Source organism: Ptychodera flava, chromosome 5 (assembly GCF_041260155.1).
Source record: "Ptychodera flava strain L36383 chromosome 5, AS_Pfla_20210202, whole genome shotgun sequence".
Classification (NCBI taxonomy): Eukaryota; Metazoa; Hemichordata; class Enteropneusta; family Ptychoderidae; genus Ptychodera; species Ptychodera flava.
In genome coordinates, this window is record NC_091932.1 from 34,072,947 (window position 1) to 34,217,125 (window position 144,179).

The window sequence follows — 144,179 nt, forward strand, 5'->3', positions numbered from 1 at the left end:
CTGAATGAGGAAAAACAGAAACTCAATTGATGAATCAAAGTAGACTTATGTGGTCACTATGTTCAATGGGCATGCATTTGAAAGATATGGTGTGGTGCACATCTTGAAAGGTATGACTGTGATCTGAAAAGTCATGCACATGACATCTTCTTGAGCAAATCCTGAAATATGGCATATTGTGCTCCACAAACCATACTTAGTACTTAATACTATTAGTATACGGTGAATATTTTAATTTGAGTAATTATTGATTTTGGCGGAAAAAATGATAATCCATTAAAGATACAAATGGACAGTTACATAGCAAGCTCAGCACTCAAAACTGTACGTATAGTACTATTTACTACAGTATGATGAGAGTACATGTGAAATGCAAGGTTACCTCGATGTTGGAGACACTTTTGACAAGTGGATAGGGTAATGAACTCACTATCTGAGGATGGTGAGTTCGAGACCCGGTTCAAGAGCGGGTAGGTCCAGAGTAAATGACTCACTGTTGGAGAACGGTGAGTTCAAGTCTATAACACAGTGTTGTGCTCATCCTGTAATTGGGCTAACGCCCGTTGGATGATAGACTGATAAAAAAAGGTGAAACAATTCTGGACATATAGCCCAAAGAATGGATATTCAAATGACCAAATAATCAACAAGCACCGCTCGACATGAGACAAGTGTTAATGCATCTTTATGTCACAGCAGACCATATATGAACTGATCACATGTTTCATTACATATTGCAGTTTTGCGTAAATTTAATCTTTTGCCACATGTTTGCAACTTCATTGAAAGTTTTTCATGATCAACATCATGAATAATATTCACCACATATTAATTCTAAAGGTCATTAAGTATACAAATGTATAATTAGCTGAAATATACTGTCTTGGACTTCTCTCATTGTATCATCACTTTATATGGCAAGTGTAATTGCCTTTGGTCAAGTCCTTTATGTTCCGTATGCCAAACTGTGAATGCTCATTAGATATGCAAATTAGATGATATAAAAATGCGAAATGACTTTCAATATTGTTTTAACCGGGTATTATCAATGTACATAGCATGTTTCACCTACTTTGATCAAGTAATCCTGGTAACTATCCATAATTAGGAAAGTTCATTAAGTGTGCAAATTAGGAATTGGTTGAAGTAAAATTGCTAAATGACTTTTAATATTATTTTATCATAGTATCTTCAATATACATAGCAAGTTTCATCAACTTTGGTTGAGTCAATAAAGATATAGATCCTTAATTAGGAAAGTTCATTAAAGATACAAATTAGGAATTGGCTGATTTAAAATGTTTAACAACTTGCAATAATGTTGTATCACAGTATCTTTAATGTAGATAGCAAGTTTTGTAAACTTCGGGGGTCAATTCAGATAAATATCCCTAATTTGGAAAGTTCATTAAACATGCAAATTAGGTATTGCCTGAAGTAAAAATGCTTAATGACTTTGAATATTGTTGAATCATAGTATTTTCAGCGTATTTAGTAAGTTTCATCAACTTTGGTCAAGTCAATCAAGATATATATCCCTAATTAGACAAGCGACCTAGCGGCCGATATAGCTCCGCTGTATTTATGTAGAGAATAACTATTTTTGACACATGTTGATGAAGAAGGTGGAAATCTTTGATAGCTCATTTCAGTGGCCATAGCTGCTAAAATACACAATTGAAAATTTTATCATACTTTGAATATATCACATCAGATCATCCCTAGGAACATGCCAACCAAAGCTATCTGATATGAGTAGTTTTTTGAAAATAAAATTTTCTGACCAACAATTGCCCCCAAAAAGAAAGATTGCAGATTTCATCATAATTTCAACAAATATCATTGAGTTCATCTATAGCAACCTGTATACCAAATTTCACAGCTATCAGATGAGTAGTTGGAAATACACATTTTTTGACCAAAAATGGCAAAAATTGCCCCAAAACTACAAAATTACACATTTCATCAGAAATTCAATACGTATTACTTAGTTCATCTATAGAAACCTGTATACCAAATTTCAAAACTATCAGACCATTACTTTTTGAGAAATACATTTTTTGACCAAAAATGGCAAAAATTGCCTTAAAAATGCAAATTTGCATATTTCTGCACAATTTGAAAAAATCTGAAATAGATCATCTCAAGGGATATATGTACCAAACATCAAAGCTATCTGATTGGTAGTTTTGTAGAAGGAGAATTCTTAAAGATTTTTTTACCAAAAATGACAAAAATTGCCTTAAAAATACAAATATGCATATTTCACCACGATTCGAAGAAATCTGACTGAAGTCACCCTAAGTAAACTGTATATCAAATTTCAAAGCAATCGGACAGGTGGTTCCAGAGAAGAAGATTTTTTTACCAGAACACAAAAAAAATGCCCCAAAAATACAAATATGAAAATTTCACCACGATTTGAAGAAACTTAAGTGAGGTCACCCAAATAAACTGCATATAAAATTTCAAAGCAATTGGACTCGTGGTTTCAGAGGAGGAGGCAATTGTTGACGTACGACGACGGACAATGACGGAAAATCAACCTATTTGACAAGCTCCGCTTGACTGACAGCGGAGCTAAAAAGTTGATTAAACATGCAATTAGGAATTGCCATGAAGTAAAATGCTTGATAACTTTCAATAATGTTATATAGTATCTTCTATATACATTGCAAGTTTTGTTAACTTTTGTAGAGTCAATTCATATAACTATATATACCTAATTAGGACAATTCATTAAATATGCAAATTGGCTATAATCTTTAATGTAACCCCTTACTATCCTTCACAGCTGATATATCCTTGTGTGATCAACATTTGTAGCAAATCTAATCAAATTGTGTACAGTCATTCTCAATGTATATCAGTTATTTTAATCATTAATTATGCAAATTAGCAAAAAGTATGCAAGCCACACCCACCAAAAACTAATCAGTCTTGCCATTTGCTAACTAAATTTATGTACCAGATTTGATTCTAATATAATGACCCTTTTTTGAGATATACGGCCAACAGATGGATAAATAGACACACAGACATCGCTGCGACATAAGCTCATGTATTAACACATGAGCTAAAATGATGCATTTAAATTTGACTATCCTTAGGCTGGGTTCACATATAACGGTTAGTGGGGGCTGGAGGAATCGCGATTGAAATTTTATTTTATCTGATCCCCCCCAAAAAAAAAAAAATTTCGTAGAGCCACATATTTATTAGGTATGCACTCAAAGAAAAAAAAAACATGTATTTGGCAGTTCTGCTCAAAGATGTACAACACTGCTTGTTATTAGCAATTTGTAGAGCCATATTCCTAAGGCAAGTTCTCTAATATTTAACCACATCAGTGGACTTTTTTGATTTATCAGTCCAAGTCAACTTTAGCTAAATCCAACTCTGGCCATGCCAATGGCACCTGCTGAAGAACACACAAAATGACGATCATGAGAGTATGCAAATTGTGAATTTCTGCATACATTATATGCTTAAAGTTTTACGAAATTGACAATACTGTAAGGTAAAAATATTCTATCAAATAAACGTTTAAATCTCTGACATGTTTGGTGTAACAATGGTAAATTTGGTAAATCAAACCAATTAGTCACATTTTTCATATAAATTAGTCTTTACTGAACAAAGTTTTACTTTAATTTGTGTTATTATTTTACTATGAGAATGTGAAAATTTAGAAAATTTAGCATGATAACCCCCATCTTTTTTCTTTAATATTTGATTATTCTCATATGCCAGAACTCAAAACTCCCTGATAACTTTCAAGTCTCCTACTCTTCCATGTGCTGCTTTCTGGCCTGATCTTATGTACAAGTATGTTCAACCCTGCCATGAGCGTCACATGACCCAAACTCTCCTTCAGCTATTTCATAGTCAGAGCTATCTCTGTCACTGCTGGTATGCAGTGACAGTCACACTGTCCATAGGCAGCAGCAGCAGGGCAGGAGCAGTATTAACTTTGATAATTCTGACAATAATTTTGTTCAGTTTATACAACTGCATTCTTGCTCTCTTTCCTACAGCATATTGCAATTCGAACTGTCAAGTATTCAGCTTGCGAACACAGTCTGTGAATATGTATCCTGCATTTGTATCACAGACAAATGACTTTACTCTGGAGTCTATAATTCAATTACCACCAAATATTCACATATGCAGGCTTTTGATGACAAACTGAATATTGTGTGTTTCAGCATGCTGTAGGAGACAGCAAGAACTGTATTTGATATATTGCATAGAAATATTGAAAAAATTATCAACAGGTGCTAACAGGTGCAGCAGTGCTCCGATACTAATTGGCCTACTTGTTTGTTTTTTATGAAAATACATACATGTACAGTGTACATTTTTCAAGACAAAAATAGTGAAATGCGACAAAATGCTTCCAGATCTTGTTTAAATATTGCTAACATTAGAACAATTGGATGACATTAAAATGTTATTCAATTTTCATTGAATTACCCACCAAACCTTGGAATTGTAAAAAAGGGAAGCAAAATATTTTTATATCCCCCTTCAGGCAGAGCAAAATTTTCAAGTCCCCCCTCTACTACCCTAAAAATTTTCGACTCCCCCTCATTTTTGTGAACGCAGCCATACACTGCAATGGAAAATGTGCAAATACCATCTTTCTATGCAACTGATTTACTTGTAACAAGTCATTGACAATGACATAGTCCCTACTTGTAATAGGAGTATTAGTCTTGATGGGGCAGGGAAATGAGGTCATTAAGAAGTATCACTGGAGTGTATATGTTCAGATCTATGGACACATAGGTCTATGTCATTGTTCCCAATTTGAAACAAGAGGCATGTCTAAGTTATGGTTCTAAATCGGGACAAAAGATCAAACCTCTAGCTGTATTGGCCAGCCAAGAAATACATATGTGCATAATAAATGAGGTACAAGATGTGACATCTTAAGGTCTATTATCCTATCAAAATTGAAGCGTAAAGAACTTGTGGTTACTGAGTTATGCTTATATATGCATATTCAAGGTCATAGGTCATCAAGGTCACGTGACATTTTGAAAAAAAACATTGTATTGCTAATTAATCCATATATGCCAAAATTCAGACCTCTAGCTCTATTGGCTTGCCCACAATTATATATGGGCATAATTAACGAGGTAAAGCATGTGTTGTCATAAGGTCTCCCATCCTACTAAATATAAAGGACATAGCACTTGTGGTTACTTATTTATTGACATAATCGTGTATTTTAGGTAAAAGGTTATCGAGGTCACATGACATTTTGTCAAAAAATTTCTATCCTATAGTCTATCCCTATATACTAAAAATCATACATTTACCTCTATTGGCTTGCTCAAAATTAGATATCCACATAATTAATGAGGTACAATATGTGGCGTCATAAGGTGTCTCATCATGCCATATATGAAGGGTGTAGCACTTGTGGTTACTGAGTTATGGACAAATATGTATATTTGAGGTCAAAGGTCATTGAGGTCACGTGACATTTTGTCAAAAAAATTGTATTGCTAAGTTATCCCTATATACCAAAAATCAGACCTCTAGCTCTATTCGCTCACTCAAAATTAGATATGTGCATAATTAATGAGGTACAATATGTGGCGTCATAAGGTGTCCCATCATACCAAATATGAAGGGTGTAGCACTTGTGGTTACTGAGTTTTGGACAAATATGTATATTTGAGGTCAAAGGTCATTGAGGTCACATTAAATTTTTTCAAAGTAATTGTATTGCTAAGTTATCCCTATATACCAAAAATCAGACCTCTAGCTCTATTGGGTCGCTCAAAATTAGATATGCGCATAATTAATGAGGTACAATATGTGGCGTCATAAGGTGTCCCATCATACCAAATATGAAAAGTGTAGCACTTGTGGTTACTGAGTTATGGACAAATATGTATATTCGAGGTCAAAGGTCACCGAGGTCACATGACATTTTTTCAAAGTGTCTGAGATATCTGCGTGAACGGATGGACTCACGTGGATGGACTCACGGACTGACATGACCCAATCTATGAGCCCCCTGGACTTTATCTGTGGGGGACTAAAAACTGTGTCACTGCATCCTTTTTGCAATATGAATACGATGAGAAACTAAATTTTTATTTTTCTTGGCCTTATACATGGGAGTCTATGGACTGCCTTATACATGGGAGTCTATGGACTGCCTTATACATGGGAGTCTATGGACTTCCTTATACATGGGAGTCTATGGACTGCCTTATACATGGGAGTCTATGGACTGCCTTATACATGGGAGTCTATGGTCTGCCTTATACATGGGAGTCTATGGTCTGCCTTATACATGGGAGTCTATGGTCTGCCTTATACATGGGAGTCTATGGAGGTGAAAACTAAAAAGTCCTCTACCACGGCCAAATTTGATCGCATTGTGAAACAAATCGACGTGCATCTGTATGAGGTATGGTACTATCCTTGTACCAAGTTTGAACGAAATCGCTCCAGGCGTCTCTGAGATATCTGCGTGAACGGACGGACGGACGGACGGACGCACGGACATGACCAAACCTATAAGTCCCCCCGGACGGTGTCCGTGGGGACTAATAACGACAGGAGCCTAGATGTTTGTCAGTGATGTCAACATAGTTTGCTTAACTCACATAGATAACTAAGCCGTATATATGGTGTATTTGTAGACATCTGTCTCTCATTAGCAAACAATCAAGCAAATTATTTTAAACAACAAAAATAAAAACATTAATTTGCACCTACAGGGTATAATTTTCAATGAAAAGTATTTCATTATTGAAATAAGAATGTGACGGACATAAGAAGATTTACAGGAAGATTAGTAGAGGTATAATAGCTCACTCATGATAATTTTGATATTTATAGTGTGGTGAGAGTCAACTGCACCTGCTTGCCACTAATTATGCTGAAGTGCTGCAGCTTTCTAAACAGTCTTGATATCCTGAACTGAAATTCACTTTTTCACAGTAACAATGTTGACAATATACATAGGCTGTGTTTAACAGATAAATACAAACATTTTGACATACTTTAGCCACAGAGTAGGTGATAAACAGAACAAAATTTCCAGAAAAAATGAAATCTTGGAGCTGCATACTCTCGAATATCATTTGGCTTGAAACAGGTTTCTAATATTTTGTCACTCAAAAATCCCTTTGGCTCAAAGTTGGTAGTCAGCGAAGATTTTTTGACCAAAAACAGGAAAAACCGACCCAAAATAAAAATATGCAAAATCACTGCAATTTGACAAACCTGACATGTCACCCCTAGCAACCTGCACATCAAATTTCAAACTTGTGCAACAAACTCTTTTTAGAGATTTTTTGATCAAAAATGGGAATGTCCCAGACTTACAAATTCCACAATTGTTCGAACAAACTTGTTACCTCTAGCAAACCACATACCAAATTTCAGACCAATAGAACAAATGATTTCAGAGGCGAAGATTTTTTGACAAAAAACCAACGAAATTGCTGGAAAATACAAATATGCAAAATTTGAACTTCAGTTATCCTTAAGAACCTGCAACTGAACTAGCAGTTCCTGAAAAGAAGATGAATGTTGATGGAACACAGAGGATGGAGGACTGAGGACAATCCACTTATCTGAATAAAGCTCTGTGTCATTGACAGCAGGCTAAAATCTCACTTATGAAGCAGTCTGTAAGAAGTGTTGTGCTTCAGGAGCAAAATTAGTGTGAAAGGAAGATATTGTATAGCACTGATTCTCGATTCTCACTACATGAAAGATGAAACACACATGCAAAGAAAATATCTGTAAAGGCATTTTTCCATCAAAAGTCACAATACTCAACATCGTCAAACTCTAAGGTGATGTTGAACTTGTTCACCCATAATGCAACTAACATTATGACACCCCCTGAAAAAGAACTCACAAAAGATGATACAGTTCAAATTGGTAAATAGGTACTTTAATTGAAATATATAGAGACCTCTTGCATGTGATAAAAAGAAATATGTTTGAATGAAATCTTATTTGAAATTCACAATGTTTGTGCTTGCAATTCAGTGAGAAGACTCAAAATCACCAACAAGTTGCTGTTTTTCTGTATTGCCCTTTGCATGATAAAAAGTGAAACTGATAGCAGGCCATCACATTGACATTTCAGATCTTATCACATTTGAAGAAAATTTCTGGACATACGTGGGTCATGGTGCACTTTCCTCAGTTCACACCTGCCAAAGTAATATTTCCAGACATAAAAATAATAATGGCTGGCAAATTTTGATAATATCAGAAAGAAAGTAACATTGCATATATGTATGCTCAAATACATTGTCCTTGTGTCTAGGATTAAAAAGCTATTTAAGTTTGTGAGAATTACATCATCATATCAATTTTACTCCTTTGTACATGTATGTATCATTTATATGAAGATGCAGTCCACATGGGGTTGGACTAATCATACCAGTGTGATAATTAATATGATCCTGCATTTGCATTGCCTGGGAGTAGTCTATGTGAAATTGTAGTCTCCTGTAAATGTTTGCTTTCCTAATGCTATGGTTCAGCTTTTAACATGCCATTTCAGTTATTTCCAGTCCCTGTTGTACAAAACTTTTCCCTGTACTAGGTAATTTTCAGCTTCAGACTTTGTTACTGTGACAAAAATGCCTGTCAATGGCTTCTTCCGCAGCCTCAGTCAGTGGTACTTTTCATCCATGAATGTAGCATGCTTCCTTCCTATGGAAAGGTAAGAAATGAGAAATTGAACAATTTAAAAATTAGAGACATGAGGACACTGAACTTTGATCATTGTTTTAAACTCTTTATTACATGCTCAGGATGTCAGTTTGTTTCATCCTCTTTCTCCCAGGTGGTATTTATTTCTATGGTTTGTCTATGGAGCCTGGTAGAAAGATTTATATGGATTCAAGATACTGCCATGCATCAAAATTAGTGTTGTTCAATGATAGCCTACACTTGAGTATTAGCCCCTCACATTGTCTAATATTCTATCTAACCCATGATAATTCCTTCCTAAGCCCTCCCAAGTAAAATCCATGGCATGACTCTTACAAAGGAACCAGTTTTAAAGATCCCATTCAAAGCAAACAATCACACAGATATACCTTGTTAAAGCAAAGCAGTCTGTGGTACTGTCTCTGATTTTGAAGCACTGGGGTTGAATGGAGGGAGATCACTTGCTTAACTGACATAGTTTCTATGGAATTTAACTTGAATAATGCAATACAGTATAGATAAAAGCTACATTTAGCATCCACTACATCCTACTGAAAGGCCACTTTGAGACTGGTTTGATTAGCTGTAATACATAAACTACACATTTGTATAGACATCACAAAAACACACATCATTAGACAGTCTAATTTAAGTTTAAAACAGTACAATACACCTGTTACTTTTCTGATTAAAAAAAAATATTTTGTTTTTGTACCAACTTAACTATCTTTTCTTCTCCCTTGAAATGTCAAGTTTTCACCTCATCAAAGTGCACTGTGAATTTCGGTGTGGACCAAAATTAATTTGCTAACAATCACAATTTAATATATGATGTATGCTGTCTTCACAAGTTGAACACTGGACATGCAACGTGCTTTTCGCAACAGAAGAAGACAGTACAGTTGGTACAATTGAGAACAAAATTAATAATAAAATCATCAAAACTTACAGCTACTGTTCTGAGGGAACATCAAACACAGTGTCTGAGAGTTGTTCTGAATAGATAGGTTGCAGTCAACTAGGATTGTATAGTTTGTTTTGAAAAATGGTCAATATAAAAATGGTTTCACTGAATTTCCCTGGATACCACAGAATCTGGTTTTGATAATATGAATATATGCAACCTACATGTATTTATACACATATCTAATGGAACTCGGATGTGACAGGATCAGACTCAGAGATGGTGGAGATCTTTTCACAAAAGCAGTTTATACCTCACTTAAAAAGGGAAGAAAGGACAGGATAAAGGTCAAGAAGAGGTATTACTGCAGAAAACTTGGGAAGGAGAATAAAATTCCAGAGTTTAATATCATCATTACTTCAACGTCAGTGCCACATCCAAGCTGCCATGAGCGAGAGGAACAAAGAAACCCTATCGATGATCATTCATCCCTCACAGAACTGTAGATTTCCCATAATTCATTGCGATTTGTATCCTCGGAGATACTTGAGTGAAGTCTACTATGTCTCCCATGTGTAGACAAATTCACAGACTATCTATCAAAATTTTGAAAACGTACTTTTATGCACACCATTCTTCTCAATTCTCATTTTAAATAATTTGGAAAATTATGCATAATTGAGAGAGGAGATAGCATTTTTGTGAAATTTGCCAGAGATTGTCCTCAGCCATACAGAATAATGTGATGGAAAGTAGGGAGACTAGTTGCACCTGTTTTATGAAACAAAAGGATATTGATTTTTTGCAATGAAAATGACAAAAGAAGTTTGCATGCTAAGATTTCTGAGAGAATGACTCCTTCAGTTTGTCATAACTTGCTACCTAAAAAGTATGGCATTTGTAGTACCCGCAGAATGTGACATTTATGGTTGTTAGTGGTTATTTTCAAAATTTCACTGAAATATCTAAACATACTTTTACTAGATATCATTTAAAAATTATTCTGATGCTGCACACTAGTACTTACATGCAGAACTGAAAAAGTTTTTAGAAAAGTTACCTTCAAGGATACAAATCAAAGAGTATTGTGGGTAATTTATTGTACTGTGTCCCTCTAGTGTGCATAAATGAGGTCTATATCTAGAAACATACTGACTGGCTGTAGGCCCTAATGACTGCAAGTTGCCAAAATAATTTCCCCTTAACTTAAGAATTAAAGGAAATTATTTAATTTCAGGTAACTCACAACTTAACAGGCAAACACATGTACATGTACTGTGTTGTCCTTACAACCACTCAGTACACTGGCAAGGCGTCAGTATATCATTAACAATTCACTGACCAGTTTTATATGGCTTCTCTTTCCCATTTTCAGAAGAACATGGTGCTTTCTTTTCCTTTGCATCTTTTCCCTTGAAGCAAAGCAAAAAATAGCATACACCATGTATAAATCATTTAGCAAAACTAAATATTTTTACCTGCAGTCATGTAACTCAATATCCATCTTAGAAATGCAGAATGTCTGTATTTGACATTGCAGAAGAAGAGATAACTTATGAGCACTACTCAATCATGACTTGGGAACACCTGCCAGACAGTATCACTTTCCCACCTGCAGAGTCAGTAAAAAGCATTATTGAGCCATAACTATATGTATTTTCAACCACTTGGCTTTATATGTTGTAACAGCTTTAGTCTGAAAAATCATGTGTACAGTATCTCTGTCTTCAGGGACCTTCAAATCTTCAAGTCTATGTTAAAATGCAATGTATGGGACATGTTTTGCTTCACAAGTTTTACTACCTTTTAGGTAAAAAAACAATTAACAAGGAGAATATTCCCAAATCATGATAGAGGAAAAAGAAGGCTAAAAATGAGAAGCTTTTAAAAACAAAGTAACTTTCATTCTCATATTTTCAAATGACTGAACGGGAGACTTGATCTACTTACAATGCCAAATATCCTTCAGTTAAAACACTCTAGACTTTAATGAAGCCTGATCTTCCAGTCTATCAATTTCATGTTCTGTGAGCACCATGCCCTCAAGAAATTTGCAAGATGCAAGAACAAGAGCATGTGCAGCATTCTGAGACAGTTGATGAATCCCAGGCACCGGGAAAAAGTTTATTTACCAAACATGCACACGCTATCATGTTTGCAATTTTTCTTGGCAATTGATAGTTTCAGGTACATGTATATGGCACGTAGCCCCTGATATTTTAGGAGGGGGTTGATGCAGTTGGTCTATATTAATAAATTGATGATGAGAAACCAACTTCATTTTTGGCCTAAAAGATTGAAAAGCAAACAAAGTGATACTTTGGAATGAAATTTATGTATAGTATACATGTAGTTCATCATGTGAGTGTTTGATTTTGATGACATCTTGTTTATCTTTCTTTGAAGTGATCGGATTGGTTGATATGCAAATGAGCCAATGGTTATTTGAGTCCACAACTGCAGAAGTGCCTTTGCTCAACTACGACAAAACAAGGAAGTAACAACAACAAATGCATAAAATGGTCATATTTATTCCTATATGTGCACACATACTGTTGCCCAGTATTTGTACCATGATAACATGACTTCTAGGTGCATGATACCATCTAAGTCTATCTGGCATATATTTATACTGCATTAGGAAAATTATTCATAACTTACAATAATCAGTTTTATGATCAACATCCTTGGGACAGAAATTCATGACAGCGACCTCAGGACTGGGATCAATGGCAGTGTCCTAGGACAGGTATCCATGACAACATCTTCACCCAACTCTTATAGCTTTAAAAGAACAAATCACATGCACACCGAAGTGAGTTCAAAATGAAAGCTTGTGACTCTAAGTCTTTATCACCACTTCTACAACCTTGGCACTTTTCCCCCCATGATTCAAAATAAATCAAGTTGATGAAGCCCTAAACTGCAACTTCTGTCACTAATTTAGCTACTGGACCCCATTAAAAGGTATAAAATTGTATTTTATAATCACAGTTCTCCACAGGCCCATTAAATGTGGCAGAGTGCTGGAATTACCCACTTACAAAACATGTAACAAAATACTGTATAAGACATGTAAGGCCACTTTGGGATGTGACTCTTCTTTCAACTCTGTATTTTTAAACCTTTCAGTATTTATCATTGTCAATACTCTTACGAAGTGTTTCAACTTCAAAGGACATTTTTTTCTAGAAAACTGACCGGTTTTATGCTACATGTAACTTCACTTGATACACAGTGAAGTTCCATGTAGTATTCTCGATTGCTTTTTGAGAGTGTATTTATCATGTGATCATCATGTCTACTGTGTAGAGTGACATATTGACGAAAGTTGTGACAGGTACTTAAATTTTATGCAAATAGTATGCTAATATTTTTATGCTAAAATATGGAAATGAGGCAGCACAATTTTCAATCCAATCGTGGAGACCATTGATGTTGCAATTTGCAAGATTTATTATATTACTCTATGTAAACAGAATTGCTTTTCCCCAATATGTCAGAGAATTTGCCATCTTGATGTTAAGAAGTGAACGGTTTCATTTGATTTGTGAATACAAGCTTTGGGGAGGGCAGAATTTGAGAAAAAAAGGATCGGAGTGTCTCCTTGAATCTCATGCATACCAATCAACCCCCGACCCATTGCTCATAATCACTGAAGTCTCCCTTAGTTTAGTTTGGTACAAGAAACATAGCTTTTGATTGTTATTGGGAATTGAAACATGCCATGAGCGTTAACACACTGAAATCTTGAAAATGTATTGATAGTACAGCATGCCAGGAAATAAAGATTGTTCATGCTTCCATGTAGATTTATTCTCAGCAAAGTCAGACACGCATCTGAATTAAATTCTGAGTGAATCGTAAACCATAAGACATGGGAACTTGGTACATGATTATGGAATGTGAAACATAAATAAGGCTTACCCCTTCAGCATTGCTGACTTTCTGATTAATTTTTCCCAAAGGATATGCTCGTGAACTTAATATTTATAAGCCAAGACTTAGTTTCAAACTCCCAAGAACACTATAATATTAACACATAATCTAAGTATTCTTACTTCACTTGATGATATAATATAATAAAATCTCTTTCACCCCACGCCCATAGAAAAACTTCAAATATATGTAGACAAAGAGGAAATATATAGGGGAAAGAGCATTCCTTAAGATACAACAATTATTGAATGTTTGGACTGGCCAAGGTATTCTAAGCTGGATTTGAATGCACATGTAGGTAATGTGACGCCAATGGTAAAGGCTTACATTCACTGGGAAAGGGCTGAACGAAGGATCATAGCGAAGGACCAAGGGACAACTGAACAAAAGAAGAGTGAGCTCTGTCTCAAAATATCTCCAGATTTCCATTGGAAGCACATGTTTGACATGGCCCAGACGCGCACGGTTTGCGCTTCCACTGAAAGATTAGAGATTTTTGGAGACACTGGCAGAGCTCATACTGTTAGCTGCAGTAGGACTGAGTCCCGGGCTCGGAGTAAGTCACCTCGACACCTGTCCGTTTCGACCCCAACACTCTCTTGTCGCTAATTGTGTTCACCTCTACCTTGTCATATCTTTCTTGTTTCATGACGTTTTACTGAATATATCATGCATCTTTCCTGGGAAAATTGGCTTCTGAATAAACAATTTAGCTGTTTCGATACACAAATGCAGAGCTCAGACACTTTTACGACCAAGCGCAGCGCGCAGACAGCTGTTCGTAGAGTTTGGTGACTTTGATAGACCCGGCCCTAGCCCTGTGTACAATGCTGTGTGTCCCCAGAGTTATACGGACCGGGGAGGCCGTATTAGGCCGGGAACAAACAGCGTCGTACGCTGGGCTAGGACTGCGACCGGCCGTCTGCCAGTTGCGAGCTCGGCCAGTGCCCGCGCCGACCAACTCGGCCAGTGGGAGAGGTCGGCCACTTACATTTATATGATTGGGTACATTTTCTCTTCACATTCAAAAGTGATGTTATGATGTTATTTTGTTGAACATTCAGTAAACAACGAAAAGACGTTCCACTCTGACAAACACATTGGTGGCCCTCAGCCTTTCAGCAGATCGCGGGTAGGGCGTACGATCGAAAGGTACAAATTGGCAGTTAAACATTGCTGCGAATCCGTAGCCTTTGCCACTCGGGTAGCTTGGTCATTCCAAAAGAACATGCCAAGGACTGGCAGGGCTCGTTTTCGCAGCAAGCAGTAACAATGACTTAATCGTTGATCGTTGGATGAATAACGTTTTATGCTATGGTTTTTATGGTAGTAAATCGTAGGTTTTAAGTTTTTTTAATGGAAAGCAAAACACGATGTACCACATACACTGCGCAGCCGATTTTCATCCTGTAGTTAGCGTTGAAGCGAGGTAACCTCCATGGGAAGGAAGTTGCAAACATCGCGCTCTTGAATGACATTGACATCGCTTTCACATTATAATTTTAGCGAGACCTAGAAAATAGAAGAACACTGTAGTCTCATCATATAACCATACTCCTAATGGCCGAACTCGCAACTGGCCGACCTCTTTTTTATTCGGCCCTGCCTGGCCCTGCATCAAGAATTACATAGCGGCCGCCGTGGTATGCACAACGGCGGCCGCTGTGTTAACCATACACTGTGCCCTGAATACCGTGCTGTGTGTTCCCGGCGTCCCACCGCAATGTATCTGTCGAGCCCATTCAGGTGCGTTCCTGACGTTACAAGATTCAACTAAAGTCTTTCAAAGTGCTATTAGCATCGACAACTCTGAGGACATAATTTCGAGATGATAATGATACAAGTTTCATTCATACCGAAGTGGTCGAGACGGTCAGGGGCCTAGGGTCGAGTGACTTGTAGAAGCCGCTGCAGCTCACAAGTCCACCCGCGACAAAAATGGGGAAAGGTTATAGCTTCATAACAGCCGCATAGTGTCATATAGGAATACAAAGCAGTGGGCACTTACCACTATATCCTTCTCTAACTTGAACGAAAACCAGGAACGTAGTTAGTGTTCGGTAGATGTACCACGTCTCTCCGGGACCGTGGCTGTACAGTCGATCCCGCTGGCTGAAGTTGTTTGCACTAGTTACTCACACATGGCAGACATAACCATACGAGCTCAGAATGTAGTGCGTGCCGTGTTGCGCTTGATTGACACGTTCAAAGTTGCTAGTTTGGTGTAATTGTTTGACATTTAGCAATTACTATATTTTTAAACAATTGCTAAGTAGATGAAAATAGATGAAACTTTGAAATTATGGTCCGCTACCTCCGCTACCCTTCGCTACCCAAAATCTCATTTGCATAAATGAATCGTGCCTCGAATCATGCAATAATTGAACAACATAATAACAATTGCGTACTTAGATATACAGTAAAAAGGAGTAGGTATAGCATTTTTATATTACAATTGCTCTTGATAGTACAAATAACATGCGATAAACTCATCACCATCAAGGCATAGATTTCTTAACGTTTATATACTTAAAGTAATATGAGCTTCGAAACAGAAGGTTCAAACCTTCTGCTCAAACTTACCAAACATTCAGTCATTTAAGGTAGTATTTGCCTCGAAAGAGGACGACTTAAAGCTTTGCTCAGCTTTCCTTGATGTAACTCTCAACCATTTTCTTTTTGAAAACCAAAAAGCAGGGATCACCCTGCAAGTTTGGAACTAGAGAAACAAAGTACCAAACCTTTAAATTTTAAAACGGTCGCTATCCCTGTGTTAATTCTATGGAGAAAAAAATCGATCTGCGAAAAACTAATACCATGAAAATTTTTCACACCCTAAGAACTTTAAAATGAGCCCCACAATAATGGTAGATCAGAAAAGAATTGTAAAAATTTGAGAGTCCGAATATCTGTCACCGAGGTGTGATCTATCTTTGGAAGTCTTTAAAGACTGTAATATCATAAACTTTCCACATCATTTAGTAATATTCATACTTCGTAAAACCTTCACAATCTAATTAAAGGATGACAACCCACCCAGCAATTTCCCTATTTGATTCATCTACGTCGCTGATAATTACTCTATAATGAAGAATAACAACACTCATGGTGTGATGAACATAACCGTAATTAAGACCAAGATTATACAAACAATTCATTATTCCGGGTTTTGAAATAACAGTAAAAGGGAAAAGCTGCACAACTGAACCCAACAAATTTGAAGGAAAAAAAGTTGCTGTAGTAGTTTTGCTTCGATTATGTCATCCGAAGTGTTTTCTCAGCTCTGACATCTACGCTGGGTCTGAAAAAAGCAAAACAATATGTCAAGTCAAGTTGGCGTAGCATATCGAAAATCTCATTGGTACGGCAGATTGGAAAGTATCGGTGAAATAACGTGCTTCCTAAGAATGTAAACACTGAATTCACATACCAGGTGCATAAACCTGCACTTCACACAGACTGAGAAACTGCATCGTGTTGATAATTTTCACAGTGACATATCTTCCGGTGTTTCCCGGTCCACAGACAAATTCTAGGGTCTCTTTTGCCGCCATATTTGCATCAACGGTCGGACCACACTGAGTTGCTCCAGACGATGAAGCCGTGTCGCCAATTAACACGACGGCATTCTGAAGTCTTGTCGCTGAAACAAAAAGTAAAGGTATTCAACAGCAACACATCAACGTTGTCGGGCAAAGCATTCCCTGTTCTTGAGTAAAATGCAATGCAAATTATAGTTTATCTATAAATCGTCTCTTGTCGTCATTTTTCAATGTTTCGTAGCATTGTGAGCAATATTTTGTTTTCCAGGGACACCCGAGAGCATTTCGTCTATACATACAAAGTGAAGTATTCGACAGCACAGAAATACTTAATTGGGTATGTCAAGTAAATGAAACGAAAAAGCGTCACCTACAACAGCAGTCTTGTCTGTTGGTAATGTTTATCTTCCAAATGCAATGCATCTGGCCAAGGTCAACCCTCCACCATGGCTCGTACTGATAACTAGACATGGTGCAACTGGAAGCGTAGTAATTCGGGTTGGTGTTGCCGTCGACAGCCCTCCATGCGTTGGACGTTGAACTACTTTGTGTAGCTGGTTTCGACAAGGCAACGTTTATTACGTTGGTTACACCTACGCAGGACGAGAGCGTCCAAATTTTACAGATCAACAATTCTTGTTTCTCTGTCATGCCAAGTACAGCAGAGTTAGAAAGTTGCACTTGTCTTGGAATTGTCACAGAACGATATATTTTACCTGATTAAAAAGGACATCTATGCAAATACACAATTTTGTCACGTTAATCGACAAAACGAAATTATTACTAAGTATATACATTTTCCATTTTGTCAAGAATCTGCAGCCTGCTTTAAAATTCACATATTTTAAATCATTAAAAGACATTTGACCTTAAGATTTTGCTCATGTATGTGCCGGGTACTTTTTCCTAAAAGTTTCAATTTATATTTCGCTATTTTCTGCGACAGGTAACTTTTACCTACCGACATCACAGTCACAGGAGAACGAGTTGAGTCCGTCGGTACATAACCCTCCATAGCAAGGATCGTTTAGACAGTCGTCAATATCTGTAATTCATGATTTGACAAAACCGAGTGAAATCTGTAGTTATGCCATCTGATAGGAACCCGCTCGTACTAATCCATAAATATGCATATCGAATATCGAGAGAGAATTGTCAGAGGCTAATCTCATTTGATTTCTGTCCGCAGTATGGCATATACTTGATGAATAAACAATTGTGGTAATTGGACGAACAGTTTTGGTGACCAAATCACTACACGATATTGCGTAATAAGCTCTTAACATTTTTCGTCTGATATGGCCACAGGGGCCAGATGAAAGTCCCCTAGGGTGGGGAGGAGGGTTTTTGTGCAACGGTTTACCTTATTTTATTTTATTAATTTTATTTTATTAATTTTATTAATTTTGACTGTGATATTTCAAATAAAGTTCAAATCCAAACCGCATGACTGCTTTCTTTATTACTACAAATAATTTTATTAATTTTGACTGTGGTATTTCAAATGAAGATTTCGACTCCACATCGTCTGACTGCTTTATATATTACCGACAAGTCCTTATCTCCTCTCCAACTTGTGTATACACCACTGTAATTGCTCTGAAAACATTGCCAGCTTGTTAATCCGCTGTCGGTATCAGCGGATTAAGTGATTGAGTCAACACCACAGCCGTCCGTGTGGGACGGCTGTGGTGTTGACTTAATAAGCTAATCCGCTGATACGCTCAGTCATTAACAAGTTGGCAATGTTTGCGCAGCAATTAGAGTGGTATGTGCACTGGTTGAAGAGGAGATAAGGAATTGTAGGTATCGAAAAACACAGTCAGACAGTTTGGAGTCGAAAGCTTTATTTGAAATATCACAGTCAAAATTAATAAAATAAAATAAGGTAAACCGTTGCACAAAAAACCCTCCTCCCCACCCCAGGGGACTTTCATCTGGCCCCTGTGATATGGTGGTTAATCATTTATTAAAAGGTGAAGTAAAATGTACAGGTAAACATGAGAGTCTTGAACACATTGTCGGACATTAATTATTAATATTTCCTTCTGTGTATCAGTATTTTCCACGGTCATGTGATTAAAGAGGGGTTTAGATACGCCATAATTTTCACAAATCTTGACCGGAATAATGTATTGCGCCTTGATCACATGTACTTGTGGATATGTGCGCTATATAAGAACCCAATACTATTATTATTGAAAACCCAGCTGTTCATTCTTACGCTTTGTATGCGTACTTAATCTCTTGGTTAGTCGCCATTGTAACTAATAACTTTAGAACTTTCAGTTACAGGTACAGATGTGACATGCACTGTTTTGAGCACACAATAATCTACAAAGTCACATGATAATTTGTTATAGATAACTTACCTATCTCACAGTGAAATCCAAAGGTCCCAACAGGACAGTCACATGTGTAGTTGTTGATCCCGTCCACACATTTCCCAGTATTTTGACACAGGGTGTGATTACAGTCATCTAGATCTGCGTCACCAATGCAAAATAAATGACAATTTTGGAGATTGTCTGTGGACTGTCAGAGCGAGTTTAACGTGCAAAAGTGCCCGGTGAAAATTTTTCCTGATATGCTGATCTGTCTTTGTCAGCCTGAGGACCGTCATTCGTTGTCGGTTATTATTTGCTAGACTTGTACTATAGGACATTCTTTCAATTCGTATGGTCTGCTCTGTTTGTGTTGATAAACGGAGGCATGACCGACCACAACACAAATTAATTTGTGCAATGATAAAAGAAGAAAAAGATAATTGCACTACGATTTGATTGATACAATACACGTTTGGAGCGAATTGATAAATTTAACTGTAAGATCAAATCTACTATATATAGAACGCTTAAGATTTTTGAAGTATCATTAAGATTGTCTGTATGAAATCATAGAGGAACGGCACCTTAGGCGCAAAATAGCAGGATTTTAGTTGATAAAATCTTGCACAAAAGAATATTTCCAAACATTTGATCAAGAGTTCCATCAGTGACAAATTGCACTGACAGGTACTCACTAATCTCACAGTGGAAACCAAGTGTACCATTTGGACAATCGCACTCGTAGTCATTAATCAGGTCAACACAAATGCCTGTGTTTTGACAAAGCGTGTGATTACAGTCATCGATATCTGAGAGAGAGAGAGAGAGAGAGAGAGAGAGAGAGAGAGAGAGAGAGAGAGAGAGAGAAAGAAATGTTAAGAGTAACCAGAAGCTTACGTTAATGTTCATTTGAGTCACGAAAATTTCAATTAACGTTAACTGTGCCTATTAATTGTTTTACTGAGACTATTTTATAATGACAATTATACTTAAAGGGGGGCAGTCGTCAAAACTTGTCTCAAAGGTTGCCAGGGACCCCTACGACTGATGTAAACACTGTATATCTAGCGTGATCTAGGGTACGTTGGCGATTGATGAAGTTAAAACATGTTTGTTTACAAGAGATCTCGTAATAGATATCATAAAATTTAAGCAAGTCGCACACATGCAGTTCCGACGACTGCCTCCCTTTAAAATGCGATTTTCTTCGGCATCTTATATGTAAGTTCAACGATAAATTCTTTATGAAAAACAGCTTGACTTCCTGTGCACTATTTCTATCATCTCATAGGATTATAATTGTTTCTCAGTCCTTTATTGTTTGAAAACCTCACCTGAGCATAAACGACACATCTAGTGTATTTATGTAGTGATAATATTCGTATAAGCAAATGGACTTATTAGCAATATTTGTACAGCTCTAAACCATGCAACTTACTTGTTTCACAATCCTTTCCTTCAAAACCAATAGCACAGTTGCAATGGTAGTCGTTGATTTGATCCGTACAGGTGGCATTGTGCTGGCACGGGTGCGACAAACATTCATCTAAATCTGCAAAAGTAGTTGACATCGTATTTCTCCAAAATAGATCCGTTGAACGTGAAATTTAAATAGGTTACAGCCATACGCCTAAGTAATTTCGATGCGATGCGATACGATACGTTACGATACAAAACGAAATTTGTAGTCTAAAGTAAGAGGTGCGCTTCAGATGTAAATACACTCTCACATTAGATTAGGACGGAGGATGCTAACAACGTTTGACAAGTTTCAAGGCACCTAAGGGGTCCGATGTATATTGTTGTACGTTCCCCATGAGTATTTTCCCGTTTGTCAATCGAAACGACAGTTCAATTCCAGATCCAAGGTGATGTGACACTTTAATTTAAACATGCACAAGGTCCTGTGAAAGTTCATAGCTTAATCCCTCTTATTTATAGGAAGGTATACGTGTCCTTGTGTGTCGGAGAAGTAAATCTTATCAGCTACGTCAAAGAGCTGACGAAACTAACAATAGAGGAGCTATAATGCTTCCCATTTCATGGTACCGTATTCGTACAGTACAAAGTAAGTGTTCAAAATGTAATAAATTTGTAATTGGTCTACTTACTTATCTCACAGTGGAATCCCTCCGTACCAACTGGACAATAGCATGTGTATTCATTGATCCCATCAACACAAGTCCCAGTATTTTGACACAATGTGTGGTTACAGTCGTCGATGTCTGGTTGTCAGGGAAACAAACAAACGAATGAACATATCAATCAATATGTTTTAAACTGATAAATTCTGCACCGAAAAACCCTCAAACTTGATCAATGTGTTGGTTTTTTTCTCTTTCATTGAAAGTACGTGTGATTCCACAATTTGAATACTATTTCATTGCTTTTCCAAAATGTTCGTTTTAGAACATTCTTGCAGAGGTTTATATTAAGTCGCACAGCTTATAACTTACTTATTTCACAATGCGTTCCGTCGAATCCGAGTGTACAGTCACACACATATTTGTTGACGTCATCAAGACAGGTCGAATTGTGCTGGCAAGGACTTGACAGACACTCATCAATATCTGTAGAGAGATAAGCACAGATTGAGAAATTGACTACTTCATTACATGGGATATCAATTTTACTTCCATACATGTAATATGCATATTATGTAAGATTCAGAATATGAAGACAAGACGCACCCTTCACTGGGAACAGTTTTATGACTTAATTTGTTTACTGTTGATTATTTTTATCTCACGTCAAAATAGAACATTTGATTTAACGAATTTGCGGCAGGTTGGGCTCTTGGGGAAATGAAACATTTCTGTGAACTACGTTTGTCTCGAGCACACTTACTTATCTCGCAGTGAAATCCAAGTGTACCAAGAGGACAGTCACATGTGTAGTTGTTGATTCCATCGATACATCTACCAGTGTTTAGACATGGCGAATGCTCACAGTCATCGATATCTAGCAGCCGGAACAATTAGAAAAAAAATTAAACTGCTGAGTTTGTGAATGAAACGGCAAAAATTTAATAACGAAATTCAGTCTTTGCGAGAACACAAATGTTATTCTTAATCTTTACCTATTGTGTCAGCAATATCATATGAGGACAGAACAGAATGTTCATTTTTTTCTGAGCTATCTTCGTTCATCTCTCTCTCTCTTCTCTCTCTCTCTCTCTCTCTCTCTCTCTCTCTCTCTCTCTCTCTCTCTCTCTCATCAACTTACCCGTTTCACAATTTGTGCCTTCGAATCCAAGGGTGCAAATGCAGGCGTATCTACTGATGTAGTCAACACATGTTGAATTGTTTTCACAGGGCTCAGACAAACATTCATCTATATCTGCAAGTAACCTCGAAAACAGGTCATGGTCAATCTCTATGTTTTGAAGTATTTGATGTAAATGAAACTTCTTAAGAAGTAAGTTCCGTTAAATCTAAATAACAACCTTGAGCATGCCGGACATGATAGGGAAATGACATACATTTAATCATATCACGAAACACCATAGTGAATAAGTTCAAAATCTACAGGTATGGACTGGGCCCACTTACTTGTCTCACAGTGGAATCCTTCCGTACCAATTGGACAGTCGCATGTGTATTCATTGATCCCATCAACACAAGTCCCAGTATTTTGACACAATGTGTGGTTACAGTCGTCGATGTCTGGTTGTCAGGGAAACAAAAAGCAACTCCGAATCATACAATCACATAATATTTTGCATTCATGGAACTCTCAGTTGTGTCTCTGGCAAATTCTACTCGTTACATATAAAAAACTCGAGCTGATATTTCAAAGTTTGAGAGAGTTTGAGAGAGAGAGTTTGAGAGTTTTGGAGCTTGAGAGTTTGAGAGAGTTTGACAGTTTGAGAGCGTTTGAGAGAGTTTGAGAGAGTTTGAGAGAGAGAGAGAGAGAGAGAGAGAGAGAGAGAGAGAGAGAGAGAGAGAGAGAGAGAGAGAGAGAGAGAGTAATTTCACTTACTTATATGACAATTTATTCCTTCGAAACCAACTGTACAATTGCACGTATAGCCGCCAAAGTAATTATCACAGGTGGCATTGTGTTGGCAAATATTTAACAAACACTCGTCCACATCTGAAACGATAATTGTTAAAGATATTTTGCCGAATTTGCAAACTACACGTACGCCTTCCGTCCTTAATAACTAGATTACCATAGCCTTCTTACATGTAGCTGGTATCGAATCATAACGCAATTTAGCATGCACCAAACATTCCAATTTTTTGACGAAGTTTCATTGAGGTCTGTCAGAAATGTCGCTGGACCAAATTTATTGAGCATTTGCTACTCAAAGTGGACGGCTAGCTATCGGTCGGTACTGTTAGAAATGAAAGCGTAGTACCCGTACACCATAGTTTTGATACTTGACAATGACTGTGTCCTTGTGCAAATGTGATAAATGCTACCAGGTTACCTTGACGATTTGTAGCTGTCTGAGAACATCATGTCTGAAACGATCTAAATTCTGCTTCAAAAGCAACCAGTAATTGCATACAAGAGAAACAGAAATGTAAGCTTTACACTTATAAACGCCAGACTTCACAAACGCAACTACGAATTACATGAGCATACGCAATCACCATCGGGCCAAAACAGAGACGTTCTAGCTTCCCTACTCGAAGAACAAATTTCAGTGGAACAACATGGTAACACATACAATCAATCAATCATTCTATACGATTTATTTACAGACTGAAGATAAATTTTAAGCGACTGATGAAGAAAACGCTGTTTTCGTCAAAGGATCGCAGTGTTATATAGTCTCTCCAAGTCTCGCCATGGCTAATCAGTTCTTTACACAAATCAACCAAACATAACATACGCTTACAATACATACTATCATACACAAACCCCAAACAACCAAGATATGGACGATGTGTTGAGTTGCTTTCCCTTTATTGCATTTGTGTCTGATACATAATTGACAGTTGTCTACTGACCTTGTTCGCACGTTTCTCCTGCAAATCCCTCCGTGCACTGGCACACGAATTGGTTGGGTTGGTTAATACAGGTACCTCCGTGACGACATGGATTGGAGGTACAGCTGGCAATGTCTGGGAAAAAATTAAACTTCGTCAATTGTTCCCGTAACTACGGAAATGGACCACGTCGACATGAGGGTCCGAAAGAGATCAAACACAAGTTTCAAAAACTGTCCCTTTCACTGAAAGTTGACGAATTCTGATCTCTTTGATACTACAGACCACTGTCACATTCTTTACACTGATACCAAAGTAAGGTAGTACAATTTTAATACGTACAATATTCACAGTATTCACCAGCATGCTCTTCACTGCATTGGCATGTAAATTCTTTAAACCCATCTGCGCATGTGCCACCATTATGGCATGGATTAGACGCACAATCGTCAGGGTCTGAAAAAATAAAATACTTCCATTTGTTGCGAGGAAACCTAGCTGATTTCGTACACGGAGTTTAAAGGTGCTTTTTAGGGAAATCATTAGCAAAGAAATACAGAAAATCTAAAATTAAAGTATATAAGCATGAGTATATGACTGCATATGTTGCCATCGTGCATATTGAATACCCGACTTTCAACCGCACTTGCATGTTTTGTTTTTTGTTTATTTTGCCGTTCTGTAAGTGCGTTTGGCTTTGAATGCTCTCCGTCTGTGAAATTCGGAGAGTAAACTAACTTCAGAACCGTAACTCATAGTCTCTTGTTAAAGTGGATTTTCGTTCGCCCAGTTAAAGCGATGAAATTCGTTTCTTCGCTTCGATAAAGTGTGTATGTGCGATGTATGATAGTGAGCATGCGTGCGTGAGTGCTTCACGAACTCTACAACGTGTTGAAAGGTCTCAGTCAGAAAAATGTAACAACTTAGCCGGCTATTGAACCACTCTTTTTTGGGAGTGGAGATTTAGCCGACTGGTCCTGTCTCGGGCCTCTCAGCTAGGCGACTGATGCCGTATGTTGTGGGTTCGAATCCGATTGAAAACTATCCGTATTTAAGATGTTCACATTTTAATGAAAACTATCTCTGTAATGTGCTGACGATTGTTCCATGGCGATGCCTGCCAACAACATTTTTAAATTTCTGCACGTAACTGTTTGGTAAACCACTTTCGGACAGGCTGTTGCAGAATACTTCACGCGGAAACCACAAAGTACAGTCCTTTGGTCATACTTGTTTTCAAAATGCGGCCAATGACAACAAAACCAGCTCACTGGAATCTAGTCAACTCAAGAACACGGTAGGTATACAAGTTATTGCACTCATATATTACATCAATCATAATGTCACATTATTTGTTGAACAGACAAACAGGTGTGTAGCACATTCCAAGGCGATACACCTGTGCACGGCTACACAGAATTTGAAGTTTTAGTGCTTACCTCTAGTCAGTAGGATTCCTGTCAGAGCACCGATGAAGACCAACAAACCAAGGACACACACTATTGTCACAGCGACTACACGTCGCCGTCGTTGCACACTATCTTTCAGCTTCTTACTCTGCACAACAGAAAGTCACATCCTGTACGTCATCGGGTATGGCAGATGCATATAGGCTTGACACTTGTTGAGGTCACCTAATTTCAACCTACATTATCACTCTAAATCCATGGGACAGCGTTGCCTTTATTTTTTCTCGGTATACCGAGCAATGGTTACTGTTATCTAATCCTATAATATACATACAGACCTATTGGTGTAATAATTAGAATGCATGAACGCTGTTGCACCTGTCCTGTACATGTAGACGAGATTTTATAATAATCTCTCTTTTGGTCTGATTGTCTTTCCGAGAATATAATTTGCATCTTTTTGACCATACTGTGTCATGTGCGCTTTACGAATAACAAAACATGAATTAAATAAAACCGATGCCTCTCTTGGTAGGCCTTGACCTTGAAGAAGTAACACACTAACTTACTAGATTCAGCTACTGTAATACGCACTTTCTATTCTTTGTCTAAAAAATACACCCTGCAGTACAATAGCTTAGATACTTAATATATATATATATATATATATATATAAAACTTTAATAACGTTAGGAACACGCTCGTTGCGCTCATGATGTTGTTACACTCTAACTTTGGGTGATAAAATCTCCTAATGGTAGCCTATTTTGCACATGCATCTGATGCATTCAACCCTAAACTGTTTTACACTGTGAAAATGAAACGTGGTTTAATACTTCTTTTCTTTTGGTCACAACGACCGAAAGCTTCCCGACCAACCGATCGTTTCTTTTCGAACCGATATGGGAGACAACCCACATTATGGCACATATTATGTTCTGTTTTGGTCTGGAAAAAAACGTAATAAGTTTGAAGTCTTTTCATTCGCATGTCTACAATAGTTCCCTAATAGCTTCAGCAAATTTTCGAAAATTCGATTGACGAGATATGTGAGCATACACCTGATCAGATATTGGCAAGATTGCAGCTGTAGACTGAGTATTGGAAAGTGACCAAAGAAAACTTTGACCCACATACCTCACTATTTGTGGATTTTCCTCCCACGACTAGTCGTTCAACGCTTGTAGTCTTATTCATCTTCTCTCTTATACCCTCTCCTATTCCAGTCAAGTTATCGAGTGTGGTTGCGAAAGTACGGTTTTAAATGCCAATCAGAATACCGTAAAGCACAGTAAAACGGACCTTTTACTAATCGCTTGTAAAATCAGACCAGGTTGCTTGGCGCAAAGTCCCCTGTAGAGAAGTTTACAGCACATGTTTCTATGGAAATAAAAATTATTCGAGACGATGTCCCTGTTCACGGTCGTTACCTCATAGACTCATGTGCGTGCAGTAACGTTGGCAAAAAAGCGTTTGTGTCCTTTATCTCGTAAACATAACAAACAAGACTTGGATCGATAAAACTTTACAAACAATAAGGTGGTGTGTTCATATATTTGGCAAGATACCAGCAAAAAAATTCTGAAATGTTTGTTCGCTCGCATAGGTGATACGTAAGGTTCAAACACATTATGTCAACTCTTCGCATGTTCCATAGATTGACTTTGGTCTCAACAGTTAACTTGAATATGTGCTGTGTGTTCCTGCATTTTAAAGTAGTCGACTTTCTTTGAAAACAAGTTTCTAAAGTGACTTTTCGGCATTTCATTAATGCGCGCGCGCTTCACTTCACTTGCTGTCTTTCATACGTAATCACAATTCTAGTATCTCGATTGACGTTGCTATGTTCAGTTTTTGCTTTGTCATAGCTTGTCTCCAATCTGAAACGTATGACTTTATCGATTTCGTAGTGTAGGCCTATGAAATCACGTGGATGTCATGAAGTTTGTTTAGTGTGTTCTGACATGGAGCATTGTTTCGTTTGACGTTTCTGTTTCGATTAGTTATTGGAATTTCTGAGACACTTTTTCGTAACCGCGTCCGTCAGTTATTGGCTTTATTTATGTGGATCTGCTGAAGTTTATCAAGATCTAGATCCCACTCTTTTGTTATATGAAATCAGGAGAAACACGTCGGAAAAAGAATGATTAAGGTGCAGGTAGAACGCGCCTCGGGGACAGATATTCGGACTCGCGCTTTTACAATTCTTTTATTATCTACCACTTGCGGGGGCTAATTTTGAAGCCCTTTGAATAAGAAAAACTTTCGCCGTCTTAGTTTTTTGAAAACCGAAATTTGTATTTTTCTCCATAGAGTTAACACAGGGATGGCGGCCATTTTGAATTTCAAATATCGGTAAATTTAGGGTAATTTGTTTCTCTAGTACCAAAATTTGCACGGTGACCCCTTATTTTCACTCTTGATTTTGAAAGTGAACGGCTGTTCAAAATACTCTCTGACGTCACTTTTGTCGATCTCGTGGGGACTGGACGTATCTATTTTCTCGTCACGTGACGTACTCTGGCGAATCGTGACACGGAATGAGCATGTGGCGTGTTATAATTTAGTCTACGACATGAATAATTCAATTTTCAGTGAACAAATATATAGATAGAAGCAAATGTCACTTTTGACTCAGTAACAATTTTTTACTCACATTCTTTGCCAGCAAACTAAATTAATGAAGTCGAAAGTCTATAAAATTTCTTTCAGAAAAAGTGTAAAGTAAAACTTTACTTTCACGTATGCCGAAGAAAAATCTGTCCTGACATATTTCCAGAAGCGCCCGGTACTGTCATTGTAGTTTGTATAGCGTTTTAAAAATTCTAACCGAGCGTATTGAAGTGACAATTTTCGCAGTGCCATTCCCTTCAAAGACATCATCCAGCACGTACTAGTGAGGACAAACGTGCTTACGTTGGGGTTTAGGTGGGAATAATATTTACCAGATTAATATATGTGCATATGAATATCATTTGAATATGGAAATGTTCAGTTTAGCTATGGCTTTGCAGAAAATGTCAATTCTCGTTTCCATAAAAATCATCGGTGACTGACAAGGTTTTCCCTTCAGTACACAACTTACACAACCCTAACATTTTTGCGTTTGCCGCATATCGGCAACGAGAGTTATTCACATTTATTCAGTTTTTCAGGCACACCTTGAAAAAAAACCTCGGAAAATTAATGCTTTCATTATACTATGCCAGGAGATGGTTGACGTTTCTAGAGCGCGCGTCAGCCGACCTAGGGCGTTTTAAAATCTCTCCAGGGCAGTCGAAAGCAAGCTGGGGCAGGGGCTTTACCTATCTTTTGGAAAAACTCACCGGTAAGTCTTGAATGAGATGATATTCTGCAGGTGCGGTTCAGGGACAGTAACTGTTTGTATGTCAATTACAACTTCTTGGTATTCTCCCCAAAGCATGTTGAAACACCATATTTGTAAATCTTTGGTAATTTAGTTCTCTAGTACCAAAATTTGCCCGTGACCTCCGACTTTTAATCTTGATTTTGATTTTGATCTTGATTTTCACTTTACTCAACACTACCGGTATCTGCCATTCCCTGATCACTTGACCATAAACCGCAAACCACAAAAATTGCTTAATCGACTAGCGTAATGACATTATAAGAGAATTACATCAGTCGACCAACATCGCGCGATATATTAATGTAAAACACAAGCAAAACAAAGCAAAACAAAGCAGCATTTCACTCCATTAGTATATCGCGTGACGGCGAATACTTGAACATAAAAGCTATCCCGATCGTTGGGCAAGCGTTGAGGGCGCAATGTTGTCTAAAATCGTCGTGCAGCGGTACTACGGACCGGTCAAGAGGTAAGTGAAAATGCTTCAAAATCATACGAAATATTTGGTGACATTTTCCTCAAAAAACACAAAAAGGCACAAAAACAAACACTAAACAAAAAACCGTGGAAACCCCTGTTTATGAACAACAAATGTACAGTTAAATTTATTTACTCCTCTGTTACTCAGGACATGGTTGACCATGAGTTGGTTAAAAATGATGAAAATTCTCCAGAGTAAAAAGCAGATAAAATTCTTAAAAAATCACACATCAACTGTTACAAATAACCGGTGACATGTACGGGACCGTGCCCACTGTAAAAAGTACACCGCGGTTTTGATGGACACCTATCTTCATACAACTTATTGTCAGAGCTTTCAGCATGAAAGCGGACGTTGTTAGTGATGATTGAATGATAATTATATTATCGTAGAGTTGTAAGTTTTAAATGTTTGAATGTCGATATATTTACAAAGTATTTAAAAATCCCAACAAAATAATTTGAAAAGGACATATTTCTCATCAAATTGTGATTTTTCCCATTTCACATATGGGCGGGGGTGATGTTAAGCGATGTAGCATTATGAATAGGCTGATGACCCCATATTTTTGTTTGATTCATATAATGTGCAATATCTGAACAATAATTTAAGTGAAAATAAACAAAATTGTTGGATTGGAAATCTAAATAATTCTACAAAGTATGGATAAGGCGTGGTCATTACTTTTAAGTTTGCAACAGCTTTAACTGTTGTTTTGGAAAGCCTGAGAAGTGATAATTTAAATTCTTATTCACATTTTCAGCGGAAAATAGCTAAAACTTTCATTTGTTATTCAATGTGGTTTACATGTAAATAAAACAAGTGCAGCATTTCAAGACAGGAACTGAAAGTAAATATATCGGGTTGGGCAACGCTTACGGGAGATTTCTGTCATTCGAATGGGATAAAGTGGGTGTGTTTCAAATCCCTCTGTCTGCAAAATTAATCTGGTGACATATTGATTTTTTTCGTAATATCACCCTCACATATAAGTCTTACTGTTAGAGAAAAATAATGAAAATTGTTGGTAAAAAAATTAATGGCTCGATCACCCTTAACAGTACGATACTATTCATATTATGCAAATCTTACGTATTTGAAATATAAATCTATAAATTTAATTTGTATCTATATTGTATTCAGGGCTGGTATTACGAATTTCAGAAAGCAACGAGGTTCATAAAGAAGGTGCGTAGATCTCAGCTCGCGGTATACGTATGCCTTATTGAATTTTCCACGCAGTGGCACCAAACGTAATGAATCACTCGATATGAGATCTCTGGCAGGGTTGTAACGTCCGGACTGGGAATACTAGAACTTTATATAATAATTCTCTCGGGTTAGCCTACATTCATAAGTGTTAGCGTGTTCACATTGTCCCCTTAACTAGCCCGACTTCTGCTTTTCATAAATAGACCATGTTGCATATTACAGGACAATGTCACACAGTTCATGATAGGGAAACTGTTCCTTAGGTTTTACCTCAACCACCTCCCGTGGCACCCTTGAAACCTTAAGCTTATCTCTGTTCGCATCGATAAAGGTGTTCTTTTACTCCATTGAAAAGTAACAATGTCTTTGTCATATAGGCGGATTCTAAGAGTCTAAACACAACAAAAACACAAACTTGAACTTAACCTTGAACTTTCAACGTTCCTAAATTACTGCGTGTAATGAAAGTCGATTCGCAGAAGAGAAACGCTTCTTACAACTCCTCGGACAAAGAAACAGAACGGAAAAAAGAGAAAAGAAACGGAGAAATTTCGTCATCCTGCGATCATTTTATGACATTCTCCTCAGTACACGCATAACATTTTTGTAGTCTTTTCAAATATTTCACCATTGTTTTTCATTCTATGCTATATAATGCCCTAATATTATACTGGCTGGGCCTTGAATTGTCTGTTTTTCCAGGACCGTTTTTCCACATCGTCTCCTTTTACCCATTGATCTGGGGTGTCTTGTAACTTAGCAGATATATTCCCACAATGCAACGCGACATAGCAGTTTCTCAGTAACATTTATTTTGATTGGTCAATAGCAGTATCTGAGATATTGCTCTCCTCACGCGCAAATGGAGATTTACGATTACCCAGAGCTGAATAAAGATCAAATGTTGATTGGATGCCATAAGCATTTCATATTACAATTTTACTGACTCTTTTTGGCCTGTAATACTCATTACATAGATCAGTTTACCTGTTCTGCGCTGTCCAATTTTGACCAATCAGAGCACGGCTTATGACGAATGATAATAGGACCCTTTAACGGACATAAATTGGACTCGAATACTAACAAACATGGAAGTCGAAGGTAAGACTTGTTTGTGTTTTTACCTTAAATTTGGCGTCTCTCACCGAGCACAGCCAAGATAAACATTTTCCAATATAACTGTTACTTGGCCAATAAGTCTATGCCTTGATACCTCGTTCGTGAATGTTAGAATGACCTAATTAGTTCAAAATGTCAGGCTGTAATTTAAAAGCCGATAGTGTGATTTGTGCGGTTGACCGTTGTCATTTATCGTGATATTTGCGAGTGTGGCCTAAGCATATGAATACCTGCTATTAGTCTTCGATATTTTACTTGACTGTTTTGCTGGCATCGTCACTGATGTTTTGAAGATTTCACGCGTACTACAGAAAACACGGCGCTTCTCGTATTGCACGAGTAATGTTATATGAGTAATGAGAAGTACTACAAAGCAGAGTTGAGGTCAATAGGTCACAACAACGACGCTTCCCAGGTTGTCCTAGTTACGTGGGCGGCTGGCCTTAACTTGAATGTCGTTTCACTAGTAGTTAACCCATTTCACACGTTTTTTACACGATAACATCGTTGTTGAAGTCATTTACTGTAAAGTTATAAATAATTTCTGCAAATGAGCCAGAGGCAAATCAGTGACCACTCCCATCTTGCTTCGCGACCTTTCCGTCAGGTGTGAGTCATATACATCTAAAATCCTGCTCTCAGCTCCGCGAATAGGAAAACGTTCTTTTGTTCTAAGAACTTGTTAAATGCAAGAGTAAATACCAGAAGGAAATGTAACGCATACAAAAGCTTTTAAATTGATAAAAAGTAACATTTCAAAGCACAGTTCCAGAGGGACTCTGTACAAATGGTAGAGGTTCTGTGCCCGAGGTTCTGTGGTTCGGGTTAGAGAAGGAGAAAGGTCCTTTACCAACATAAATATTATCAACATCGAAGCAGTAATAGCATCTGGGGCTCAGCCCTTGGGATGGCGCAGCAGGTTTAGATTTGAAATTCTATTTTTGTCCAGAGCTTCACTTCCCGGGATCACTGTAAACACTGACATAGGATATTGACATTGTCTATGTGTGATCATGGAGGTAGTCAGTGAGAACCGAATCATACCATGTTAACCATGATCATACCAACAACATGTCACAGTCTTTTGAAAAATGCAATTTTTTAACTTGTACCTTTTAATTTTGACCATTGGCTGGCAGCCGCACTACTTCAGTACATTAACTGGCACTACACTAGAGGATGCACTTTCTCAACATTAATTTGCATCCGTGTGATCTTGTATTCATTCAGTAGTTGCCAGGTTTTACTACATAGTATTAGAGGCAGTATTGGCTTTTGTGGAGGAAACACACACAGCAATACGCAAGATAGCCCCTATGTTTACACATATGAATGTTTATATGTATATTGATCACAAGTTAGCAAATCTGTTTACAGTCTGGCTTCCATACAAATACAAAATTTCAAACCAATTAATATAAAATACTTGAATCTTTTGTAAATTTGGATGTGCACTACTTTGATCGCCAGGATCAACATGATTTTTTGAAATCAGAACCTGTTGTCTGCAAGTTCAATCCCAGTCTTCTCTGTGTCCATGCCCTCTTGTACATGTATATTTTTCTGGCTTTCCTATTTTTAGCTACTATAGACTATAGTCTATAGAAGCTATTGGGATGGGTATCCGTCCGGCGTCCGTCGTCAGTCTGTATGTATGTATGTATGTATGTATGTATGTATGTATGTCCGTTTGTGAGGCGTCCGTCCACTCAAATATCTTGAGAACCGCAGTACTTACTGATTTGATATTTGTTGTGTAGATTAAAAATATGATTTTGAGAAACTATTTTTTTTAATTTTTTGATATTGTTGAAAATAGGCAAATTAATGCCAAAAAAGGTGTTTTTGGTTAAAAATCTTCTTCTTCATAACCGCTGGTCGGACAGCTTTGTTATTTGGTATACAGGTCCCTAGGGATAACCCAACTTAGATTTGTTAAAATTGTGATGAAATATGCAAATGTGTATTTTTAAGGAATTTTTTTGTCATTTTTGGTCAAAGTTTGACTTACATTGTATGTAATTCTTGTACTGTATAAACCCTATCAATTCACCCGGAAAAAAATAATTAATATGATTTTAAATAATTGAATTAATTAGGAAATCATCAAAGCCAAAATAATTTTGGTGTGGAATTATCAGAAAGTTCAACTTTTTTTGACAGTTCATAGTGAATTGAGGATTAAAACATGTAAAGGCAACTTTCCTGAATCCCAACTTTGATACATTCTGAACCACCATTTATGTTATCTAAAAGAAATTGCTCATAATAGTTTGTCATCATAGGGTGGTCAAATAAATAGAGATAGAGAAAGTTCTAATTTCCATTTATGGTTGACTTGGAAAGGATAAAATAAGATTATTTTTTGAGGAAAAAAATAGAGTGGTCAATTAAAAGAGTGGTCAAAGTGATAGGGTTTTTATGGTAAAGCGGGGCTGTAAGATTCCTCATGTGCTATTTATAGCAATTATGCAATCTGTGTAAACAGTGCAATGAAAGTGTAACATGATCCATTATAATGCTTTTGATGACCTTGAACTTCTTAAGTTTCAAACATTTGTCTTTTCTGTGTGCTTTCTCTGATTACCTACAGGCTCAACTTATTCAACAGAACTTACTTACGATGTTAATTTGAAAGTAAAATGTGCTTCGTTAATAGGTTAACCCTTTCACCCCCAGTTCCCTGTATACAGGTCCAACTTTACCATAGAAAACAATGGATTTGGGACAAACCATGGTGGTGAAAGGGTTAAAATACTGATATTAAAAGATAACCAGCTCAGGATTCTTTAAAACCTGACAGATATGCTGTTTTTTTATGACGTAAATCTTGATTTAAACAAGTCTTGTTTACTTTAATTAGAATGTAATTAACTCTCGTTTATTTGCTATTATAGACTAATATAGTCTGATGAAATATGCAAATCTGTATGTTTACGGAATTTTTTTCCATTTTTGGTCAGGCCATCCTGAAATGAGCTATCAAAGATATCCACCTTCTTCATCAATACATGTGTCACAAAAGGTTATTCAATACACAGCAGAGCTCTGTCAACTGTTGAGTCGCTTGTTTTTTCAAAACCGCTGGTCAGACAGCTTAATATTTGGTTTACATGTCCCTACGATGACCTTAGTGAGATAATTTCATACAGTCAGGAAATACTTAATTTTGTATCCATGTCTATAGTAGCTTCAGGGACTTTGGCCCTATGTTTACTCGTTAATGGCAAGGAATTTTCTTTTATAATTGACAAGGTAAAAACAATTGAATTCATTGGGGAGAAGCAGGGGATATATTGTAACAAACTAAAAGTATGCATTTTCACCCGTCGGCCTTGGTGATAACTGAAAAATCTTTGTGATGTCCATGAGCAGGGTTTAGACATTTCTTTTCAAACATAAGTAGAACCTGCACGTACGTACTTAGTCAATAAGCTGCTACAAGGCCATTGTGCGGCACGTTTCATGTCTGCTCTGTGTCTGAGGAATGATAGACTATCATACAAATTTTAGAAATGTAACCAAGGTGTTTTAGGGGAGCCCATTTGCATCTGCTGTCAATGCTAAACATTGCCCTATTCACCGTCCTCTCCCTTTGTGGAGAGACTTTGCCGTATTTCTATTTCACCACACTGCAGTCAAAAACTCAATGTTAAGCCAACATGTTGTTCATAGCATGAGCTTCTCAACATCTGCACCATTAATTACAAAGCCGTAAACTTCAAATAATAAAATGTTTCCATGCTATCATCTGTCATGACCAGTTGACCGGAAGCCATTGCCAAGGAAAAAGAAGAAGAAGGTCAAGGCCACTGACAAGGAAAATGACAGTGAAGGTGGTCTTTGTGAGTACCAACATCAATATTGCATGTCTCTGAAGATGTCAAGTTTGATCGCAAACAAACAAACACAACAGAAATTGCGTCAGGAATGAACTGACAATAAAGCAAGCCTATAGACTCACGCAAAAACATTTCTGTATCAGCACAAAATGTCAAATAGTGACATGAAGCTTAGTGTGATGGATAATATCAAGTCTCATTTTTGCTTTGAAAGCTCTGCAAATGCTGTACCTCAGATAGCGTAGTGGGCTGCTACCAATAAAAAGACCAATTTTAAATGTTTTATGTGTGAATTTCCATATCATGTCGCAACATTTTGAATATATTGTGACAATCATTTCATATTAAATGCTTTGCCATACAATTTCCTATATAGTATATACATGTATGCTTTCATATCCCACATTGGCTCAATTTCAGGACCTATATCACCGAGTGATTTCTTATTCATAAAGATTTCAAAATTCAATCATTGATGGGTCATGTGAAATCATCTGAAAAGCAGTCATATTATGTCAACAGGCATGAATGATGTCCATGTATGAGTGAAAAATGACCCACTTTCCTGCCATATACATAGATGCAACAGAGGAGTTGTGATATCAAACTCAGGGATACATGTATCTGTACCTTGTATTTTAGTGCAAACCTTGGAAAAAGTGTCTCATATCTTTGTGTTGATGAGTGCATGAATATATAATTGTCAAGAAAGAAAAATTTTATTATAGGGCCAATAGCTGTAACTTTTGATTTTTCACCATATTTGTGTGTAATGGTCAACCACAGTTTCCTGTTCTGCTCTCCAAAGAATTTTGGTATGCCCAGTATTCTGCCTTTACATGTTAAATGGCATTGTTACTGTTGACAAGTGAATTCTGTTCCGGACTAGAATTCAAACGTAACAATATCAGTACATTTTGCATGTATAGACATCGAGTAGACAAACTAAATACTGTGTGTTTCAACATGTGGTTTAGAATAGAAAAAAAGAGCTTTAAACTGTCATACAAACCAAAAAGTGAATAAATCATTGAAAGTCACAGCTACATGTACTAGCCCTTCAACCAACAAAGTACAGGAGGAAGCGCAAGAGCAACCCCTAGCCCCCCTCTCTCTGGCAATATATCAGAATGTGAAGGTTATACGTAGTAAAAACAATGACGTTGTATAAACAGTTAACATTTTTGAAATTTTTGTTATTTGCAGCTCCGCAGTCTGATCCAAAAACAGCTAAAATCGAAGAACTCTTGAAAGCAGCTGTGGATAAATCTCAGAGGTGAGATTGATACATCATAAATTTGGATTGTGTGTTTGCACTTATTTGTATTTGTCAATGAATGCGCAACAATGTGAAGTGCATCATGATAGATGTTTGTCACAGTCCGGCGGGGACTTATAGATTGCGTCCCGTCCATACGTCTGTCTGTCCATCTGTCTTTCCATTAGCAGCTGTTTCTTTGTCATCCCTGAGCCGATTTTCTTCAACTTTGTGCAAGGATAAAGTACTGTGCGATACATACCGGTGTGCACATCAATTTATTCGTGATACAATCCAATATGGCTGCGGGCAGCCATTTTGTTTTGCAAATTGTTCATGTTTTTGAACCATAACTCAACTAACCCTGAACAGATTTCGTTCAATGTTGGTACACAGATAAAGTACTATTGCATATATATGCACGTCAATTTATTTTGTGATATGATCCAATATGGCCACCTGGTGGCCATTTTGTAGCGATTTTTTTTCATGTTTTTTAACCATAACGCAACTATCCCTGAACAGATTTCATTCAAACTTGGCACACAGACATTGAATTGTAGTGTGCATTTGCATGTCAATTAATGGTGCGAGCAGGGACCGTGTCATCAGCGATGACTTAATGGGTTTGTAAACAGTGTCTAGTGAAGAGATCAGAAGTAGATGAATGTGAAGTAGTGATGTGACAGTCTATGTCTTTCAACATGCTTTGTTAGAGTTGAAGAAGAAACTGTGGTTAATCTTAGAAAGCAAAAAATTGAAAAAAAATTAAATATTACTGCCTTTGCAGAAACTACATGTACAGTGTAGGATTGTTGAGTATAACAGACATGCATCCAGGCAGATAACTGTGTAAAGCTACCTGCCTCAGCAAATTACCATCTGCCCTGATAATTATGTCTTGCAATTTGTATAGAAAGGATACTTGGACTTTTGCTTAGAAAATCAAAAATCTGTGATTATTTTGGCAGGTTACTGAAAAATTTCACAAGCCTAGCCAACACTCTACCTGCCCAAGCAGGCATGCAGTTATTTCCCTCTCTGGCAATACGTACATGTCTACTTGGAGTTGCTAATGCACTGTTATTTCCTTAAAGCTCTATAAGCTGTATCTTTTGGCTATTTTATCAGAACTTTTGTTTTGTGGTTTCCCTTACACTTTCTGCATTGAATCCGTAAACTGTAATTTAATGCCAAGTATTTAGCATATCAATTAACACAACCTATATGAGTATACCGGTAATCTACATTGTTATTGTTGAAAATTGTTTTCAAGTCCGGACTGAATTCATTTGTAAACAAACAATGATCACTAAACACATACAAGCTGTGTTGACAAAAAGAATACTCAAAATTTCAGCATGACAAACAGATTTGGGGTCAGACACGGTAGTTGATATACATAAGCAGAATACTGAAAAACTTGCCACAAGTTAAAGCTTATGTCCCTTTAATTTACAGTGAACATGTACACTGTACGTCAGTTTATCTTGACTTTTACCACCATGAAAAGTCCCATCACATACATGTAATGATATTACATGTTACATATCCTAGCCCATACCACCTTAAATACTGTTTATTTTTGTTACAAATTGAACTTTGTTGTTCAGGATGTCTATTTCTGTCTGATCTGTAATTTTAAACAAACCTGCATGATATGTCAGAGTTGCCAATTTGGAAATGACATGTCTTTTCCAGTCTTCGCTACCACAGCTGTAAAATTTCAAATTTCTGTCCCACATTTGTTCAGAAAATATATCCAGCTAACTTGTTAGGCATTTCACAGTGCGTAGTATTTATCTTTTGTGATAAAACTTTATATCAGACATATACATCATTTATTTTTTACGTCTTCTCACTCCCTTTGTAAATCACTCAGGTGTACCAAAAAGTTTGTCTTTTGTGGCCTTTGGACATCCTGTGCAGATTAACATGTAGTACAGACAGTGTTCAGGCTAACAGTTGGTTTAACAGTGAAGAAGGGACCACAGTCCATAGTTTTAGTTTGATTGAAGTAATGTCAAACCTCACAGTATGGGTACCTATCTGATTAGTACACCTCACCATCAGGGACAAAACGGTTCTTTACTAAATTTACATGTTTACCTGTCTAGTATAGTATTACACCTCTCTGTTTAGGACACTTTTTCAATACCCAAGGGTGTAACTGCACATTTTACTTAAGTTGTCACCGAAAGTGTTGCTGTTGCAAACCCTATCCACCCACAATGGTACTTTTCTGTTTTACTCAAAAAATATTCTCAGCTGTGTCATGTACATGTAGCTGTGAAATCACATTTGGGCTTTCCAGTGGCTGTTTAAGATAATATACACAGATACTTCTATACATGTACTGGTACAGTATATTACAATTGTAATCACTTATCAACAATAACTTTCTACTCTAAAACATTTTCAGTGATGGAAAGAAGAAGAAATCCAAAAACAAAGCAACTGAAGAACTCTTGGTAAGAAAATTGTTTTATCAATTTCTTAATGGATTTTTCTGAATCCTAGCATTGTGGATATTTACATGTGGGCCGCAAATTATATTTATCTCAAATATTAGTAATTTGTTTCACAACGAATTCATTTGTGTACAGTAACATTAGCAAATTTTGCATGCTTTATCTGCTATGCTGACAAGACAATCAGGTATTTAGTGTGCATGGGGAGTTCGCCAATAAACTTTGCCATGTAACATGAAAACATAACAAGGGAGAAAAATACTGAAAAATTGTCAAAAGGTATGGTTAGCTTGCATATCAAATCTATAGAGATTGTAAGATACGTGTTTGCGAAGGTTATAAGAATTGAATCTAAGATAGTTTATGTCAAGATTTCACTGGTAATTTTTCACTTATAAAATATTTTGTTATCGTTAATCAAGCTGCAAACTATCAAATCTGGAAAATCGATCAAAAAAGACACAGAGGACACTTCCATGGCCGCCAACATTTACAATGAAGATGAATCGCCGAGGACAAGAAAAAATACAAAAAACAAAAAGAAGTCACATGCTAAGGAATCCGGCATTCCAAATGAAGGATACATTGAAGAGACCGCTTTGGACAGTCAGCTGGACACACCGAAAAAATCTGCGAAAAAGAAAGTGAAAAAGAAGGCGGTGCTTTCTGATGATGGGTGAGAAATTTATTCATTGTTCAGTGACTCAAACTTAATTCTCCCTCCCAGTACATGTATGTCCAAAGCTTGAAAGAAATGTATGCAAGGTCATTGTCAGTGAGATTTCCTGATGTGTTAGAAAGAGTTAAGGCAAGACTGAAAAATGCTGGACCCATACAAAGCTGTAGTACAATGCAACGTTACATAGGGGGTCTGTTTGTATATGTTTACCATTAACCCTTTTCCTGCCAAGTCCATATTTCACCATCAGGTCAAGATGGTTAAAATTAATGCAACACAACATATTCCATATAGCGTATTTTAACATAATACTGTAAATTTGAAGGCTGTTGATTTTTTTGGACTAAAGATGCTATAACATACCAAGCCAAGCGGGTGAAAACACGTCATGTTTAGGCTCAATACTGCTTTTTACTGACTTGGCTGATGGGGAAGTAATAGTCTTAATACTGTCTGGCAGGAAAAGGATTAACGGCATGCTCTGACAAGTACTGATTTCTGTGATGACAAGGATGTCACATAGCACTTTAAAGCCCCATAAGCCACATATTTTTAGATGTTTTCTGATAAGGTGGTTTGAAATCAAATGCAACTTTTGTCAAAATGCACACTTAAGTGTAATTACAGAATGTCTTTCAAGCACAACTTACATTTTTGACAACTAAATAATACTGGTATTTGAGTTGCAAACCAAATATGGCTGCCGTAAATATCTGTGTAAGCTCCTAGATTAAATTGATCAAATTCATCACCAAGGATTGAAAAAGTTACACTTCCAACAATATGGCCTAGTAACTGGAATCAAAAACCTCTCTCCGAAAATTTTTGTAAGTAAAATGCAAAAAGTATACAGCAAATGAGGCCTCAACCATCCTTCATATTGAGAACAGTTTGAGCACAGAAAATACTGCAATACTTATATGCATACTGTACTGAGTATGTGTGTATGTACACACAGAGTGTGTTTTTATATGGATAAAATCAGTTTAGTGTGGATTGTTGCATGAAATGGTGTTAGTGAGTGTGAACAACAAATGACAACAATGTATGAAGGGTGATAGGTAGAGCTGTCCATAATCACACATTGTTTTGTTTTCTGCTGATGTCACTTTTCCCATTTCAGTGTAAGAGTTAGGGATATATAATCCATCTCTTTGTGTGTGTGACCACCAATATGTTTTGAAAAAGAGAATGCTCTGATTGTGTGTGTGTTAGTGTGTGAGTGTATGAAGTGTGTTTCCTCCAGTTTTTGTCAAAACAAATCAAAAAAATTTGTTACAGAGAGATGACAATATCAGAGCTTGAAGACACGCCAAGGAAAAAGACAAAGAAGAAAAAACCCAAAGCAAGTTCACCAACTCCAGACGATGAAAAGACGGAGGATGAAATTGAAAAAATCAAATCCGCTGATGAAGCCACAAAAACAGAGGATGACGGTGAGAGGACATCCACGGCAGGTACTCCAAGAAAAACAAAGAAAAAGAAGAAAAAGAAAGGTACAGTGTAAACATCAAAATTGTCAAAGAATGCCGTTTGTGTATGCATGTTTCTGAGCATACTTCTTAAACTTCAGTGCAACCTCAGCCCTGTATAGTGTTTATTTCTGGACTGGTATATAGTCACTCAAAAGTCCCTGGTTTGATCTATTTGTAGTGTATCAGGAATTACAGGATTACATGCACGTATGTGATAGTGTTGTTTGCCCCCAAAACTCTGCTTTGAGTAGCTTTGCTGAATTTGAGTCATGAATTATAAAATAGGAACTAGCATGGCAATATACATAAATATTTGTTGCAACCCTAATAGTTTCTTTGGCAAGATAAGATCTCCATACAGGAAAATGGGGTGACAGGATAAACATGTCATCTTGCAGTCACAGGACTGCAACTCACTTCAGTCTAGCAACAATATATGGTTGTATCCGCCTCAGAATCTGAGATTGCACTTAAAAGATCATTTTATCGTATGACTTTTAAGTGCATGGAGTCTTTCATTGTGCAAAAATTCTTGTACAAGTCAGTATTGAGGTGACACAACAAAACCCCATCCCCCATGAATCAACTTCATCTTTTTTCATTTCTATTTCCCGTAATCTTTAACTTATCATTTCATTGCACAGCTGCTACAGAGGAGGATACACCACCTGATGAGGAACCAGCGCCCCCTGTAGATGACAGCCGTGTGCTTGGCCTGTACATACACAGATCAGACAGACTGAAAACAGATCTCAATTTAACCCATCCTGTTGTGAGAGTCCACATTGTGGACCAGGACACAGGACAGTATGTCAAGAAAAAAGACAGGTAGGTGACATGTGCTTTTCTGGAATATTCTCTTATTCCAAAGTAAATGAGGTTGTGAGTTAGTGAAGATTTTTGCTGTTGGATATATGGTCCGATGCAAGAAGCATAGTTCAGAACAAATTGTAGGGACTGTTTAATATACATGTACATGTATCTTTTTGAGTTAAAGAACCAAACCAAACAAACATTTCTCATAATGACACAATGAAATAATGCAAATAATGATATATTAACCAGAGTGTTTGGTTGAGTTTCAGTGTAATGAACCCTAATCCATATCAAATTTGTTCATGGAAATTTCCATTAGCATGTAATAAACCATACACTTCTTTGTTAAGCTATGTATCATGATATTGGTACCACACTATTATGTGCATCACTTGACCTCATGCATCAGCCCGTCAGCACAGTTCAGTCACGGACTTTTCGTGTTCATGTCTTTCCAATTTTTTTGGTACAAACTGTTTCCTTCTTTATCCATGAGTATTATCCATATTAATTTTTAATCTGTTTTGAGTTCACTGTGATGGCATGTAGTTCAAGTCTGCCTCTTCCTCTGTCTACAGCTCAAGAGCAGTGGCGTCGTATTACGAAAAAGAGAATGACAACGTTGACTTTATTCTTCCGATAATGACGCAACCATTTGACTTCAAGAAAAGAAAGTAAGTGTTGTACTTCCTTTCTGCAAGCCATGACACATGTGCCCTTCTACTGTCCTTATCATGTTGTGTGGTGACAGTGTACATAGTAAATTTGTTGAAAATTTCCAGACATCTTGGCAGGTAACTTGAAATTTGAGGTGTTGTCTGCCCAAGCAAAAAAATACATTCCCTGATAACTGTGCCTTGTATTGGTATACTGTGCCTCCGGTTTACCTTGCACCAATCACATTAAACCATAAACAGGAAATCTTGTCCTTCTTAGGGAGATAACTGTAAAATTTCTTCTGCTTTAACCCTTTGAGTGCTGCAATTTTTCCCACCAAAATTATAGTGTGCAACATTTTACCAATTTTGTGAATTTTTCTGTAAATTTTTTGACAATTTTGGACCAAATGAACATCACATTTTATTGGCTTAAGATCTTTATCAAAATTTAAGCAAAAATTAGAAAAAAATTGACTGGTGTATATGTTGATATAGGTGACAAAATTTGACTTTGGTGCTCAAAGGTTTAATAGCCAATAATTATCCACTCCAGCTGTGCAGGAAGGCAATTATTTTCTCCTTTGCACGAATATCTGAAAGCATGTTTGTATTTTCAGGGTAGCAAGTGTTACTATATGTCTACTTGTATGTACAGTAGTCTAATCTTACTGTGGTCATCAAACATAGGAACATGATTTTCAAAAACTATGGTAACACCTTGAACATCATGACACTTCCGCTGTCTTGTACAATGACTTAAACAATACACAGGACCTGGACAAATCCATCGAATTGCAAATGTGTATCATGTAACTTGTTGTTGTCATGCATTTACACCAATGGATATTGATATCTCTGCTGTTTCAGAACTGTGATTCCAGCCTGGGAAGAACTTCTCCTCTTCAATGAAAGCTACCTCTATTTATTACAAACTCATGAAAGTTATCCAAAGGTTATAGTTTTCTTTGAGGTAAGTTAGAGAAGTTGAAATTGAAAGCCTTCCATAAGTACGTGAAATTTCAAGGATAAATGTATGGCTGGATGTATTTAATTTCATTCAACTTTCTTTCAATCCAGCATTCTATTGTCATAACAAATAATTATTTTAAGCTTATAATTTTCAGTGTGAAGTATGTTTTATGTCACTTGAAGTACTAATGTAAAGACATTGCAAAACTTTGTTGTTCCACAGCCAGCCTTTTTTTATCACTGTAAGCATAGCAGTGTTATACACAGTACTCTGAAGTCACTAACTTCATAAACATGTACACTATAGTCAGAATGTGTTCAGATCATTGAACAGCGCCCTCAACCTGAAACAGTATTTTTTAGCTTTTTTATAGCAGAGAACGTACATGTGCGTATATACCAGTACGGGATGTAGTATGGTGTGATTCCTCGAACCTGTCACCCATATTTTAATATTCTGTGAAATTTCAAAACTGACAGAAAAGAAGTGATCAGTTGTTTAACGGCAACACAACAGTTGATATACTTCTATGTGATTTGTCAGATTATTCTTTGTATATGTATCCAACACATTTTATATCGGATTGACTCTTTGTAAAAATGATCTAAACAAGTGATTTTTCTCAACTTTTTCACCACAATTCTTGATTTCAGCTGCTAGATTTTGTGAGCATGAATGCAGCTAGCATGAATTACAACAATGCCAAGAGTGAAGGTGGATGGCACAGGATAGCCTGGGCATTCCTGAAACTCGTCGGCTCCAACAACGCTCCGAACACAGAGAAGAAAATCAGGCTGCAACTCTTCTACCCACCAGTGAACTACAGAAAGAAACCAGGGTCCAATGAGGTAAATATTTCACACTTGTACTCACTGTAGAGTTTACTTATTATATATTAAAGGTCAATGGCAACAACTTGTGATTTTTCATGGCTCAAAGATTGTGGAAATACAACGTGTAAACATTGCAATTACATGTATTGAGTACTATATGTGCAAAGTTCAAGTTTGTGATGCTCTTTGTAAAAGCCTGTGAACATGTTATTTTAAAGGGACATAAGCTGTAACTTGTGGCAAGTTTTCAGTATTCTGCTTCTGTATATCAACCACCGTGTCTGACCCTAATCCGTTTGTCATGCTGAAATTTCGAGTATTCATTTTGTCAACACAGCTGGAATGTGTGTAATGATCATTGTTTATAGTTTACAAATGAATTCTAGTCCGGACTTGAATACAATTTTCAACAATAACAATGTAGATTATACTCATATATGTTGTGTTGATATGTTAAATACTTGGTATTAAATTACAGTTTACGGATTCAATGCAGAAAGTGTAGGGAAACCACAAAACAAAAGTTCTGAAAAAATAGCCAAAAGATACAGCTTATGGAGCTTTAATGATACCACTGGTCAATATTGATCTCACAATTATTTGTGGATCTTGTTACATGTATATTATGAAAAAGTTACAACTTTTTAGCTCCCATAGCCATATGTATATATGGCAATGGAAGCTATTCTTATAGGCTAGGGAAATGTCTGTATGTATGTATGTCTGTATGTCTGTATGTCTGTATGTCTGTATGTCTGTCCGTCAACATCAAAAACTCCAAAACCGCTGTACATTTCATCTTGATATTTGGTGTGTACATGGATGATGGGCTGTAGATGAGATTTTGTTCAAATGAAGTTGTCATTGCCAAAAATATGCAAATTAAGTGAAAAAATGTAAAAAACAGTCAAAATTGAAAAAACTCAATAACCACTGAGCAGATTACATGAAAAATTAGCATGTAAGTACTTTGGGCTGACATGAAATGATTGTGCACATCTTGGGTCAGTATCTTGGACTTGCTATTTTTCATGAATTTTTTTGTAATTTTCTCCCATTTTTGGTCAAAAAATCTCCTGCTCTGAAACCACAAGTCCGATTGATTTGAAACTTGGTATGGAAGTGCATAGGAGTGACCTTTGCCAAATTTGGGCAAATCGTGGTGAAATTTGCATATTTTTAGTTTACAAGTCCATAGACTCCCATGTATAAGGCAGATCTCCATAGACTCCCATGTATAAGGCCACGAAAAATAAAAATTTAGTTTCTCATCGTATTCATATTGCAAAAAGGATGCAGTGACACAATTTTTAGTCCCCACGGATGAAGTCCAGTGAGCTTATAGATTGGGTCATGTCCGTCTGTTCGTCCATCCGTGAGTCCATCCGTTCACACAGATATCTCAGATATTTTGACAAAATGTCATGTGACCTTGATGACCTTTGATCTCAAATATACATATTTGTCCATAACTCAGTAACCACAAGTGCTACCACCCTTCATATATGGTATGATGGGACAGCTTATGACGCCACATATTGTACCTCATTAATTATGCGCATATCTAATTTTGAGCGAGCCAATAGAGCTAGAGGTCTGATTTTTGGTATATAGGGATAACTTAGGGACGGACCATTAGATCTTGGGAGGGGGGGTGGTCAAAAACAGAAAAAAAAAATTTTCAGAGCAAAAAGTTAGGAAAAAAAAAATCTTCAAACTAGTTTGCAAAATAAAAAAAAAATAAATCAGAAGACAAAGGCCTAAAAAAAAATCTGCAAAAGTCTTTAAAATTTGGATTTTTTTAGATTTTACCGACAGAAAGCAACTTTCTGTATTTTTTAGTACATCCTCCAGGCACATTTTTCATTGTAATTTATACATTTAGAGTGACTGTATCCCTTATACTGGAAGTTGTGATTATCTTAGCTTTTCAGGACTTTTGTATTCTGATCACTTGAAAATTATGAAATTATAGAGCCTGTTTTCTACTTGTTTCCTGCGTACAAACCAAGCAGGTACACTAGGTAAAACATTGAAACTATGGTATGGTTGTCAAGACAGAAAGTTGTATTTGCCTTTTAAGATCAAGGTAAACAGATGCAGGCTACATCAGTTTCATTTTTTTCACAGCATTTTATTGCAATGATGAATGCAAGAATGGCTGAACAAGTAGAAACACGTCAATAATGATAAAACAACATATCAAGTCATTATGTATTATTTTGCTTTTAAAAAGGCATTTTCAATTCTTTTTTCTCAAAAAACAGCCTCAAAAAACAACAGAAACACATGTTTTAACATTCAACAATACACTACGTAGAATGCCATCTATCCAACAAATCCCAACACAAAAACACACAAAAGGGTTGAACTTTGAAAGTTTCTCGATAGCAAATACTGAATAAATCTGCATGAATAATCGTTTTTGTGTAGCAAATTTCAAAGAAATTGGACAACCCCTTTCAGAGAATACAGATTTTTTGACCATGAATGGCATAAATTGCCCTAAAAAGACAAATATTGAAATTTCAACACATCTATACTCATCCAATCAATTTGGACATGCTGCTACAGAGAAATAGATGTTTTGATCAAAAAAGTGCATCAATTGCTCTAAAAACACAAATATGCATTTTTAACTATATTATTTAGCTTATTTTAGCTTCTCAGCTTGTCAAAATCAATTGTAAATCATGAGATATGCATGATGTTTGGTGGGGTGAATGGGCATTTCACCACGCAGTAGAAAGGGAAGCCAGGAAACCAAAATAGTCAATTTTCAAAACTTATAGGAAGCTACTGAGGAGCAAGAAGACCATGTTTCAGAGGAAGATGTGTTATCCGAAAAAAATGCTCCCAAAGTGCCACCAAATAACACCATTTTTATCTCTATTTTTCAAAAGCTCCAACAGCAGGAGGGGGACACCCCCCTCCTGACCTCCCCCCGCAAAATGCTCCCAGCAAGTGCCACCAAATAACACCATTAAAATCTCTATTTTTCAAAAGCTCCAACGGCAGGAGGGGGGACACCCCCCTCCTGACCACCCCCCCGCAAAATACTCCCCAAGTGCCACCAAATAACACCATTTTAATCTCTATTTTTCAAAAGCTCCAACGGCAGGAGGGGGAACCCCCTCCTGACCACCCCCCGCAAAAATACTCCCCAAGTGCCACCAAATAACACCATTTTAATCTCTATTTTTCAAAAGCTCCAACGGCAGGAGGGGGAACCCCCTCCTGACCTCCCCCCGCAAAAATACTCCCCAAGTGCCACCAAATAACACCATTTTAATCTCTATATTTCAAAAGCTCCAACAGCAGCAAGGGGACACCCCTCTCCTGACCTCCCCCCCCCCCGTGACCGCTTCGTGGTGCTTGGCATCACATCTTTGTGACATCTTTGCGACCAACTAAAAAAAAATTATAAATCTGAAAATTTACTCTGAAAAAAAAAATTTGCACAGCTAATCTCAATTGGAAAAAAAAAATTTCAGAAATTTACAATAGTAAAAAAAAAAATTTCACAATTTCATTGTGACCACCCCCCCTCCCAAGGTCTAATGGTCCATCCCTTAGCAAAACAATTTTTTTGACAAAATGTCACATGACCTCGGTGACCTTTGACCTCAAATATACATATTTGTCCATAACTCAGTAACCACAAGTGCTACAGCCTTCATGTATGGTATGATGGGACAGCTTATGACGCCACATATTGTACCTCATTAATTATGCGCATATCTAATTTTGAGCGAGCCAATAGAGCTAGAGGTCTGATTTTGGTATATAGGGATAACTTAGCAATACAATTTTTTTTCAAAATGTCACGTGACCTCGGTGACCTTTGACCTCAAATATACATATTTGTCCATAACTCAGTAACCACAAGTGCTACAGCCTTCATGTATGGTATGATGGGACACCTTATGACGCCACATATTATACCTCATTAATTATGTGCATATCTAATTTTGAGCGAGCCAATAGAGCTAGAGGTCTGATTTTTGGTATATAGGGATAACTTAGCAATACAATTTTTTTGACAAAATGTCACGTGACCTCGGTGACCTTTGACCTCAAATATACATATTTGTCCATAACTCAGTAACCACAAGTGCTACAGCCTTCATGTATGGTATGATGGGACACCTTATGACGCCACATATTGTACCTCATTAATTATGCACATATCTAATTTTGAGCGAGCCAATAGAGCTAGAGGTCTGAATTTTGGTATATAGGGATAACTTAGCAAAACAATTTTTTTGACAAAATGTCACGTGACCTTGGTGACCTTTGACCTCAAATATACATATTTTTCCATAACTCGGTAACCACAAGTGCTACACCCTTCATGTTTGGTATGATGGGACACCTGATGACGCCACATACTGTACCTCAATAATTATGCGCATATCTCATTCTGAGCGAGGCAATAGAGCTGGATGTCTGATTTTGGTATATAGGGTAACTTAGCAATACAATTTTTTGACCAAATGTCATGTGACCTCGATGACCTTTTACCTAAAATATATGTTTATGTCAATGAATAAGTAACCACAAGTGCTATGTCCTTTGTATTTAGTAGGATGGGAGACCTTATGACAACACACGCTTTACCTCATTAATTATGTACACATCTAATTCTGGGCAAGCGAATAGAGCTAGAGATCTGATTTTTTGGCATATAGGGATTAATTAGCAATGTAATTTTTTTTTTTCAAAATGTCATGTGACCTCGATGACCTTTGACTTTGATTATACATATATATGCATATTTCAGTAACCACAAGTTCTATACCCTCCAATTTTGATAGGATATTAGACCTTAAGATGTCACATCTTGTACCTCATTTATAATGCGCATATGTATTTCTTGGCTGGCCAATACTGCTAGAGGTCTGATCTTTTTCCCGATTTAGAACCATAACTTAGACATGCCTCATGTGTTTCAAATTGGGAACAACGACATAGACCTATGTGCCCATAGATCTCAACATATACACTCCAGTGATACTTCTTAATGACCACATTTTCCTGCCCCATCAAGACTAATACTCCTATTACAAGTGGGGACTATGTCATTGTAAATGACTTGTTGAGTTAATGGTTGTATCCAGTGTTCCCTCTGAGGTTTCAAGAGGGTGCGCAACTTGAGATACGTCGGATTATTGTCTCACAGCTGGGTCCGTTCATGTATATGCTAATTTACTGAGGTACGTCACAACGTACAATGAACATTGGTGGCAACTGCGCCACCAATGGGCGCTAAACCCGAAACGCGGAAGTAAAATCTACGCCGAGATCGCACATTTCGCCCCGAGTTATCGTTTCCAAAACTACCGATCGAAATGACTGAGACTAAAGTTGCGCAAAACATGAAATTTCACTGCGAGAGCAGTCGGAGACACTGCGCAATTGGCGCGCAAATAAGCCTTAGCGGGAACACTGGTTGTATCACAGTATTCGATATATCTAATTCTGTATTTTTTTCCATTTTATATTCTGAATAATTACATTAAACATATTTCACTGTCTCCAGTACATTTCATTTAAGTATTTTCACTTCATGCACTTTATCCCTTTCACACATGTTCAAATATCTGACCAGAGAACAAACACTAAATAGTCCAGGATGGGAGCTGCAGTGTCATTGACGCTATTTTTTATTGTTTTGATGGCCCAGTCTATTGAAGTAGTATAGATCAAACAGTTGTCACTTGCACTTTTTTAACATAACCTAGAGAGTTTTGATGTATTTTGAATACTGCTAAGTCTGTTATCGTTGCGTAGAGCAGTACTTTGCCTATTCCTCTTGTTGACTTCTTGTGTCAAATTGTGACTCTTGTGTCAAAATGATCAGAACCATAAAACACTTTTCCACAAAATCCGCTCATAATTTCAGGCTCAAATATTAGCTGTCAGCATCAAAATAAATTTTACGTAAAGACCCATCCCATTAGTGTCCAGTCATCAACAATAGCCATAGACATTAACACATAGAGGCTGTATTGACAATGGAACATTCAGAACTTTCACATGATTTTAGGCGAAGAACAAGAAATTTTATCTTTAATACTTCTAATAATACAGACCTATATACAGAAAAATACAGGAAACGCTACAGCAATGAGCAGTTATTTTTGTATCAAACTTAAATTGTGTGAATGTTTGTTTTCTGTCAATTGCCAAATTGTGCGAAATAACAGTCTGTATTCAGAGTATAACTAATTATTTATATAAACTGATGACACATGAAATTATTTGAACTTTAGGATAGCTCACCAGAGTGAAGATTGTTCACCAAACAGTTGACATATTTTAAACGAAATTCGCTGTAGAATTGTTGAATAGAACTCATTTGTAGAAACGACTTACCAGTCAATTGGTTTGTTTCAGTGACAGATGACAGACTTTGTTATCATATTCTGTAATAGAACTACACCTATGTATACTGGGACAATTTCTCATTGATACAAATGTATGTAGTTCGACTGAATACAAAAATGGCTAATAGGACATCACAGACAAAGTTAAAATACAAAATAGACCTATCTTGTCAGGTATAGGTATTGGCTTGTTAGAGAGCGCCATCTTATGTAGGTAATCTATATTCTTTTGTTTTATCACAGGTCTTCCAATGGTGGTTATATTCAACACGTCAACCCTATCCGTCCACACTCTATGTGACAGTAAAAGGCATACGACCACCAGACAATCTTCACCCCTCTGTCAGATCCATGTTTGCAACTCAAAAGGTACGCAACCTATATTTTCTGACGCATGTCGTTTCAAGAAAATTATGTTGTTGGAACAAGTGAAGTATGTTGTGTCCTGTTTGTTTATACCTAATTGCAGGGATTATTGTCATTTGTTGTTAATTGTCATTTGATATCTTTTGACAACAAAAATTACACACTTCACTGAAACACTGACTGGTACATATACATATACTTAGCTGACATGTGCAGTCCACATTACCCAATATATCAGTATGAAGGTTTTTACAAGAATGTGGAGAATGTGCTGCAAAATATCTCAGCATGTAAACAGTTGAAAAACTTGAGGAAGAGACAAACGTATATCTTCACAGAGTGTACTAAAAATTGAAGGAACTGAGATTGGTGTTGTTCAAGGGAAAAGAGATATCTCATTTAAATGTTGTTTGTCAAGTGCAATTTCATGTCAACAGTAAAATGGTCTTGAAAGGTGGCTGCACTGAGTCGTGTGGCATCATGTTCAGAGCTTACACACTTGACTTTGGCAGTGAAATGTTGCGAAATAATTCTGAAAACAATCACCTTTTCAATGCATCCAAGCAGTGGATACTTGCTTAGACCATACACTGTGTGACCAACATGTCTTCATTATGGCTTACTGTAAATTTCAACATGTTAGGGTAATGTTTTTATATGACATGACTGGAATTATACCATATCACCATGGGAAGAGACACTGTGACTGTGGGTATCGCCACTGTGCTGGTAAAATGTGCGTCGTTTCCCTCTATATGAATGAATTTCATTAATAATTCACAACTTAACACTAGTTCTCACTCACGAGATCTACAGTAGAATCTTTGCATCAGTACAGGTGTACAAAAGTATCCTGTGTTATATGAAACTTCGGTTTCGAGATTTCGGGAAAGCTTTTTCCAAATAAAAAGATATGGAAGTGTACAAGGCAAAATCTTTTAAAAATGACTCTGTATTGCAGTATTTAACAATATACTGAATCTTTGTTTGTTGGTCACATTCAAACACAGTGCATCCATTCTTTACACTGATGTTTGAACAGTGTTGGACGTGTATTTGAGGTAATGGCTTTTCCTCAATTCATTGAAAGTCCTAGTATATTATGTTTATGCATTGAGAAGGTACAGCACTCTTGGAAGGTATCAAATGATACTTTTAATACAGAGAGAGAGAGAGAGAGAGCTGTGTGTTCAGATACCTTTTTGTTGCTGTGTTATAAGACCATTCATGGATACATGAGTCTGTTGGTTATCAACCAACTTGTAATTATGTTCCTTTTCAGTATTCTCAATTTGCTACCATAATCATGGTTTTGATATTTGGCAGCCATTTTCCTGTAGCTTTGCGCAATCAAATTGCTGGATAGCATTTTCCGTATAGCAGGTGTTTGCAGAGTAGCGTGGCATTTATTCCCAGTCATCATTATAGATTTTGACCTGTACTATAGCTCTGCATTCTGTCTTTTACCTTGAAATCAGTTCACTGAAAAAAAAGACAAGTTTCAGTAATACCCTTACGGTGACCAGATTCTTGAAAAGATTTTATTGAATTATTGAGCTTTATGCGATGTTTCTGTGATGATAGGTCGTGTTTTGATCAATATGCAGCAACCAGTCAGAGCCAGACACATGGATAATGGATCTCTGATTCTCTTTGCTGCCTACACACACCTGTTCAAGTGCCCTGTTACTATGGCAACCTGACCACGCTCTCAAATTATGCCGATTTTATCAGGAAAGCTGTAAATCTACTTTTATGGAAAATACGGAATTGATTTGTTGATAGTTGTGGATAGGATGCCTTTGCTTCTGCAATGTGTCTGTATTTATCTTCATCATCCATTTAGAAACACATTCTTTTAGTTTCCATTATCTATCAGTGACAGTAATCTTATTTCAAGAAATACACAAAGATCACTGCATATGATCTGTATTTTCTTGGTGACATAATCTGTTCTAATCTAGACTTAATGGGTGATCATGTATTACCTGTTTTCACTTCACTTTTTTACGTATTTTTTGGAATCATTCTAAGACCAAAACAACAAACAAAAGAACAGACAAATGAACAACAACTGGAAGTGGACAGATGTAGACATACATGAACAAAAACAAATGAAATGAGACAAAAGTAAAAGCAAAGTAAATAAAAACAGAGAATCATTCCGTCAAAACATCAAAACGTCAATCCAAGAAAGAATTATGTAAATTGTATCCTCAGGTTGTTTTAAAATGGAAGTACAGAGTTCGCGTTTACGCAAAAATCGTGCGTATTTATGCATTGAAATTGACTCTCTACGCATTTTTTTCATTGTTATGCGTTTTCTATACGCAAAGGATAACACCGAAAGCACTCCCCACGACTGAGCTTAGGTGACAACCAGACGAAATTTGTTGCAACACATTTCTGTCAATCACTCATTTGTGTGGAAAGTTTCTGATTCTCTGGCGTTGTCTGAAAATCGGCATCGTAGTTCATACGTTATCACGTTAGGCACGTTATCTTGTCAGCTGTGCCTATGAATTACGTTGCTAATTTTCAGGCGAGCGATAGTTTCTGAAACTTATGACACAAAGTGTGATTGACAGAAATGTTGCGACAAATTATATAAATGCCAACCGTGCATGATCATCGCGTCTCGCTGTTCCCAAATTTTGATCAAGCACATATGCAGCATGGCGTCTAAGCAGACAAATCTGTTTTCTTTCAACTTTGCTCTACGAGTCCGTGAAAAAAATGATTCATCGGTAGAGCTCGTCGGAATCCCAATAAATTTTGAACACTGCAGAAGTGTCTGGATGAGCTGCCATAACTCTAACTTTTGGGGTACCCGATGTGTTTTGAAGGTCGCATGTATACCCTTCGCCGTTACGTTTCAAGATTGTTCAAGTTATTCGTTAAACTGTTTTCATTAAAATAATGTTACATCGTAAAATCCGAATGTAGGTTTATTCAACGGCACATTGTATTTTGCAGTCAGTTTTTTCATCAATCGAGTGCGGAAGTGAAATTACGCACTCAAATCCAGCCATTACGCAATTTTAGCAGACTAATGCGTATGCCGTACGCGATGAGAAAAAAGTCACCGCGAACAATGGAAGTACAAATGTAAAATAAGATTCCAGATATAATTCTAGTGGCTTGAGCAGACTTATGTTGGAAATGTAGGCTTGTTTCAAAATTAAATGGACTGATACCAACCATCTTGTGGCAGTTTTTGAACTGTATTGTGGTGAAAATCACCAGTCATTGCATCAGTGAAAATGATAAAAAATGCAATGATATGATAATTTCATGATTAATTGTAAATTTCTATGTGGTGTAATGTCTCTACTGAATGTAAGGCAATCATGTTACTGTAAAAACCCTATCAATGCGATAATAAAAAAATAATTATGATTTTAAATAGTTGAATTATTAGATAATTAACAAAGCCAAAATAATTTTAGTGGTTGAATTATTAGGGATTTCAACTTTTTTATGACGATTTATAAGTGATAATGCTTACCATCTTGGATGATTGAAACATATAAAGGTGACTTTCCTGAAGTCCTGACTTAGACATTCTGTGCTGTACATTGTATTGTTCTGTGTATTTTATTGAAAATAAAATGTCCAAAACAGTTTGTGATGATTGGTTGGTCAAATTATTAGACATTGAGAAAGTCCAAATTTCCATTGGTGGTTGAATTGATAAGGATAAAATAAAATTATGTTTTGAGAAAATAATAGGGTGGGTGAATTATTAGAATGGTCGAATAAATGGGGTTTTTACAGTATAAAGAAAAAATATCCACGGTAACAGCCATAATGGATGTAATTTCAGACATTTTGTCTATAAAATGGAATTTTTCCATATCTCATCCAATTAAATTGTAATTATGTAATTCTGCACTGGCTATTGAATGTGAAACATGATGTGCATAGGTAAAAGATATGTAATATGGAAATATAGGTTTATGTCAGGATTTTAGTTTTATTTTACATGTTGAAAATGCAAGGAACCTATTTCTTACTTCAACTTTTGAAGATATTTTTCATACCAGTTTTGACAGGTTGTTGATATGAAGTTTTCGACAACAGAAATCAAAACAAGCAGTAAAAATATTACTGCTTTAAAAAGAAATTCTATTTTTTGAAGCAATAAGTGTTTATTTATTCTCAGTAATCTAAGCAGTATAATATCTATGGATCTGTATCCCCAATGTGAAAGCCTTGCTGCCTTCCATGTGTCAGTGATTCGACACTTGTTCTAACTTGAGGATATTTTATATGTATTTTATAGGAAGATAGAGGTGAAGAGGTTAACAGAGACATACTGCCATGCATTTCCTTCAGACTGAATCAATGTAAATTTATAAATTGTATCAAGCATTGCCTGCAACCATAACAAAACAAAACATAGTTCCTTTGATCTTTGTATGTATTCTCCTCAATAAAAAAACGAGGAGATTTACTTTTCCAGGGAGAGATAATATTTGATGAAAAGTAATTCTTATCACACAACGTGAGGGTCTAGGCCTGCCCTGGTCATGCTGGTTTCAATCAATTATGATTGTGAGGTAGTGTAAATTTTGATTGTAAGGTCAGCAGAGGTTGGTTGAGAAAGGAATACGTAAATAAGATTACAGCTGCAGCTGTAGTAAATCTAGATCAGGTTTTAATGGTTATTGAGCCAAACAAATGAACCAAACAAATAAATAAAAGAACAAATGAACAAATAAGCAATAATACTCAAAGTTGGCTTGATCTTTGTAAAAGGTTTATTTACTGTAGATAGTTTCTGTACAGAAACATTATTTTTACTGTTGATGGCCCCAATGTCAGGCACGGTACACTATTGTTATGCTATAAGGTTTATTTTGATAGTTTCTGTACAGAAACGATATTTTATTGTTGATGGCCCCAATGTTGGATACGATACACTATGGGTACACTATAAGGTTTATTTTGATAGTTTCTGTACAGAAACATTATTTTTATTGTTGATGGCCCCAATGTCGGGCACGGTACACTATCACTGGTCATTAGTGGCAACCCACCTGACTGCTATGTGATGATGTAAATACTGCTAATCCAATAAGAATGCCGCTAGTAAAAATCATGTGTTTTATCGTGGGAAGGGCTGGTGATGATCAGAGGCACTGAAAAAAATCAATGACTGCACCTGATGACAACGCTGGCCACATGTGATGTTTAATTCATGTCTAGCCGAGATGACTCAGTGACCAAAGAGGCCCTCAGTAGATATTGAAAAGTGACGGCAGAGAGGGTGTAGATTCTGTGTCGTGTGTTAAATGCATTGTATATGCCGGCAGAACGTGTTGGATTTTTTGGAGAAAAACATCTTGAGAAATGGACTATCACAGACTGACATTTGTGGAAGATGATGATGATGATGATGATGCTGTATGTATGAATTAACTCTCTTCTTTCTCTGCTTTGACAATTAAGGCGGCTTTCTCATGTACAGCCTTGAGTAAGTCGCAAAGCTAGACGTGTGTCATTGACAAACAGGTGGACAATTTCACACGTGTTGATATTCAGTCATGACTGCATGGAGGGTAGGCATGTACAGTCATAAGTTGGCAAGAAAGCTATCAAGAAAAGAGTGTTGTATACAGAGTAGATAGTAATGCGAAGGACTGCCATGGGAGATTAATTCTGCTCATGTTTGCAATTTAGTAACTGACATTTAAAAGTAGGTCATGAAAAATAATTCCGTTCACAGTCTAAATCGAGTAACCTTGCTTTTGAAAAAAAATACGCCACATGATATCAAATATCAGAAACAGATATGTAACATGTACTTTTGTTCATTTCCTTTAACCAAATGTTCCAAACCAAAAAGGAAATGAGCAAGGTTACAAGTTTTTTTTTTAAACCGCATAATACAGTTATTGCATCATCAGTGTAGTTTATGATCAGAAACTGTTGCTATGGAAAAGAACAACTTGATATCGAGTCGCTTTCACAACTGCTTCAGAAATGATATAGAATACTGGATAGCTGTTTATATAATTTATGTTGGAAGTCCACATGTAAATTCTAAATAGGTCTATCATACGCTGTAGTCATCTGAAGAAGATGATATACTCCCTCAGTGTACAAAGGGACAAGATGATTTTTAGATAAATTACTATCAAAATGTGCCACTGGGAAGACTATAATTAGCAAAGAAAATCTAAATATACAAACCTACACATAGTTGAGATACTTTTTTGACATACTGATGTTTTTATTTTTAAAGTGTGAAGTTGACAGTATAAACATAATAATTGTTCAGAGTAATTTAGTAATGCAACCACAGGTATACATAAAGAGAAATTGATGATATTCGATGAAAAATTTTGTTGAAATAAAAATAAAAGTAAAATTACTTGTGGTTTCAACAGTGTTTCTGAAGGGCAGAGTACCTAGGTAAATTTTACTTTGGCTCCACAGTCACATTGTCAGGTTCCCCTTGGTATATCAAAACCATTTATTGTATGTATCCAAACCGTAGCAATAAACACTGTTTAGTAATGTGTCCTACATGCCATTAAACTTGGTATTTTGTATACTGAGGTTGGTACCATGTTACAATACTGCTTTCTTTGATATTGAATTAACCTAGGGCAATATAAGTGTGCATGTATGTATGCTGTGTCAGCGTTAGACTTTTATGCATATATGCATTGTCAGCATTTTGCTGCTTTTGATGTATTAATTTGGTGAACGCAAGTGATTTTTACTATGCCCATTTTCCTTTTAAGGTTGAAATTTCAGATTATTGCATTTGAATTGTATGTCCTCACATTGGAATCTCACACTGGACAGAGTAACCTTTAAACGTCAGTCTGTCTCATTCATAACATGATTAGGCAAGACTTTTATACAGATCTAAGAAATGTCTTGGAGGGAGGTATAATGGCCAAGGAAGAGTGGGTAGAGAGTCAACACTTTGTATCTATGCTGTGTAAAATCAGTAATTAATGTTTTGTATAATGAGTCACAAATCTTTGTTGCATTTAATCATTGTCATTTATCAGGAACTGATTTTTTCCTATTTTGTAACATGAAGTCTCAACCCTAGATTTAATTTAAATTTACTCCTGATTTGTGGATTGCATACCTGTATATATCCTGCTTTGTGCGAATTTTTAATGCTTGAGATCAAAAAAGTAGCATTTCTTAGGACAGTTATGTTACCAAAATTATAACTGTCGTCATTTGAACATTCACTGATATACTGATATAGTACAGCTTCTCTCTACTGAACAAGAATAAACCAGCGATGGATTCAGGAACATGTTTAAGTATATGCAGATGTAGAGTGTGAAAATCTTGTCGTTCTCGGAATAAGATTTGTCATCGAGCGATGATGGCATTTTAATGGTGCAATTAGAGTGGGTCAACTTTGACCTTTGAACTGTTAGTGATTAGCTAAAGAGAGGCTGCTTCTGTGTGTCTTGCACTTTCTTGACATTATCTGGTAACATAATTGTGTCTCATATCATTATATATGTAACATCTACATGTCTTTTCAAATTTATCTTGATTCATCTTTTGAAGTCAGTGTAAAATGCAAAACTGCAAACAAATTGAAAATTATTTATTATCTGTTGGTAATTTATTGAAATTAAAGGGACGCAAGCAGTAATTTTAGTATTGGTATTTTGCATCGACTGATGATTCAATTGCCAGTCTGATATATTGCAATATTACCCCAGTAATTTTAGTATTGGTATTTTGCATCGACTGATGATTCAATTGCCAGTCTGATATATTGCAATATTACCCCAGTAATTACTCAGCTTGTTAACGTACATATATCCAGTGTTGTGTACAATAATTTATTATACATCTACCATCGAGAACAATAGAATTTTGAAATGATACACATTCTCTGCCCATAAACACTTACTGTGGGTTTCAATTCAGTGCCACAACTCTGTATGTGAGACAGTTTTAGCTTTGGCAAACATCTTCTAACTTTCAGCTGTTGTCGATATCAAAAAACAGCTACATTGTAGATTAAGTACGATCAACTGTTCAGCTATTGGTCCAGACAGAGTTGCCCCATGCTGGTTTACTGTAACTAATCAATGAGTTGGTGACTTTGAAATGTGTGGTGATACCCAAGCTAATTGTTTACATTGTACATACAATGTGCCTGTCTCACATACAGTTGTGGTACTGATTTGAAACCCTCTGTACTATTTCTGACAACACAGGTAGTTCAGAATATACTAAGTAATTAAAAATGTAAAACTCACACAGTGTTGTATGTATTTAGGTAAGATATCGCTGACATTAAAAAGATATTGATAAAAAGGTATTTCCTTCCCATGAAGATAACCCTTTCACCACCATGGTTTTTCCCAAACCCATTGTTATCAACCTGAGTATTACCGTGTTGATGTAATTCAATAAGCATTCAGTTGCTGTAATGTGTCTTTGTTTTGTCTTGACTCAGGAGGAGGGTACCACATCGTACAAAGATCTCAGGAAGAGTATTGAATGGGGAGGGAAGACAGCTACTGGAAGGTTGGTAGAATTCATAATGAAAATGGAAATTCTGATCTTTGTTAACTCTGTAAGAATATCACTGGTAGAGACACCCTGCTGTACATAGGCTGTAAGCCTAACAGTGCTGATTTCAAATAATATCTCCAATTCATTATTAATTTGATATTTTCACAAGACTTTTTGACAGTACAAGCACAAAGATGATGAAAACATACAATGTTACTGACCAAATACTTTGGTGTTTACCATGGAAATACGATTTGAAAAGGTCTAACCAATACTAGTGAATTTGTGACATCATACCATCAAATTATTACTGATAATGTATTGAATTATCCAGCATTAGGGCCTCAATGTTTTCTGCATCTATAAATTCACTGGCATTGCCAAACTAAAAAAAATAATAGCAATAATGTGACCCCTCATGGCCCATAATGGACTCAAGCAAACTTTGCACTCCATAATGTACTTGGCTTCACCTCCTACATTATGTCATGGAAAGTTTGCTTTCATCCATTATTGGCTAGGAGAGGGTACGTTATTGCTTAAATTGTGGTTATCTTATTCCCAGTTTTTATACAGTGAGAATTCTTCCTCATATAATGCTGTCATTTGTAACTTGTCTGACAGAGCTACGACCAAAATGAAGAGTCAAGCCATGTGGTCAAGACTTCAAGGCCAAGTCTGTCATGTTCCAAACAAGCCAACTTTCCAACTCAATGCCGGCAGAAAGGGATGCTTTGTTATCAAATTCTCACGCGATGGCTGGTAAGATAGCTCTCTAGGCTTTGTTTTTAACTGCTGTCTTTGCTGTGTTTCTGTAACCATACTGCTGGTACAATGTTGAACCACCTTCAACTATTCACTGTTAAACGTAGTACGTGCCTAGCAATTGAAAGACAAACTATTAGTATTTGCTGAAACTTTCCGTAAGGTAATTTAAATTCCTTTTCAACATCAAGAATAAATGTCAGGGGTCACCATGTAAATTTGGTACTAGAGAAACAAGTTACCCAATATTGACCGACACTTGAAATTCAAAATGGCTGCTATACTTGTGTTAACTCTATGGGAAATTACTCTATGGGAAATTATCAAATTTCAATTTTCACAGTAATAAGTGACTGAAAACTTAGTTTCTCCATGGGCTTCAAAATGATCCCCCAAAAGTGGTAGACCTAAAAAGTATACTGAAAGTTAGAGTCTGAATGACTGTCCCTGAGATACATTCTACCTTAACATGAACTAGTAACAACTCACATTCTAAGGTTGACTACCTGCTCAGCAATAATGACTCCTTTCATGTCCACTAGACTTCAATTTGTAATATACTCGTCCCAGTCCTGTCCAGAAATAGTATTCTGCTGTAACAATTGCTTATTGATAATTTCTGCCATAGGATTACCTATGCTGTCAACTTGCATACAAATCCAACTGGTCTTCAAGTTAGCATTGTTTTCCAAGAGCCAACAATGGCATCAATTTTCATCATCAGCTTTTACTACAATCCACTAAGACCAATACTTTGCTGTTTTGTAAATAATCCTGATTTTTTTTCCCTAGAATGAAACCTGGGCATAAAAAATGAACATCTTGCCAAATTTAACTTACACCCCTCCTTATATAGTGATCATGTAGTATTGAGTATTTGTGTAGCATTAGACAGGTTTGGCTACACGTTTTACGTGAACGTGAACGCGTAGAATCCACGTTGGCGTTGGCGTACACGTTCGCGTGCAAAAATCCGTTTGGCTACGCGTTACGTCACCCGTTCGTGTGGCATGCGCAAGAAATGATTCGGCTCGGCTTGGGTCCGCGTAGTCTGTTTTCGCATCACAGAGATAGCTCAATGGTTACCAGGTATGCCGCGAATCGACGAAGAAATTTAACATAAAAAATAACGAAAATACATGAATATCTTTGAGGATGTCAATATCATATATCCAACTAACAACGTGCATGAATAATTCACAGTTTATATCATGTTTTGATACCTAAAGATGAGAATAAATTTACACGTTTACAAATTACGTGAAAACAGCTGTCTCCAAGTAAATACGTGACGCCGGCTCCGTGTACGTGGAGAACGTACGCACAAGTCGATGACATCATCGCAGAAATTCGTGACTATACGCGTTCACGTTCACGTAAAACGTGTGGCCAAACCTGTCTATTACTTCTCAAACACATAAATGTAAAATTATAGAAAGAATTGTGAATAACATGCAAAACAATCTGTTTATTTCAGTTCCCTTGCGTGTGGTGGAGCTGACAAATCAGGTTATCCAATTTCCATATTTGATGTAAGTGTTTCATTTTTTATTTTGAGTACATCAACATGATTAGTCATAGAGTTAAAGAATATGATATTTACACCCTGTTGTTTGATCATTCAATGAAGTGACAGACATATTCCAGAGGATCAGCAAAAGATTTTCCACATCTGTTTTTGTCATATAACAGGGTTCTTCACAAGGGAATTTTGAGGGATGGACCACCCCTCTGTTTTTTTTTAAGCACTCTATTCATATGTTTAATAACAATACAAAAAGGATATATTTTCACAACAAAATAACATGCAAATTATACAATGTTATGTAAATTGACCACCCCTCTGTATTTCCAAGCTGTGGAAAACACTGTATAATGTAGTACAGTTATGTGAAAAATAACAAGTTTTATGATTTCATGATCTATTATATTTCTCTAAATCTTTTAATATATTCTATGACAGATCCCATCAGGTAGACTTCGTGGTCAGTTCCCAGGGCACTATAGTATTATATATGACCTGTGTTGGTCTCCCAAAGATAATGAAATCCTTTCCGCATCGTCAGATGGAACAGCGAGGTAAGCTCAGATTGCAGCCAATAAAACAACTCCTTCATCAGTTCATATCCGTCTGCTGCAAGTTTTTCATATGTATAGACCTTCCCTGGATGTCTTTATAAGATACTGCAGTGTGCTATGGTTTTAAGGCAGTACAAATGTACATAGTACATAACATCTTTTACAAAAGATGTATTTCTATGCTGGTTTACTCATGTGATATTGTGCTGTATGCATTTGATATCTGTGTTTCACCCATTTGTTACAATAAAAGAAAAAGTAATGACTTTGACTATCACTTGATTTGATTTTCAAGAACTTGCTGTGTTTCGAATGACTACTGTATTTCCGACCAACAATTTTGTCCTACTTGTTTGATCTATTTGGTAGACTGCAAACTAAGTATATACAGTAGTACTCAATATTATCATATAATTCACATAAGATTCCACTTTCTATTGAAACTAACATTACACTGTCGTGTTGTTTCACAGGATATGGGATGTTGAATCCATGAGTCAGATGCCAACTCGCATCTTCCCCCACCCAGCATTTGTGTACACCGCTAGGTATCACCCAAACAACGAGAATATCATAGTGACCGGCGGCTATGACCATGTGGTCAGAGTCTGGACAAAGCAAAGTGACCAAGTACATGGAGAGGTAAGCTACCCTCATCAAGGTAATTTTGTCATTTAGTATACAGTGGATTATTATATGAATGAGGTCATTTATCTGTCCCTTTGTTTGCATGGATTTTAGTGATTTCTTCTTACCTGCCTATATTTGTATACACATCTGTATATAAATATATGCACATCTCTAAAGAACTCTGTATTTGTATATGTATCACTGTGTATATAGTGCAAAAACTTGAGGAAACAAAAGTAACATGTGCTGTCATATATCGATATGAATATCAACAGTATTACAAGAAATTTCAATCATATATGTGTACATTTGAAAAACTTTATTGTGTCAGACAAAATTACCAGGTATGGTATATATCATGTGTCGTACGGTATATATCATATGTCAAAAATAAAAGACAAACAATTTTTCAAACTTTTCTCAAGCAACCTTTCAACCATTCTCTTTCAAAATGAAGAATAAAAATCAGAGGGTCACTGTGCAAATTTTGGTACTAGAGAAACAAATCACCCAATATTGACTGATATTTTAAAATTCAAAATGGCCACCATCCCTGTGTTAACACTATGGGAAAAAATGAAATTCCCTGATTTTCACAAAACTAAAACTTTCATTTATTCCATAAGCTTCAAAATGTGCCCCCACGAGTGGTAGGCCAAAAGAATATCATAAAAGTTTGTGAGTCCAAAATTTCTGTCCTTTAGTCACATTTACCTTAATCCTTTGAGTGCCAAAGTCAATTTTGTCACCTTTAGAAAATATACTCCAGTCAATTTTTTTCAGATTTTTGTCAAAATTTTGATAACAAACTGTAGCCAATGAAATGTGATGTCCATTTGGTCAAAAATTATAAAAAAATTACAGAAAAATTCATAAAAATTGGTAAAACGTTGCACTAAAATTTTGGTGGGTACAATTACAGCACTCAAAGGGTTAATGTTACTGTGTATCAGAATTTTGAGACGTGATGACCAGCATTCATTGTTTCAGAGATTGTAGTGTTGATCCTCAGGGAGATGAAAGATGTATGAGATAGTAAAGAAACCCAAAAGGGAAATGAAAAATACATATTATGCAAGGAATGCATTATTGATAGGCAATGTTTCTGTTCTCACAGCTCATCCATGAATTGGAAGGACACAGAGGCTATGTAAACTGTCTCTGCTTCGGTGCAGAAGGCGAGAAAATGTACACCGCGGACAGCGTTGGCACCATCATCATTTGGAATTCAGAAGTTGGAAGCAAGCCAAAGGCTAAAGGTCAGTCATCAGAAGTGAGATGTTTTCAACAGACATTTGCAGTTGTTGTCTTTTCTTCACTGTGCCATCACAAGTTCCAGTGAAAAATTTGTAGTCAGAGCTTGTGTTCAATGCATGTAGGGTTCAGTTTTGATAAGTCAAATGACCGTTTAGTAGTTTCACAGTTCAAGCAATTTTTAATCATCATGCAGGATCATTTTTTTGAATGACCTACATGTATTTTATAGTATTATGTACATTATACTGTAGTTCGTGAGCATCCTGAGATTCATTCTGTCGTCCAAGGACATTGTTAGCTGCTATGTGTTCTCTTTAGATTTTTGAATGTGCAGTAAAAATTAAAGAAGTATGGAAAGGGGTGAAAGTATTTGTAACTGGTCTAAAAATATACACTTCTAAATGATGAAGAATTATGAGTAGCAATTAATGAAAACATAGACATAATTGTGTTGGTCTACAACTTATTTAATAAATTAATGTAGCAGAGGCACATGTATTGATATACTCAAAACTGCAAAACTATTTCCAGCAATTTATAGATACCATATTATCTGCAACTGCAAAACTACTTCCCGCAATTTATCAATAGTTTGTTCAGTTACCAGCTATTGATAGATAGAATATCATTATGAATGGCTGTCTTTAAAAAGCTCCTAAATTTAAATTTACATATCCCAAGGTGATCAGAGATGGCCCAAGCTCAGGGGCTACTAGATTTCATGGCTAGGCTAGCAGTATTTTGCTTCCACTAGCCCAGTGGATTGTGTATTTAGTTTGTCAGTTTGGCAATCTTGACAGGGGTAGCATGCTGGCAGAGTACGCTTATCCATTCCAGACACCTGGTACCAACACTAAACAGTGGTTCAAGATGACCCCATTATTAATGTCATTTTCTATTTGTTCCTTAGACCGGGTAAATTATTTTACTTTGAATGATACTGATTATTGGATATGATGTCTATTTACTAAAATGTTTACTAGAGGGCCAGTGCATTCTGAGGCAGGACTAGTGAACTGTTTCTGCTTCAAGCATGTTGGCCAGAAGATCTGAAAAGGATTTGCTCACCCCTGTTGTCACATAGAAAAAACTTAAACAGCAGTGTCTGTTTAGCATTGTTTGATGGTAATTTCTACCAAGTTCAAGTTTCATTTAACTCTTTTTACAATCAATATATTCAGGTCTAAAGGGTTCATGGAAGATAGAGAAGATTGTTGCTGAGAAAGAAATGGAAGGTGTGATAATCAACAGCATTAAACTCCATCCCAGCGGAAGACGACTTCTGATACATGGAAGAGACAACCACATCAGGATGCTGGATCTCAGAATGTAAGTTGACAGCGATCCTTGCTTCTGCATTTCCATACTAATGGAATATACCTACTCCGAGTCTGACTCCTGTAGTGTTGTACGAGGAACAGAAGCTGAAGAAGTCTGTTCTAGTGTCACACATAAACTACATGTGGGAATATATATATTTCTATGTATGTTTCTGCACAAAGTTTGGTTTGTACTGTGGTTCCTTTGAATTCTTGGTTTCACCTGTTGCTTATAGTTTGGCTTGTAATTAAATACAGCAATCTCCAGACAGTGATTGTAGCGTAGTGTGGATAATTCTTATCTTGCTACAATGTCTATGCTGAGATTATATATACATGTATTGGTATTGAAAACAAAATAATGTCTCTGCTGTGGCAGTTACAAAAATCCAGACACTGAACTAAACTGCATATCGGGTGGTATTGTAACGGTAGTGTCCATGTACCATAGCTTATTGGGATCAGCTGTTTCAGTTGTTGCTATTTTGAACAAATCCAAAACCCTTTCAGTGGATGTGAGTGACTGTTTTTTTTTTGGCGTTATTTTTCTTTCAGAACGAATAGTTTCAGAAGTCAGTTATATTGCATAGAACTTGAAACATGCTCTCATTGTATTACATCACAAGCTGACTTTGTTACAGTAATAAGTGGAATGCTCAGTTTCATCTCTCACCACCCAATCCAACTCTACCATCAATGTTGAAAGACTAAGTGTTAGTACATACGATTTACATACATCTACGGTTACCATGTTACGTATATATCCTTGTCATTTTAAGCCGTCATTACTCTTGAATGCATTTTCTCAAATACATTTTGTCAAGATCCTCAAATGCATTGATTCAGACCACTGTTGTATTTATGTACAGATACACTATCATGCAGCGATACCTTGGAGCGTTGAATTTCCGAGAGCAGCTACGCAGCACTTTTTCAGCGTGTGGTACTTTTGTCATCTCAGGCAGCGAAGACTATCAGGCATATGTGTGGAATACAGATACCGGTATGCACTTGAACTTGAATCTTGACTTTTCTGAGGTTCAGACGTTGCTAGATGTAATCCACATTGAGTATATTGTCTGTGTTTAATTTGTACACTTGTTTGTGACATTTCACTTCTGCAGAATATGTCCATATCAAATTTGTTCAATGCCTCCTATATAGCAAACTGGTCATTTTGCAGATGTTGTTTTCCTTTAATCAGTGTACTATCGGTAGAGTACACTAATTTGATCATTTGCATTGATTCTGAAGTCCTCTTTGATTGACATTATATTACAGCTTTGTCAATGCCAGTGAACTTTGTGATTTTATCCCTAGATTATTACTGATAATACACAGGATTATCCAGTATTGTGAACCCAGATGTTTTCTACATCTACAAATTCTCTGGCATTGCCAACATTGTAAAATAATAGCAACAATATACCCCTTCCTGGCCCATAATGGACTCAAGCAACCCATGCACTCCATAATACAATGTATACTTGGCTTTGTCTTGTACATTATGTCATACAAAGTTTTTTTGTCCATTATGGTCTGGGAGGGGGGTACATTATTGCCTATATGGCTATGTTTTCAGTCAGAAGTTGCAGTGTTCAATAAGACAATTGTACAATTTTCTCTAATTGCAGGTGACCAAGTGGCCATTTACTCAGACTTTGGTTACAAACACCCAATATCAGACGTAGAATACCATCCCTATGATCACATGATTGCATTTTGTTCGTTTGGAGAAAATCATCTCGTACAAATTTACACCTACGATGCTAAAGGTAGGAAGCTAATGCTTTGTCTCAGGAATGCTGTATTGTGACAAAGATCTGTCATTCTAACTTGGAGCCTTCAAGTCAGTATTGCTCAGCAAACATTCAACTGTGCCATAGAAATAAAAGGACTCTGATCTAAAATGTATGACTGAAATAGCTGAAAAAAGTCAAGTGCTTGTCACTGCCATTATAATGCCTAAAAAATAGAAAAATGAGGATATGCAGGTAAATTGCAGTATTTTCCAGGTTGTCACTTTAATGTGTACACTCTCCTTGAATTAGAGACAGTTTATGTGACTTGTAAAAATGTGGAGACTGTTTGGATTCAGTGTTTTTAACCCTCTTCATTATCAATCTTTGGTTTGTCCCCATTGTTCATACTGCACTCTTTGGACTTATGTACAGCAAAATAGGGATGACAAGGTTAAACTAAAAGTCATGCTATGGAGACAGCTCATCAGTTTTGCGTCAACACTGACGCTGCGTGAATTGCTAATAGATGTAATTTAGAGCCACTGAAATTAAAATTGAACTATTTCTTGTGAAGGGAAAAACTGTGTAAAATGCAGGTCTTTGGATTTGAATCAATATTGTGCACTCCAATATGAAATATACAAACAAACAAACAATCAATCAATTAAACAAAAATAGACTTTTACATTTTCTTTTGTTTATCTGATAGTTGCTCAGCTAGATCTTGGTATCAGGCAGTTAGTCAGAGAGGCTGACACTGAAGACGAGAAAGACGTCACCATGAGAAGTACAGGGAAGTCTGACCTGCAGGCAGTGTTGGCAACAACAGAGCTTGCCTCAGAAACCTTGTCTTTACAACACGCCAGGAGAATGGACTCTGTGTCCAAGAAACTTGCATCTGTCAGTGTGAGTACATTCAAGATTGTCATAATCATTCAAATTATCATTCAGATAGTCTAATCAAGTAGCAGATTTGTTTGTTTTCTTTAGGACCAATTCACTGTGAAACATTTAAACTCATCTATGTGTAAAATATGAATATTATGATTACATTGCTTTTTACGTGAAAAAGACCTATTCACTGTTATAATGTATATTGTGTATATTCATATAATTGCTTTTAGCATTCATGTGTTGAAGGCTGGTGGTATTGTCAAGCATATACCTGTATAGACATGAGCTGTTTTTAAAAGACTTCTGTTTGTTTTATTTTCCTTATTCAATTTTACTTATAGTAAAGAAATCCATTTATTTTATCATTTATTTATTTTTACCTATTGGTGGCATAGCATAATCTATGTGTTCTTACATGTGCTTCTGACTGATGATATGTTGTTTGTTACATTGCATGCCTTAAGGTTTAGAATATCGCTTTAACTTACAGGCATTCAGCAGTTTACTGGACACAGTACGCAGCAGACAGACAGAGGTTACTAATAGTTTTACATTTGTTTGCCCTCTCTATTACCATGCTGTACATAGCCAAGTAGTGTCTTTGTAGTCTGTAAATTGTGTCATAGTTACTGCCATGGTCCAAAAAGCTGCCAGACTTTGTGAAGTTTATGCTATTCCAGTTATTGGTATTCCCCTTCAGTGATGAATTTGCAAAAGTGGGGCATGAATTTTACCTGTTGGTAATCTGTTAGGTATTTCAGCAGGAAATGTGACTCTCCAGTGACAAAAAGTTGCATGATACAAGAACTATAAGTCACAGTAAATTACACTAATATGGCAGCCTTTGTGGCCATGGTTGGAGTCATCAAATCATCTGTACTTACAGCTTGTTTTTTGCTCACGTGTTCACACACGTGAGCATATGGTTTAGCCATGTCTGTGTGTGTGTGTGTGTGTGTGTGTGTCTGTGTGTCTGTGTGTCCGTGTGTCTGTATCCCCATTATCTCAAAAACGGCTGAACGTATTTCAGTCAAATTTGGTAGACATCTTCAGAATTCAAATGGCTAGAACTGAAAAGGTTTTGGTGGGCGTGGCTTGCATATTAATGAAGTTATCACAGTTTTAATTTTTCTGATACATGGTAGTCTATGGGAAGCCGGTATCTGTGGTTTGAGGGCGCTATCCCCACGTTACACTCTGGCTAGACGATGCTGAAATTAGACTCGGTTTCGGATTCGGTTTCGGATTCAGTTTCGGATTCGGTTTCGGATTCGAGAGACTGAAAGAAATTTTATATTTTCAGCCAATTGTTACACTGTGGAATACTGGATTTTCCTTACTTTCCCTGGACCCTTTTTTCAGTTAAAATAATATCTAATCACACTAAACAAAGTGAAAATAAGTATATAGGGATAACTTAGCAATACAAATTTTTTGACAAAATGTCATGTGATCTCGATGACCTTTGACCTTAAATATGAGTATATGTCCATAACTCAGTAACCACAAGTGCTACACCCTTCATATTTGGTATGATGGGAGACCTTATGACATCACATCCTGTACCTCATTAATTATGCACATATCTAATTCTGAGCCAGCCAATAGAGCTAGAGGTCTGATTTTTGGTATATAGGGATAACTTAGCAATACAATTTTTTTGACAAAATCTCATGTGACCTTGATGACCTTTGACCTCAAATATACATATAAGGCCATAACTAAGTAACCACAAGTGCTACACCCTTCATATTTGGTATGATGGGAGACCTTATGACATCACATCCTGTACCTCATTAATTATGCGCATATCTAATTCTTAGCCAGCCAATAGAGCTAGAGGTCTGATTTTTGGTATATAGAGATAACTTAGCAATACAATTTTTTTGACAAAATCTCATGTGACCTTGATGACCTTTGACCTCAAATATACATATATGGCCATAACTAAGTAACCACAAGTGCTACACCCTTCATATTTGGTATGATGGGAGACCTTATGACATCACATCCTGTACCTCATTAATTATGCGCATATCTAATTCTGAGCCAGCCAATAGAGCTAGAGGTCTGATTTTTGGTATATAGGGATAACTTAGCAATACAATTTTTTTGACAAAATGTCATGTGACCTTGATGACCTTTGACCTCAAATATACATATATGGCCATAACTAAGTAACCACAAGTGCTACACACCTTCATATTTGGTATGATGGGAGACCTTATGACATCACATGCTGTACCTCATTAATTACGCGCATATCTAATTCTGAGCCAGCCAATAGAGCTAGAGGTCTGATTTTTGGTATATAGGGATAACTTAGCAATACATTTTTTTGACAAAATGTCATGTGACCCCGATGACCTTTGACCTCAAATATACATATATGGTCATAACTAAGTAACCACAAGTGCCACACCCTTCATATTTGGTATGATGGGAGACCTTATGACATCACATCCTGTACCTCATTAATTATGTGCATATCTAATTCTGAGCCAGCCAATAGAGCTAGAGGTCTGATTTTTGGTATATAGGGATAACTTAGCAACACAATTTAACTTTATTTTAGTCATTGAAACTTGCTATATACATCAAAGATACTGTGATATAACATTATTGAAAGTCAAAAGACATTTTTACTTCAGCCAATTCCTAATATGCATATTAAATGAATTTTCATACTTAGGGATATTCATCTGAATTGACTTGATCAAAATTGATGTAACTTGCTATGTACATTTCAGACACTGTAATACAATATTATTGAAAGTCATTAAACATTTTCTCTTCAGCAAATTCCTAATTTGCATGTTTAATGAACTTTCCTAATTAGAGATATATATCTGAATTGACTTGACCAAAGTTGACAAAACTTGCTACATATATTGCAGATACCATGATACAACATTATTGACAATCATTAAGCATTTTTACTTTAGTCAATTCCTAATTTACATATTTAATGAACTTTGCTTTTTAGGGATATATACTGGGATTTACTTGATCAAAGTTGGCAAAACATGACAACATTGATGATTATACCTGGTTAAAACAATATCGAAAGTCATTTCACATTTTCATGTCAGCTAATTTACAATTTGCATATCTAATGAGCTTTCACAGCTCGGCATATATGGCTTGAAGGACTTGGCCAACGGTAATTACACTTGCTATATAAAATGGTGATACAATGACAGCAGTCAAAGAACTTTAATATTTTTATTTCAGCTAATTACATATTTGTATACTTCATGACCTTTGAGAATTAATGGGCGGTGATTATTGTTCATTATGTTGATGATAATACTTTCATACTTTCAATGAAGTTGCAAACATGTGGCAAAGGTTCAAATTTACACATAACTGTATGAAACACGTGAGCATTTTCAGTTCATATCTGGTTATCAGACATAATTTGCTGTAATCTTAAAGTGTGCCATGTCTTGTGTTTTGACTGTGGTGTTGTGAGTTTCTGTGAGACGCATAATGTACATCAACAGACAAGGACAAACTGACTATGTATGTGTATATACTGATGAATTTTACCTGAAACAGAAAGAATGAAGAAGATAGTGACTTTACTATCATCTGCACACTGATAAAAGACAGATATATTATTGTGTCATACCGGTACTCAGAATAATGTACAGAATATATATGTGTGTGTGTGTGTGTGTGTGTGTGTGTGTGTGTGTGTGTGTGAGAGAGAGAGAGAGAGAGAGGAGAGAGAGAGAGAGAGAGAGAGAGAGAGAGAGTGTGTGTGTGAGTGTGTGAGTGTGGGTGGGGGGGGGGGGCAGACTAAGGTGTCCTTTAGCTTCACCTGAAGGTGTGCATGCTGTTTATACATGTCGTGATACATAACAAAGTCTAAGGATGCATGGACTTCAGGCTGTAACTGGTATATGCATATTTAACAAAATGACTTAGAAGAAAAAATAATGATAGATTTACAACGTATGTACATCTACTTGTAAAACAGACTGGACAGACAAACAGACACATGTTAAACAAGACATGAATGACCATTTTATCCCAGAAGTGACTTGACGATATTTTGACTGAATTTATGTAGTATGAGTTGTTACAATGGAGTTTGCAAAGATTGTTCTGTAAAGCTGAGTGTCAGTTGATAATTATCATGCAGAGAACTAACCCCCTTCAACAAAGTAATGAGCTTTACTGTGACTTTAATTTAATGTACTTGTAGAAAATTAGCTCTTTCTCAGAGTTTAATGTGCTTAACATGATCTCATCTCAACACATATGTCATACCATGAACTCCCTTGCTGAAAAGTTGAATTCATCAGGGTAATAAAATGAGATGGTCTATGTCCATACACACATTGATAAGAACATGGGATCAATAACTGGACAGACTTATCTTCATTCTAATGTATCAGTGTAGTGTTCATCATTAGAGTTCATATTCAAGTGGCCAATGGTTCAAAGAGGCTACAATATAAAAGTACAGTAACTGTAACATTTGACATTGATAATTTTTTCAGTCTTTTTCTCCCAACTGCAGATTCTTTATCTACTTCCTATCGCACTTTGAAATAACCAGTATTTGGTTTGTCATCGTGACATGTTAATATGTAACGTGCATTGTTATTGTTGACAATTCAATTCACATCTGGTCTTGAGTTGATTATCAATACTAAAATGCAAGACAGACATAATTTATCAGACAGTCAATGTTGACAAGCTAAGTACAGGGTATTTCAACACAGTGGGGGAAGAAGACTTAGAGACTGTAGTGTCACATGCAATAAAATCTGAAAGAAATTGTCAAAAGTAATATTACTGCACCTTTAAACTTTCTTCCAATTCTAGAACCCTAGAACGTAGATGTTAGTCTGTGTTTAGTGAAGGCAACATGAACAGAAATCACCAAGTAGATGTTTAATTAAAGGCACTTTGACAAAAGTTATTGTAATTAATTCAAACTACAATGTATTACAAGTTAAAGAGACGGAATACTTGCATACTTTTCTCTCAAACAGAGGTATATTTGTCAAAGAGAATGTTGGAATTGAGAGAGTCATGGATTGCTCTGAAAATCTGCCTGCAGAAATGAGAGAAGTTTTTACCATATTATACATTTGAATATTGTGAAAACACTGCAAATTATACTAAATCAGCTGCAAACATTAAAATTGGTATTAAACTAGATTTTATTTTTTTGCCAATTCATGAATAGTATTGAAAAATATTACAGAAGTCATAAAATTATAGGATGTTGAAATTGTCAACCAATAAATCAAAAATATATATTTTTCTGTCTGAGAAAAAAATGCTCAAGTCATAATATACAGAGGGAGAATAATGTAGAAACTGAAATGAATATTACATTTATCTGATCCTGCTTTTTGATTTTTCTTATACCTGGGAGAAATAGATATAATTGATATAGATTATGGTGATTTACTGTTTATGGTGTGTAGTGGAGTCTTGAAGGAAGTTGCTGACTGTAAAATTTACATTCATACATCCTAGAAGATGTCTGGATTTCAGGAAAGGCATGCTTGGATTACTAAAAAGATTTGCAATTAAAAAATATCTGTACAGATAAACCTCATTACCATGAATAGAAATTAAAAGCTCTGCATTAACCGTGCTATCCTGCTAGCAATACTGACTGGAATTTCAAAATGGCTGCCCCATATCTAACTTTTCATAAAGTGTAAACTTTCATAATTAATAACCCTTCATACTTGCCAAAATTCTACTAACATCAACCAGAAAAATTCATTTAATAGAGTGCATGTGACATAAAAATTTTTTTTTTACATTCCTTTGGAAATATATTAGATTTTGACTTTGTGTAATGACTTCACTGTTACAGATGACAGGTATTGGTAGATCACCCGGTGCACTTGGTGAGAGCTATATTCAACGTAGCAGTGTTATGACTCCAGCTGATGTCACTATGAATAGTACATGGGGTTCAACCTTTGATCGCTCATGGCAAACACCATCCACCGTAAGTAGGAAAATAGATTTCATTCCAAAACTAATTTTGTATATTTAGATGTTGCCCTCAAAAGATACTGATCAAGGTGCCCTTGAACTTCCAAGTTCACCTGACACTGACCCAGGAAGTTCTTGTTTACACAAGAAAATCTGACATACTGAAACCTACATGTGTATATACATGTAATAGTACAGGGCCAACATACTAAAACATGCATGTCTATGTACATGTACTAATATGTGGCCAACTCAAAGGGCTGATAAATTCCTAAATTGACTCTGAGAGTCCAGATACTGGTATAACTTCCATTAGAAGGCACAGTGATACTGTAAAACAAGCACATTTCATGTATGCATTGTCTTTGGTTGTCTGTTCCCCTGTGCTCAAAGTACATCATGAAATATCTATTTTTTAACCCCATTTTTTCCTTGTTCGGCTTCATCGGAATTTACACAAGTACCGTATTGTTACTGTATGAAAGTAAATCAGAGTTCAGTTACTCTATGGGAAGTTACATGTGTTGAGTACTGATCATAGCTCTAACCCACAACTGTGTCTTATAATCCCCTTTTTAGCAATCAACGTGAGCATAGTATACAGTTAAACACACTGTTATCTTCCGTGTTGTCATCAAGATTCAGTGTTATAGATAAAAATTCAGTGGTGGACTTTCTGGTTAATTTTAATCGTGTAACTTTGGTATTCTGTGAGCAAACTAATATGACAATAATTCTGTGTTTGTTTTGGGTAAACACCAAGTGGTGAAATGATGTTGCCATATTTCCATGGATACCACAGTACATCCCTTCAGTCTTAAGACTATTATAATCAAATAATGTTTTGCACAGGACAATTACAAAACACATCAGTGTCACATTACGTCAATCATGTTTGTCATTTAGTGTAAAGTAAAGCAAAATAGCACCTTCCATCCAATGTACTGTCTCTGTATTGGGAGATAAGAGCAACTTGAAAGCCATCATCAACTACAACAGTACTGCTTGACCAGTGTATTCATGCCAGTTCTTTTCTTGCTAAAAATCCCCCAGGACAAACGCAAGCAACGTAGACCAGAGTCCAAGTTGAAGGTATACCCAGGGTTTAACTAACAGTGGCACCATTAGAGCATGTGTTGGTTTATTGCATTAAATACAGCCACTGTCTCCATCCATTGCATTTCACAAAACACAATAAAAAATCAGTATGATACATTGGCAATGTGCAATACCATCGTAAATACAGAGTGCCATGTTTGTGTTATACCCATGCACCCCCTCGCTTTCACCTCACATTAATTAGCCCTATTGTTTGACACAATAGGACTTTGACATTGTGCATGTGGGAGGTGATTATTGAATGGGTTTAAATGGGTCAGAGAAATAGATATAAGTTTGATGGGTTTGATACTTGTTCAGGGCTGCAATTTATTGTCATTTGCATGGGGCATGTTAATACTCATACCTATTTCTGGGCCTTAAGTACAGCGAAGGATATAATGTAGAAATATCGGTAGATTATAACTTGAAACAAGGAAGTGTTGAATAGACAAGATAAATGGGTCAACAGGGATGAACAAATGGATACTGACATCAAACAAAGCGATACGAATAAACAGAGATTTGTACAGACTGTTTAATCATATGACATAGTGATAGACAAAACACAAAAAATCAGAGAATTGAGTCATACACTATATACAAAGACACAAAATATTCCTGCAGGTTCTTAAATACATACTTATCAATATGGACCTTTTGTAGAATGAAACATTGCACTTTGAATACTTTTATGGAAAGGAGACACTGAACTTGCTATGTTAGTGGGGTGTGACTAACATGTAAATGTGGATAAATGAACTGGAAAACACACACTGTACTGCTGTCTACGTTTCTGCAGATGGTTTTGTTTGTGCCCATATCCATTTGAATTCCAGGTTTAACCCATTGCAACTGTAGGAGATAAGTGTGGGTGATGTTGCGGGAAAATCTCTCTATACATTTTGTTTGTAGCAAACTCTTTTGGCAGTTGTACTTGTGCATAACCTCATTTTTCAAATTTTTATGTTATGGTATATCTTCCTTGATATATACATGTATGCTGGTGATTTATGATACAGTTCATAAACTTAGAAATATAGTATACGGGGTACTAGGCCTGATAAAGTACAGATACTGTATAAACCATTTGAACCCTGACTCACTGGTAACCTATGACCTCACGTGGAAAATGAAATCTGAACATGGTCAAGAGGTTAAATATCTAAAATTTTCATTCATGCATTTGCTTTTCCTGTGATTCATCAAGTGATGTATCAATTGGACTGCAGCATTTCATCTTGCTCTTTGGAGTAAAACATTTGCAGTGCACCATAGCAAGCACCTGTGTGTAGCCCCATGTCACTTGAGATCTTAGTTATCATATGCATTCACCCGTGTATGATTATGAGCACTGACCTTGCCACTGGCATTGATTCAGGAGTGTTACGCTGCAATTAATTCACATGCTGAATGCCATGGATGTAAATGGTTCTTTCACAGAAAAAAAAATTGTCTTATTTAATTTCATTTGTCTTTTCTTGCACGGGCATTTTACACAAGAAAGCATTCACTGCTGCTTGCATGTTAAATATTTGGTGATGGAATATTTTGTGTTTACATAGTGTCTGTGCAGACATAGATCATAAACGCCAGAAATATTTTTGTTCTGTAGATATTGGATTCTATTATCCGGAAAAAACGTGTGGTAATATTTTTCTTTCTAGTTTGCAGTCAGAAGCATGCAAAATCTCTTTTTTTGCTGTCAAATAATGCATGACTAACAGTTTGCTTTCTCTTTTTTCCTATTCATCGTTCTGTGTACATTTGTGCGTTTTGTGTTGCATGTCAATTTCACCTGTGCATTGAATATGACGGTGTTCATTACATCGGCACTCCTCATCACTGAATGCATTGCCTATCTATGATGTCAATTTGACGGTTCATGCTGCCTGCTGCCATATTGCTTCACCATTTAAGAACTACCTTCTGCAAATGCCAACGCCGAGTACACTACAGGTAGCAAATATTCCATTTTTTCATTTATTTTCCCTCCGTTCTTCTCTGTGAGTGTACAACCATCCATATCACTGGAGATATTTAATAATGTGTGATTTTTAGCTCCCATAGCCATATGTATATATGGCAATGGAAGCTATTCTTATAGGCTTAGTAGGAAAATGTCTGTATGTATGTATGTCTGTATGTCTGTATGTCTGTGTGTCTGTATGTCTGTATGTCTGTATGTCTGTCCGTCAACATCAAAAACTCCAAAACCGCTGTACATTTCATCTTGATATTTGGTGTGTACATGGATGATGGGCTGTAGATGAGATTTTGTTCAAATGAAGTTGTCATTGCCAAAAATATGCAAATTAAGTGAAAAAATGTAAAACAGTCAAAATTGAAAAAACTCAATAACCACTGAGCAGATTACATGAAAAATTAGCATGTAAGTACTTTGGGCTGACATGAAATGATTGTGCGCATCTTGGGTCAGTATCTTGGTCTTGCTATTTTTCATGATTTTTTTGTAATTTTCTCCCATTTTTGGTCAAAAAATCTCCTGCTCTGAAACCACAAGTCCGATTGATTTGAAACTTGGTATGGAAGTGTATAGGAGTGACCTTTCCCAAATTTGGGCAAATCGTGGTGAAATTTGCATATTTTTAGTTTACACGTCCATAGACTCCCATGTGTAAGGCAGATCTCCATAGACTCCCATGTATAAGGCCACAAAAAATAAAAATTTAGTTTCTCATCGTATTCATATTGCAAAAAGGATGCAGTGACACATTTTTAGTCCCCACGGATGAAGTCCAGTGAGCTAAGAGTTGGGTCATGTCCGTCTGTTCGTCCATCCGTGAGTCCATCCGTTCACGCAGATATCTCGGATATTTTGACAAAATGTCATGTGACCTTGATGACCTTTGATCTCAAATATACATATTTGTCCATAACTCAGTAACCACAAGTGCTACCACCCTTCATATATGGTATGATGGGACAGCTTATGACGCCACATATTGTACCTCATTAATTATGCACGTATCTAATTTTGAGCGAGCCAATAGAGCTAGAGGTCTGATTTTTGGTATATAGAGATAACTTAGCAAAACAATTTTTTTGACAAAATGTCACGTGACCTCGGTGACCTTTGACCTCAAATATACATATTTGTCCATAACTCAGTAACCACAAGTGCTACAGCCTTCATGTATGGTATGATGGGACAGCTTATGACCACATATTGTACCTCATTAATTATGCGCATATCTAATTTTGAGCGAGCCAATAGAGCTAGAGGTCTGATTTTTGGTATATAGGGATAACTTAGCAATACAATTTTTTTGACAAAATGTCACGTGACCTCGGTGACCTTTGACCTCAAATATACATATTTGTCCATAACTCAGTAACCACAAGTGCTACAGCCTTCATGTATGGTATGATGGGACACCTTATGACGCCACATATTGCACCTCATTAATCATGCGCATATCTAATTTTGAGCGAGCCAATAGAGCTAGAGGTCTGATTTTTGGTATATAGGGATAACTTAGCAAAACAATTTTTTTGACAAAATGTCACGTGACCTTGGTGACCTTTGACCTCAAATATACATATTTGTCCATAACTCAGTAACCACAAGTGCTACAGCCTTCATGTATGGTATGATGGGACAGCTTATGACGCCACATATTGTACCTCATTACTTATGCGCATATCTAATTTTTAGCGAGCCAATAGAGCTAGAGGTCTGATTTTTGGTATATAGGGATAACTTAGCAATACAATTTTTTTGACAAAATGTCACGTGACCTCGGTGACCTTTGACCTCAAATATACATATTTGTCCATAACTCAGTAACCACAAGTGCTACAGCCTTCATGTATGGTATGATGGGACACCTTATGACGCCACATATTGTACCTCATTAATTATGTGCATATCTAATTTTGAGCGAGCCAATAGAGCTAGAGGTCTGATTCTTGGTATATAGGGATAACTTAGCAATACAATTTTTTTGACAAAATGTCACGTGACCTTGGTGACCTTTGACCTCAAATATACATATTTGTCCATAACTCAGTAACCACAAGTGCTACAGCCTTCATGTTTTGTATGATGGGACAGCTTATGACGCCACATATTATATGCACATATCTAATTTTGAGCGAGCTAATAGAGCTAGAGGTCTGATTTTTGGTATATAGGGATAACTTAGCAAAACAATTTTTTTGACAAAATGTCACATGACCTTGGTGACCTTTGACCTCAAATATATACATATTTGTCCATAACTCAGTAACCACAAGTGCTACACCCTTCATGTTTGGTATGATTGGACACCTTATGACGCCACATACTGTACCTCAATAATTATGCGCATATCTCATTCTGAGCGAGCCAATAGAGCTGGATGTCTGATTTTTGATATATAGGGATAACTATAGGAGAGAAATTTTTTGACCAAATGTCATGTGACATCGATGACCTTTTACCTAAAATATATGTTTATGTCAATAAATAAGTAACCACAAGTGCTATGTCCTGTGTATTTAGTAGGATGGGAGACCTTATGACAACACACGCTTTACCTCATTAATTATGTACACATCTAATTCTGGGCAAGCGAATAGAGCTAGAGATCTGATTTTTTGGCATATAGGGATTAATTAGCAATATAATTTTTTTTTCAAAATGTCATGTGACCTCGATGACCTTTGACCTTGATTATACATATATATGCATATTTCAGTAACCACAAGTTCTATACCCTCCAATTTTGATAGGATATTAGACCTTAAGATGTCACATCTTGTACCTCATTTATAATGCGCATATGTATTTCTTGGCTGGCCAATACTGCTAGAGGTCTGATCTTTTTCCCGATTTAGAACCATAACTTAGACATGCCTCATGTGTTTCAAATTGGGAACAACGACATAGACCTATGTGCCCATAGATCTCAACATATACACACCAGTGATACTTCTTAATGACCACATTTTCCTGCCCCATCAAGACTAATACTCCTATTACAAGTGGGGACTATGTCATTGTAAATGACTTGTTGAGTTAATGGTTGTATCACAGTATTCGATATATCTAATTCTGTATTTTTTCCATTTTATATTCTGAAAAATACATTAAACATATTTCACTGTCTCCAGTACATTTCATTTAAGTATTTTCACTTCATGCACTTTATCCCTTTCACACATGTTCAAATATCTGACCAGAGAACAAACACTAAATAGTCTAGGATGGGAGCTACAGTGTCATTGACGTGATTTTTGAAGTCATGGGATTGTCAATGATCATTATTTCAAACATGGTCAAGGCTATGATCTTTCAACTTCAACTACATGTATCACTCTATTAGAAGGCAACAACAACAACATATTTTAATTAGAATGTCATGTATGTGCACACCATGTATTCATATCTGCATTGAATTCTTTTGAAAACAAGATTGCACTCTTTCATTGACGTGAACATTGTGAAAAAATATAACAACTACACATCAATTATGTTGTCGGAGAACTTTCTCATTCCATGTTTTATTGGACACTCTAGTGACCAGATTCCATTAGATTTCATATTGACAGAATTGCTGCACGGGAGTGTTTACTAGTTTATTCTGGTAGATTCATCACATTCTAACAGTGACAAAGATTTATTTTGTACAATACTGAGCGTATATGTATAAAAGCTTTGTCTGATATACATTACATTGTAATATTATTTTGTGCTCAAAAATACTGGTATTTTATCATTCAGTGCTTAAACATCTAATGCTGCAGATTGCCATGAGAAATGCTCAGACAATTTCTACGAAAAAATTATGAGAAGAAAACCGTTTTAACTGAAATTCTCTAATTCAGCTGATTATGTAAGAGTTGACATTGAAAACTGATAGACAGTGGCAGACAAGCTGAGTGGTTCCTCTGATTGAGACTGTAGCTTTCAACAAGCTGTCATTTACATCAAGCACATCTCAGACCTTGCATAGTATTTCTGCACCACTGCCTTGTCAAGTTTGTCCCTGAGTTATGCAACTGTTATAATAAAATTGCCATCTCTTTGTTTTTAACTGTAATAGAATTCCTTCCTTGTGCCCAGTCATTCCTGAAATAGACCATTCCTTTTAACAGCGTTGAGCTAATGTGTGTAAAATTCACTGCTATTCCCAATGTATAACCATCCCTCCAGGGCTGACAATATCTATTAAGTGTGTTATTGCCTCCAGTTATGTGTGCAGCATCTTAGCACTTCTCGTACAAGACTTGATGTAATTCTCGATTTTGTGGTCGTCCCAGTCTTATTGATTAATTTAACTAACCATGTTTTTCAGTGAAAATGGGAGATAACAGATAAAAATTTGTCTGTCTCTGCCAGGTTTTTGCTTTAATCACATTATTTCAGTTCGATGGTAATAAGGGATTGAAAAATTGATAATTCAGGAACTTTTAACTTCCCTCATGATCGTGTACGTCTTTAGTTACAAAATCCCAACTGTATGCAGGCTAAATTTTGTCATGGAATTTGCCAAGCAATCTATTTAATTCAGAAGTTCAGGGCATATGTTGAAATGTCCATCAAGAAAATTTAATAGCAATAATAGCAATAGTGCTATTGAAAGTTCTATTAAAGAAATCATATACTGCCTTTTGATTGTGATCCAAAATTTACTGCCAAAATGTATCATATTCTGGACAGCATTGTCAAAGAATGGGTACACAGTGCTTTTAGCTGGTCTGTGTTAAATTGACCATTTACTGTTTTTGTGTATTGGTTGGGTACTTTTACATCAAAGATTTTCTCATCCATGAATTCGGATGCACTTTCATTTTACTGTTCCCTTCTTACACCACTTACCAATGACAGTTTGAAAAGTGTGTAAACACTGCAGTGTGTTACTAATGGCCAAATGACATTGTGTTGGGTACAGCGTAGTTTGATCAGACTGGCAAAAACAGTCATGGATCACGATGAAGTGATTGAAAAAGTACAGACATCCATTTTTCCTGCCCTCTAGCTGTTCTCCATCTCACTGCAAGTTAATTTGCATATTAGATTTTTCCTGCTTTAAGTATGATTCCTTTCAAAGATTCAAAAGTATGTATTGAAGTTGTACTAAAGATTAAATGGAGGCAGGAATATTGACATTTTGTGACCCTTCTCTGACGTTGTGTTTGTCTGATTTACCAGGGACCTAGACCAGCCATGATGTCACCACATGCTTCAATGGGAATGGGCACTGCCCAGTTAGCACAGCAGTATCAAGCAGGTATGGAATAGGGTAAACAGAGTGTACACTCTCAAAGGTCAACATGACAAGGCGGAATGTTTTTATATTCAAAATTTCTTTTCATCGAGGAGGACGCTCACCTTACGATGATTCTTTTAAAAAATAGAATTTTAGGGTACTGTGAGAATTAGAGTCTTTGCGTTTTAAAGTTTTGTATAGATTTTTTTTGTAATTTTAATTTTTAATGTTCTTCTAGCAACTGGCAGTGGATGGAAGAAAGGACCAAATATCTCTCTCAGTACTGTAAGTATCACTTTTAAAGGAAAATCTATGTGGCTTATCATTTACAGTAACTTGTAAATAACAACAATACTTTAATTTGACCAAGAGTATGAAGAAAAAGTCTACAGAGCAAATGCAAGGATTGCCGACATGATGCATTATGTCAGGTTCTGCATGCCAACATTCATGGAATATTTTTGATACAGTGGCGCAATTAATCACCTATTTTTCAGCTACCTGTAATACCAAACCTTTAATTAAAAAAGTGACAAGTAATTACCATTGTTGTGCCAAAGGGACTGGCGTCTATAGCTTTTGATAATAAAAGGTTTTTGTACCTGATCTATCATATGCTGACTGAAAGACTCAGTTATCAGTTATAAGAATTCAGCTACTTATCGTTATTGTACATCTTAAGTGAAAAAATTCTGATTGGGTAATTTCTAGCATAGACAGAAATGGATGTCATATAGCAGTTATCGTTTGTGTATGCAGTGCTTGACAGGACATCAGACAACTTGTATGGAACATACTTTATTAATAATAATCCTATATTAACTCTCCAGTACATAAAGAAAGGAAACAAAGACAGAACTTTGTCACAATAGTGGTATTCAAAACTTACATGGCATGATATTTTTTCATTTTCCATGCAAGTTTGTTACTCTTGTTTGTGCAGTTGTATTTTTTCCAAGCATCAACAATGTCATCACCATTTGCATCTCAGAATTCCTCAGAATATCAGTACTCTTCAGTTAGGATACTGCAGAAATGTTAGTTTGGTTACTTAAGTATTAATCTTGGTTTCCCAACATGGCAAAAGTAATGTCGTCAGTTTGCAAAGTTAATAAATGCATTTCTCCAGGGAAAGAGTTTTCAAAGTTTCCCAAAATTTATCGTAGAGTTTTTGACTTACTGTTAACATTCAAATTACAACACCACAAAACTTACCGTAAGTCTCGGTTCATATAACTCCTGACAGTGGTGTATTTATTGATTTAATAACAGGGACCAGGTGGTAAGGCACAATTCACATTCAGTGGACCACCGCAGCCTTTGAAAGATTTGAAGTATAGGCGTGTAGTGGCCCTCTATGACTACGTAGCACAGAGATCTGATGAACTGACCATTAAAAGGCACGATGTAATCACAGTATTACATCAAGACAGTGAAACCTGGTGGATGGGAGAGCTACCTAATGGACAACAGGGATACTTCCCGTCAAATTATGTAACACCCGAAGGTAGGACCTTTTTGTTCTTCAACCAAATCAAAAACATGATTTCATAAATTTAAATGGAAAGGAATTCAAAGTCAGGCTAGTGAGATGAAAGTAGATTTCAGTCAAGAAAAAAAAAATTCAGGAATGCATGTTTTCAGAATATTGATATCTTCAACCATTATAACATTCTACAAATTTTGTACCAGAACATGATTCAGACGACAAGTTTTGCATGGGTAGGAGTAAATGAACTGAGATAGGTTGTTTATGAAGGAGTGATTTTCTTGTAATATAAATCATGAAATGAGACACTTAACATGTAATCCACTGATTCAAACCTGTATAATAAACTGGATGTGTACATGCACTGTGATCAAAGTTATATGTATATGAGTCTGAATCAACCATCTTGTAAAACATATCCATCTATCTATCGATACTTGTCTGTCCATCCCCTGGAATTTCTTTCAATGTGTCACTGTGCTCAACCATTCTGGCTTGAATTTTGTCAACAGGGGAGATTGAAGACGACCGTGTTGATGGTGATGACATACAGGATGAAATTGAGCAAGTTATCAAGAAACCCCATGTAAGCATTGTTTCTCCATCTGAAAGTGATGACCTCCTAGACGGCACACCCAGGGCAAAGAAGAAAACCAAAGCCAAGACAAAGTCACAGGTAACCATAGACAGTGTATTGTTCATGATATGATTAACCCTTTGAGCGTCAAATTCAATGTTTGTTGCCTTCACAAAATATACCCCTGTCAATTTGTTTTCATTTCTTTGCCAAAATTTTGATTAAAAATTATAGCTCGTGAAATATGGTGTCCATTTGGTCCAAAATGGTCAAAAAGATTACAGAAAAATTCATAAAAAGTGGTAAAATGTTGCACTTAAATTTTGGTGGGAAAAATTACAGCACTCAAAGGGTTAATTACATGGTGTAAACTACTTAGGAAGGTTGCCGAAAAAGTGCTTTCCGTACTGTTCTCAGATGGTCAAACTAAATCATGCAAGCACACACTCACGTGTTTTTCAGTACATTTTGAAAAAGGATTATTGCTTTGAATAAACTCTACAAGTTTTAAGCTGCAGTCCTTTTTCAAAGGTTAATATACTGATTTCTATTGCCTTTGATTGATTACAGATGTCTGCTGTGATTACAAAGAGTGGAGACTTCAAAGTCCTGTCCGGACCAGATGAGACTGGCAGTGAAGTAGATATACCAACTGCACCGTATGTATTGCCTTCATTAGTATTAACATACTTTTCTATTTCCACCTCCCAATGTGACTTTTAGTTTGTCTAATTGTAAACGTACAAGAACCGGGTTTTGATTTGTGGATGAGGTTACACCGAGCAGTGGTCTATAGATTTCACTAGTTGCAGTATCATAAAGTACTCATATTGACACAGATAACATTGATATTGTTAAAAATGAAATACAGTATTGATAGAGACATGTTATGTTAGTTCATTCATAATATTTACAAGTGTCCGTTCAACATGTTAATACATGTATTGGACATTGTACTCTTTTCCTTCCATCCCTAACTCTTCCATCTTGAAACTTTTAAAGCTATAATGTCATCATATATTTTGGCAATCTATATGTGGATAAGTTTGAAAGAAAAATTGCAAAATTTCATTTGCAATCCAAGGGAGCAATTGACACATTTCACTTATTTAGTCTGCTTGGTCACTTACTGTTGTGAGTAAATCAACTTTCCTCAGTAGACAGAACAAATACTAACATCTTTTCTTTGAAAAACTTACAAGGGCTGTGGTAGGCCTTACACATTTTTGACTGTCTTGACAAGGTGGGGATGTCATATGTCACTTATGGAGGCATTGTAACTTTAATATCTAACCAGCTCATCAACGGTTGAATACACACACCATGAAATGACAAAATACTGAATTGAGAAATTTGTATCATTTTCTTTTACTACAGAGTTCGGAGGAAAAAGAAAAAGCAACAGGCTCTTTCTGACAAGGGAGAAGCAACCACAGACGGTGACACTCCAAGGAGACCAAAAGCTAAACCGAAGAGACGGGGCTCAAGGGAAAGTCTCTTAGATGACGACGATGCACCTCCAGTCAGCACAGATACTGAGAAGAAAGGAGGAAAAAGAAAGACCAAAACTAAACATGTAGAGAGAACAGTCTAGAAGTAGTGTTCTCGGGAAGTGGCATAGTTGAATGCAAATAGAGTTCCCACTGGACCAGCTAACATGGTTTTTTTTTCAATCACAAAAGGCTGAAGCATGCTTTAGACTTAAGACTTGAAAGCAGCTGAAAAATACATGTACAATGAAGTGCATGTAGTGATGATGTATTTTTTATGATGCCACAGGGTCATATCGAAGGTCAACAGCATCTCTTGTCAAATAGGTGATGGAAATGACCAAGTCATGCCTACTTCACTGTAATACTGATTGTAGATTACTGCTTTTAGAGGTCACACATCCGATGTCTTTACTCAAAGAGTTTCGAAATTCAATGTAAGTTTGATCAAATATTACAAATATAAAAAAATTTAGGAAAAAACTCTTCCCCGATTAAATTCCTGACATCAACATCCCCATTATTCAAATATGATTGATATTACAGTAGAGGTGCGGATAGAACAGTTAAACCTTTCACCTCCTTGGTTTAGCCCAAACCCATTGTTATCAGTGTTAGTGTGAACCTCTTTACGCTGAATCAGGGGTGAACAGGTTAACCCTTTAACCCCCAGTTTCCTGTGTACAGGTCCAACTTTACTATAGAAAACAATGGAATTGGGTCAAACTATGGTGGTGAAAGGGTTAAAGAAACATGATGTAGCTCTGTCGATGAAGTGTAATGATGTAAACTGTTCAATAGCTAAAATAGAGTTCATTTTAAAAAAGGGTTACCAGCCTAGGGAAACTCAATGAAATGATTTACATCCTAAGGTTAAGGTGTAGACTCTCTTCAGGAGATAGACTTCATTTACATCTTTCCTGGTCCAGAAATCACATGATATGATAGATACCCGACTGCAGTCCAAGTTGAATTTTAGAGAAAGTATTTCACAGACTCTTAAATCTGCTTAATAGCCTAAAACTAGGTTTCTCTCAGAGGCTTTTAATCCTGAATGCACGCAGCAATTACATGAGATTGCACAAAAATGCAAATCCTTGGTCATGTCACAAGTATTTGATAATGTTTTCCTGTAAGAATTGTATGATTACTTATGCTGATTGAAGTAAGTTTATATACTGTATAGTTGGCTGGAGTATCCATTACCTTGAAATTAACCACTGTATTCATCCTGAGAAAAGTCTGGTTTCTATGGTGATATCTTCCATCACCTGTAACCTTGGTTTCCCATACTGCATGTGCAGGCCTAATACTTCGCATCTCATCACGAGATGGAAGTACGAGCCCTGATGACCAGTCTAATAAGACTTAACATGTCATCAACTGCAGATTTCACTGCAGTCTTTACAGTAGTACAGATTGAAGTAAGGAATAGATTAAGTTAAAACAATGCAGAGTACAGACCCAAAAATTAAAGTGTAGAGGATTAATTATAACTTTCATAAGGTAAAAGAAAATATTACACAGAATATTACGAGTGAACTAAAATGTTCAAATTTAGGAAATACAAGAATTAATGTAGTGTGTCCAAGAGCACAGGAGTTTGCAGGGTAATGATGAGATTGATTTGAAATCACAAGCAGGTGTTTTAATTTGTAATCAGTAATTAATGCCTTCTATTCGAATGATGGGTGCTACAGTTTCATGATCAAAGAAAAATTGAGTGCATTTGTGATGTGTATAGTGTAAATTTCATGTGTATACTGTATATTTATGTATATTGCTATGAAAAATTCCCTGTTTTGACTGAGTTTCAAAGACCTTATGATTTGTTTGTTGTCGAGTCTGAGTTGTAAGTACTAAATTGTCTTTATACCCAGAATGGATTTTAGGGGGTTATTAAAGAATAAAAATTTGTTTCTTTTGATAGTTTTGAGGACATTATGAATAAAAAGTATAATATTTGCCATTCTTATTGATGTAGCCACAAATATTTATGTGCTCTCGCAACAAAAATCAACACTAATCTGTTTTCACAAAATTGCAAACTAACTCCAAAGTCTACCCTTTCCTAAATTCTTGTTAGGATCATGACCAAATGTAAGTCTTCATGAATCACAAATAAAGACTTGTGTGATACATGCCGACATTTGTTCAACAAGTTTTATGTAATTTCAATACTCAAAACAACGTCATTGATCACACACATATGCACACACACACCCAGACACATATACTGTTTCCAATGTTCATCTTTAAAGGTGTACATACACCACGTCAAGAAATACATTATCAAGCAGGGAAGTTGTGTATATTGTATGTAAATGTACCACATTTGATGTTTTCTATGTGGGTCTCATTGTTCATCCCACTAATGTCGTGCTGTCCTAAGCTTTTCAAAATTTGAGGTTTTCCTTGTGAAACGTAGATCTTGTTGAGTTTTTTACATGACAATTATATATAACCATTTTCTTTTGTATTTAGCTAATAGTAACATTATTAATTTTGACTCTGCTGAAAGCTGTTTTTTCTTTGTAAGACTTTTCTTTTCAACAAATGTAGAGATCTCCATCAACAACTTTTCAGCTGTCTTAGGCTTAGTGTAAAGTTATTAACTTTATCATTTTCAAATGTAATTTCAACGCATGTCAGAGCTGCTATGGCCGCTCATTGCAACCATATTATCATGTACAAATCTGTTTTCATTTATTACATGTAAAACATTTTTATATAGCAGTTATTGTTGTATTTATGTAATTTTGTTTTGTTGATTTTTATGGACATGTTTATGTAGTTCAGTTATGTCACATTAAAGCTTTAAAGTTTAAACAGTATTACAGACACACAAACAATTTCATTTATAACTTTAGTTCAAAAACAAAATCAGGCTATTTTGTTAATTTTGAAAATTTTGATTGTACTGGCTCCATATAAAGTGCTATTGTATGTGATCTGTTAAATTGGTTGGAATGTGGGTAAGCTTGGAATGTGGGTAAGCTTAGACACCAACAGGAGCCATAATAGCATGTTTATGTGAACAACCTTTGAATGATTTCATGTCTTCATTCAGCAAAGAAAGTCATTAAGATATTATCTACAACTTAGTACAAGATGCACTCACTCAAATTTAAAAGTGGTGTTGGTTTACGTTAAATCACATGATCACAAGATCGTGTCTCCCATTTTTCATAAGCAAGTCAAATCCTGAGGCAAAAAGTTGCTGTCACAAGTAGTTAGAAAGGCAGGAAAGGCAGCTCTGTATGGGGCATGTAGCCAACCTTTTCCATTTTTGAAATCACAAGTGTTCACATGTACTTATTTCTCAATTGCCAATCACAGATATACTAATGACTTGATTTCTTGCCAATGACTACAACTCCTGATTGGGTCATTCATGATTTGGATCACCACTGTACTACTTAACCTGTTGTGTACTTATATTACTTTATGCAAGAATTGCGCATGGTTTATTTTTATACAGAAACAATGGGATCCAAGTCTGCAGATGATGGGATCCAGGTCTGTAAATATTTCTAATGTAATAAACACAAACATGTTTAAAGACTACAAGTGACACCATGTGTTCTCGTTTTAGTTTTTATTTTCAAAACTTGTTCATTTATCCTTTTACACAGAGATGAATATGTATTGATACAATGTTTAAGTCAAACAGAGATCCACTATTCCTGAAAACAAAAATGATACGCCATTTTGAAACAAAAGTGTGAAATTACAGTGATGGTTTCCGTACAACGAAAGTGACATCAGACAGAGCCTTTGATAATTGAAGTGACATACAAAACGACAAATGGTCTCCATTTTACCTTCTGACAGTTTTTACATGAAATACAATAGGATATGATAATGATATTCTTGGCCTATTTCATTTCTAACCTGACTCGTGTCTCGCCTTCAGATATTTGAAAGTGAGACTGCAAACAAGGAAACAGACTACTCTCTCCCCAAATATCTACTTGTGAAGAGCGCCCCCATTACTACAAAGACATTCTTTTGTTTTTATCTTGCTGTCTATGTCATCATATCTTCAGACTCTGGTGGTATGGAAGGCAAATTATGGACACCATCTTTGTCAACTATCCTCACTTTGAATGCTGGCATATTGACGATGAACCTCTTTTGAATCTGTGAATATATAATGATTTGTTCAAAAAATAAAAAATGGGACAATGTTGATTTAAGTGCTGACATCAAAACTGTTTCTCGTCATCAAGTAATGGCTTGTTACCAAACGTTAAGGTATTATTTTAGAAAGGTCATGAGTTTTATTTCTGTAACTTTGAGGTGGTACTACGGGGGAAAGGAAGATGATTACAAAGCAAAGGACTTCATATTGATGACAAGTTGAAATCAGAACTTGGATGTTTAAACTCAGAGTTTAATGCTGCGACATGTGTCCTCTCTAGCAATCATCAGACAATTATGAAGAATACACATATACACACACACACATACACACATTTATATATATATATGTATAATGTACGTGTGTTTGTGAAAAATAAGAATTCTATTTCACTCACTTCATCTATACATTGACGGAGTAGCTGCACTGCATCATCTTTTGATAAATCTGGGGAAGATGAACAAACATGAACTTGTAAACAACTGATTCTTAACAGTGTGAGAATTGGTGTAAATCCAGTTCTTGCATGACAATTTTTGTTCTACACGATTTATATCGATACAATTCACTATAAATAAGAAAGGAATATATAGATAGCCTACAACTAATAGTGTGTTGTAAATCCTTCTTTTATCTTAAGATATGTACTCCTCTTCATTTCCATTAACCAATTGTGAAACAGTCTGGCTTGGTGTATATATATCTATGCCAGATACAAGCAATGATCGTGCTTTGACACATAACATGAAATGTTTCAGTCATATGAAAAACTTTTTTGTTGAACTTTTCATCTTCAGGAATTTGAGATTGTGAATGTTGAGTCATGGCTCACCTTTCTTGTAGTATCTGTCCATAACACTGAGTGTGAAGAAAGACCCATATCCATGCGCTGCATAGGGTACTTGACACGATGATGCAAGGAGTCCATATAGTACAGAGCTGGACCAGTTTTGTCATCGTAACCAGCTAGTAGCATATTCACATAATACGGTGTCTGTAGACAAGAAATTCATCAATTTTATGGCTGACATTGTCAATTTGTATGACAAACTTTTGTCTATGATCTTCATGAATTGATATTTATATTTTTCTCGTTATCTTAAATCTTTCTTATCCAGTTTAATTTCTAATTTGACAGATAACCTGGCCAATCAGTATGTAGATTCACAGACTAAAAAGCGTCTCTGTGTGTTTGATCTTTGTGTGATGTTGTGCATTTTACTTTTGAATAGAGTGTTCATATGAATCACTTGTACGCATAAATGTTGTTAATTTATGATGTAGCATGGCTGCTTTTGGGAATAAGCAACTTACCCTACTGCGTAAGTAGTGTGCCATATTTGATCTAGTAAAGTTTGCTGCTGCATGGGGTGACAATTCATAACCTAGAAATTTTTCAATTTGAGAGAAAGCACAATGTTAGCAGGGGGTACATAAAATCAAATGGACAGTGACAAAATGATTAATGACCCATTTGTGCTGCATCATTGAAATACTGACAATTCTGAGTGAGTGTGGGGTTTGTGAAACCATAACTAAACATATATAGCAACATTCAGTAAAGCTTTGCATCTGACATACTGTTAGTTTACTTTTCTTTGCTCATAAGATTTATGATACTGTCATTTTTTCATTAGCATAACGGTAACAATGAGTATGTTTTCTCAGACATTTGTACATACTTTAACATAATTCTGTGATAGTACTTTAGAAACAGTCTTCGCATATATTTTGTCTAACGATTTATTGCTTGTTTGCTTTGGAACCACACTGATAATAGCGAGTTACAATAATACGCCATTGCCCATAAGGCAAAACGATGTAGAACCTTACCGTTTCTCATTTTATAAAGCTGGATATTTTTCTGAATGTACTCAGCAAATTGAACAGTATCTCCAGATTCTCCAACACAGCACATAACAAGTTTATCGTTTAATTTGAACATCTTGTCTTGGTCTAGTTGGAGAAAAAGAAATACACACATCACGAATCTGTTCAAAGACAGCAAAAAGGACAGTAAACGATTGATACCAAGGACCATCACGAAAAAACACTACCTGTGAGTTCAGGTTTGACCGCGACTGTGTGTTGTTACCAGTTGCTTGGAAGTTGCAGCGGGTAACGGTTAACAGTGGCAGTGTTTTTACATTGAGATTTCACTTTACAAACATTTGAGACCGGCCGCAGTCCAACATGGAGAAACACTGAAATATAAAGGTACGTCGATTTCCCGTAGTTAATGCCATTCGTGCAACGATGCGCTAAACCAGCTTCTAAAACATCTACCAATAAAACAGAGCATAGACATGACACACGTGAAAATGCAAGTCACAGATACACACAACACATGCACATGATCGATGCAGGGAGCAAGAACTTGGGGCTCCGCCAGCGAGAGTATGTTGCCATTTTCATACCTTTTTTAAAAACTAAGACACTACGAGCGGCTACAGTATCTGAAGCGACCAGAACAAAATCCGGGCCCTGTATACCAATTAAACACTCCATTTTGACAAATGCACAGAGTATATATGACACAGTGGAAATTCAGCTCATCAGCAGATGTCTGTGTGTCCTTCCGGTCAAAAACACTCTCGAGAGCTCTCGCCAGTCACGAGAGAGCAACGCGAGATATTATACTATGGTGTTGTTAAGATATAAAGCTAGAAACACGTTTTTCGTGAAAAGAATGCATTTTTTTACAAAAGAAGAGTGAGACTATGCAACTGACATAAATTTTCACTCTTGTCATTATTTTATGTTGTTGATATTCTATTTTTAGCACACTGATGACATCATTATCTCGTGACCCCATGACGTCATATCGAGGCTCTTTTATCTGAAACCTCTTTCGGAGAAAGACAGTTGTCATTTCGGACACAAGAACGTACATTTTCCAAACGGTACCACACCTTTTGTTGGAATATTCTCAGGGTAAGTATTTGCTGTGAACATCACCTGTACCCATTTTTTCCCATAGTAATATCCAACGTTGATATGCGACAGCGTTCTTTCTGTAAAACCGTTGTCCAAATCTCCATGTTATTGACCAACGTTTTGAAACCTAAACAATCAGCTGATATTATTATGTAGCTGTATGGCCTAGCCTTGGCACCTAGTTATGGCACCTTTGATCAATAGCAAGTTCATGTTGATGATGTGATTGAGCCTTTGTAGATCCAACAATCACAAAATCTGGAACAACTTTTGGTGCACCCGCCGCGGGAGGAACAATTTTGATGAAACCCTTCAAGTCAAGCCGCAGTCATAGTCACCAGAAACGTATCACTTACTGTACGTTCTTTTCCGAATTCAGTATGTATGTAAGTGGAAATTCATGTTGAAAGCGAAGAAAAACAGAAAGAATTTGGAAGCAGGATGTATAATTTCAGTGTACATAATAAGTAATAACTTTCACATTTTCAGTATTTTTATGAACCCTCATTTAGCTGTAGTCATACCGTGTAAATTTTAGTACATGACCATGTTGTGCCCTTACAACTCGTGACTACTCGGAATATTCTCGCTGATTTACCACCGATCGTGGCAAATGACGCACGTGATACCCAGTGACACTGAGTCATTCTTGTGCTCGGCGTCCTCAACAACTGATAGTTACCTGTATGAATTAAATAATTTTTTGATTGTTTCCAAAAAAGTCTTTGTCAGACTCTTGAGCGAAAGTGTTTGTCGGTACGCCCAGTATGTGTTCGAATGTCGTATCGAAATGAGGTAGCGCGATGTGTGCAATACAATACAGGAAACTTCCTTTAAATAATGACTGCAGCTTACTGTCAAAGTATCTTGATAGGACAATTCGATGCTAATGACACCAAATGCTTATTACCAGCAAATTTAATTCTATTCCAAACTTAGCATTTGCTTATTTTGTTTTCCTCTGCATGTTCAGTCCTTAAACATTTGAAAGGTACCCTGTATCCATTGAAGTGAGCTTTAGCCTCAATTTCAATGACAGGATCTTCCATTTATGTACTTCCATCACTACTATTTAACGATGGATGGAATCGTTCACTATTTAGCTGCCTAGATCCATTGCAGACCCAACACAGTGAGGCGTATTATTGAAGTATAAATATCGTTTTGTGTGTAGAATCATGTCTGTGTGATGTTGAACATTAATATTGACATGAAATGATTAAGTACCACCACATAAAACTGAGCTAATTATTAAACACTTAACTGTCCCGGATATTCCCAATTCAGTTTTTTTAAGAATTACCTGTTTAATTCTATTGGCAAAGAGTCAATTGCTTACAACGTGTAAATTGTCTCAGAATTTTTTTTTTAGAGTAACAATCCTGTTTTTCAAAAAAGGCAAACAAAAAGAATTAAAAATTGTTACGGCCCAATTTGAAGTATTGTACTTGTCTTATGAAATTACATGGTCCATCATCAATTACATTGTTTATTACAAATAGTATATGTGCTTTGTTACATTGTTAATTAAATTGTTATTATTATTGTTTTGTATCATGTGACCAAGAGCCTTTATATGCAAGCTTTATTGTTCTAAATTAGATATGTAGTACTAGGAGTTCAGTGTCTATTATCCTCTCGTATACAGTGTAGTTGAATTTGTAAAAGTTCTCATTTGAACCCATGACATTTCACAAAATGTGAGAACTCAAGTTCAAAGCAGCTACTGTACTGATAATATGCACCATTCTCCCAAGGAGTTTCTTAAAGCATAGCAATCAGTTTGCATAATGATATAATTAATTGTTCTGTCAATGAATTTCTATTGTTTTACCAAAATTAAAGAGTAGTAGACACTATATTCAAATTGCTCTGGGGAGAACACTGACTTGAATTGTTTTTGATAGTTTAAAAGTAAATTCAGACTGTTGATGAGCATTGAATAGATGACATACCAAATCAAATCAAACCTGCAGACAGTATTTTATCTGGAACTTAATGAAGAATTACACATATTTTAAGATAAATTCAGTCTTATGATTGTGTACTGTGTAGCCAAACATTTGAGGAACATTGTTAATAATGACAATTCTTTCCCTGTTGTTGATATTTACAGTTTGAGAACCAGGAAGTCAAAATGTCTCTGTATCCATCTTTAGAGGACATGAAAGTGGACCAAATGCAAAAGGTATGTCATATGCAAGATTAATTTGTATTTCATTCTAAAAACAGGTTGGTCAGATATATCAGGGAGATACTGGTGTGATAGGTACAGTGTGTCCATTCTGATAGAGACAGTGTACGTACATGTTGACCGGGCATCAAAGATACATGAAAAGAGAATCAAGCCATTCACAACTTTCAACACATCATGTTATAAAGGTGGATTTCACTTCCTTGTGTGTTATTATTATGTAAATTAGAAGAATGTGTGTTCCGAGTATAGATGGTACAGGTAGGAAAGTTTGAATGGCTGACTGTCTTATGGAAATGTTTTACTTGTATTGCTTTGAAAGCACTCAAGATATCATTGACCTTGAAATAGAAGTACACAGGGTAATACACATATTTTGCCCAGGGAAACTTTGTACATCATGCAGTGACATAAATTGTCAGTGCAAATTTTTTTCCCATATTTGGGATCCTGACAGCCTTAGATGTGTTAGAAATTCATACCGTATTTGCTGCCGTTCCCTGTATTATGAATTGAAATATCTCTTTATTGTAATGAAATCAAGTTCATTAACATTATTTCTTTTTGAGGTATTCAAAATACAGTATAACTTCACTCAAGATTGAACTATGATAAATCCGTAATCAATCTACAACACTTGACTGTAGACCCTGTTGTCTCTCCAATATTTATATATGTTCATGTCTTCTTTCAGGCCCAGGTCCAACATCACCATGCAGCTCAAGCGGCTATTGCAGCAAGTCAGCCAGCACCAGGCTATCCAGCACAGCCTGGTGGGCCAGGCTATCCAACACAGCCTGGTGGACCAGGATATCCAACACAGCCACCAGCAGCAGCAGCACCTCAATCATCATTGTATCCATCATTGGAAGAGTACATGGGACTGAATCTGACACCAGAATTTGTGGCACAAACCATGCCAGTAGTTGCCCGTAATCCACAGGTGTGTGTGTTTAGAGATAAAAACAATTATGGTTTATCATAAATTTTTGTTTTTGTACATATATCTTACTTGTGTTTAAGTTCAGTATACTATTTCATTTTGTGATATTTTTGCTTGAACTCGACTCATGCAGATCTAAGCATACTATGGATTGTGTTTGCATGAACACTTATGGCAGCAGTCACTGTAGCATAATTCTCAACATTTACAAAGTTGCTTTGGTGTTTTTCAAAATAGCCTGTTGCTGTGAGGCAGACATCTGGAATGGTTGCACCAGTGAGTGGCAATGATAACTTGGGTATGAGACGGGCTGAAGTCAAACAGGGTGTTCGTGAAATCGTAACATGCAAAGATGGAGACGGCAGAATTGGACTGAGAGTGAGGGCAGTCAGCAAGGTAAGAAATTGTTCATTAATTAATTAATCAATTAACTAATCTGGTTATTGAGAAAATCTTATGAAAGACAAGTGTCAATATCAGGTTCTTTTGAAATGTGTGTATCTCAAATTGATGACACTAATATGTTTTGAAACAAATTGCTTTCAAATTGTAGTAAAACAGGACAGTGAAAAAAAGTTTTTAAATTTTTCAACATCACAGTTGTCTGAAGAATTTTAAAGGTTGGAATATTTGTCTCTATCTCATACTCTGGGCTGCATTGTTAATTTGTTTAATTCAGGGAATGGCTTTCTGTAATATTTTGCGCCAAATTACTTTCTGTGATGGCCAAAAATGATGACAAAAACCTGAAGAATTGTGATATTTTGTTAAATTTTTATGCAATGCTGCGGTATTTTCCTCATTAAACTTAGCAGTGCAGTCTTCCCCTATCTACAAATTGATTTGTTATTATTTTTTCTCTCCCCAGGGTGTCTTTGTTCAGTTTGTACACAAGAACACCCCAGCAGCCCTGGCCGGACTGAGGTTTGGTGATCAGATCTTGCAGATCAATGGAGAGAATGTTGCCGGATGGGACACAGATAAAACCATGAAATACTTGAAGAAATGCAATCCAGAGAGGATTGTCTTTGCTGTCAGAGACAGGTAGGTCATCAACTCTTCCACCCCCTCATTTCTGTGTGATGAGGTCCTACTCTGCCATAGCCAAGAATAGGGTTAGGCTGTACCAAACTGTGAGTGAGGGGGGCTAAATATCCTGCCACAGACACTGGTAATAGGACTCTATCTGTGTTGTATCCGGTTGTAATAATTCTCTGACGTGCAGCAATGTGACTGTGATGAATTCACTGTACAGAACTTTACAGAGTGTGTATGTACAGTAATTGTACGGAAATAATTTCAATACACAGCTTACTTCACGCGTACATGTAATGTCTAAAAGCAGTGTAGAACCAGTCATGTACATTCATTCCTGTGTCGTGTAATCCATGAATGTATTACTACGTAACTGAGATTGCTGTTGGTATTGATCATGTCAGACTGATCACAAGATCAGTTTAATGTTTAGTTCCTGATAAGGATTGAGATATGATCAGATCACAGAGTTGTGAATGGACAGTGCCTGACTATGAGTCAGCCAAAACATAGCAAGTGGTTGAAAAGACTGTTCCATGTAATCAGCCCTCAACTCTGTGAGTAAACGGTTCTGACTCAAAGACTTTAAAATGTTTAAACAATGTATTGTTTCTGAATATCAAATAAATAGTCAATATAGTTTCATTTTAAACTCTGAAGGTGAAAGAGTGGTAAATATTGACAATATTTCTATCAGTGAAGGATGAGCCAGATCTGTAAGTTTCCAGTGAATAAACTACAGCTTTTGCTCATTTTATGAGAGTAAGAAAATCAAGAGATTGATGAGGTACATGTTTTTTTAATTTTCTTCAGGCCATTTGAACGTTCAATCACACTGCAGAAGGACAGTGCTGGCTATGTTGGCTTTGTCTATAAAAATGGAGAAATCACCAAGATTGCTAAAGATACGTCGGCAGCAAGGAATGGACTGCTCATTGACCACATTATGGTTGAAGTCAATGGCCAAAATGTTATTGGATTGAAGGTATGTGTCTCTCCTATGGTTTAACTTTGTTCAGCCTAATTCCCTGTACACAGGCTCTAGACCCACCATTGATAACAGTGGGTTTTGGCCAAAAAATAGTATTTAAAGGGTTGTGGTAAAATGTGCTTCAGAGACAGACATCTTAAAGCTCTTGGAGTAAGAAAAGTTTTCACCATCTTAGTTTTTTGAAAATCAAAAATGTATTTTTCTCTATCGCGTTAACGCTCGGGTAGGGGCCATTTCGAATTTCAAATGTTTGTAAATCTTTACAGAAACATACACACTATTGAACTTTGTTCCCTCATAGCCAATGTGATGCACCAATGACTCAATGGTGTTCTCTTTTGATGCCAGTAAATTATTAAAGTTATGGTGTAGGGATGAATCAAGGAAATTTCAAGAAATTTGTAACTCGTCTCAGATATTCCAGAAATCTTGAAAAAGCAGCAGGCACAATGCTTTGAATACTGATCAATCCAATAGTTTTCATTGTTTGGCATATGTACCATACTTTAGAGTTTAAAATTAAAGTAGACAAAAACTGTTTGAATTCGGTAGCGTTTTATCTCATATTGCCAAAACTTGTAATGTATCCAAAGCTGCAGGGGTTGTCATGTTTAATAATTTACAACAGTGGGTAAATAATCCCAGCCACAATATTTCATCCAATGTTGATATTGTTTTCTTTGCTGCTAGTATGTTTAAAATAGCAGTTTCCGTGTTTACATTAAATTATATATACTGTCAAAATTGAGTAAAATCTTTATTTGTTGTATCTGTATTAATGCTCCTCACAGACAGATATTTTGACTCAAATTTTTACAATTCTTTTCTGATATACAACTTTTCAGGGTTCATTTTATGCTCAAGGAGAAAGAAAACTTTTCACTGGATTAGTTTTTCGAAATTTGAAAATTTTATTTTTCTCCATAGAGTTAACACAGGGATGCTGGCTATTTTGAATATTAAATATCGGTAAATCTTGGGTTATTTGTTTGTCTAGAACCAAAATTTGCACGTTGACCAATTTTTATTCCTGATTTTGAAAGAGAATTGTTGAAAGATTCCTAAGGAAAGTTTGAGCAAAAGTTTAAGTCTTTCACTTTCAACGTACATACTACCTTATGGCATATTGACAGCTTATTCTCAGTGCATTTTTGAAAATCATGGAAACCGTAAAAGTTTGTGTGAATAAAATATTTGCTGTCTGATTGATACGTTTTATGATTGAAAGGGAACATTGCTTAATGCCCCCAAGGCAAGAATAGCAAAGCGTGGGGATACTAAGTGCACATGTAATGACCATTCCATAGTCTTTCAAATCAAGGTAATAATTTCACATTCTTGACCGGCTTATGAAATCATTTTAAGGAATCTTGTCTTTGTCCTTTTCCACCGTAGGATTCCGAGATTTCCGAGATCATCTCAGTGGCTGGAAGGACAATCACACTCACCATTATTCCAAAGTTTATCTACAATCACATGATGAAGAGGTATGTGTTGCCATAATTCTTGTTGTCACCATATGAGTAAACCTCGTCCTTGACCCCATGACTTCCGTTTCCTGTTTTGTGGTCTGACCACCCCTTGGTAAACACTGGTGATGAAACCACCACAGTCCTGGTAGGGTGAATGCTGAAAGAGGTATTGCCTGTGTTAGTAACCACATCTGCTGTATCCCAGCCACTGTTCACTTCACTGTGGGAATTTAGCATTTCAGAAAAGCTGTTGGCATGGATGTGTCTTCCAGGATTGTGTTCGAAAAGTTGATGAATACTGGTATCCCATTGAGTCTTGTTTTGCATACTAAGATTTAAAACACATTTCATATTTTTCATTTTAGTATTGGAGATTCTCTCGTCAAGAAGAACATGGACCATTCCATTCCTGATGTGTAAAGACCCAGCCAGTATTTGAATGGTTCCCTAGACTGCGATCAAAACAACGTCACACAAAGCGTAGTAAAATCTGTTTTCTAAAGTGTAGCAAAACAGTTATTACACTAGCAAAAACAACAAAGAAAGTAGGATTTGTTTTTGCTTGATGAACATTTACAAATATTGATGCCTTTTGTATCCAGTATTAGTGATACTATAGCTGTTGGTTCTCTGTAAAACTTAATTAGGGTTTATATACTCAAACTCTGTGTGTCCTTGCTAGCTCTGTGGTAGGATTTACAAAAAATAAAACCCCTATCAATTCGACTACTCTATTAATTCGAGCACCCAATTTTTTTCTCAAAATGTAATTTTATTTTAACCTTATCATTTTGACCATGACACTGATGGAAATTGAGACTTTCTCAATCTCTAATAATTTGACAAACAAACTCATGACATGCTACTTTGAACATTTTATTTTCAATAAAATACACAGAACAATATAATGTACAGCACAGAATGTACAAGTCAGGACTTCAGGAAAATCATCTTTATATGTTTCAATCATCCAAGATGGTAGGCATATCACTTATGAACTAAAAAAGTTGAAATCCCTAATAATTCAACCACTAAAATTATTTTGGCTTTGTTACTTTTCTAGTAATTCAACTACCAGTATTTGAAATCATTATTATTTTTTCTGGTCGAATTGATAGTGTTTTTATGGTATGTCATAGTCATGGTTCACCTTTAGAATTGATGAATATCTCCAGTTTTTTTTTAATATAAAACCTGTTTTAAGGGGAGTGGTTAAAATTTAATACTAAATATCTACTGTTAATTTCACAAGTTTCAACACGTACAAGGGTTAAGGAGGGGTTGGTCGGGGGTGGTGGGGGAATTTGTTGTTATCACCCAATTTCCAGTAGAGAGGCTTCACAGAGCGTTATAACAGATAGTAATATGAACTTCATAACAAGGATGTCCATATATATGGGAAAATTATGTTATAGATGTTACGTGATGAAAATTTGTCGTGAGTCCTGTCCTAATGCCTTGGCTTAAAATTGCAAGTTGCGAAGAATAGACTCAGTATTTGCCGTAAAAATGTCTTGATGTAACATTCATGTACTGATTTTAGTGTTTGCTTATGTTTCCTGCCATCATTTTTTTTAGGTAAGATTGTAACGAGTTCACCCCAGTTCCCTGCAAACAAGTCCACACTAACTATTGATAACAAAACTTTTATGCCATATGATGGTTTGGCAAGACTGAAGATTAGTGTCCACAAAGAAATTTTGTGTGAATTGTTATTAACATAGGGAGTCCACTCATACCATCATTTTTACTGAGAGCCCCTCAGAAAATCTCTTGTAGTTTGCTAACCAAAAGTGTGTCAACTAATCTTCAGTCGTCCCCATGGTTCTGTTAGTTTAAAATTACAAGACTGAAGAGCTGATCCAAGTTGGTAAAATACATCTTTATTATTTATAAATCACAAAGAACAGTTTCAAATTACAGTTGTGTATCAGTATTCCAGCACAGCCGTTCATAATGTTATCCAAGTGGAAGCTGATTTCAGAAAATGTTATACTCCTTTTCAATAATGAAGTGTCATGACACAGATCGTTTGACCATGTAATGGCTCATTGAATATCGACCATTTTATTGAATTTGTTTTGAAGAATTTACCAATACTTTAACTTGAATTCTTTCGTTTTTTGCAGAGAATCTGTTTTGTACATGTCATGTTGGCCTGTTATGTCTCTTGTGAGGTTATTTTGACTCACGGTGACCAAGTGTGAAAAGTTATCCATTTTAGATAGTGAATTTCTTTAACTTTGATAATTTTTATCTTTGAACTCTCAAATATTAATCAGAATATTGATAAAGCAGGCTTTAATATTGCAAATGTGAAAGCAATGGGATTATTTCAGTTTTAGATTATCTGAAAGTTAACATTGGTCATGTGTTTCAATCACTTACTGCTGCAGAAAGATGCTGATCACATGTTTGGATAGAAATTTATGTATTTTCTCGTGTTTTACCATGTGATATGTATGGTTCTGAGGAAATTTTTGTAGAAAAAAATTCCTTCTTTGCTGATGTACTTCAGAGTGCCAAAATTCATGATTTCAAACTGTATCTCATGATGGTTATGTGAATAAAATATGTATATATAACTAAGTCTTTAAAATATAATTGTTTCAAAACTTTAATTCTGTTACAGTCTAGCTTTATGCATTTGCAAGGTGTGTGTTAATATCAGGTGAATATTTTGTGTATTCATTTAGAAATTCTTTGATCTAATCATACAGTCTAGCATCTACTTTCTATGATCCAGTTAATTTCATGCCCCTTTTGTGTTTGCCAGTGTGATGGGCTCATTCTGTCTTGCGCCACCAGTGTCAGACTTTGAATGTTATTTTGTGACTTGCCTTCAAAATGATTGCAAAAGCATTTGTAATACTGAAAGTAAAATTTACTCGCCAGGAACTTTTTTCATTTAATCTAGTTTAGTCGACATGCCCTCTTTTCACTGGCAAAACATGCAAATGCAGTAAATTTATAATCTGGCATTTCTTTCCTGTCAGAAAATGTGTTGTACTACAGTATAGCTCTGTTTCCTTGCTTAGATGTATGTACCAGGAATAATAATGGTTAAAGACAAACTGAGTTTTCACAATCCTTGCTGAATTTTTAAACCACCACAAAGTCCTTTCCATTTTTATTCAGTGTTTGGTATGTTTTGTTTCACATGTTTTCAAAGCAGTCAAAATTTATAGCCGAATAATTACACTCTTTTGGCATATCTGAACCCTTAACAATTTCAATCCACAGATGTACAGAACAGATAAAAGGAAAACTCATACTTTCTGAAAGAAAACATGCAGATAGTCTGCCAAGCTCCTCTCAGAGCAATACGGTACACAGGCAGGCCTGAATAGTAACATGACGCCCATGTTACACAACGTTACGTGTCTTCTTAGTTTTTTGTTCATTTGTAGATTTTTTAATGTGCATCAACAACAGGGGATCAGTAAAACAACAAACAAATAAACAAACAAACAGACAAAAAATAAACATATGAACAAACATACAAATACATAAATCATAAACACACAGACAAACAATATCATAGAACGTTGAATAAATAACATACAAACAAAATGTATACACGTGCATATATATAAATATAAATATATATATATATATATATATATATATATATATATATATATATATATATATATATGCATGTGTGTATACATTTGTTTATTTGTTGGTATGTTTGTGTGTATGTATATAATGTATGTTTGTGTGAGTGTTAGTCAACAGCATATTGAGAAAAGATTGAAATGATTGACTGAACAGCTCATGCAACATATTCAACATGCGATGGCGCGGCAGTACCACTATTCCTATGGGAAGTATAGCAATAGTGGTACTGCTGTCACATGTTGAATATGTTGCATGAGCTGTTCAGTCAATCATTTCAATCTTTTCTCAATATGCTGTTGTCTCTAACACTCACACACATACATTATATACATACACACACACACAAACAAATAATCAAACAAATGTATAAACACATACACACACACACACACACACACACATATATATTATATTTATATGCATGTGTGTATACATTTGTTTATTTGTTTGTATGTTTTTATTTATTCAACGTATGATATTGTATATTTATCTATTTGTTTATGTTTGTGATTTTTTATTTATTTATGTATTTGTATGTTTGCTCGTGTGTTTGTTTAAGTTTTGTCTGTTTGTTTATTTATTTGTTTGTTTGTTTGTTTGTTTTCCTGGCTCCCCTGTGCATCAACAGTATGGTGTCACGCACGGTCCATGTGAGATTCCAGGTAATTCTGATAGAAACAATCAGACTTACAAAATCTTCCTCGTCTATCAAAAAATTAGTCTAGGATAATATGCTTCCCTCCTTCGCGCTCGCTTCACAGAGCTACAAAAGTCTGTAGCTCTTCTTCAATATTCCATCTATATGTACTGACCTAGGGGGTCTTTGTGATATTGCACGATAAATTTGCTGAGGCGGCAAAGCCAAGGGACGATGGCTTCTCTCGGCAAGTACGTTCGCGCTTCACGATGTATTCGTATGCTAAGACACGGTCCCTCCACTGTGGAGGGACCGTGGCTAAGACAGGTAACTACTAGTTGCCAGAAAATTCAGCCAATAAGCTTCGCTGGTTCTCATCGTTCACTCTCTATCGACACTCGTATCGAGAAAGACGGCGCCCATATAGACGTAACATTCAAAAGCGGATTGCCGTACGACATTCCCCATGAATATGACGCTACATGTAAGTAGGAACACGGTAGGAGCTTTCGCATGGGGTTGTATGTTTGCCTGGGTGCGTTTGACGGCAAAATAGTCCAACCCACAACCCCAGGCAAAACGTCCAGCTACAGCACTTCTGCAGCTATTAACTGAGAATTCACAGCTCACTAAATTCTCCGGCGATGACCTAGTTTTCAAATTCAATACATGATGTTTTTCCGTGAAGCAGTTTATCTGTAATCAATAATGAAATTTTACACCCATGATGAATGAAGAATATCCCATCTTTTCGGATCTTCAATTTTTCCGTGAAGCAGTTTATCTCTAATGAAATTTTACACCCATGATGAATGAAGAATATCCCATCTTTTCGGATCTTCAATGAACTACATACAAGTTTATCTTGTAAGTGGTACGGTGCCGGTACGCGGTGGCACATGACCTCCTACTACCTCCATGACCTCAGCGAAGAGTGCATATGCAGATTGGGCTTGACCTTGTATGAACCTACGAGGACTTTACCCCCAGGAGGCGCTGTGATTAGAGTCCTAGTCCAGTTCCCTTACCCATTTCTAAGTGCTGGCTGCCCTACTGACGAAAATAGGGTCAGGTATCAAATGTTTCAGTCAGTATTTTGACTTCCTATGTGATCAGCACATCTGTACAGTGGCACGCACAGAAATTGGATGTTGAAACATCAAATTTTGAAGTTGTTTGCACGGCTTCACTCTTAATCTCCAACTCAGTTCTTTTATGATGGCATTTAGATTAGTTCTGAGATGATGATTATCATCTAAAATTTTTTTTCTCAGACGTGACCTTGTGACCATGGTGACCTTTGCATGTAGGGCAATGACTAAAAACACCAACGTAAAGTTGGCGTCATCCTCATCCTCATCCTCAGCCTCAGAGGTCACGCGAAAATGAGGATGAGGATGACGCTACAGCGTCAGCTTCACCGGCGTCAGATCCGATTATTCCCGAATGCGTCTGATGGAATGATAAGTGTAAAAACGACTTTAAAAATGTGCTCCAGGATTCATATCACTGTAAATGTTAATCAAAACACAGTGGGGTATGTATTTCATAATATTTAGTAACCTCTCTTCTTAATATCCGTTTCTCACGATGCAGTTATAACGCAACATTCTTAGCCCTTAATTTCCTTAAAGTTCAAAGGTTGTATGTTTAATACGTTGACTTTTCAGGCCTCAATTCATAGTTATACCAGTTAATTGTTTTATATGTCCTCTGAATAATTAGGGCTTCTATATCGCCTCTCATGGTGGAGAGTTACACACGTATACTTTTTTTGCACCAATTTTTGGAAAATCTTAACGCAAGAGTTGAGAGGATACCAACAAACACATCCATGGATCCATGGACTGAAAATTACGAACATTTCCAAAAAACTAGTCTGTATGAGATATTCTAACGATAAAATATTACCTGCGAACCAGGTTTACGATTCAAAAGAAAGTTGAGAAAGACTGGAGTTGTTATTTTCTTAAGTTTTTGGGCGAATTTTATCATTTATCATCGGGTAGCGCAACTTCGGCAATCTTCAGATATGACGCTGAAGCTGACGCTGAGTAGCGTCATTTTCAGCATCAGCTAGAAAGTTCACCTGAGGCTGAGGATGAGGATGAGGATGACGCCAACTTTACGTTGGTCTAAAAAACATGATTTTTTTTCATTCAATGTTGACATAGGATGCTTGGTTTGGGAAACTATCGAGGTAAAATTACTCCATGGGCATACGAAATCTAAATTCAAAGGTAGCTCAAAGTTCGAAATCAGTTCAATGCAATCACTGCACTCGTACTTTTGACCAATGATAGCCATGATACTTACAATAGCCCATACTTGACCCTATTTTCGTTAGCAGCGTTGCCACCGATACAAATGGGTCAGGGTACCAGACTAATTAAAATCCTTGCGCACAAGGCTGTCCCACAGTCACATGTTTTCTAAAACTCCACTCTGCACCTACGTGCCTCATAGTCATAGACCACTGCCATAGACATGTATACACATGCTTTAGAAGCTGAAGAACCAAGCCAGGAAATGAAATGGCTATAAAAACCATGCCATATCATCTTCCGTGTTCGATTTTACTGTGAAAATTAGCAAGTTCATCTATCATGTAATCATCGATTCATTCCCTATCATTCTCAAAATTCATACCTGATACTTAATCTGCTTCAAAATGCTCATTTTGAGTGATTTACGGCCAAATTTTACAGACACATTGCCAAAACATAAGCGTGAGCAACATTCCAGTCACCTCACACTGAATGTTGGGTACCTCTACTTATATGCGTTAGCCTCACCTACCTATGCAGGGTGACTGGACTGTTGCTCACACATAATGGTTTGGTGAGGTGTCTTTCAAACTCGACCGAAAATCACACGAAAATTCATTTCTGATACTTCATACCTACAAAATGCTCATTAGCATGAGCAACATTCCAGTCACCGGCATGGGTACGCAGTGCCAATGTCAGTTAAGTAGAGGTGCCCTTGAGGTGACTGGAATGGTGAGAACAAGACTGTTGGACTGATTTGTTCTCACACTCTGTATTATCATGTGGGCAAAGCATATCTTTGTTTTACAGATGCTCAGTAGTCCTTTGCCTAAGGAGAGCATATCATTTGATGAATTGGAGGGGGGTCACATGTTGTACAAAATGAACTATAGCAGGCAGACGACACATTTCAAAGTAAACAAGTTCCATGCACTGCCATGTGGATGACAAGTATATGAATATAACACACGATGTCACGTCTTTTTGGACCAATTCATCGCCAAATAATTATTACTTACACAGCAGTGAGAAGCATGAAGGCGCGACATAGGCTTTTTCTTTATTATCGGATAATATCGTCTAAAATTTCTAAGTTAGAGAGTTCCAGGAACATGAGACCAAAGTGATCTAACAGGGATAATATTATCGATTTTATCCGATAAAACAGCGTTTTTAGAATTTTCAACCCATCTGCTTCTAATATTAGACTCTAACTTAGATTTTAGACGATATATCGATTTTATCGGATATTATCCGATAAAACAGCATGTCGGGCATCAGCCCCTTCGTCTAATATTAGACTCTAACTTAGATTTTAGACGATATTATCGATTTTATCGGATATTATCCGATAAAACAGCATGTCAGGCATCTGCCCCTTTGTCTAATATTAGACTCTAACTTAGATTTTAGATGATACTATCGATTTTATCGGATATTATCCGATAAAACAGCATGTCGGGCATCTGTCCCTTGCACACTAGTCTAATATTAGACTCTAACTCAGATTTTAGACGATATTATCGATTTTATCAGATATATTATCCGATAAAACAGCATGTCGGGCATCTGCCCCTTCCCCACTAGTCTATTATTAGACTCTAACTTAGATTTTAGACGATATTATCGATTTTATCGGATATTATCCGATAAAACAGCATGTCGGGCATCTGCCCCTTCCCCACTAGTCTAATATTAGACTCTAACTTAGATTTTAGACAATATTATCGATTTTATCGGATATTATCGGATAAAATCGATAATATCGTCTAAAATTTAAGTTAGAGTCTAATGTTAGACAGGTAGTGAAGTGGCCAATATATTATCCAATAAAAGAGCATGTCTGGCATCTGCCCCTTCCCCACTCGTCTAATATTAGACTCTAACTTAGATTTTAGACGATATTATCGATTTTATCGGATATTATCCGATAAAACAGCATGTCGGGCATCTGCCCCTTCGTCTAATATTAGACTCTAACTTAGATTTTAGACGATATTATCGATTTTATCGGATATTATCTGATAAAACAGCATGTCAGGCATCAGCCCCTTCGTCTAATATTAGACTCTAACTTAGATTTTAGACGATATTATCGATTTTATCGGATATTATCCGATAAATCAGCATGTCGGGCATCTGCCTCTTCCCCACTAGTCTAATATTAGACTCTAACTTAGATTTTAGACGATATTATCGATTTCATCGGATATTATCCGATAAAAGAGCATGTCGGGCATCTGTCCCTTCCCCACTAGTCTATTATTAGACTGTAACTTAGATTTTAGACGATATTATCGATTTATCGGATATTATCCGATAAAACAGCATGTCGGGCATCTGCCTCTTCCCCACTCGTCTAATATTAGACTCTAAATTAGATGTTAGTGTCTAATATTAGACGACTGAGGTATGGCTGATGTCCGACATGCTGTTTTATCGGATATTATCGGATAAAATCGATAATATCGTCTAAAATTTAAGTTAGAGTCTAATGTTAGACAGGTAGTGAAGTGGCCAATATATTATCCAATAAAAGAGCATGTCTGGCATCTGCCCCTTCCCCACTCGTCTAATATTAGACTCTAACTTAGATTTTAGACGATATTATCGATTTTATCAGATATTATCCGATAAAACAGCATGTCGGGCATCTGCCTCTTCCCCACTAGTCTAATATTAGACTCTAACTTAGATTTTAGACGATATTATCGATTTTATCGGATATTATCCGATAAAACAGCATGTCGGGCATCTGCCCCTTCCCCACTAGTCTATTATTAGACTGTAACTTAGATTTTAGACGATATTATCGATTTTATCGGATATTATCAGCATGTCGGGCATCTGCCCCTTCCCCACTCGTCTAATATTAGACTCTAACTTCGATAACTTAGATAATATTATCCGATAATGCCTATAGTGCCAATGTCGCGGTATCCTCGTGAGAAGAACACTGTCATAAGTTCAAATTTGTTTCGTACGGCGGTCACAATGTGGGTGAAAGCAAACTATATTTTACAAGGAGAGATGAATGCCGTTGATGCCAATGGTGAGGTGACTGGAATGGTGAGAACAAGACTGTTGGACTGATTTGTTCTCACACTCTGTATTATCATGTGGGCAAAGCATATCTTGTTTTACAGATGCTCAGTAGTCCTTTGCCTAAGGAGAGCATATCATTTGATGAATTGGAGGGGGGTCACATGTTGTACAAAATGAACTATAGCAGGCAGACGACACATTTCAAAGTAAACAAGTTCCATGCACTGCCATGTGGATGACAAGTATATGAATATAACACACGATGTCACGTCTTTTTGGACCAATTCATCGCCAAATAATTATTACTTACACAGCAGTGAGAAGCATGAAGGCGCGACATAGGCTTTTTCTTTATTATCGGATAATATCGTCTAAAATTTCTAAGTTAGAGAGTTCCAGGAACATGAGACCAAGTGATCTAACAGGGATAATATTATCGATTTTATCCGATAAAACAGCGTTTTTAGAATTTTCAACCCATCTGCTTCTAATATTAGACTCTAACTTAGATTTTAGACGATATTATCGATTTTATCGGATATTATCCGATAAAACAGCATGTCGGGCATCAGCCCCTTCGTCTAATATTAGACTCTAACTTAGATTTTAGACGATATTATCGATTTTATCGGATATTATCTGATAAAACAGCATGTCAGGCATCAGCCCCTTTGTCTAATATTAGACTCTAACTTAGATTTTAGACGATACTATCGATTTTATCGGATATTTTCCGATAAAACAGCATGTCGGGCATCTGTCCCTTGCACACTAGTCTAATATTAGACTCTAACTCAGATTTTAGACCATATTATCGATTTTATCAGATATATTATCCGACAAAACAGCATGTTGGGCATCTGCCCCTTCCCCACTAGTCTATTATTAGACTCTAACTTAGATTTTAGACGATATTATCGATTTTATCGGATATTATCCGATAAAACAGCATGTCGGGCATCTGCCTCTTCCCCACTCGTCTAATATTAGACTCTAACTTAGATGTTAGTGTCTAATATTAGACGAGTGAGGTATGGCTGATGTCCGACATGCTGTTTTATCGGATATTATCGGATAAAATCGATAATATCGTCTAAAATCTAAGTTAGAGTCTAATGTTAGACAGGTAGTGAAGTGGCCAATATATTATCCAATAAAAGAGCATGTCTGGCATCTGCCCCTTCCCCACTCGTCTAATATTAGACTCTAACTTAGATTTTAGACGATATTATCGATTTTATCGGATATTATCCGATAAAACAGCATGTCGGGCATCTGCCCCTTCGTCTAATATTAGACTCTAACTTAGATTTTAGACGATATTATCGATTTTATCGGATATTATCCGATAAAACAGCATGTCGGGCATCTGCCCCTTTGTCTAATATTAGACTCTAACTTAGATTTTAGACGATACTATCGATTTTATCGGATATTTTCCGATAAAACAGCATGTCGGGCATCTGCCTCTTCCCCACTAGTCTAACATTAGACTCTAACTTAGATTTTAGATGATATTATCGATTTTATCGATTATCACATCCGACAAAACAGCATGTCGGGCATCTGTCCCTTCCCCACTAGTCTATTATTAGACTGTAACTTAGATTTTAGACGATATTATCGATTTTATCGGATATTATCCGATAAAACAGCATGTCGGGCATCTGCCTCTTCCCCACTCGTCTAATATTAGACTCTAAATTAGATGTTAGTGTCTAATATTAGACGAGTGAGGTATGGCTGATGTCCGACATGCTGTTTTATCGGATATTATCGGATAAAATCGATAATATCGTCTAAAATTTAAGTTAGAGTCTAATGTTAGACAGGTAGTGAAGTGGCCAATATATTATCCAATAAAAGAGCATGTCTGGCATCTGCCCCTTCCCCACTCCTCTAATATTACACTCTAACTTAGATTTTAGACGATATTATCGATTTTATCGGATATTATCCGATAAATCAGCATGTCGGGCATCTGCCTCTTCCCCACTAGTCTAATATTAGACTCTAACTTAGATTTTAGACGATATTATCGATTTTATCGGATATTATCCGATAAAACAGCATGTCGGGCATCTGCCCCTTCCCCACTAGTCTATTATTAGACTGTAACTTAGATTTTAGACGATATTATCGATTTTATCGGATATTATTCGATAAAACAGCATGTCGGGCATCTGCCCCTTCCCCACTCGTCTAATATTAGACTCTAACTTAGATAACTTAGATAATATTATCCGATAATGCCTATAGTGCCAATGTCGCGGTATCCTCGTGAGAAGAACACTGTCATAAGTTCAAATTTGTTTCGTACGGCGGTCACAATGTGGGTGAAAGCAAACTATATTTTACAAGGAGAGATGAATGTCATTGATGCCAATGGTGTTTTCTACATCAAAATGCATAACTACAATGTTCACAAAGAACTGAAGGGATATGAGAATATTAATCCCACACATCATTGGGCTGAGATGGAATGTCTTACTCTCATTTGGGTGTGAGAGAGAAATTCACCACCGAGTGTGAGACATTCAATTTCAGTTCATGAGGATGTAGGATTCTTGCTATTACTGTCAGTACTTTCCACTCTAGGCCATGATCCAAGCTTTATTGAAACTACAGTAATACTAGTCAACGAGATCTACATGCTCACAGCAGTAGTGTTCCCCTAAGGTTTTGAATTGGTGCGCAACTTAGGCTTTGGTATCCAAAGGGCACAGTGACCACAGAGGCAGCTATGTTGCGCGTCTTCTGTATATATGCTAATTTATCAACTTATGTAAATCTGGTCATGTCACAACATACTGTGAACTTGTATGTGTACCCTGTGTTGGTAACAACTGCACCACCACTGAGTGCTAAAACTCAAAACACAGAAGTAAAATTGGGACTGAGATCACACATTTCACCCCAAGTTTTGATGTTTATCATTGTCCAACTAATACTGATTGAAATAACTGGAACTAAAGTTGCACAAAACATGAAATTCCACTGCAAGGGCAGTCAGGGACACTGAGCAAATGGCACCCATATATAACAGCCTTAGCGGGAACACTGATCAACAGTATGTATTCCATGAAGACAACTTTCAAAGGCTACCATATGCTAAGAAGTTCTATTCAGTTTTGATAACGCTGTTTATTGTTGTCTCTTTTCTTTTATGAATCTAGGGAAACCATATCTTTGGTGTTTACAGAAAGTCTTCCATTCAGTTCGAGCTGCCCTCATGAGAGATCGTCTGTTTGCTGACCATATTATAGATAACAAAAATGGACTTTACGTATTAGGCTGCCAAAACGAGATCAGCAATGCCTTCTATGATGTCCTGGATAAAAATCCCACTGCGCCGGCTGTCATAAGCATTTTCCTGACTGATATTGGAACGACGTCGGAAGGGGTCAAGCATGAACTCCGTAGTTTGAACAACAATGAACTACTGAGCAGTGCATATTTGAAAGTTGTCACCGTTGACCTGGAAACTAGGAAACCAAAACCGCACTCTGAACAGTTCATCAAGAAATTCACACCTTACATCACAGGAACAGGTACAGCACTGATGAAAGCGCTCAAGTATCCAGGGAAGAGTTACAAATACACCGCAACTGTTTTGCCAAGTGATATCGACTTCTACAGTCATGTCTCTTACCTTTCATTCTTGAAATATTGCTCCAACTGTGCATCAACAGCTTTCAAGGCCGTAGATATGAAGAACTTCACTGGTGACTTTGAACCTTACAAAGTTAAGAAGGTATCCAGTTTGTATTTGGGGGAGGCAAAGCTACACGATAAACTGGATGTGGACATGTGGGAAGATGAGGAACGGAGAGACACACTGAACTTTATCATCTCTAAAGCTGGGGCAAATATATTTCATTGCATAGTACAGCTGTATGTATAATAATGATCATTTGACCTTGCCAGTCGTGATATTGTCATGATTTTCAAACATAAGTTCAATTCAGACTCAGAAATGCTGCAATTTTTACATACTGGGTACCTCATGTAATCTACAAGTTGGAGGTTGTATGTTTATTTGAAGTAAGCGTTTTAAATTTTTGTTCAAACTTTCGTGAGGAAACTTTGGCCATCTTTCATATTGAAGAACAATCACAGGTCTAGAATATCAAAATTGTACCTAAATACTGCCAATATTTGACTTTGAACATGGCAGCTACACTCTTTGTTGACTCTTTGAGAGAAAACTGATTTTTGATTCACATAAAAATACGTTTGTGAAACATTCATTTGTTCCGCAGGTTGCAAAATATGCCACCATAGGTAGCAGTCCAGCAAAATATTGTAAAAAAAATTTGTTTTTAGTCGTATTCCACTGTAAAGTAACAAGTGTAACCTTTCAATTTTTCATCATTTCATTCTGTGAAGCAAATACCCTTTCTTATTCTTTGCTGTAGATTAATTTTGAATACAGAATATGAGCATTGCATGCAAGCACAATATTCACAGTCTTATTATGCATTGTTATTGTTTACTGGTGAATTCTAGTCCAGATCAGAAAGCAATGGTATATCAGGTATTATTATAGTCTACCATCGAGAACAATAGAATTTTGCATGCGCCAAAAAAGCCATACGGAACGCCTGTTCTGTAACACGTACGGTTTCCAGGCACCCCATCTCCTGCAGCTGTTATCTGTGCATTCACTGTTGAATGGTTTCAAGGGACTCATTGGACGAGTGCCAGAACATGTCTCTCAAGCGCTCTGTACGTACGTGTGTAGTGCACACACTAGATAGAAGTTGCAGAAGCGTGTCCGAGATAACGTTCCACACTTGTACCGGAAGACAAATTGTTGAAATTGCACAAAAACGGTCAGTAATCTGACAATTTGATGTCCAATCAGGAATGTAAGATGTATAAATAATAAGGTTATCACGAAAACACCACAAACATGCAATCGGACATATGTGCCGCCGTCCATCGCCCTCTGCTTCGCATCGGGCGATACACTGCGCCAATGTCCTTTGCGGTATTTTCGTAATAGCCTCATAGTATCCAACATGTTTGCCCAGGGACGATAGGATGAAGAATGGACATCAGTACGCTTTATTCTTCCTTTCAGTAAACGATCTTTCAAATATAACACACATGTGCTACCAATTGGGCTCCTCTCAACTTTTCACAAGACTTAATTGCAACAAGTAGGTTCTTTGCCACACACGGCTGCTAATCTGCACACATAAGCATTGCCTAAGTTTAGACTGATGTGCTAAGTGAAAGTATTGGGGATAAAAATCAATCTCTCACCATCTTGCAAAATGAACAAATAGCAAGGCCATGTGTGACATTCATCATGTAGTAGACAAATATGTTTGAGTTCATGATAAATTCATCGCCAGTATTTCATGAAAAACAAAAAAGCAAACAATGGTGGTTTGTCATTTGTTTAAGAACTATGTTTGCAACGTAGTCAGAGTTTTTTGCCAAGATTGAGGAGGATGGGTAAATGGTCTGGGAATCTTGTCAACATTTCTGTACATTTGAATTGACATATCAAATGGAATCCCTTAAAATTTACTTATGGTACTGGCCTTAACAAAACAATGATATTGATTGACGTACTGTATAATCCCCCATCTGAAAGTGAGATTTTCAATTTAATGAAGAAGATGTTATGTTCATGTTGTTGAATTTTCCATTGTAGTTTCTTGTAATGGCAACAGCATGCATCTTTTGAAGTAATTTTTTTTTTGCTTTGATCTCGTGAGAAAATGCTTTTTATGCATGTAATCCTTGCCAGAATTATAGAAGTTTGTGTGGAACCATTAGCAATATGGGAACTAAACATGCTGTTTTAATTTTCAATAAATTGAGGAGTTGCAATAACATCGTCAGGTGTGACTATCCTCTTGTGGTAATATCAGTTGATCACAAAGAAATCAACTCTGCAAAAGTTGAATCATTGTGTGGAAGGAGGTCAGACGTAGTCAAAAAAACATCACAAGATCCATTCAAACAATGTTTGCAGCTGCTGCGTTCTGGACAGTTGGCGGGATGTGTGTTGTTGTTTTGACTAAATGTGTCATCCTTCAAAACGATATTTCAACTTTGCAGAGTTGATTTCTTTGTGATTGACAATATACAGATCATCTTTGTTGCCAGATGATAATTACACTTGACAATGTTGGCAACTCCTCAAGTTGGACAGAATGTCTAGTTCCGGTATAGGCAACGTTTCAACACAAACCACTGTATTGTCAGTTGGATGAAGTTGACTATGTTCGTAAGAAAGCAGACATTTCATTGTTATCAGAAAATGTGTATAATAAAAAAATGTATCATACAGCAAATATTTGGCTGCTTCTATTCTATCCATGATAGTGGCAAAGTTGTGAAGAGATAACCCATTCTCACCTACAATTGTCACAGTGCTGGAATTTCTCAAATATTTCTTTGTCTAATGATTTTGCATAGGTTGCCAGTGTAAATTCAGAAACGATACTCTATTTCATACATAACTTTATACTTGTCGATGCATGCACGCACACTTTAGTGTTATTTGCAAATTATTTTATATAAGTATAATCTATAGGGAGCCCTTTTGATCAGTCAGTGTCTCCTGTCTGTATGTCTGTTGCTATGTATATATGTACTAAAATCTGTGTGTGTGTGTGACTGTCCAACGCAAAACTTCATAACCGCTGCATGTATGAATGAAGGAGTGAATAATAATAATAATAATATGTACATGGTTTACATATCGTCAGTGATAACTTCATTCAGATATGTCAAAGCATGCAGTTTTTATATATGTTTTTGCAATTTGAAAAGTTCTCATAGTTTTTAAGTGAATTGGTTTATTTTTTGCACTTCACAAAAGTACATTTGCAAGAAGGGAAATTCTGATTGTCATGATATACAACTGGGAAGGATATACATGTCAGTTTGCTTTCCTAATTGACCCGTACATCAGATATAAACAGCATCATATGCCATCTTGTTATGGAGTAACAGACTGTTTTCAAATTACTCAGTGTTTAATGGTTCAAATGAGACCATATTGACAGGAACAGGTATGTGACTCACAAATTTTAACAGTTCTTTTCTGATCTACAACTTTAGGTGGTTCATTTAAAAGCTCTTGGAGTAAGAGAAATGTTCACCATCTTAGTTTTCGAAAATTGCAAACTTTATTTTTCCCTATAGAGTTCATACATGTACATTATGAATTTTAATGTATATAATGTTACGTAATTTGTTTCCCCAGTACCAAACTTTGCCCAGAATGGTTGAATTGAGGAAAGTTTGAGCAAAAATTTAAGTCTTTCACCTAGCACACCTCTCATTGAAAATGAAAAAAAAAATATGCATCACTACGTCACATCACATGGGAAGCAGTAACAGTAGTGGACCATGCATAAATTAGTTTACCCAATCAGTAAATGGTTGATAAGGGCTATTCTTCAGAGAGCTAGGTAGTCCTATACATGAAGCTGAACAGAGCAATGGAAAATGTCTTCTCCAGCTTTGCTGATGATAAAGTTTAGTTTGTCTGACTGCTTACCATCTTCCCAAATGTCAATGTCTAGTTCATCGTTTACATTTGCCTCCGATAGATATAACAAAGATACACTCTTGACTTTGTATTGTGTGAAGCTGCCTGTGAATTTCTTCATTGCGTTGCATTGGAAAGCGACAGTAGCACAGTCGGAGCAGTAACGCAGAAATGACAGATATGAGAGGTGATCTTGATTGTCAATGTCACTCGGCAGAACTGTCGTTTTGTACCTGAAACAGCTTTCATTTTCCACGTGTGCTTTCATGAGAGAAGTCTCTGGTTCTTGCACAAGGGGCAAATATTTATTGATGTACCAATCTGGATGTGCCTGAGGTCGACGAGTTTTCTCATCCACACAAACTACTTTCACAGCCAGGGTGCCCAGTAGTTCATTACTTTCTAAGGTGCGAAGTTCATGACCATACCCCATGGATGTTCTTCCAATGGCGTTTAAGAAGCATCTAATCATAACAGGAGTTTGGGGACTGTCCGCAGCCAAGTTGTAAAGTTTTGTGGATACGTGATTTACGCCTCCAAGCAAGAAAAGTAAGGTGTTTGTCTCTTCTTGCAGTCTGGTGATGTCACCCAATCTGCCGTCAGTGAGCCATAAGTGGAAGCGGACACTCTGGAATGCCTTCAGATGGCTCCATAAATTTGGTTTCTCTGAAATGAATAAAAGAATGAAACTAGACATGAAATGTTTGATGGAAAGACACCTGTTGTGGGTTTAGCGAAAAGAAAATCAATAGAAGAGTTAATTCTCTTACTCGGAAAAACTGTAATTAGTAATGTTAGCGAAAAAGGTGGAAAACATTGAATACTTTCATATGAAATGGTTGACAAATCAGATGGAGGGAATCTAGTTGGCGAATGGACTTTCCAATCCACTTTGACTTTGGCCACTCTATGGCATCTTCTGAGACATTGATACCAATGTCTAAGTCAATTTAAAACTATCAGAAATAGAAATTCCTGGAATAGAAAATATTACATGATTAAAAACACAGATTATTTTACTAACAGAGTAAAGTTTTGAGTGTAACGGTACTTATAACAATAGTGTTTAACAAGCATTCCTTTGCTTGGATGATTGAATTCCAACAGGTAACGTAAATGGACAGGCCTTGCTAGTATTATAATTGTGCAAGCAACTCTCTAATCTTCTGTGTCAATTTCTGACACAAAGTAAGAAAACTCTCTTACAAACTAATATTGATTGACTTCACTTACCAAAGCAATGTCACTCTGACTTGTGATGTTTTGAACATAATAAACTAACCATACATACAACTGAACACTAATTCTTTACCGGTAAAAGTTTGTGACTCTTCATGTTTATTTCATTACATCATCATTGCTCAATATGAATCTTGGGCTTGCATCTTATCTTAACAAATCCAAATCAGATTACCAAAAGGGAGCTATGATCTCATTCTATGTAACATGTGTTATCTGTGGAGGTTTTGACTTGCATAATCAAAGTATAGTGTTCTGATACATGTATGAGATCATTTCTTGTATGATAATTTCCCTGAGGATCTAAAAAACCAATTTGAAAAAAATTCAAAAAAGCTTTAACCCTTTGAGCTATGTAATTTTCCCCCAAAATATCAGGGTGACATTTTACCAATTTTTATGAATTTTTCTGTAATTTTTGCCATGATTTTTGACCAATGGCACATCAATTTTCATGGACTATACTTTTTGACCAAAATTTTTTGAAAAATTTGAAAAAAAATTGTCTAGACCTGAAAGAAATTATTGCCGTTATTTTGTATAAATGTGACAAAAATCGACTTTGGCACTCAAGGGTTAATTACTTTTTCAGCATAATTTACATTAGCCTGACTAAGGTCATTTATACAGAGACGTACATCAAATTACAATGCCTTTTCAGAAGATGTATACTGTCTCTGAATTTATGTTAACAGGTATTGTGATCAGCTTAAATGTGTCATTGATAGTTGAGCTGTGAAATGCAAGAGCTTTTTGAGTATTGCTGACACTTTCAATATTATCTCACTAGAAGTCACCATGTTTCCTTATGACCCACTTGATCTCATTAGTATTCACTACTGCAACCATAAATTATATGTATGGTAAGCTTGGGAAAAAAGTCTACTGTACCAAAATATCAGGAATGTTGAGCATCAACAACAACAAAATGTGTTACGTTTTATCTCCTTAATTCTGTAATGAAGATACTTTCTTCATAGGAAGAGATTTATTTGCAATATTTGTATAATGCACGTACAACATGCAAATCTACGTATATATCTCTGGTTACTACAGGCAAATGTGCGTTAGGGTATTGCACGCCTTGAAATTTAAAGACAAAGTTTTGCTGAAACTTTTCATAAGGAAACTTAGAACCATTTCCTTTCAAAATTAAGAATAAAATCAGGGGTCACCTTGCCAAATTTGGTACCAGAGAAACAGAATTTCCATTGTTAACCAACATTTTAATTCAAAATGGGTGCAATCCCTGTGTTAACTCTATGAGAAAAAGTAAATTTTCAGTTTTCATGAAAATAAGCTCGTGAAAACTTTACTCCTCCTTGAGCTTCAAATTGGGCCCCATAAGTGGTGGATCATAAAAGTATTGTCAAAGTCTGAGTCTAAATACCTATCCAAGGTTGTATTCTACCTTAACTACAGTATGCTATTTGGCATACTGTATTTTTTTCACCTGTAGAACTGTACAAGACTGTGGAATACATCCACCCCATCTTTGCTAATTACAAAGTTTAGTGTGTCAGATTTTTTCTCGTCTTCCCAAACGTCTACGTCCAGTTCATCATGGAGATTTGCCTCCTTTAAATACAATGTTGACATTCTTTTCACTCTGTGACGCACAAATTCACCAGTGAAGTTCTTCAAAGCTCTCTGTTGAAAAGCTATAGCCGCACAATCTGAACAGTAACGTACGTAGTGGAGATACGAGACGTGATTCTGAATATCAATGTCACTTGGCAACACTTTAAGTTTGTAAGTAAAACAGCTTCCTTGATTTCGGAGTTCTTTCATGATAACAGTTCCTGGTCCTTGCGCAAGAGGACTATATTTCTCCCTGTACCATTTTGGCAGTGGTGTCGGTCGACGTGCTACTTTGTCCACGAACACAACCTTCATATCCAGACTACACAACACGTCCTTGTTGTCAAGAGTACATAGGCTATGATGGAATCCAACTGATGTTTTTCCGACTCCATTCAAGCATATTGTCATGACAACTGGCTCTTGGCTTTTGCACTTTACAACGTCATACAGTTTCTCATTCATGTGATTGTTGACACCGATTAAGAAACGTAAAGTTTTCTCTTCGTCTCTGAGTCGCTTTAACTCTGCCAATCGCCCATCTTTGACAGACAAGTGCATGCGAAGAGAATGGAAGATTCTTTGTAGGCCCAACAAATTTGGTTTCACTGAAACGGAATACGGAAAGGAGTTACCATGGTGAGACTTTACTAAGGGGTGGAAACACAAAAGTGATCTTTTGCTGCTTGTATGATATGTCTATGACAACCTGATACTGTAACAATTATCATTGTCTCACCAAGTGTACTTGCTGATGATTTTTTTGACATTCACCCTTTGTCACCACATTTTGATTCAACCTTTTGTCTTCTATGGCATAGACGCACCAATATTCATGGCGTGAGGGGATTCAAGGGTCAAGAAAACATGCTCATCTCCTGTAGGAGTCAATCCACACCACACGGCTTTTACTTTTTCAGTCATGGAGGAAGCACCTCCATGACCTGACTAAGACTCAGCCTATGTTTGTGTAACGTTGTGAGCTTGGCCCTTTTTTCCACACATGTAAGACTGACACCCCAGTGGAGGTTTAGAGGTCACCGAAGTGCCCCTAAACAGCTGAATTTATCAGTCTGCCACTGATAGAGGCCAAAGTGCACTCCAAGTGTAACAATGCCTTACACTGTACATGTAGGTCTGGCATGACTGAGCCTCATTCACATTATTAGACATAAACGTTAATTTGAAGTTGAATATACACATTTAATGGCTCAAAATTAATGATGCCCATGGTCTTGCATCAAAAACTCAACCAGTTCCTGATTATGGACCTTCCATTTTGAAGGTCAGAAGTCCAATCTGAACCACCACAAAATTTTTCTCGTAACAACCTTGTTTATTGATGATTGTATTCGTACTTTGCAGCAGACCTACTTTGTAGTTGACCTGTCTGTCTGTCTGTCTGTGGAAAGATTAATGGCTAGCAAAGTTGATTTGACTATACTCCTATCTGTCACTCATTTAGTGTGATACTATAAAACTCACTTTCACGGATACCCATACAGCATAGTATATCAAGCAGGTGCCCAGGGACCGGGCTCCATGAAAATGTCATGAGGATGGGATACATGTAGTTTGCCACATACTGGTATATGACATTTTGCATCACTGGTGGCCATTGCCAATGGATACAAGATTTGATAAGAGCAATCCTAATAAATTATGCTAATGAGTAAAAGTTTAGGCGAAGTCTGTCATATTTGACTAGGAGAAGGATTGTGCCAAAATTGTTTTGACATTAAAAATTGTGTGGTTGAAGTTTGGTTAAGTTGAGCTTCAAAAGAAAGTAAAGCCATTAAGTTTGGAGGGAAATGCAAAGTTTCAGTCTCTGTGCTTGCACCGTAAACGTGACAGACAAGGTGCAGGCATTGATTTGTCTGATAACACTGTGTCATCAATTATCAACAGACAATAGGCAGGACAGTACTGTGCCCTAAATAATGAACATAGTGGAAAATTCTTGAAGAATCAAATGATTTATCAACTATGGTCAAAGCACAATGACCAAAACCAAATTATGTACTCGTCAACATATTGGTGTTAAGATTTAAACAGGAATTTACCCTATAATAGCCAGATTATCGTAAATCTATGCAAATGTAAAAAAGCCAGGCTACTGATTAGACATGCCATGTTTGGTTACAGAATCCCATAATTTTGCCATGTTTCAGGCATTCATTGTCATTGAATCTTATATATGATGTCTGTGAATATATAGCGACTTAATTGAGTCCAAACTAAACTGAAATATGTTCAGTTTTTTTGTCAGAGAATGCATGTTTCAAAATGTGTTTCCTGTACGACCATTTAACCCCTCTTTGCATATGTCACAGAAGTGCCCATCATGATTACGGTATTCAAATTATTATACGGTCAAAGTGATGCTATGAGAATTCAAAAACTCCTGCCCAGTGTATGCAAATGGCTGTGTCATCAGTAATCCCTCTATTGTGTGCCAACGGTCCTGTAACTTCCCATTTATTAAAGCTCTGTTAAAAGTGCTCTTCATCACACTCCCAGGGACGATATACCAAGTAGTGAATGTGCACATCATCAATGAAATAAAGACTGACTGGAGATTCCTATATCTACCAGGTCTGATTGGATGAACTCATGGAAATTAAGTTGCTTGGTCCACAGCATTATAGAATGCAGGCTGAGGCAGAAGGACAAGGCAACCTAATATATGACCCCAAATGGGCCATATAGAAAATTTGATAACACGCAGTTTGACACTGATGGTGAGTAACCTTTATCAACCTTTTGATTGTATCAATAAACTTACATGAAAGTTGCATATAATATAGGAGTGACCACAAAATTTTCAGTTTAGTCTACACTGTTTGGACCACCAGGTTAAAAATTTGATTTCAAGGACTGAACTGTCTTTGGTTATGTTGGTCTTAAACTATGAATATATACCAGTATAATTGGCTCTGTTTTTCATCCATGATTCCATGAATAATTGTAAATGAAGACATAAACCATAGTTTGTTTTATTCAATTGCAACCTATCCCCACCTCTTGATGTGGTTCCATGGCCTACACCTTTCTCTGACAATACCCTTTCCCATGTACACAAAATTGCCGGGAAAAGTTGTGAGCTACAGAACTGCAGCAAACCACAGCCATGTCAGTCACTTCATAAAAGGACGGGTCTCTCCATAGACACACTTGTAAGCGACAGTGCACAGCTGCAGCTGTGGGACTTAAAACAATGGACACGTCGTACCTACAAACCTACAATGTTGGCAATAAATATTACTGGCTGTAGTGGTTAGAGGCATAGATTAAGCTACAATGTGCACAAAGACATCTTGCCATGTAAGTAACAGTGTATATCATGAGAGCTCCGCTGTTGGTTACAGACTTTCAAAATTTTCTGATCTTTTCTTATCCACCAATTGTGAGGAATGTAGCTCTTGGAATACGAAAAATTTTCATCTAATAGTTTTGCAAAAATTGAAAATTTATTTATTTTTCCCTATATAGTTAACACAGGAATTGTGGCCATTTACATCCATGGTAGATGTAAACTTATTTCTCAAGACCCAACTTTGCACGGCACCCCTGATTTTTATTCTTGACTTGGTAAGAAAATGGGTTGGAAGTGCCATTGTGGAGTTTAAATTTTTTCAATTTTCAGGCGCATACTACCTTCCATGCACTGATTCAGGCTGCAGAACAGCTTTGCATAGCAGGAATGTACGTACATGTTTAATTCTAGCTCTGCATGGCAGGGCTGTGTGTTACCGGCGTTATACGGCCTCCCACCAGGCCGTATAACGCCGGTAACGCACAGCCCTGCCATGCAGAGCTTGTTTAATACCAGCTACGGAAGTGTACATGTAACTGGTAACAACCTAACATTCATCCCTGCTAACGTTAACGCTATGCAGAGCTAGCTGCTGAGTAGCTGTAATACAGTAGAGTTTTTTTTCGGGTTCGGCTTTTTCTTCGGCAAAACCACGAGGTACATCATATATATGTACTAAGTCCCCCGTGGTAGGATTGTGGTGTATAGTGTACTGCTGGGTACTGCAGGTTGTGGGAACGCAGGCCGAGTCGCTAATTACATGGCGCTACCAACTATAACTGCAGAGCAGCGTGAATGCATTTGTACCACAAGCTGCAGTGCTATAGCTGGAGGTTTTGCCTCGGTATTTGGGTCGGACGTCCGACCCAAATACCCAGGTAAGCTACAGTACTGCGGCCCATCCAGCCTCAACGGCCGGCTATTGAGGTATATTCACAGTCGCTCGAGAGCTATTCAGCTCTGGGACTATTCGCCCCATAGACGAGTATACAGAAGCGACATACCCCAAGTCAGGAAACAGAATGGCTATAAAAACCGCGCCATGTAACATTCCGTGTCCGATTTCACTGTGAAAATTAGCAAGTTCATCTATCATACAACCGTCGATCGTTCCCTATCATTCTAAAAGTTCATACCTGATACTGTATCTGATTCAAAAACGCTTGTTTCGTGTGATTTTCGGCCGAATTCGACGGACACCTCGCCAAAACCTGGGGGTGAGCAACATTCCGGTCACCTCTTGGGTACCTCCACTTTACTGACGTTGGCGCCGCCTACCCATGAGGGATGACTGGAATGTTGCTCACGCTTATGTTTTGGCCAGGTGTCTCTCGAACTCGGCCGAAAATCACAGGAAATGAGCATTTTGTAAGCAAATGAAGTATCAGGTATGAATTTTCGTGTGATTTTCGGCCCAGTTCAGAAGACACGTCGCCAAAACATGAGGCATGAACAACCTTCCAGTCACCCCTCATGGGTACGCGGTGCTAACGTCCACTGTAAGGTGACCGGAATGTTGCTCACGCTTATGTTTTAGCGACGTGTCCGTCGAATTCGGCCGAAAATCACACGAAACGAGCGTTTGTGAAGCAAATCAAGTACTAGGTATGAATTTTGAGAATGATAGGGAACGGTCGACGGTTACATGATAGATGAACTTGCTACTTTTCACGGTAAAATCGAACGTCGAAGATTACATGGTGGCACAATCCCTATACGAAATAGCCATTTCATTTCCTGACTTGGGGTATTTATCATATACCTACATTCACGTGCCTGTGTAAAGCTATGGAGAAAGCGCCCTCAGATCCGTGCATTTTTTTTACGTATCACGCCCCGGCCCGGTGCCCAAATATGGGCAATCGCGTGCATTTCTGAACTATTTCGATTCTGGTTACTACGCGCGTTGCTATCTGCAAACGTTCCATTCGTACACAAAGCCAGCGTGAGATTAGGAAAACGTCTGCTCGCTCAGATCGTAGTTGCGCGTGGCGACAGTGGGGCCGTGCAGGTGACATCGGCTTTTATTTCTAAATTCTAGTGAAATCCTGTGTATACTAAGTGCGTGCCTGTTCAGTAAAAATTACCAGAAACTGACAACACGCTTTTGTCCTCCATACACCTCGATTTCAGCCTTGATCTCTGTTGGTCACATACAGTACGGATGTTGCTTTGCGCGTTCTAGAATTCTCCAGTAAACAAATGACGTCATTATGTATGTCAATCCGCGACGGGAAGCGGTCATCGTATTTCTGAAAAACTTACACAAATGGCGATGAATCTTTGATATCGCACGCATTTTGGGCAGATCGTCCATGTAGCCGACACGAACACGAAGTGTCTGTTACCGGCTACCAAAAAGTATGAAAAATAGTAAAGAGTGAGCTACAAAATCACTATAAGTTTTAGGTTGAAGGTAGAATAAGTCTGTGCCTTTGTATAAAATACTATAAAAATAGTAGAAAGTGAGCAACCAGCTGAAAGTTAGTCGAGGAGACCTTTACCGCATATCATTTGCATCTCATTGTCGGCTACATGGACTGTGTGCCCATATTTGTCTCCTAAACAATGTTGAATATTATGTAAACTACATATTTACCATTTCATAAGGTATATGATAAAACCTTTACGGCCCTGATACGGCTTTTGCGGCCCTTGGTCGTACGGCGTATGGGCCCTCGCACGCTCGGGCCCTTCCGCCGTACGACCTCGGGCCGCAAAAGCCGTATCAGGGCCGTAAAGATTATTCTCGCTTCTGTATACTCGTCTATGGGGCGAATAGTCCCAGAGCTGAATAGCTCTCGAGCGACTGTGGTATATTGTACCCACTGGCACTTACTGGCATCATCGTATTCGTGCATAATGTCAAAAGGCAATCCACTTTTGAAGATAACGCTTGCTTGCGCTCCCCCTCTTTCGATGCGTGTTTCGACTGACAGAAGACGACTGGTAGCCTTGAGAGCTTCTGTAAAAAAGTTTTTGTGCCGTGACATGCAGTTGACCCACAGCGTAGCCGCCATATTGCCAGATAATCGACTCCCTAACTCAATGATAATTTGAACGGTCTGCTTCGAGTTCGAAAAGAGCTGGCGGAGACTCCCATATAAGTAAGAGAGCATTCGATTTTTAACGGGGGTGGGGGGAGTCAGTGGAAATCAGGGCGGGATTTGACTTTTACGAAACCGGTTTGTTTGGGTTTTTTTTTGGGGGGGGGGTCAAATTTTACAATCAATGATTGGAAGGGGGGGGGGTCAAATTTTACAGGTTTGTATGGGAGTTATGTAAAAAAAATTTGACTTTGGAATTTCACTGAAAATGTTGCTTGGTCCTCCATACATAATCAATGAGTAGTCTATTAGAAGCTATGAATAATTCCTTTTAAATACAAAACTAGCTAAATCTGTGTATTTATAGACTCTTGATTATTGATATTAATGTACTTGATCAGACTAGGGTAGTTACCGGTGCGTGTGTGGACGTGGGCAAGAACTTTGATTTTGGAATTTCACCGAAATGTTCATTCACTATACATGTTGGTCTATGAAGAAACCATGAATAATTTTTTTCTAATACAAAACTAGCTAAATCTGTGTATTCATGTACGCTTGATTATTGATATTTATGTACTTGATCAGACTGGGGTAGTTACCGGTGCATGTGTGAGCAAGAAATTTGATTTTGGAATTTCACCAAGATGTTGATTCACTTTACATGTTGGTCTATGAAGAAACTATGAATATTTTTTTCAATCCCCACAAAACTAGGTAAATCTGTGTATTCATGTACTCTTGATTATGGATATTAGTGTACTTGATCAGACTAGGGTGATTACAAGTTCATGTGTGTGCAAGAAATTTGATTTAGGAATTTCACCAAAGATGTTTATTCTCTATACATTGAGGTATGTGAGGAAACTTTGAGTATATTTTTACAATACAAAACTAGCTATTAAAATCTGTGCTTTAAAAAAGCTTGACAATTGATATAAATTTACGTGACAAGAATATTATATTTGAAAGAGCAGATCTGAAAAACCAATATGATATTGGAATTTCACCCAGTGATTATTTGTAAAGTTCAAAAAGGATTCTTTGAAAGTTCAAAGGTCAAATGGGATATTATAAGTCAATTAAGATATTATTGATATGCGCTGTGACATCTGGGGGAGGGTCGCTGTTTTTGAGCATGAAAATTTGGGTGGGTAGCTCTTTTTCTTGCAAAAAATTTTGACGGGCCTAATTTTTCAGCCAAGGGCCATAGGGTGCGAAGGGTTAATGAATCAAACCTGATGATTTTGTGGATTTTTTTTTTTGGGGGGGGGGGGTCACATTTTACAATTGATAAATTGGGGGGGGGTGTCAAATTTTAGAAATTTGATTTGGAGGGGGTTGCTTTTTACATTTCATTTGTTGCTCAAGTTTCACCGACCCCCCTCCCTGTAAAAAACGAATGCTCCCTAAGCTAAATGGGATCAGAATACGGCCAAAATTAGCTTAATATCTATATTTGACTTTCATGTCATATTGATTATACCCCTATTTGCTTATTCGGTCATTATTATATTGGCTTTTGTTTATAATTTTCCCTATAATTCACTACTCAATTTTTATTTAGGCTGCGTTCACAAAAATCAGTGGGAGGGGGGTTCGAATATTTTCGGGGTAGTACTGGGAGGGGGGACTTGAAAGTTTTGCTCTGCCTATTTGGGGACCCGAAAATTTTTGGGTTCCCCTTTTTAACGATTCCAAGTTGTGGTATGTTAGTCAATAAAAATTTAATCAAATTTAGTATTTGGCTAACCGTGTAACCATTCGGTAGTATGCATGTCCTTATTTGAAAGTAGTCGATACTATATAACGAGATGAAATAATTAAAAATAAATAACTGAATAATTAGATAACTACAAAATAATGACCGAATAATGGCATAGTAATGACAACAGTTTTAAATAACATCAATACTAAATAATGAGATAACGAGTGAATAACCAGATAACTTAATAATAAGCTCATGACTACCAAATGATCAAATACGAGCAAAAAATACAAAATAATGACATTAACGACCGGATAACCAAACGATGGCATAATTATGTTCACATAAAATCCAAATAAAGCCATCCATGCCGAAAAACGTGATGATAACAATTGAATAACCAAACAATGACTGAATTGTGAGGTATGAAAGACCAAACAACCAAATACTGGTAAAACTATCATTAAATAACGACATGAAATGACCGATTAACCAAATAATGGAATAATAATCATGACATAAGTTGAAGTAAAGTGATTTTCGTTACGTTGTTCTATTATAATAGCGTTATACGATTTAAGAGTTCCAAACCTTGAGAACAGAGGCAAATAGATCCTGCACTTGGAGAAATCGGAACGGAACTTGATTTGGAAAAGTGAATCGTTGTGATAAATGCTTACGGGCGGTCATTTTATACGATACTTATCGTCATTTGACTTCCACGACTCACGCACTGAACTAAAAAAAGACGCGACGAACATCACTTGCTCCGGCGCACACGGTGAGAAATTTTTTTCTCGAGAAAAAAATATCGAGTGGAATACTTTGCTGAGCGGCACAAAGGAAGGAAAAACTCACGAAAAATCGCCCGCACATGAGAGTAAAATGTCTCAAGTAAACAGCCTCGAACGAAATTTTGCTCGACTAATTTATCTTCTGTGCAACAGGTTTTTGTCACGGTGCGTCTCGAAAGTGAAAATTTTCTTGACTGGCCCCCGACACTTGGATTTTCGGGACAGCAGTAACTGTCTGGCCGTGGGCCATCTCGTCCACCCCATGATCTACGCCACAGCCTGCAACTAACGTGTCAGTCAGCTGAATTTTATTCCTTCAATTTACTCCGTTATGATATTCACATGCTCACAGACTTGGAGCAAGTCTACAAATTGCCTAACATTTACTGATATTTAAATTCAAACTGGCTGCCATCCCTGTGTTACCTCTAAGAGGAAAAACAACATTTTTAGAAAAAGTATAGCGGTTACAAGATTTCTTTCTCTAAATGAGGCCCTACAAGTACTTGATCAAAAAAGAATTGTAAAACTTTGAGAGAGTCCTGATATCTTAACCCCGAGGCGCGTTTACCTTAATGTTGTGTTACCTTATTGATAATCGTCCAGATTTTGCAATAGTGTACTATTTGATTTCTCAAACTATGGTGTGCCGTTGCTAGATATGTTGTGTTTTATCAAGGTTAATGTAAAGAAAGGACTGTCGTTACCTAACCGGAAGTCCTAAGGTACACTTTTGTGATTTATTTATCAGCTGCGTCACTTTGTTGTGTTTCCAAATTTTCGTTTAATGTTTGCCTTTCTTTCCTCTAACCATGAAACTGGAACTGTGATGTTGTTATCCAATTGTTGTGAATTTGATTGCTCGTACATATTTTTTGGGTTTTCCCTTTGTTTGGTTTTAGCTTTGATGAGGAGGTCTTCTTTGTTTTCATTCCTATTGTATGATAATACTGCTGTTGCTTGAATTATGAAGAAACAAGATATGAATATGCAGCCTGATATCAAGTAGTGCCAAACATGGCATATCTCCTTTCCTTAACATTAGGGAGTATATCAGTTCACACCTATTTTATGCAAGCGTTCGGTGTATGTCTTCGGTTTCGTTATGGAGCTGCCTTCCTTCCCTTTACTAACTCACCGTTGTTGACTCCACGGCGACCACATCTCTGATTTCATCAATACTTTCTTGAGAGCACTAAACTGGAAAGCACGGCGGAAAAACGAAGCAGCACGTATCAGTATACAGGAATAAAGTGAGAGGCGATATGTTTCAATGGGTTTCTGTTTTAACCATAAGGCCATAGTGCATTGTTAGTCGTAACAAAATTATAGTTAATTGAGAAATTATTACTATGAATATTGTTGAAAAAATGTAATGTTTCTTCCATTCTTGTATTAGTTACAAAAGTAACCGACTGCACTGGAATCCTAAATGATTATCATTATGCAATTGTGACCGTGCTGATCAAATTTCTGCATGTGCAATGCTACAACTGTAACTATAGACCCCATTTCTGAGGGTCTGTACTCACAACTGCGTGACTTTGGCATAAATACTGATTATCATGTAGGATACCAGAGCAGTTAGTTACTTTTGCAAGTATACCATAATAACAGAAACCTGAAAATTTAATCAACAGTATTCATAATTATAAATATTCATGATATAGGCCTAATTTTCGCACGTTCATTATGACTGATAGTGCCTCATGGCTGTGTGCTTTAACTCACCTAATTGCTTGATAGTGGAAATACTACTGCCTTAAAGATGTGAAACTCATAGCTTTGTTTTGCACAGAATATCAACAGCAATGAGAATGTTTGCACGAAATGTTTGCACATGTGTTTTCAAAGAAATCCTGCGCACGCGCAGACATGACGACCATGTCAATGGCCCATGACTATATACCTTCCCTAGTAGCAGCAGGAGAGAACCATGGCTTCATACAAGCTTTACGCTCCACAATTTATCGGTCAGATAAAACAGATCACGACCACAGCCAAAAGGGTTTGTCCGACAGTGTCCGGTGTTTTTTGTCGTTCGCTCTCTTGTCACATCCGAATCGAAAGAGAAGGTGCGCACGTTGACGTAATCTTCAAAAACGGACTGCCGTTTGACATTCCCCATGGATACGACGCAACATGTAAGTAGGATATATTATCGAGACATATTCATCATATACAAAGCATACTGGAGAGCTATTTATGCAAGGTCATTCCGGGATATGTTAGTATAACGTCTGTTATTACATTGTAAAACAACCTGATTTACAGTGTTGCAGCCAGGAATTTTCAACTAGCAGGGAATCTATTTTTCCCACACTGTCGATCCCGCACTCCCAGCGGCCAGGAATGTGAGAAAATGGGTTCCGTTTAGCGTAGAGTTGACTTTTCAGATCCTCAGATTCAGATCCTCAGATCTTCAGATTCAGATCCTCAGATCTCAGACTTCAGATCCTATAACTTCAGATGCAGATTCGAATTTACAAGCCTTTTACAATACCCGTATTAACAGTATGATTGCAATATTTAAAATAATAATTTGAATATGACATGTACAAGGCAGTTATGAAAACAAAAAAGGTCTACATAAACGTTTTCGCTCAACAAGTTTCAACGAACACGGGTCTACAATTACAGATTAGCTAACTTGCTTCTTCCGACCCCTGAATTCTGATTAAGCCCGGAGTCACTGGCCTCCAACATGGATCAGTTATATTCCCTCGCCATAAATATTACGAACGATGGTAAAATACGGACTGTTGATAGCCAGCATTTACATGATCGTCGCGGTCTTGATCGTTCGATCGCGCCTGGGTGTGTTTATCTCTATGAGGGAACGTTCACGTGATGATATAACAAGTGGAATCATTGCACACCCTGTCTTCGACAGATGACGTTCTGATTCTGAGATCGAAATTTTTAAGTTCAAGATTCAAGATAGAAATAAAATCATTTCTAAAGCCTTTTCAAATCTAAATTATATTTTATTTATCAGTATATTACATTAAACTTTGAAAATTGTGAAATTTTAATTATGAATCTGCGTCTGAAGTTATAGGATCTGAGGTCTGAGATCTGAGGATCTGAATCTGAGGATCTGAGGATCTGAATCTGAGGATCTGAAAAGTCAACTCTACCTTCCGTTTAGCGGACATTGCCACAGGGCGCGTCCTTGCTGCACATGCAACGCTGGATTAAATCCGATGTAGTGATGGGTCTTATACGCTATCGTAACACACACACTGTGTGGAGGGACTGTGATCTGAACCTGCGCCATAGGAAAAGCGACCGTGAAACGAAAGCGTGAAAGAGCGACGCATCACTACATCTGATTCTTATGAGATTGCTGTTACATGTTAAAGTTACACTGCGTATTCGTAACATATTTCCGGATACGGAACCCTAGCTGTCGATCAATGTTTTTCAGATCCGATCTGATTGTTACCTGCTCTACGATATTATTTTAAATACGCATCAAAAGATATCTCATACAATTCAATTCAGATCTGTAAATCCGCCGATCTACATCTGTTCACAGACAAAAAGAAGAACCCCCCCCCCCTAATATTTGTATGTGGTCTATAAGTTAGCTTACTAAAGTTACAGCTATTGAGGAGCAATGCCACGACCACGCCAGTTGATGGCATTGCTGACCCGTACTTATCATAAATGTAATGAGGTCGCGTAGCCAGTCAGGGATGTCGCATGTCCCATATATATAAGTAATGACCGTCACACACACTCCAAAGGTCACATTCTGACCAATAGGGTGCACCGCCGTGTTCCATCTCTGAGGGCGGAACTGCAGTGCAATCTAATCCCCAAACATTACACTTACAAATTCCTTAATTGTGAGAGTTTTTAACCTGTATTTGTGAACGCAGCCTTATCGCTTTTATCTCACTTCTCGAATTTTGTATTTGGCTAACCATGTAACCATTCGGATGTCTTTATCTGAAAGTAGTCGATACTATATAACGAGATGAATCACTAAATAATGACATAACTACAAAATAATGACCGAAGTATGGCATATTAAAACCCATGTAGCTGTAACTCTTGAAATTTGTTGACCTGAAAAAGGCTTTCTATTTTCTCTGGTTTGATTTAAATTCTACAAATTTAAAGGATATAGTCTTCTACTACTGAAAAAGTGGACAAGTAAATTTAAATTAACACGATAAGAACTAATTTGGGATAATTGGATTTTCATATTTTTCAAATTTCTCAAAAGCGGTAAGTGCCGTATAGCTGAAAGTTGCAATATTGCAAATTACTCATAAAAACAAGTATGTAATGTAAAACAGAAAAGCAGATGAGATTACATTTGTAGATTAAATCTGCATTACCTCACCATCCAATTATCCCAAATTAGTTCCAATCGTGTTAATTTTAATCGTTGTTTTCATTTCCCGCCATTTAAAAAAAACTGGTAATATTACCAAGAAAACAAAACATATGATGTCCCAGTGAAAAACTTTCAGCACTATGCATTTATTGTACTTCTCTGTTATTTCTGTGAAGATTCCAATATATGTGCACGACGACGTAAAGTGTTTTTCCCTTACTTGCATGAGGGCGCCATTTACCGTTTGGGAAAACATTTATTATTTATCAGGCTCAAAATTGCACATGTTGTCCCAGTCGACAGTTTATTATACTTGTATAAACACCCCTCAATGAGTACATTCTCACGAACTTGTTTTAATTCGGAAGTAAAATAATGCTAAAAGATGCAGCTATTGGGCCTTTAATGACAGCAGTTTTAAATGACATAAATACTAAATAATGAGATAACGAGTGAATAACCAGATAATAAATTAATAATAAGCTAATGACTACAAAATGATCAAATATGAGCAAAAAAATTACAAAATAATGACATTAACGACCGGATATCCAAACGATGGCATAATTATGTTGACATAAAATCCAAATAAAGCCATCCATGCCGAATAATGAGATGATAACAATTGAATAACCAAACAATGACTAAATTATGAGGTACGAAAGACCAAACAACCGAATACTGGTAAAACTATCATTAAATAACGACATGAAATGACCGATTAACCAAATAACTAATCATGACATAAGTTGAAGTAAAGTGATTTTCGTTACGTTGTTCAATTATAATAGCGTTATACGATTTAAGAGTTCCAAACCTTGAGAACAGAGGAAAATAGATCCTGCACTTGGAGAAATCGGGGACGGAACTTGATTTGGAAAAATGAAAATCGAAGTCATTAAAAAACCGGGTGTTTATGTCTGACACCTGTCTTGTGTGCAACATATCTTGACACTACTCCTTTGCATGTAAACATACATTATGCATTCTCAATCAGCGAAATCGTAGTTTTAAATGCTTACGGGCGGGCGGGCACTTTATACCGTCGTAACCGTCACCTGATGTGACCTCCACACACGCGCTTTTGTAAAAAAGACGTGAGGAACATCATTGCGCCGGCGCACCCGGTGAGAAATTTTTTCTCGCGGAAAAATATCAAATATGTAGATTACTTTGGTCAACGGCACAAAGGAAAGAAAGACTCACGAAAAATCGCCCGCATATGAGAGTAAAATGGCTCAAGCAAACAGCCTTGAATGAAATTTTGCTTGACTAATTTCTCTCCTGTGCACAGGCTTTTGTCACGGTGCGACTCGAAAGTGAAAATTTCCTTGACTGGCCCCCGACACTTGGCTTTTCGGGACAACAGTAACTGTCTGGCCGTGGGCCATCTCGTTCACCTCATGATCTACGCCACAGCCTGCAACTAACGTGTCAGTCAGCTGAATTTTATTCCTTCAGTTTATTCGAATTCCGTTTTGATATTCACATGCCCACAGACTTGGAGCAAGTCTACAAATTGCCTAACATTTACTGATATTTAAAATCAAACTGGCTGCCATCCCTGTGTTACCTCTAAGGGGGAAAAAAACCAAAAGTTTAGATATTTAGAAAAAGTTTAGCGGTGGAAAGTTTACTTTCTCCAAGAGTTTCTAAATGAGACCAAGTGCTTGATGAAAAAAGAATTGTAAAACTCTGAGAGTTCTGATAAGAGCTTATCTAAACCCCGAGGCGCGTGCACCTTAATGTTGTTATACGCGATTGATAATCGTCCAGGTTTTGCAATGGTCTACGATTTGATTTCTCAAAGAGTGAGACGTTGCTAGATATGTTGTGTTTTATCAAGGTTAATAGATGTAAAGAAAGGACTGTGATTAACTGTAACGTTTAATTCGTCCTAAGGTCATTTATGTGAATATTTTTATCAGCTGCGTTACTCTGTTGTGCTACAAAATTGTCGTTTGATGTTTGCCTTTGTTCCTCTAATAACGAAACTGGAATTTTGACGTTGTGATTTAGATGTGAATTTGATTGTTCGTACAGATTTTTTCAGTTTTTCCTTTTTTTGGTTTTACTTTTGGTGAGAAGTTCTCCCATGTTTTTATTCCCTTTGTATCAAAATACTGCTTTTACAGAATTATGAAGATACAAGACATGCATATGGATATCAAGTAGTGCCAAAATGGCCAATGCATATGGTATATCTCCTTCCCTGAAAACCGAAGTATATCAGTTCACACCCTAGTTTTGTGCAAGCGTTTGGTGTAAGTTTTCGGTTCGTAATGGAGCTGCCTTCCTTCCCTTTACTAACTCACCGTTGTTGCCTCCACGGCGACCACTTCTCTGATTCATTACAACTTTCGTAAGATCGCTGAATTGGAAAACACGGTGGAAAAACGAAGCAACTCGTATAAACAACACGGCCATAGTGCATTGTGAGTCGTAACAAATATGTACTATGATATTTTATTAAGAAATTATTATTATTATGAATATTGTAAATGAAATTATTCTGTCATTCTTGTATAGTTACAAAAGTAACCGACTGCACTGGAATTCTAAATGATTATCATTAGCTGTAGTAAAGACCCTCAGAAATGGGTCTATAATTATAGTCGTCGCATTGCACGGGCATGAATAGTCACAGTACTGCCTCGGCAGCGGCAGTCTCTAAACTGTTTCTTAACGAAAGGGCCGGCTGTGAGCACCACAGCAGTGCACATACCTTGAAGTGGTCGATGTTTCCTTCACTGCTGCTTCGAATCGATTTCCAAAATTTCTAAAACATTCAGGCAGGTGGATAAGTCAAGCTTCGAACCGGTCTCATTTAGAGAAACCGCAGCCAAGGCATTGTGACCATGCATATCAATTCAAGTTTCTGTAGGTGCAGCCAACGAACTATGCACTTTTAAAAGGGGTCCTTATTATGATAAGATATATTGTGCAGGACAAGTAATGTGAACTGACTTATTTTACGTCTAGAGGGTAATTAATTAGCTGATCATAATTTGCCCTCCAACTGAAAATTTTTCGACTTACCCTCCCGCACTCAAACTTCATTTTTACCCACTCCCGACGTATTTTTGCCTGTTGTCCTCCCAATTGTGAATTTTTGAAGCTGTCCTGCCCTGTGACGAAAAAACTTGTCGATTCACCCTGCCCTGGAAAAAATCCCTTAAAATGTTATCCTTCCCTGCAGATGTGAAGCTCCCCTGTCTTGTGATGAAAAAACCTTTCGATTTTCCCCGTATTTAATTTTATAAATAGGCTCAACTTCCCCCTGTCCCCGTTTTACAAGTAACTTCCCCTCTCCTCGTTTTTCCCCAATCCCGGTCCCCAGGCCAATCAACCGATATCTCCCCTGCCCGGCAAAAAAACTAGTATCTGCTCCTTGTCAGCCAAAAATATATCCCCTGCCCAAGCAAAATTAAAATTTCCCCTGCCCTTAAAAACTGTTTCCGGAATAGCTTTTTCTATTTATAGCTCCGTTGGCTGCACCTGTTACTGTGCAACTCTACAACTGTAAAGTTTTGTCCCCATTTTTGAGGGCCTGTACTCACAGCTACATGAATTAATTTGGCATACATACTGATCATCATTCAGGATTCCAGTCAAGTTAAGTACTTTTGCAAGTTTACCATAGTAACAGAAATATGAAAATTTTATCAATATTCACAATCATTAATGACATAGGCTTAAACTTTACACTGTTGTGATGACTGATACTGTCTTATGGCCGTGTGCTTTAACGCACCCCATTGATCGATAGTGGAAATATGACTGCATTAAGATGTGAAACTCATAGCTTCATGTTTTTGCATAGAATATCAACAGCATTGAAGGTGTTTGCACGAAATGCTCGTACATGTGTTTCCCCAGAAATTCGCGCACGCGCAGACTTGTGACGACAAAGGTCCCGGCTATCAACACAGGCGCTCGTGAGTGGGGTTGTCCGCTACATCGTTCGATTTTCTGCTCGATCTATCGCTCCCGTGCTCAATATGCCCGCCACTGTAACCTAAATGTTGAAAGTATTTAGGTTACAGTGGTGGCAAATCGAGCACGGGATCGATAGATCAAGCAGAAAGTCGATTGATCCAGCAGACTACCCAGCCCCCATGCGCCTGTGAATATAAACCTCGGCTGAGCTCAGCTTGCAGCAGGAAATAGCCATGGCTTCATACAGGCTCTACGCTCCACAATTTATCGGTCGGATAAAACAGATCACGACCACAGCCAAGAGGGGTTGTCCGACAATCTCCGGTGGTTCTTGTCGTTCGCTCTCGTGTGACATTAGAATTGAAAAAGAAGGTGCGCACGTTGACGTAATCTTCAAAAACGGACCACCGTTTGATATTCCACATGAATATGACGCAACATGTAAGTAAGATATTATCGAGGCATATCTATCAAAACAAAGCGTTGTGGAGGGCTATCGACCGAGGAAAGGTCATGGCGGGGTATTCACTGTACAGTAAAATGGATGTGCGGTCAACGAACTGCCTTGGCTTTCCCATTCAACAGTGAATAGGTCCTATAGGAAGGGGTAGACTGTTGAGGATACCACGACCGCAGCAACGGTACAGTGATGACATTACTGACCTCTCGGCTCATATAATGAGCTCTTGTAACCAGTTCAGGATGTCACATATTCCATGACTAGTGGCACTCAAACACACTACCCAGGTTGACGTCATCTGTGCATCACCATGGTCCATTGGTGAAAGCGGAAATGCAGTGTACCCTAATCGCCAAACATTTTACTTAAAATTCCGAAATTGAGAGTTTTTACTTCTCATTGTGTATTTTTCGCCGAACGTAGAAAGAAAGAGGGAAAAAACAACGCCAAGCAACGACACACTCAATCATACTTTAGAGATTATTTTGAGGGGATTAGGTATTTTATTAAGGGGTAAGCTTAGTCTGGGAAAGAGAAGTAAACGGGAGGATTCTGAAAGATAGTATCACATGAAGAGGGTTCTTGAAGATATAAGTACTATAAGGTCATGGTAACTTCCTTTTCTATGGTCAAATAACCACGCCAATGGCACTTTAGCTTATAGTGTATATATGGTTTGTCTGCATCCCATCGCCCGCTAACATTGGAAGGAGACACTTTGTCTCAAGACTTTGTATTGAAATCAATGGCTATGACTACACATTTATCAAGCACTAATGGACTTCACACGCTAACTGTACCAGAAAGGATTTCTATTTGACATTAATAGCAATATCACACTACAGTCCAATCCATCCGATAGAGTAAACTGATACAGCTTCAATTGCTAAAAATCCAGCCTATATGAGTCTCTGACATAATTCAAACGGATTAGCACACCAAGTATTACATCATTTGACGAGTTGCGTTCCCGTCCGTGATCGAAAATACATACAAGCAGGAAGTGTATTGGTGAAGAATCCGTAACATTATTCGGCGAACCATTTTTTCACCCTGAAATCAACGGAAGTCGAAATATGGGCAAATTTCATTATTTCACCGGTTCACATGACCATTTACATTACAATTTGACCAAATTTCGATCTTAGATGTGCTATTTTAGCGCTGTATTTCTGAATTGAGAGTAACACGTTGTGGTATCTTTATCGGCCAACCTTATTTTTAATCAATAAATGCAAATAGAAATTACGAATTGAGTAAAAAGCTAAATTGTAGTTGGTTTGCCAGAGTACGGATAGCGACGTCATGACGAAACCCCTAGTTGTGCAATGTCGACGGCAAATCGAAATTAGAAATTTGTATCAAGTGATTCCAATTAAGGGAACTTTCATTTAAGTCGGTGGATAGCCGGGGGCTTAGTTTTACAACACTGTTTCGGGGGTCAGGCATTACAAAATACGGTTTTGGGGACGTATTTTAAATACGTGTGTGGAACTAAGCTCATGGCAATCAGAACAAAATTGAACGAATCGTAAAGACTACCGTGTAGATAGGATATGAGTACATGAATATAACTGCAGCAGTTGTCTGTAAAACTGGTAGTTTACGAACATTCTGTAAATAGACCTACAGTTTTAAAAGGTATATACTCTTTAGCCTACGATTACTCATTTTATTCTGACAAGTTACTTTGAATGTCAAGTTCATGGAAGTCAACTCCATCAGGGAGTAGTAAACTTGACACTAAAAGTGACCCCTTAGAAGCCAATGATTAATTTTAGTCAAACTGTCATAACTAAAAACGTGCATAATCCGCGTAAAAGTAATCATTTTATTCTGCGGGGTCAACTGTAGTGTCAAGTTCACTGCCCCCGTAAAAGAAGTTGACATCCGTGAACTTGACGCTCAACGCTCAACTTGACGCTCGGAGACCAGTGTCAAAACTAGAGATATATATACCGATGTTGAGTTAACTGTTCTTGTTCGTTTTAAAACTGATGTCCTATTCATCGAATGTTCGTAAACTGCTACAGTTGTATTGATATAGACAACCGCAGCAGTTATTATCAAATGGTCATCCATGACAGTTGTATCAATACAGAGATTGTAAACTGTTAAGGTTGCACTCATATCCTACAGCGCTTACAGACAAGCCTTGCCACTTCAATGCCTGGTATGCATGTCTTTTTTTTAAACACACTAAACGTTTTCATATCATTAACAGGAAGGAACCTAATGGCTGGATTGTTTGTACAGGATAAACAACAGAAAACCGACACCGAAATATATCTGACATGTAAGCCTTGAGACAGATTACTATCACTAGTCTGGGGTGCAATTCAATGTCTTTACGACCAGATGGCTCTTGACTCACATACATCCAAATTAAAGTCAGGCACACTATTACAAACAATACAGTCATTAGGTTCCTTCATACTCGGGAAAACCAACTACAGTTTAGCATTTTATCTAATTAGTAATTTCTATTTGCAATTATTGATTAAAGATAAGGTTGGCCGATAAATGTACCGCGCTGAACGCGAGCGTGTTATTCTTATTTCAGAAATACAGCGCTAAGAAACACATATGCAGTCCGTTTACATTTCATGCAATTGGATAATAATCTACCATGCTATTGATCACATAAGCTTACTAATAGACATTAATGCTGTGGCCAATATGACGCCTTCCAAGTTGTCATTTTGCGTTTAAGGAAATGGACAAAATGCTATTCGATGATATACACACAAGCTGAAATGAATCTTACAAAGCCTGAAATGCCCAGTACTCGAGTGAACATTATTCCCCATATAGATATCATTATAAGAATACGTGAATGGTCCTTTAGTTCTTCTGTACGTACTTGTCATTTTATCATACATAATTATTATCGTAATAATTATGACTCAGCTTCGTTGGTGTGAACATTTTACATGACTCTAAAAACGTATTCGTACAAGCATTTCTAAGCGATATCCCGCAAACGGGTTCGTAACTCTTCTTTTTCAATACTTTGATTGCAATGGCTATTGTTTTTTTAATAATACCACCTTGACTTTAAGTTTGATTTTTTAACACCATCGTGTGCCCATAATGTTTTACGTAGTGTTGAATACCAACAACACCGCCATAACGTCGTATATAGAATGCTAGCCAGAAATATCGATGAAGCGTTTTGAAATAGCCTGCTTCAAATTTGTTTGTTTTGATAAATTATATGAGAAATTGTCTCGATGTAGTTATGACTAACTCACTTATATAACAACCTCCTGAAATACTGATTCTCTGTGCGAGCTTCAAAATGTATTAATTTCTGTTGTTCTCCTCTATGTATGCAGGGAAACCACGTCTATGGAGTGTACAGAAGATTTTCAATGCAGTCAGAGCAAAATTGATGGCTGATGGTATGTTTGCTGACCAATTTTTCGATCAGAAAAATGGATTTTACATATTGGGCTGCCAACATGAAATTACACCTGCGCTCTATGACGCCGTGGAAAAAAGCTACATAGCGCCAGTTATTATGAGCACTTTTCTGACTGATATCGGAAGAACTTCGGAAGGGGCCAAACAGGAACTCCGTTGGATGAATAACAACGAACTACTGAGCAGCTGCTATCTGAAAACTGTCTCTTTTAACCTCGAAACCAAGAAACGAAAACCGCACTCCGAGCAGTTCATCAAGAAATTCACACCTTACATCACAGGAACAGGTACAGCACTGATGAAAGCACATGAGAATCCAGGGAAGAGTTACAAATACACAGCAACAGTTTTGCCGAGTGATATTGATGTTTACGGTCATGCAAATTACCTTTCATACTTAAGACACTGCTCCAACTGTGCATCAACAGCTTTCAAGGCCATAGATATGAAGAACTTCACTGGTGACTTTGAACTATACAAAGTTAAGAAGGTATCCACTTTGTATTTGGGGGAGGCAAAGCTACATGATAAACTGGATGTGGACATGTGGGAAGATGAGGAACGGAGAGACACACTGAATTTCATCGTCTCTAAGGCTGGAGTAAACATATTTAATTGCATCGTACAACTTTATGTATGACAGTAATGTACAGGGATGAAACTGTGAATTGTCAATGGCGTTAAATGTTCGGTAGAGGGCTATTTGAATATTTCAATATTAGTTTAGTTTTGAGCGAAATATTTGTCTTATCTTGAGATGCCATACAAAGACCATACTTTGCTTTACAACCTGAACAGTGAATTATAGTGTAGTAGAAACAGTGCTCCATAATAAGATGGCCATGCTTGTGAGTTTTGTAGATATAACTTGCAAGTACGATAAAACAGACTGTATGTTGTTGCTTTTAATATATGTACACAATTATTTCAACGTTTGTGTTAAAATGCTGCTCTTAAATGTCTTCAATGGACTGAAGTGTGGCTTGATTGGTGTTTGTACAATTAAACCAAAAAAAAGAGAAAGAAATAAAATAGACTGCTACATATATCTGCCTAGAGTAAAACATACGTCTTTCTTTCTAATTTCTAATTTCAGCAGAATTGACTTAAAATCATTGTTTCCGGTGGGCTTTTATGCATTAGCATAAATTTCTTGAATACAGGCCTACCTTGTACTTTTCACAAATTCATATTTGCAGAATTTGATGTGAAATGGCAATGCACCCGTGTTTCTACATAACACGATTGGAACGAATTTTGGATAATTGGATAGTGAAGTAATGTCGGTTTAATCTGCAAATGTAAGTTTGCAAAAGGCATTTCTATCGGTCACGTGGTTTGGCGGCCATATTTTATTTGGGAATATCCTAATTTAATCTTCAAAAATCTTATTCCCCAGAACCAACACACGATTTAATTTGAAATTTCACTTGTATCGTCCTTAGTGTGAGTCCACTGCTTTAGCAACCGGCCCATGATGCCTCATGGCCAGCTTGTGGGCCAACGCGATCACCCAATGATCTACACAGCAGCCAACCGCTAGGCACTGCTGAAGTTTATTACTTCAGTTTATTCTGTTTTATATGGCAATAAACCTGGAGCAAGTGTAGGCCAAAGTCTCAACAGGAGTCTATGAGGAGAAGGTTTACAAGGGCTTCACTGATAACATCTTTAAGACACATTTCGCTTAACATATGCAATCGTTCCGTAACAAACAGTTCAAGTATATATTGCAGTTGTCTATAAAGTTAAACTTTTGCCACATGTAAAATCTAAAGCAACTTTTGGTTATTATACTGTCCTCAGTATACAGAGCAAGTTCCATCAATTTTGGTCGTCAATCAAGATATATATCCCCATTTAGGAAAGTTCGTTAAATATGCACATTAATCATTAGCTGAAGTAAAACAACGCTAAATGACGTTCAACATTGTCTCAACTTAGTATCTTCAATGTTCATCACAAGTATTGTCAAGTTTGATGGTATCGATTCAAATACAATCCCTAATTAGGAAAGTTATTTAAATATGCAATTAGAATAAGTTTATCTTAAACTGCTAAAACAACTTCCATGATCGTTATATCTGTGTACCTCAAATATACATAGCAAGTTTCGTCAAATTTGATCAAGTTAATCAAGATATATATCTCTAATTAGGAAAGTTCATTAATATGAAAATTAAGAATTGAATTAGCTAGAGTAAAAATGTTTAATTACTTTCAATAATGTTGTATCATGGTATGTTTAATGTACATATCAAGTTTCGTGAACTTTGGTCTAATCAATCAAGGTATATATCCCTAATTAGAAACGTTCATTGAATATGCAAATTAGGAAATGGCTGAAGTAAAAATGCTTAATATATATCATTAATGTTAAATCATAGGTCTTCAATGTACATGCCATGTTTCGTCAATTCTGATTAAGTCAATTCACATAAATGTCCCTTATTAGGAAAGTTCATTAAATATGCAAATTCAGCAATAAACTCTCATAAAACCTTTTTATGTCTTTCTTTGATGGATAAATCATTGTGTGATCAACTTTGATGGATAAATCATTGTGTGATCAACATTAATAGCAAATCTCAACCAATTCTATGCATCCGCTTTAAATGTATGTCTGTTTTTTCCCAAAACCATCAATTATGCAAATGAGCATAAAAATGCTAGCCACACTCACCAAAAAACTGACCAGTTTTTCTTACGAATGAAAAGCTGAGCTAAAAAGTGTGAGAACAGCACTGGAA

At 36.8% G+C, this 144,179-nt stretch overlaps 7 protein-coding genes and 1 long non-coding RNA gene across 12 annotated transcripts; 4 read left to right on the forward strand and 4 right to left on the reverse strand.

Moving 5' to 3' along the window:
* Positions 1-7,351: 7,351 nt before the first annotated feature.
* LOC139133649 (uncharacterized) lies at positions 7,352-15,923 on the reverse strand. The gene is made up of 4 exons (XR_011552629.1): positions 15,558-15,923; positions 12,272-12,394; positions 10,953-11,022; positions 7,352-8,706 (listed from the first exon to the last, which is right to left on the reverse strand). It is a non-coding gene; the product is annotated as an uncharacterized lncRNA (long non-coding RNA).
* A 435-nt stretch (positions 15,924-16,358) lies between these two features.
* Positions 16,359-27,163, reverse strand: LOC139132581 (fibropellin-1-like). Its single transcript, XM_070698873.1, has 17 exons — positions 26,905-27,163; positions 25,798-25,915; positions 24,701-24,814; positions 24,380-24,493; positions 23,400-23,513; positions 22,970-23,083; positions 22,644-22,757; positions 22,266-22,379; positions 21,875-21,988; positions 21,530-21,643; positions 20,857-20,970; positions 20,114-20,227; positions 19,464-19,577; positions 18,053-18,136; positions 17,466-17,684; positions 16,980-17,192; positions 16,359-16,850 (listed from the first exon to the last, which is right to left on the reverse strand). The coding sequence occupies exons 1-17, from the start codon at positions 26,962-26,964 to the stop codon at positions 16,840-16,842; spliced, it is 1,959 nt and encodes a 652-aa protein (XP_070554974.1). The 5' UTR covers positions 26,965-27,163; the 3' UTR covers positions 16,359-16,839.
* Positions 27,164-31,806: 4,643 nt separating this feature from the next.
* LOC139133652 (jouberin-like) lies at positions 31,807-90,331 on the forward strand. 3 transcript variants are annotated; one of them, XM_070700401.1, is made up of 31 exons: positions 31,807-31,931; positions 35,714-35,794; positions 36,998-37,067; positions 39,472-39,520; positions 39,943-40,196; positions 41,481-41,695; positions 42,319-42,502; positions 43,069-43,164; positions 44,017-44,119; positions 44,773-44,967; positions 51,585-51,710; positions 60,166-60,236; positions 60,849-60,986; positions 62,467-62,521; positions 62,953-63,068; positions 63,542-63,710; positions 64,816-64,957; positions 66,137-66,284; positions 67,144-67,277; positions 67,909-68,049; positions 68,726-68,922; positions 69,401-69,445; positions 74,762-74,899; positions 75,940-75,978; positions 77,600-77,632; positions 83,144-83,222; positions 83,440-83,486; positions 84,474-84,708; positions 85,203-85,366; positions 85,838-85,926; positions 86,645-90,331. In XM_070700401.1, the coding sequence occupies exons 1-31, from the start codon at positions 31,919-31,921 to the stop codon at positions 86,859-86,861; spliced, it is 3,783 nt and encodes a 1,260-aa protein (XP_070556502.1). In that variant the 5' UTR covers positions 31,807-31,918; the 3' UTR covers positions 86,862-90,331. The 3 variants fall into 3 exon arrangements, with proteins under 3 accessions (XP_070556502.1, XP_070556503.1, XP_070556504.1); XM_070700402.1 differs by lacking the exons at positions 75,940-75,978; positions 77,600-77,632; XM_070700403.1 differs by lacking the exons at positions 69,401-69,445; positions 75,940-75,978; positions 77,600-77,632.
* Positions 90,332-90,596: 265 nt separating this feature from the next.
* LOC139133654 (proteasome subunit beta type-2-like) lies at positions 90,597-93,508 on the reverse strand. Its single transcript, XM_070700405.1, is given in 7 exon segments — positions 90,597-90,900; positions 91,299-91,348; positions 91,734-91,823; positions 91,826-91,895; positions 92,216-92,286; positions 92,735-92,857; positions 93,319-93,508. Coding segments are annotated over 7 exon segments (609 nt in total). The 5' UTR covers positions 93,410-93,508; the 3' UTR covers positions 90,597-90,786.
* Positions 93,509-93,701: 193 nt separating this feature from the next.
* On the forward strand, positions 93,702-103,077 carry LOC139133653 (syntenin-1-like). The gene is made up of 8 exons (XM_070700404.1): positions 93,702-93,835; positions 95,955-96,026; positions 96,727-96,975; positions 97,213-97,371; positions 97,844-98,019; positions 98,824-98,995; positions 100,397-100,488; positions 100,839-103,077. The coding sequence occupies exons 2-8, from the start codon at positions 95,976-95,978 to the stop codon at positions 100,891-100,893; spliced, it is 954 nt and encodes a 317-aa protein (XP_070556505.1). The 5' UTR covers positions 93,702-93,835; positions 95,955-95,975; the 3' UTR covers positions 100,894-103,077.
* Positions 103,078-104,920: 1,843 nt separating this feature from the next.
* LOC139133655 (uncharacterized) lies at positions 104,921-116,363 on the forward strand. The gene is made up of 2 exons (XM_070700407.1): positions 104,921-105,218; positions 113,226-116,363. Exons 1-2 carry the CDS (start codon positions 104,969-104,971, stop codon positions 113,951-113,953), a joined length of 978 nt encoding a protein of 325 aa, XP_070556508.1. The 5' UTR covers positions 104,921-104,968; the 3' UTR covers positions 113,954-116,363.
* A 493-nt stretch (positions 116,364-116,856) lies between these two features.
* LOC139133663 (uncharacterized) lies at positions 116,857-126,726 on the reverse strand. Of its 2 annotated transcripts, XM_070700414.1 has the most exons (3): positions 126,544-126,726; positions 120,261-120,996; positions 116,857-118,234 (listed from the first exon to the last, which is right to left on the reverse strand). In XM_070700414.1, the coding sequence occupies exons 1-3, from the start codon at positions 126,722-126,724 to the stop codon at positions 118,168-118,170; spliced, it is 984 nt and encodes a 327-aa protein (XP_070556515.1). In that variant the 5' UTR covers positions 126,725-126,726; the 3' UTR covers positions 116,857-118,167. The 2 variants fall into 2 exon arrangements, with proteins under 2 accessions (XP_070556515.1, XP_070556516.1); XM_070700415.1 differs by lacking the exon at positions 120,261-120,996 and having other exon boundaries at positions 116,858-118,234.
* A 4,425-nt stretch (positions 126,727-131,151) lies between these two features.
* On the forward strand, positions 131,152-142,475 carry LOC139133664 (uncharacterized). Of its 2 annotated transcripts, none has more exons than XM_070700417.1 (2): positions 131,152-131,397; positions 141,342-142,475. In XM_070700417.1, the coding sequence occupies exons 1-2, from the start codon at positions 131,190-131,192 to the stop codon at positions 142,067-142,069; spliced, it is 936 nt and encodes a 311-aa protein (XP_070556518.1). In that variant the 5' UTR covers positions 131,152-131,189; the 3' UTR covers positions 142,070-142,475. The 2 variants fall into 2 exon arrangements, with proteins under 2 accessions (XP_070556518.1, XP_070556517.1); XM_070700416.1 differs by lacking the exon at positions 131,152-131,397 and adding an exon at positions 137,511-137,984.
* The last annotated feature ends 1,704 nt before the right edge of the window (positions 142,476-144,179 follow it).

What these genes read in the sequence shown, in the direction of transcription:
- LOC139132581 (XM_070698873.1), bottom strand. Translation starts at nt 26,964, where the DNA reads ATGAATAAGACTACAAGCGTTGAACGACTAGTCGTGGGAGGAAAATCC. An exon ending in AGGAATCCTACTGACTAGAG is followed by an intron (nt 24,815 to 25,797) that starts GTAAGCACTAAA and finishes TTATTTTTTCAG; the next exon opens with ACCCTGACGATTGTGCGTCT. An exon ending in AGGAATAAATTGTCATATAA is followed by an intron (nt 23,084 to 23,399) that starts GTAAGTGAAATT and finishes CCTGACAACCAG; the next exon opens with ACATCGACGACTGTAACCAC.
- LOC139133652 (XM_070700401.1), top strand. An exon ending in GTGACCAAGTACATGGAGAG is followed by an intron (nt 63,711 to 64,815) that starts GTAAGCTACCCT and finishes CTGTTCTCACAG; the next exon opens with CTCATCCATGAATTGGAAGG. An exon ending in AAGCCAAGACAAAGTCACAG is followed by an intron (nt 85,367 to 85,837) that starts GTAACCATAGAC and finishes GATTGATTACAG; the next exon opens with ATGTCTGCTGTGATTACAAA.
- LOC139133653 (XM_070700404.1), top strand. Translation starts at nt 95,976, where the DNA reads ATGTCTCTGTATCCATCTTTAGAGGACATGAAAGTGGACCAAATGCAA. An exon ending in TAGTTGCCCGTAATCCACAG is followed by an intron (nt 96,976 to 97,212) that starts GTGTGTGTGTTT and finishes TTTTCAAAATAG; the next exon opens with CCTGTTGCTGTGAGGCAGAC. An exon ending in GAGTGAGGGCAGTCAGCAAG is followed by an intron (nt 97,372 to 97,843) that starts GTAAGAAATTGT and finishes TTCTCTCCCCAG; the next exon opens with GGTGTCTTTGTTCAGTTTGT.
- LOC139133655 (XM_070700407.1), top strand. Translation starts at nt 104,969, where the DNA reads ATGGCTTCTCTCGGCAAGTACGTTCGCGCTTCACGATGTATTCGTATG. An exon ending in CCATGAATATGACGCTACAT is followed by an intron (nt 105,219 to 113,225) that starts GTAAGTAGGAAC and finishes TTATGAATCTAG; the next exon opens with GGAAACCATATCTTTGGTGT.
- LOC139133663 (XM_070700414.1), bottom strand. Translation starts at nt 126,724, where the DNA reads ATGGCGGCTACGCTGTGGGTCAACTGCATGTCACGGCACAAAAACTTT. An exon ending in GCACGAATACGATGATGCCA is followed by an intron (nt 120,997 to 126,543) that starts GTAAGTGCCAGT and finishes ATTCCGTTTCAG; the next exon opens with TGAAACCAAATTTGTTGGGC. An exon ending in AGTCTTGTACAGTTCTACAG is followed by an intron (nt 118,235 to 120,260) that starts GTGAAAAAAATA and finishes TATTCATTTCAG; the next exon opens with AGAAACCAAATTTATGGAGC.
- LOC139133664 (XM_070700417.1), top strand. Translation starts at nt 131,190, where the DNA reads ATGGCTTCATACAAGCTTTACGCTCCACAATTTATCGGTCAGATAAAA. An exon ending in CCATGGATACGACGCAACAT is followed by an intron (nt 131,398 to 141,341) that starts GTAAGTAGGATA and finishes CTATGTATGCAG; the next exon opens with GGAAACCACGTCTATGGAGT.